This window comes from Schistocerca gregaria, chromosome 8, assembly GCF_023897955.1.
Source record: "Schistocerca gregaria isolate iqSchGreg1 chromosome 8, iqSchGreg1.2, whole genome shotgun sequence".
NCBI classification, from domain to species: domain Eukaryota; kingdom Metazoa; phylum Arthropoda; class Insecta; order Orthoptera; family Acrididae; genus Schistocerca; species Schistocerca gregaria.
The window spans coordinates 219291858-219436036 of NC_064927.1; the positions used below are offsets into that span (position 1 = coordinate 219291858).

The 144179-nt window shown below is 41.4% G+C and overlaps 1 protein-coding gene and 1 long non-coding RNA gene across 3 annotated transcripts; one reads left to right on the forward strand and one right to left on the reverse strand.

Moving 5' to 3' along the window:
- Window positions 1-7892: 7892 nt before the first annotated feature.
- On the reverse strand, window positions 7893-89163 carry LOC126284682 (cellular tumor antigen p53-like). 2 transcript variants are annotated; one of them, XM_049983802.1, is made up of 8 exons: window positions 88884-89163; window positions 78333-78369; window positions 66767-66952; window positions 58811-58997; window positions 44603-44825; window positions 33381-33570; window positions 9103-9240; window positions 7893-8056 (listed from the first exon to the last, which is right to left on the reverse strand). In XM_049983802.1, exons 2-8 carry the CDS (start codon window positions 78354-78356, stop codon window positions 8003-8005), a joined length of 1002 nt encoding a protein of 333 aa, XP_049839759.1. In that variant the 5' UTR covers window positions 78357-78369; window positions 88884-89163; the 3' UTR covers window positions 7893-8002. The 2 variants fall into 2 exon arrangements, with proteins under 2 accessions (XP_049839759.1, XP_049839760.1); XM_049983803.1 differs by lacking the exon at window positions 66767-66952 and having other exon boundaries at window positions 88884-89097.
- A 41385-nt stretch (window positions 89164-130548) lies between these two features.
- Window positions 130549-136381, forward strand: LOC126284683 (uncharacterized). The gene is made up of 3 exons (XR_007551524.1): window positions 130549-130594; window positions 135894-135947; window positions 136038-136381. It is a non-coding gene; the product is annotated as an uncharacterized LOC126284683 (long non-coding RNA).
- The last annotated feature ends 7798 nt before the right edge of the window (window positions 136382-144179 follow it).

The window sequence follows — 144179 nt, forward strand, 5'->3', positions numbered from 1 at the left end:
GTGCCTCAGCGATACAGATGGCCGTACCGTAGGTGCAACCACAACGGAGGGGTATCTGTTGAGAGGCCAGAGAAACGTGTGGTTCCTGAAGAGGGGCAGCAGCCTTTTCAGTAGTTGCAGGGGCAACAGTCTGGATGATTGACTGATCTGGCCTTGCAACATTAACCAAAACGGCCTTGCTGTGCTGGTACTGCGAACGGCTGAAAGCAAGGGGAAACTACAGCCGTAATTTTTCCCGAGGACATGCAGCTTTACTGTATGATTAAATGATGATGGCATCCTCTTGGGTAAAATATTCCGGAGGTAAAATAGTCCCCCATTCGGATCTCCGGGCGGGGACTACTCAGGAGGATGTCGTTATCAGGAGAAAGAAAACTGGCGTTCTACGGATCGGAGCGTGGAATGTCAAATCCCTTAATCGGGCAGGTAGGTTAGAAATTTAAAAAGGGAAATGGATAGGTTAAAGTTAGATATAGTGGGAATTAGTGAAGTTCGGTGGCAGGAGGAACAAGACTTCTGGTCAGGTGACTACAGGGTTATAAACACAAAATCAAATAGGGGTAATGCAGGAGTAGGTTTAATAATGAATAGGAAAATAGGAATGCGGGTAAGCTACTACAAACAGCATAGTGAACGCATTATTGTGGCCAAGATAGATACGAAGCCCACACCTACTACAGTAGTACAAGTTTATATGCCAACTAGCTCTGCAGATGATGAAGAAATTGAAGAAATGTACGATGAAATAAAAGAAATTATTCAGATAGTGAAGGGAGACGAAAATTTAATAGTAATGGGTGACTGGAATTCGAGTGTAGGAAAAGGGAGAGAAGGAAACATAGTAGGTGAATATGGATTGGGGCTAAGAAATGAAAGAGGAAGCCGCCTAGTAGAATTTTGCACAGAGCACAACTTAATCATAGCTAACACTTGGTTTAAGAATCATGAAAGAAGGTTGTATACGTGGAAGAACCCTGGAGATACTAAAAGGTATCAGATAGATTATATAATGGTAAGACAAAGTTTTAGGAACCAGGTTTTAAGTTGTAAGACATTTCCAGGGGCAGATGTGGACTCTGACCACAATCTATTGGTTATGACCTGTAGATTAAAACTGAAGAAACTGCAAAAATGTGGGAAATTAAGGAGATGGGACCTGGATAATCTGAAAGAACCAGAGGTTGTACAGAGTTTCAAAGAGAGCATAAGGGAACAATTGACAGGAATAGGGGAAAGAAATACAGTAGAAGAAGAATGGGTAGCTCTGAGGGATGTAGTAGTGAAGGCAGCAGAGGATAAAGTAGGTACAAAGACGAGGGCTGCTAGAAATCCTTGGGTAACAGAAGAATTATTGAATTTAATTGATGAAAGGAGAAAATATAAAAATGCAGTAAATGAAGCAGGCAAAAAGGAATACAAACGTCTCAAAAATGAGATTGACAGGAAGTGCAAAATGGCTAAACAGGGATGGCTAGAGGACAAATGTAAGGATGTAGAAGCTTATCTCACTAGGGGTAAGATAGATACTGCCTACAGGAAAATTAAAGAGACCTTTGGAGAGAAGAGAACCACGTGTATGAATATCAAGAGCTCAGATGGCAGCCCAGTTCTAAGCAAGAAGGGAAGGCAGAAAGGTGGAAGGAGTATATAGAAAGTTTATACAAGGGCGATGTACTTGAGGACAATATTATGGAAATAGAAGAAGATGTAGATGAAGACGAAATGGGAGATACGATACTGCGTGAAGAGTTTGACAGAGCACTGAAAGACCTGAGTCGAAACAAGGCCCCCGGAGTAGACAACATTCCATTAGAACTACTGATGGCCTTGGGAGAGCCAGTCATGACAAAACTCTACCAGCTGGTGAGCAAGATGTATGAGACAGGCGAAATACCCTCAGACTTCAAGAAGAATATAATAATTCCAATCCCAAAGAAAGCAGGTGCTGACAGATGTGAAAATTACCGAACTATCAGTTTAATAAGCCACGGCTGCAAAATACTAACGCGAATTCTTTACAGACGAATGGAAAAACTGGTAGATGCAGACCTCGGGGAGGATCAGTTTGGATTCCGTCGAAATGTTGGAACACGTGAGGCAATACTGACCTTACGACTTATCTTAGAAGAAAGATTAAGGAAAGGCAAACCTACGTTTCTAGCATTTGTAGACTTAGAGAAAGCTTTTGACAATGTTGACTGGAATACTCTCTTTCAAATTCTAAAGGTGGCAGGGGTAAAATACAGGGAGCGAAAGGCTATTTATAATTTCTACAGAAACCAGATGGCAGTAATAAGAGTCGAGGGGCATGAAAGGGAAGCAGTGGTTGGGAAAGGAGTGAGACAGGGTTGTAGCCTCTCCCCGATGTTATTCAATCTGTATATTGAGCAAGCAGTAAAGGAAACAAAAGAAAAATTTGTAGTAGGTATTAAAATTCATGGAGACGAAGTAAAAACTTTGAGGTTCGCCGATGACATTGTAATTCTGTCAGAGACAGCAAAGGACTTGGAAGAGCAGTTGAACGGAATGGACAGTGTCTTGAAAGGAGGATATAAGATGAACATTAACAAAAGCAAAACGAGGATAATGGAATGTAGTCAAATTAAATCGGGTGATGCTGAGGGAATTAGATTAGGAAATGAGACACTTAAAGTAGTAAAGGAGTTTTGCTATTTAGGAAGTAAAATAACTGATGATGGTCGAAGTAGAGAGGATATAAAATGTAGACTGGCAATGGCAAGGAAAGCGTTTCTGAAGAAGAGAAATTTGTTAACATCGAATATAGATTTATGTATCAGGAAGTCGTTTCTGAAAGTATTTGTTTGGAGTGTAGCCATGCATGGAAGTGAAACATGGACGATAACTAGTTTGGACAAGAAGAGAATAGAAGCTTTCGAAATGTGGTGCTACAGAAGAATACTGAAGGTAAGGTGGATAGATCACGTAACTAATGAGGAGGTATTGAATAGGATTGGGGAGAAGAGAAGTTTGTGGCACAACTTGACTAGAAGAAGGGATCGGTTGGTAGGACATGTTTTGAGGCATCAAGGGATCACAAATTTAGCATTGGAGGGCAGCGTGGAGGGTAAAAATCGTAGAGGGAGACCGAGAGATGAGTACACTAAGCAGATTCAGAAGGATGTAGGTTGCAGTAGGTACTGGGAGATGAAGCAGCTTGCACAGGATAGAGTAGCATGGAGAGCTGCATCAAACCAGTCTCAGGACTGAAGACAACAACAACAACAACATTATATCTGCAAACGACGACGAAGTAAATATGAAATGATGTGCGTGAAAACACTCCAAAATGCTCTTCGGTTGTTGCCAACTTAATTGCACATGAGTGCTATTCCAGAAGTAACTACTAGTAGCGGGGGAATAAAACGATGTCTTATAACCACACAGTAAGTTAACCCTCGGTTAGCCTATTCCTCGGTTAGATACTCTTGGATTTTTCACAAGACTGTACAACTTGCCCTTCGTTTGCTTTCTTGTGCTTTTTAATTCAATCTCTTAATATATTTTCATGGGATATTAAAGCATGTCTTGATATGTTAGTTAAGGGCAATAATTTTCCTTGAATCTACACCGATTTTAATGCTTTGCTGTAGTCAAGGGAAAAAAGCCAATGACTGTGAAAAAATCATTACTTCCAGATCCCAGCTAAATCAGTTGTTTGCCAGGTGACTGGTATTAATAAGAAGCCAAAATTAGCTAAAAAAAGGAGGGCTGATCAGCCAACATCGGTGCTAGTGCTTCATTTGGTTACATTTCTCACTGCAGTAAACAGAAGACAAACGATTTATTTGATGAAAGCCGACATTAGATGAAACTTTCGTTGCACCACATCCAATATAATGGTCAAATCAACTTTGCCCAATAAATTTCACTGTGTAATATTGGTATTACAACTGATTGGCAACATTTTTGTGTGGTCATTCTTCTGTCATTTGGAGAAAAGAGAAGTAGCTCTATGAATATTAAGAGCTCAGATGGATACCAATCATCAGCAAAGAAAGGAAAGCTGAAAGGTGGAAGGAGTACGTAGAGGATCTATAGAATGAAGATGAACTTGAAGGCAATATCATAGAAACGGAAGAGGACATAGATGAAGATGACATTGGAGATATGATACTATGAGAATAATCTGACAGAGCACTGAAAGACCCAAGCCAATATAAGGCTCTGGGAGTACATGACATTCTGGCAGAACTGCTCATAGCCTTGGTAGAGCCAGCCATGACAAAACTCTTCCAACTCGTGTGCAAGATGTATGTGACAGATGAAATATAGACTTCAAGAAGAATGTGATAATTCCAATTGCAAATATAGCAGCTGACAGGTGTGAAAATGATTGAACTGTCAGTTTAATAAGTCATGGCTGCAAAATACTAACATGAATTCCTTACAGAAGAATGGAAAAACTGGTAGAATCTGACCTTGGGAAATATCAGTTTGGATACTAGAGAATTATGGTATCATGCAAGGCAGTACTGACCCTGTGACTTATATTAGGAGACAGGATAAGGAAAGGAAATCCTATATTTATAGCAAATGTTGACTTAGAGTAAGATTTTGACAGTGTTGACTGGAATACTCGCTTTAAAATTCTGCTGCTTGTACAGAAACCAGGTGGCAGTTACAAGAGTTGAGGAGCACAAAAGGAAAGTAGTGGTTGAGAAAGGCGTGAGACAGGGTTGTAGCACATCCCTCATGCTATTTAATATGTGCATTGTGTGAGCAGTAAAAAAAAAAAAAAAAAAAAAAAAAAAAAAAAAAAAAAAAAAAAAAAAAAAAAAAAAAAAAAAAAAAAAAAAAAAAAAAGAAGGAGTAGGACAAAGTTTTTGGAGAAGAAATGAAACCTTTTGAGGTTTGCTGATGACATTGTAATTCTGTCAGAGACAGTAAACGACTTGAAAGAGCAGTTGAATGGATTGGACAGTGTCTTGAAAGGAGGATATAAGATGAACACCAACAAAGGCAAAACAAGTAAAATAGAATGTAGTCAATTAAATCAGGTGATTACATTAGGAATTGAGACACTTTTATGAGTTCTGTCATTTCGACAGCAAAATAACTGATGATGGCTGAAGTAGAGAGGATATAAAATGTAGGCTGGCAATGGCAAGAAAAACATTTCTGTAGAAAAGAAATTTGTTGATTCTGAATATAGTATTAAATGTTAGGAAGTCTTTTCTGAAAGTATTTGTCTGGAATGTAACCATGTATGGAAGTGAAACATGGACGATAAAATATTTAGACGAGAAGAGAATAGAAGCTTTTGAAACGTGGTGCTACTGGAGATTAGATGAGCAGATCACGTAACCAAAGAGGAGGTCCTGACAGAACTGAGGAGGCAAGAAATTTGTGGCACAACTTGACTAAAAGCAGGGACAGGTTGATAAAACACATTCCAGGGCTCCAAGGGATCACCAATTGAGTATTGGAAGGAAGTGTCAGACGAACAAATGGATACAATAAGCAGATTCAGAAGGATGTAGGTTGCAGTAATTATTTCAGGATGGAGAGGCTTGAACAGGAAGCAGTAGCATGAAAAGCTACATCAAATCAGTCTTTGGACTGAAGACCTGGATCAAATCAGTCTTTGGACTGAAGACTACCACAACACAACAAATCAGTAAAAATGATGGTGACTGAGACTTCTGATCCTAGAAATAGAATAGTTCTAATTAACAGTCTGGGTATCAACTAGGGAGGGGGGAGGAGGGGGAGGGGAAGGAGAAGGGGAGGTGGAGGGGTTTGAGGTGCAAGAAAACACAGGCTGTACATTCTGAGGAGGATAAGCAAAGGTTCCTCCAGAGGGTTGCAAGACAAATTCCAACTGGTAATCTCACCCAAGGTGTGAGTCAGGTGATCGATGCCTCTCTTAAGCAAGAGGAGGATATGCTGTATTATCAGGAATGCATTGAATGGTAATTGTATAGGTGAACAAGAATTGGTACCATTGGCACTGAAGAGGGAAGATCCCTGCTGAAGCAGGGATCTTCTATGGGACTAATCCAGCAAGTACCCATGGCCAGTCAAACTCCATGATGATGAATTGGATCTAACAATTTCAAAGCCTAATGAATCACCAAGCCATAAACGTGGCAACCATAGACCAAATGGGACTGGACTGGAGCCTGGTAGATATGAGGGAGAGTAGCGCTATCTGCATGCCAACAGGTTTGCGCAAGGAAGCAAAGAGAGTTCACCTTTTGCATGCAACTAGTCTTAGTTAACGAATATTAGATATGTCAGCTTCTTGTCAAAGAGGAGTCCCAAAAATAAGGACTGCGCAACACTGAACAAGCACTGGGTACCCAAGTAGTGTTCTGGATCAGGATGGATTGTAATATGATGACAAAAATGCATGACTCGCACTTTTGCAGGAGAGGGTTTGAAAACATGGGAAAGTGTTTAAGTAGTGTCCTGTCACATGACGACTTAGATCTGGCATTCAACCCTCGAATCATGTCTTCTGACTGGTTTCATGTGAGCTACAACGAATTCCTCTGCTGTGCCATCCTCTTCAACTCAGAGTAGCACTTGCAGCCAATGTCCTCAATTATTTGCTGGAAGTATTCCAGTCTCTGTCTTCCTCTACAGTTGTTACTCTCTACAGCTCCCTCTAGTACCATGGGAGTTTTCCATGTCTTACTATCCTGTCCCTTTCTCTTGTCTGTACTTTCCATACATTCCCTTCCTTGCCGGCCCCCTGAGGGGAACCTGCTCACTGCATATCTTATCAGTCCACCTAATTTTCAATATTTCTCAGGGGGAACTGGGTTCGGTCGCGGCCAATTTAAATACCCTCCGCCTGCGGTGCGCTCCCTCCGCCGTCCGCGCCCCACGCCACGGCGGTAGCGCGGTGGAACAGATTGCGACGGCGTCTGAGATGACGTTGGTGTGATGGCTCTGTCCACTGTGGTCGTCACAACTATGCGTTTGCTCGATTTACTCTTGATTAACCCAATCGCTGGTTCCCAAGCCTTGCTAAGATTATAGCCACAGTCACAGTTTATGAGGTCGTCATTGGTGCGAATATCGATGGCCTCTCTAACAATGCTGTCCCAGTATCTCGACGTCTGTACCAGAATCCTCGTGCGGTCATACTCCATAGCGTGATTTTCCGACAAACAATGTTCAGCGACCGCCGACTTGCTCGGATACATCAGTCGAGTGTGCCTCTGGTGTTCACGGCATCAATCCTCGACAGTACGCATTGTCTGACCAATATACGACTTGCCACATTGACATGGAATCTGGTACACGCCGGCCTCCCTAAACCGAGGTCATCTTTGGCACTCCCCACCAGTGCACGAGTTTTATTCGGAGGACAAAACACAGTTCCGACCCGGTGTTTCTTCAGAATGCGGGCGATTTTCCCCAAGAGTGCGCCTGTGTATGGAATAAATGCAGTGCCTACCTCCTCCCTCGTGACTTCATCCATCTCAACAGGTTGTGATGCAGTGGTTGGGCAGAGAGCACGTTGGATCTGCCACTCTGAGCACCCATTTTTTCCTTGCAGTGGTTACACAGCGGTGAAGTGACATGCACATGATAGACTAGAGGGTAAAGCTGCAACAAACCAGTCTCTGGACTAAAGGCAACTATGACAATGACTGCATCGCTAGTGTAATTGTTAGAAAGTCATCATTGAATTTAAACACAATTTGAGTGAATGCATATGGGAGGGGATAAAGAGAGTGGGATGGATGTGGAACTAGTATTTCCGCTAAATCGACGTCCAAGAAAGAATGTGTTTTCATAGTTCCTAGTTGTTTTGTTTGGTAGCACAATATTTTACACAACTATCTAATATCATCCCCATTACTTTTGTAATGTTTGTATACATCAGCATGTTAAAAAAAGATTTATTTTCAAAAAAGTAAAAAATCAAATTTATTTCACTCAAAATAATGAAAATAGTTCGGGAAATAAGGAATGCTATCTTACAAATACCCATCAAATGTGAACAAAAATGTACTGAATAAATGAGCTATTCTTGAAATACACTAAATGCAGTTCCTCGCAACAGTTCTTCTCCAGGGGTCTGTGAACAAACAAATAAAAATGAATTACTTCATTAAGAAATATAATCATATACTCCATACTCTTCGAAAACAAGTATTTTTGAAACTAAATACTAAATAAGCCTAATTTCTAGGCTAGTTCACTGAATGCTACAGCCATTCATATTTTAGTGATCTGTACCACAATACAGGGTACACTTGGTTTTTAAACTATGAAAATTTAACAAAAAGGCCACTCTTCTATATCACAATGGAGTTGTAAATGATAAGTACATTATGATATGGAAATACACTTAAGCAAAACCAACAAAACAACAGATGACTCCTTTGGCAGATAAAGAAATCAATTTTAGTATCAGAATACGATATGACACAAGTATCTCTTGGTATAGAAGTGATATCACTGACTAACTGGTCAAAACTTGTTTTTTATGGCAATGTCTGAATGTTAAAACTGTGTGTTACACTGATACTCAAAACTCAGAAACTTGCCTTTCATCTTGTCTTACGTAATTAACACAATAGAGTAAAATAATTCTATACCACACATTTATGCTTTACAGTATTATATGACCATAGCTATCTGCACGGGGGTGGGGGGGTGGAGGGAGTGGAGTGGGGGGGTGGAAAGGGAGGGAGGCAATAAGATGGGGCACTTGCTGCCCTCCTCCAGAAACTGGAGTACGGAGTTTTTATTCATTATTCATATACGGAGTGGATAAGCTTCAATTCTTGGGACATAATAAGTTTTTGATGTCACCAATGAAGGTTAGTTCTTCTCACTTGTCATGTCTTGAAACAGACCAATTCATGGGAAAAAAAGGGCAATTTTTGGTCTTGCCCCCCCCCCCCCCCCCCCCTCTTCTGGAAAAATTTCTGTGGACACTAATGCGTATGACCAATCATTTTAAAAGCTTATTTAAAAATAAAGATTGTTTCCTAACGGAACACAAATTTCCAAAATAAGATAATGTTTATGCTGTTTTGTCCAAAACAGATGGCAATCAGCCACAAGTATGATTACTGTATTCAAGTTATAATCCTTATAAAGTCATATATTACCTACCTCAATAATACGTTCATACAGTGCAAGTAACGATTTATCTTGATCATTAAGCTGTCTTTGCTCCTTACCAACATCCCTGTATATCAAATCCTGAGCAAATTTTGCCAATTCTTTTACATGGCAAGCCTTCACAGGTATCTGTAGAAGAAAATACGGAACATAAGAATAAACAAAACTTAGAGCACACACAGTACTGGAGAATCAAAATGTTCTGAAGGAAGTCCATTTCAGGCTTCGCAAGTCATATCTTGGAATACCACAATTTTGCGTAAATTGAATAATGTGCTCATATCAACTGTTCTTACACATCAAGCACGAAATGTCACACTCATACGACATTTTTTCATAGATCTCATGCTATTGGCAACGAGATCATTACGGTATATACTCTTGTCCAGCCAGGAATGTAAGTAACTGCTGATCTGTTGCAAGGTATAACACAGTTCAAGATTTGAAGATCTTAATTTTTATAAATCCAATGTTTTATCAGAGTTTCATCTTGCAATATAATGAAGAATCTCATGTAGACCAATTCAGACATGAATGCTGTATTAATTAAAGAATTATGTGACCATATCAGACGGGAAAGGCTTCTAATAGTAATGAAAGCAAGAGTATTAAAATAGTTTTGAGACCTCACCTGCAGGTCCACTTTCTTAGGAAAATGCTAGTGACATAACACTGCCTTCTGTGAAACATGCTGTGACAACTTCTGGAACAGGTGAGAGTTGTTCAGAGCTTCCATTCACACAATCACATAACCACAACCAGTGCATTACGTTTCTTCCATTACAGGCAACAGCTACTAACTTATTCTACTGCCTACTTCTTAATCTCATGATTAATACAACAGCAAACCTTTCACTTCAAGTATTATTCCCAATGTTAATTAAAGACAAAGAGCTGATGAGAGATATAGTGAGGGTTTACAGCCTTGCAACACTTTGTGAAATAGCCTCAATGATCCAGTTTTCATTTAAGCAGGAAAGTGATCACTGATTACATTGAGTTTCCTGCTTACGATGTACCATAACTTCTGTTTAACGACTTACTGGAAGACTAAACACTGGTGAACCTCTGGGCACTACTGTGGAAGGTGTAAATGGATATTCTGACAGGCTACCTGGTCATTAACATCAGATGATGTAGGAGATGACAGGCAGATGCCCTATACAAAAATATAATGAAGTTTCTTTGACATGATATTAATGTAGTACCTCAGGGTCTCAGTTTCCATGAAACTAGATTGCAAAATATTAAGTGATCAAGACAATGGGGCAGAAAACCACAAGAACTAGCAACACAACTTATCGAGTTGGTTAGTGGCATAATGACTTAACAGTCTTTGTAATATCCATTAATATAAACAGTGGTGGCTGCTGTCTAAGAGTACAAGTGCACGCGAACACCCTAACTTTCAACACCTTGCTGATTTATTGGTTACTTGTCTTTGAATGCTATTAAATGTAACATAGATGCTGCAATCTAAATGATACCCTCTTACATCTACTGTGCTACTGTTCTTCTAGACTCTGTGAAACTTGGCATCAGGGTCATGAACACACCTTCAGTTGTGCACATTTTGAGGAGCTTTTGTGCATGCGCAAGTCACGTGACATAATTGCGTTATGGGCCGAATACATACAGATTTGATAAACAATGTGCATGGTTCATGATGTGCACAGCTCAACTAGAAGTTTACATCAGTGCCACCAGGTGGTAGCACACAGCGGCAGACTCTTACCTCTGCTCGCTCAGCATAAATCTTGCTGGATGATAGCACACAGCTCACATATGCTAATTCACTCACTATATACTGCAGTAAAATTAAATTGGATATCAGTATATGTTAAAGCTGTACTGGGAGTAAACCTATTTTGTGGGATCCTGGATGAGCTATAGTATATTAAGTTATCAGTTTTGTTATACAGTAACCCATCTGAGGCATTGAGAATCATAACAGCATTAAGCACATCACTGCCAAATGTTAGATTGTAGCATTTACTCACACATCTGAAATCCGTTGATCTTATGACGAGTCAGGTTTATTTGTCCTGTAGGCCCACCCTGTATATATGAGAACTCACGAAAAGCTGTATCACTGGTTTATCTGATATCCACTTAAATGTGGGATCGACAGTAGTGTGCTTTAGGCTCTTACGGATCTCAGCACCTCATTTGCATTCTAGTCGTGTCACCATGTTGTTAGACATTACTACTTGCGTTTAATTATTTCCACGAATGGCAGTTTGTGTTTGGAGTTGGTTGTTTACTGTGTGGGAATCGGCTTTTGTGTGCAGGTAAATATGAGCTATGTTGAATCTGTTTTAGATACTAACACAAAAGTAAAGCTGTGGGGATGGGTACTGCATCATGCTTGGGTAGCTCAATCAATAGAGTACTTTCCCACAAAAGGCAAAGGTCCCGAGTTCGAGTCCAGGTCTGGCACACTGCTTTAATATGTCAGGAAATTTCATATCAGCACAAACCCCATTGCACAGTGAAAAATCTCATTCTAGGAATAGAAAAGTAAATTACCAGGGAAAGTTAGCTGCAAAGGAACTAGGGCCTCTGAGAACAGATCCTTTGATTGAGAGAGTGACAAAATCAAATAAATGTGACTACAAGTGAATATTTAACAAGGAAGTGTACAGTCAACACAAGTTGTTGTGTGGGTGCAGCATAAGAAATCTGATTTTCAGCCCGGAAGTAAATTTGTGAACTAATACATACGTTAGGGAACTTAAACATTTATCCGAAAAAATGGAAAAGAATGAAAACTCCCACTTGCACAAAAATGCAAAATGGGGAGCTGTAAAAGCTTACACTTTCTTTATTATTGCCCTAAACTGTACTTAATTGTGTACACAACAACAAAGTTCCACAAAAACAATTCTTTCTTTTGTCAGAGAAGTTATGCATTTTATTATTATTACTGCTGCTATTAATATTGGCAGCGGCTGTAGTTGTATAAACTTGTTCATAAGCACAACTGTTGTACAGGACATGCGATTGGATTAGATTAGATTCAGTTTTTGTTCCATAGACCCAAAAAAAAATGAGATTATTCTCGTAAGTGTGAAACATGTCAGAAAGTATAACATAAAACTTTTGTATATAATACTTACTACCCCGATCATTTGTCAGGAAATTGTCAAAAATAGGTGAATACAATGTGATAAACTGGAACAGCTAATATTTACAGAATTAACACACGGTCAGAATGGAACATTGTTATGCAGTATTAACAAATTTGTCATACACAAAATACCTTATCTTGACTGTTGTGACCAAATTCTGTCAAAACTGAAATCTAACATATATTTTTACTTATGCTGGCTTAACCGTCTCTGTTAAGATATCCATCTATAGAGTAAAAGGAGATGCATATCAAAATGTCTTTCAAACTCTGTTTAAACAGTGCTTCATCTGAAACCAAGTTTTTAGTGGTTGCTAGCAATTTATTGAAAATGTTTGTTGCTGAATATTGGATCCCTTTTTGGAGCAAGGTAAGTGATTTTAGGTCTTTATGTAGATTGCTCTTATTCCTAGTATTGATACTATGTATTAGGCTATTGGTTGGAAATAGAGATGTATTACTTGCAACGAATTTCATTAAGGAATAAATATACTGAGACGCAATGGTTAGAATACAAAGCTCTTTGAACAGGTTTCTACATGATGTTCTTGAATTTACACCACAAATCATTCTTATCACACACTTTTGCACCCTAAAAACTTTTGCTCGGTTAGATGAGTTGCCCTAGAGTATGATCCCATATGACATAATAGAGTGAAAGTAAGCAAAGTATGCAAGTTTTTTATATTTATATCTCCTACATCTGATATCATTCTCACTGCAAATACAGGCTTGTTTAGGTGCTTAAGTAATTCTGCGGTATGCCCTTCCCAACTGAATTTATTATCGAGTTGTAATCCCAGAAATTTAACACTGTCAACCTCTTCAATCTGCATTTCTTCATATGTTATACACATGCTGGAAGGAAATCTCTTACAGGTTCTGAACTGCATATAGTGGGTCTTTTCAAAGTTTAATGGCAGTGAATTAGCTTTAAACCACTTGTTAATGTCAGTGAAAATTTAGTTAGCAGCTATTTTTAAATCTGTACTTGACTTGCTACTTATTTCAATGTTTGTATCATCTGCAAACAAAACATACTTAGCATCTGGCAATGTAACAGATGAGAGACATTAATGCACTCAAGAAAATGCAATGGACCCAAGATGGAACCTTGAGGAACACCACATGTAATTAATTCCCAGTCAGATGAAGACTAACTGCTTACTGCACAGATATTTCGCAACAACACCCTTTGTTTCCTGTTAGATAAGACCCAAACCATTTCGCAGCATTACCGGTGACACCATAATACTCTAATTTACTTACGAGAATGCTGTGGTTCACACAGTCAAAAGCTTTTCACAAGTCACATAAAATGCCAGTAGCCTATAATTTATTATCTAATGAATTAAGTACATTCTCACTGTAAGTGTAAATAGCTTTCTCTATATCAGAAACTTTAAGAAATCCAAACTGTGACTTGGACAATATATTATTTGCAGTCAGATGCTTAAGGAGATGCTTGAACACAACCTTTTCAAATATTTTTGAGAAAGCTAGCAAAAGTGAAATTGGTCGATAGTTTGGTGGTATCTCTTTAGGTCCTCCCTGTAAAGAGGCTTAAATTCAGAATATTTTAGCCAATCTGGAAATATTCCACTGATAAGAGACTGATTACACAAATAACTTAAGATAGAACTGAACTTGCATGAGCACTCTTTGATTAACTTCGTTGATATGTTATCAAACCCACTGGAATACTTAGATGTTAAGGATTTTATGATGGATGCTACTTCTTTGGGAGACGTAAGTGTCATTTTCATTTCACTGAAGTTACTTTTAAAGTCTAATCTCAGATACTCCATTGCACTGTTCACCGAACCTGATAACCTCAAGCTGTCAGTAACAGAAATGAAGCACTTGTTTAAGAGGTTAGCAACACTGCATACACTGGTTACCAAAGTCCCATTTATTTTTAGAGCGTTATCTGTTACTCTTACTTTTTGCCCCCCCCCCCCCCCCCCCCCCACCCCCCGTTTCTATCTTCACTATATCCTACACAGTTTTTATTTTGTTGCCTGGTGTAAATATCTTTTTCTCATAATAAAGCTGCTACAATTTCTGGATTACTTGCTTCAATATTTTGCTGTATTCTTTGTAATGCATTACAATTTTAACATCAGAGCTGTTTATAGACAGTAGACAGTAGCTGAGAGTGTAAAATTCTTGGGATTACAACTTGATAATAAATTCAGTTGGGAGCAACATACTAACGAACTGCTGAAGCACCTACACAAGTCTGTGTTTGCAATGTGAATGATGTCAGACATAGGAGATATAAATATAAAAAAACTGGCATATTTTGCTTATTTTCACTCCATTATGTCATATGGTATCATATTTTGGGGTAACTCCACAAACAGAGAAAAAAATTTTAGAGTAAAGAAACGTATAATAAGAGTAACGGGTAGTGTAAATCCAAGAAAATCATGTCAAAACCTATTCAAAGAATTGGGCATATTAGCCACAGCTTCTCAGTATATTTATTCCTTAATGAAGTTTGTTGTAAATAATACATCTCTTTTTCCAATCAATTGCTTAGTACACAGTATCAATACTAGGAATAAGAACAATATACATAAAGATTTAAAATCACTTTCTCTTGCCCATAAAGGAGTCCAGTATTCAGCAATGCATATTTTCAATAAGTTACCAGCAACCATTAAGAGAACCATTCTGAGATTCTGGAACCATTAAGAGTTTAGTTTCAGACAAGGCACAATTTAAATAATTTTTGGTGGCCAACTCCTTCTGTTCCATCCACGAGTTTCTCAACAAGTGCAGTAGACCATTTTAATGAAAATTTATTATACTTTAATTTTTGACAATACTTGGTTGTAACAGCCAAGTAACTACCTACTGTGTGAATGATGGATGTATGGAAAACAGATGTAAGTCTTATGTCTGTAAATAGTGGAAGTTTAATTTTCAGCCTTGCACATAATCTGACTGTTCTTAACTGAGGATCACTGAAATGAATAATTTACTTTAATTTTTGACAATACTTGGTTGCAATAGCCAAGAAACTAGCAAATGTCTGAATGATGGATTTAATGAAAGCAGATGTAAGTATTAAACCTGTAAATATTAGAAGTTTAAATTTAATTCATGTACATAATTTTACTGTTTATTGACTGAGGATCATTAAAATTAATGAAACTCAAGTTTTTTTAATTACATTTTTGTAATGTATTTATCTGACATGTTCCACACCCAGGATGATTCCCTCTTTTATGGGTCTATGGAATGAATAATTAATCTAATGTAATCTAATGATACAGTCTCCTTTTTGTCCCACATGACATATTTATTCCTTGTGTAATCCACGGTTTATTTTTTGACTTCTGGGCGATTTGAATATCCTTTAGGGGAAAACAATCTTCAAAAGTGGGGGTAACTTTATTAATGACTGCTTTGTATTTTCCATTACAGTCAGAATTATGTCTTTTAACAATTTCCAGAATTTCTCAATGTTTGACTTTTTATTACTGTCCTGTGCTCAGATTTAATAAAATTTTTATCCTGATAAGTTTCAACATTTAAAACAAGATGCTGCATGTCATGATGACATAGCCCATTTACTATTGCTTTTGTGATATGACTTTTTCCCATTATTTGCCTACAAAGATATTATCTATAGCAGTTTCAGAGCATTTACATATCCTAGTAGTAAAGTTAACAGTACGAACTAAATTGAATGATAATGTTACTGACTGCAATAACTGTTCATTGACAGAGCTTTCCAATAAATCCACATAAAAATCACCAGCAACCATTTCCCTATTTATTATTATTATTATTATTTTTTTTTACCGTGAGATTGGACACACTCAAATTTATCTGAATCTAAAAATCTGTGAACACCCAGAATGTATACTCATGAGCTGGCACTGAATATACACACATGGCTACCTCACCAAGACTGCCAACCAACAGTTTATTTACTGCAACAGGGACACAACTAAAAATTTAATCAATGACGGGCCTCTGTTGTTTCTCTTGGTAAGAGGACTGCATCCATAGCCTTTATGTTATTATTTAATGTAGTTATTCCATTTATGACTGTTGAAAATATTCATTTTAAGGTTGAAATTTCAACAGTTTGTCATTTTCAACCACAGTAGAATTTTAATGCCCCCTCAACACTGTTAAGTCATGACATCCTGGAAAACAGTTTCGAGCATGCTGAATGCAAATAAGTATGGCGGTATAAGTATAACTGCACTTCCACAAACCATGTGAGCACGAGCCATATGGCAATCATGAAAACAGCATTCCATCAACATAAAAAAAACTTCATCTACAATATACACAAAAATAAGAGTCACCCAAGTAGTGTTGTGGTTGGAACAACAGTTTGAACAGTGCAAATGGTTACATGACATTCAGATCAGTTGACTATCACATTTTTTTCCACTCTAGGTCTGTACGGCCCACACTAAAGGAGACAGTGAAAACTGATCCAGTCTTTTTTTTTAAGGGCAAGATATCTTAGTTAATCCTTGTTATTATGTTAACGGACAACACCACTGAAAAGAAAAGGACCGCAATGGAATGTTTTAACTCTACAGAGCCTTCCCAGACACAATTAATGTTTAATCAGATGCTAATCTTCACTCCTTTACATCCCCTCAAACCCACTTCAAACAACCCAGCAGTAAAAACTAAAAATATAAAAAAAAAATCTAAAAAATAGACCAGGCCCAAGCAGCCACATAAGTAGCAGCCAGGTGTAGGTGTGTGTGTGTGTGTGTGTGTGTGTGTGTGTGTGTGTGTGTTTGTTTGTTTGTTCTCATTCTGTGTGAGGACTTCTTTGAAAGTTAAAAGTTTAGTAGTCTTTGCACTGCATCTGTCTGCAAAGCAATTCCTTCTTAATGTGGTGAGTAGCAAACTATCCTTTTCACATTGTTGGTATTCCATACCAGACTTTCCATTTTCAAAAATACATCTAATAGATATGTATCTGCAAATATTCTGTAGACAAAAGTCAAAGTAATTTGTTGTAATAAACATTCCATTCAACCTTGACTATTTAAAAAGGTTATGTTTTAGGATTTGCACTAGTGTCGTTTCAATAGTATCTAGAGCACTGAAAATCTTCAGTAATGTCGTTCACTAACGGAATCTACCACCATAATGAATGCAAACCAGCAAGTGCACATGGCTTACCTCCATAGACATTTCAAGTACTTCAAACACCAGGTTGACACAGTAAATCTCAAATGTTCAGATTATCTCAGATAAAGCTGGAGTACACAAATCATGTGTTTATAAAAGGTGGCAACTACCTACTGAGCAACATTTGGTTGTAAATGATCACCTCTGAGTATCCGATAACATGAAATAATTACAGTTCTCCAAGGACATAATCAATTATTATTCAAAATTCATTATCCACAGTGTGATATTGTTGCATCCACTTGGCCAGTTAAATATGAGGAGTGTTCAGTAAGTAATGCTGCACTTTTTTTTCTCTCCCCTTCTGAAAGCAGGTTGGTTGTATTTATGATTCCAATACACAGTATTATTCACCGCCCTTTTAGCTAGAAATGCCTATTTTTCAACATAAACTCCACTCAATGTGACAGTTTTATGCGACCTAATGGGAAGGTATGTATACTAGCATTGTACCATTATACTAGTCGAAATCAGAGCCAAAGTCTTGGTGCATCATTAACCTCCCCAACATCCATATTCTGCTTCCCAAAGAGTGCACTTTCATTGGGTCAAAAAGATGGAAGCTGGGAGGTGCAATATCCAGGCGTAGAACTGATGAGTGAGAACAGTCCAATGAAATTTTGTGGGCTCCTCTTGGGTACACAGATTTGAGTGAGACCTTGCAGTGTCATGGAGAAGAAGAAATTAATTTTCATATTTTTGGCAGTGAAAACACTGAAGTCCCCAACATTTCTGGTCATTGTTGTATGTGCCACAGCTGGCATCAGACAGGTTAGCATAGCCTTGATGTGACGATGATAGATACCTAACCCAATGACTCACTGTGCTTTCGTTCACTGCCACGTCTCCGAAGGCATTCTGCAAGCACCTATAAGTATCTGTGATGCTCTGGTTTCTACAAAAAACTCAATGACAGCTCTCTGCTTAGAATGCACCTCCATTACAGATGCCATTTTGAAGGGAACATACAGTGCCACCACCTACTGGAACTTCATTAACCCGTGGGGACTGAAGTGGGAACATTACAAAACATCTCACAAGTGCCGGCCGGTGTGGCCGAGCGGTTCTGGGCGCTTCAGTCTGGAACCGTGCGACCGCTGCGGTCGCAGGTTCGAATCCTGCCTCGGGCTTGGATGTGTGTGATGTCCTTAGGTTAGTTAGGTTTAAGTAGTTCTAAGTTATAGGGGGCTGATGACCTCCGATGTTAATTCCCATAGTACTCAGAGCCATTTTTTTGTCTCACAAGTAACTCCACATTTTTTTCAGCTGAAATTGCATGTAAAAGACTGTATTGCATTGCTTATTCAATGCCCTTTATAAAAATAGACTTCATTTCAAATAGTCTATGCATGAGATAAAGTATGGCATACCAAATTTGTCTATTTTCTGTCCTATTCCATTCACATATTAAGCAAGTATCAAATGATGGTCAATATGCTTCTGCACATGCCCTAATCGCTCTCATGTTATTGTCATGATCCATATTTGAGATAAAGAATGGTGGCAGTGTAATGGCTACAGTCTTCTTCACATAAAGGTTCTCTAAGTATATGCTACAGTATTTCCTAAGAACCATATTGTCTTTCATATGAGGATATCCTTTAAAAGATGCACATTATTGACATGCTCCTGGATAAATGCAAAAATAACTACCACTGTTTTTTTCAGTATCATTTATGCAAACCAAGAATTATTAATTCTTAAATAATGAGGGTGGCATTACCCTCTCAAATTTAAATTGTCAATTAAGCAATATCAAAAAGGTTACCATATTCATTTGGTATCAAATAAAATGCAATAAAAAACAAAGCAAGAATTTACCTGCAACATTATTGGCCATTTCTTGAAGTCTGTGTTTTATGGGTAAAGGAAAAGACCAAATGTTTAGAACTCTTTAAATTTCTGATCTATACTACTGCATAAGAACAAGTTATAATTTAAAATAGTTACCAAAACTCTCAAACAGTTATTGGCCAATTTACTTCAAATTTTTATGTCATACTTTGAAAAATATTCTTGTAGGCATAGGTTACCCATTTTTGTAATATCCAAAATTATACAGACGGTGCTTTACAAAAAAGTCTAATGAAATGTCCTACCAAGCTCTTCATTTTTGTATTTCTAAAAGACAGATATCTGTAGGTTTGATAATAGATGCATTTCTGTTTACACTGTCAGCTGATGGCACTCAACCTTGCTTGTGTATTACCGACAACAATGCAGTGGTTAAAGAAAGGTAAAGGACAAACCAGAGCAAATGTAAACACTGGTCACAGCGGCTAGGTATTACCAAAACAAGCAATGCAAGCAGCCATTGAGTTGTCAAGAATGAGTAATTCATTTTACATAAACAATGAATTAAGTACAACCAGGTGTTTTCTCTTTTACAACATCATAACCAAGATTGTGGTAGTAAAGAAAAGCTAACATAAAATAAAACGTGTTTCCCTTAGTACATGGTCAACCAATCACCACATAATTTTTTGTGTGTTAATTACAGTCAACAGTTTACTCTTTTCACAACACCACCATAACAAAAACTAAATTCAGATTATTTTCCTTTTCTACAACAGTACCACAAGAAAACACATTACTTTGTTTCCTGCTATACCAATACTACAATAAGAGTTCAAAATGCCCACCACTCAATTCGACACACGCTTCATTACAGCGAACCCAGTTTCATCGCACTTGTTCACACACTTGTACATTTGTCTTTATGGCATTGGCATCACTGAGACTCTTGTGCGTAGGTTCGTCCATACTCTTCGTTTTCTGAGCATAAATAAGTTCCTTCATATGGCCCCAAAAGTAAAAATCACTGGGTTTAAATCAGGGCTGCATGCTGCCCATTGACATGGACCAAAACATCCTATCCACTGTCCTGGAAATCTTCGCACTCTGTGACCAAAGTGGCGAAATGGGGCATTTTCTAAGAAAGCTGGTAGCAATATTTCCTCGAGAAAGATTTGGTAATTGTTACCAATCAATCATGCAGATAAAACATAAGGTCCAATGCTGTAATCATCAATTATACCCACCCATACATTTACGGAAAGGCGACACTGAAAATGTGTTGCTACTACTTCGTGCAGATCATGTACATTCCACGTATGCATGTTATTTAGTTGCAAGTGAAACAAGCTTCATCTGCGATGAGTATTTTGTTTACAAAATCATGCAGTGCATTTTGTAACACAAACTACTCTGAGTATTCTCGTCATGAAGGGGAAGTCTTTCTCTTCCAGTAAGTGTATGTGTTGAATGTGGTAAGGCTGCGTACGCGCCTCTTTCAAAGTGTGATGAACAACAGTGTGCGGTACACCCACTTGGCGTGCAATGCTTCTAGTACTCTAAACAGTATCTTCTTGGATGCGGTGCAGAATTTGCTCCTCAGCTTCCAATAATGTTCTTTGCATTGTGGGCCTCTGCCTTTTGCACAGGGTAGTAAAGAGCCAGTATCTCTCATTCTGTGCAAATTAAATATGTACTCACAGGCAGTATTCTGTTGTGATTTACTTAATAATAAAACAAAAGCATATCAGAACAGACAATATTTTTGTATACAGAATTAAAGATAAGGATAACTACTGTATGAGTAGTTCTTGGGTGTCCAGCTGGATATGATCATTGAGTGCCAACGATATTTTGGCAAATAACCATTTTGCAATCATCAGTTGGTGCTGATGCAATGGTCTGTCTGCTCTCTGACATTAGCAGTTATCCCTCGTGGGTACAGGTTCGTGGCTTGTCTGGTGTTTGGGGAAGCAGAGGCTGTGATAGATGGTGGGGAGGGCCGCAGTATCTCTTTGGTGGCTGTGGCAGAGTGATTTCATGTACACTTGCTCTGTTGCTCCTTGATAGAGCATAGTATTGGTTCCCAGGGCTTACTGAGTTGGTAACCAGCAGACCTGTTGACAAGGTTGTCTGTTATGCAATTTTCTATGGCTTCTCTGAAGTGAAGTCCCAGTAGTTATTCGAGGAGGCCAGTACTTTTGTCTCTTCATAATTCGCTGTGTATCCAGTGTTCATGTAATGTTCTACTGCGGCAGACTGACTTGGTTGGCCTAGGTGAGTGCAGAGTTGGTGTTCTTTGCATCAATCTTTCACCATGCGAACTGTTATCCATCTTTCTCGACAACTACCCTTTCTTGATGTCCTGGTGCAGCACAGGTCAGATGGCTCGCTAGGTCACTGAGAGTACTACAAGACCACAAACATTGACCTGTATCTATCTACATGCTTCCTGCTGCCACCATCAGGTTCAGCTAACCAGAGTGCTTAACACTTGGACGATCTTTGATGAACAGAACTATCAACAGAACTCAAACACATGGCGACAGTGTTCTGCAAAAATGGATATGGCAACTGCCAAATCCAAAGGGACTTCCAACAACAAGATGAAGATCAAGCAGAAAAGAGAAAAAAAGGACTGACGTTTCTACCTTTTGCAGGCAATGCGTCATCCAAAACTGGGAGACTATTGAGGCAACTCAAAATCAATACAGTCTTCCGACCACTGGATAAGATGCACACCTTACTAGGAATGGTGAAAGATGATGTCAGCCTCAAGAAAGCGAACATATACAAAATTCTGTGCAGCAGTGTGAAATCCTATATCAGCCAAACAGTTTGTACATGGGAGATTGATGCAAAGAACACCAACACTACACCTACCTAGATCAACCAACCCAATCTTCCCTAGCAGAACATTGCATAAACACTGGACACACAGCGAATTATGATGAGAGAAAAGTACTGGTCCTGGTCCACAAATAACTACTGGGACTGATCTTCAAAGAGGCCACAGAAGTCCGCATAACAGACAACGCTATCAACAGGGACACTGGTCACCAACTCGGTACGGCTTGGGAACCAACACTGAGCTCTATCAAGGGGCAACGGTGCAAGCAGACATGAGATCATTTGGCCACAGCCACCAAAGAGATACTGCAACCCTCCCCACCACCGAAGACGGTGTGTGCTGTTGGGACCCACGAGCGATTAATACTAGCAGCAGCACCACCTCATGATGGTGGAACGGTTATTCACTGAAATATCATGGGCATTTGATGACTGTATCCAGCTGAACATCCAAGAATCCTTCAAACAGCACATAGACTGGGAAGCATCAAATCAAATATAATTGTACTTTATTATGAATGAACTACAAAATAACCAAGTAAGGGTAGAGAAGACAGCGTGTTAGGAAAGTTAAGAGATCGCTGCAAAGCAGCCAAATTTGGGTAGCCTAGTAGGACGTGGGCCACCACTAGGCAGGCATCACATTAGCAGTAAGGGGGTTCTCACGTTGGAGAATGTGGCCGTGGGTCAGCCAAGTGCAGCCAATCCATAGTTGACGAAGGACAAAAGATTACCTCCAGGAAGCACGAAGGGGAGACATGGTTGTCTTATTCTTTATTGCCCTGTTTCTTTTGGGAGTCCTGAGCAGACCACACCACGTTCCACGCCTCTAACAACTGATAGCATAGAGTCGACCAAAGGTCCAGTTCTGAGCCCCCCATTTCCAAAATCGGCATCCTAGTAATCAACTTTGTCAAGTGATCGGTATGTTCATTGCCTGAGGTCCCAACATGTCCAGAGGGCCAAACAAAAATGAGTGGCCATACAGCTTGATGACAGTCAAAAAGGAGGTCCTGGATAGTCGTGACTAATGAATGATGAAAGGTAGCACTGGTCTACAGCCTGAAGGCTGCTCAGGGAGTCACTACAGATTAAAAGCATATTGCCAGTGCAAGAAGCACAGTTAAGGGCTCATTTGATGGCCACCAATTCAGTAGTGAAGACACTGCATCCATTTGGTAGGGAGTATAGTTCACTGCACCTTGCATGCATGTATGCAAAACCAGTCATCTGCTGAGTCATCAGTGAATACCACTTCCGAACCTCAAAATGCATTGAGGACAGCCAGGAACAGGTGGTGAAACACCATTGGATCAATTGAATCTTTCGGCCCAAATGATGAATTGAGAGAGAACTGAGGTCAGGGAGCACGCCATCGGGGTGTACATGATTGCTTCCTGACAAGAGGCGACATCGGCAAAGTTGGAGTTCAGAGCAGGGACACTGTAGATGAATTGCAATTATGACCCTCGTTCTGGGTCTGTGTTGTGGGAGGCGGATCTCCCTATTAGGAAAAAAGGAAATGGTAGTTTGGATACTTAGGGGAGCTACGAATGTGTATGGCATAACTGAGTAGCTGTTGTTGGTCCCTGATCTTTAGTGGAGGGATTCCAGCCTTCCCAAGCAGGCTGTTGACAGAGCTAGTTCAAAAGGATCCTGTTGCAAATCAGGCCCCATAGTTGTGTATTGGGTCCAGTGACTGCAATGCTGAACAATATGCCAGACTCTCATAATCAAGACAGGGCAGCTCAGGGATTTGAAAAGCTGCATGGGTAACGCAGCCTGCACGTCAGCTGATGTTACTGATGCAGTGAAGTGTATTATACATAAGTTGGCGAAGATGAGGAAGCCACATCTGCTGAGTATCGAAGACCACTCCTAAGAAGTAGTAAGTCTCTGCCACACTGAGTTACTGGTTGTTGAGTTACAGCTCTGGTTGTGGATGTACAACATGATGGTGACAGAAGTGCATGATGCGAGTCTTGGCGCCTGAAAACTCAATGCCCTGGGTCAGGACCCATGAGTGTGCCTTTCAAATAGTGCCATACAGTCAGTGTTCAGCAACACCCACACTAGAGGAGCAACAGTAAAAGCAAAAACTGGCAGTATACAAGGAGGGAAACTGAAGACACCACAGCTGTTGCTAGACCGTTGATGCCCATTAGAATGAGTAGAAAACTTAATACAGAGCCCTGCAGAACCCCATTCTCTTGGATATATGGAGTACCATGGGAAGCACCATTTCGAACCTGAAAAGTACATTGTGACATGAAGTTCTGGCGAAAATCAGAAGTGGGCTTCGGAGACCCCACTCATGTAAGGTAGAAAGGATGTTGTGTCACCAAGTGATGTCGTAAGTCTTTTGTAGGTCGAAGAAGACAGCAATAAAATCTCGACATTAGTCTAAATTATGGTAGTCATAGTCAGATAATGGTTATTGATGAATACTGCTTATGGTGCTGGAGAACCGGAGTGCAATCTCTAATGGCTTTGGTGATGTCCACCCTTCCAACAGGGGGTCAGAACAACAGTGAAGGTAAAATCATCCTAGTCGGCACTGTGGAGATCCCATCTGGGTGGCGCCCAGGGGAGTGATACTGAGGGAGGGACAGGAAGATTGGGAAGCAGCTGCTACCACACACTATGGCAGAATCAAGGCAAACCAAATTATCAGCAATGGAACAACCTTGGCAAAAATTGCCCTGGGATTGAGCCAAAAGACCCTGAGGCTCAAGGAGCCAACACAGCTGCTGACTCACCATGCATTTGAGCAACTTACAGAAAACATTAATGCGACTAACTGGGTGACAGCTGTCCTTTCTAGGGAGTACTTACCTGGTTTCAGTACTGGGATGATTGTGCTTTCTCACCATTTAAATGGGAACTCACTCTTGCTCCAGATATGGTTCAAAATGGTAAGATGATGATGCTGGCTGTCCAGTGATAGGTATTTGAGCGTTCGGTTGTGGATGTGATAGGACTCTGGGGCTGCATCAGGGCAAAGGTCTAGGGCACTGAAGAATTTCCATTCACTGAATGGAACATTAAAGGGCTCCAGGTGGTGTGTAGTGTAAGATACATGCAATCGTTCCACCTGCTGTTTAAGGAAACAAAAGGCAGATTGACAGTTCTCAGACACAGAGGCTCAAGCATAATGCAGACCAAAATGTTCAGTTACAGCATCTGAGCCAGTTAAAACAACACTGTTCAAGAAAATTCCAACTAAACCTGCACAAGCACCTGATTTTTGACCAAACCTGCGAAGGAGACGTATATGGTCTAATGGTTGAAGCATACCATTCCGAGCACTCTTGCTTCCTTAGTTTTATTAGGTGGCGGACCCAGGCACGGATCCTTTTAAAAGCAATGAGGTGCTCCATTGATGAATGCCGCTTATGGTACTGGAGAACTGGAGTGCAATCTCTAATGGTTTGGTGATGTCCGCCCTTCCAACAGAGGGTTAGAGCGACAGTGAAGGTAAAAGCATCCCAGTCAGCACTGTGGAGATCCCATCTGTCTGGTGCCCAGGGGAGTGATGCTGAGGGAGGGACAGGAAGATTGGGAAGCAGCTGCTACCACACAGATCATCGTGGATGGGGAAAGATGAGACCTGCAAATAGAAAGATGTGTGGCTGAATAAGCACCATGTGCCACACTGAAGTGTGTGGAGGTACCAGTATTCAAGAGCCAGAGGCTGAGATCTGCCAATAAGTTTTCAATGTCTTTACCACAGCCAGGGATCATGGTTCCATCCCACAAAGGATTACTGGTACTGAATGTTGCCCAAGATTGGGAAGGGCGGGGGGAACTGAGAAACCAATGCAGACAATATGGTCTGACCCACTCCAGCACTGTGATGGAGGTAAACATTACAGATCGTAAACTCCTGAAATGCCCTTACCTAAGCAGCCACAGTCTACAAAGTTATATCAAGAGGTTATATATGAGTCCAGAACATATGTGAAAACTCCATCCGACATCCAATCATAATCGACACCATTCTTAAAATAACCCCAGTAGTCACAAAGGCTCCACATTGCTGGGAACCAAAAGGGAAATGCAGAAAGCAGGGGAGAAGCGTAAGAGATATAGTAGCTCAGGCAGGTGGTGGAAAACACTACAATTCCACCAGAGGATTGTGCTGTCAGTATACCGTGAGAGCGTGAAGGCAACAAGGAGCCAGGTTATGTCTGTGGTCACCTGCTGCCACTTGTTAAGAGATGATGTTATCAACAAATGTAAGATCTGAGAAATATTCTACAGTGCAATCAGGAGCCTCAGGGGCCACTGGGATCACTGCTATGGCCACAAAAACAGAACATGTGGAATCCGGTGGCTTGGGGGCCACTGGAGTTTATCTTGGAAGACTACTTCTTGTCTTTCTTCTCCTTAGTGTGCTTGGATGACTTCCCTGAATTAGTTTCATGGATTGAAGAATATCATGAAGGCCTACGATCAGCAGCCTGTGGCTCCTTCAGCCACTGGCTGGTACCCAGTTACAGACTGGCAGAAATATTGGAGGGTTAGAAGGGAGTGTCCTGAGGAATCCCTTCCTGGCATGAGAAACTGAATGAGGGAGATGCGTCTCCAGGGATGGGACGCCATTGCTCCCAAATTGTTTGTGGGGGAAACAGCAAGATGAGAGCCACCAATCATCATGGGGGCTCACTGTGGGATGCATAATGGGGGAGAGTATGGTACGCAGAGAGGGCAATGTCATCATAGCTGGGCGCACAACACTGTCATGTGTGCAGGATGTAGATTCTCACACTTTTTCTTGGCCTCTTGGTATGTCAGTGTGTCCCGAGTCCTGTATTTTTTTCCTCTCTGAAAGACAGTGCATCACTCCAGAGTTATGCAGATGGGACCACAGTTATGCAGATGGGAGAAGGAGCACAAAGAATGTCTCTGTGAAACAGTTGTCCGCAACCCCTACAGACTGGGCCACGATCACGACGTGAAGACAGATGCCTGAATTTCATACATTTGAAGTACTGCTTAGTGGGGGAAGGGAACATACAGTTTTGTGTCACATTGATATAGCACCTGGATGTTTTCAGTCAATGAATTGTCCTCAAAGGCCAAGATGAAGGCACCAGTAGCAAGCCTATTGTCCTCTGGCCTCCTATGGACACAAAGGACAAAGTGTATATCCTGTCGCTCCAAGTTGGCTCATAGCTCATCATCGTCCTACAAGAGATCACAATGGAAAATGATGCCATGAACCATGTTTCAACTATTATGGGGAGTAATAGTCACCTGAATGTTACCCAGCTTGTCAAAATCAAGCAACACCTGTGACTGGTCAGGGGATGCTGTTTTAATCAAAACTAATCCACTCTTCATTTTGGAGATGGCTACAGCATCCTCAAATTTGTCCCATGTAGTCCCTACAAATAATAATGGCTTTGTGGGCAAAAAGGAATCCCCATCTGTCCTTGTAAAAACCAGATATTGGGGCGAGTATTTCTCTGCTTGTCACTTAGCCCTACATTCCTTCCACGGCGCAGCCAGGGAAGCAAACATTTTAGGGTCATATATTTCTGTGTTGAATTAATTCTTTCCTTGTGAACAGACTGCTGGGACTGAATGACCATCAACAGGAGAAAGTTTCATCTATTTCATATGCAACCCATGCGCCGTGGTGCCATCCACTCCAAACAGGGGCTCTCCCCAAGGACATCACCCAGACTAAACAACGGCTACCCGGTCAGTATCCATTGCTTGGAGTCCATGTGTCCCAGTTGTGAAGAACACATACTCCTTGGCATTCATGGGGAGGCTCCATCTCAGGCAACAATAGTGCAATCCCCCGCAGGGTCAGTGCTCTACCACCATGCAAGTCCTTGATGACACCCCCACAATAGGATGGTTACCATGCTGGGTTTTGTGCATACTATATTATTGGAAAGGAAGAGTTCTAAGGTGAAAAGGCACGGAGGTGGAACAGACATCACATTGTGCGACCTACCCTGCATGATCCGCACTTCTGAAAAATTTGGAAAAGTGATCTCAGGTCAAACCCAACAATGGCGACTATTTATTTATAATGCATAGCTGTAGAGTGGGAGAAGTGAAATGGAAAACTAAGGTCCTTAAACATGTCACAGGCCCACGTGGGGTCTGCACCAGAAAGACCATTCAATGGAGAAGCAGAGAGACAGTGGGAGTATAGACTCGCAGCACAGAAATGGAAGTAGTGCTGCAAAGGCTGTGGACCCATGTTACCCAAGCACATACTCACAAAAGAGTTGTGACCCCCCCCCCCCCCCCCTCCCCTGGAGAGGAGAGAGTAGAGCTGCTTGGAGACAGGGTACAGTGACTAGGAACAGTCGGGAGATTGAAGGCATGGGAGGGGAGTGGAAAAGAAGAGAAGTAGAGAAGGGGGAAAAAGACTAGTGGGTGTGTTGGTGGAATAGAAGGCTGTGTAATGCAGAAGTGGGAACAGGAAAGAGTAAGTGGGTGAGGGACAGGGACTACCAAAGTTCAAGGCCAGAGGGGTTATAGGAATGTAGGATATACAGGGTGAACACAAAGTCTTGCCCTGATTATAACAATTTATTACAGAATAACTGTTTGACATCATTTGATGCCGTTACATAGGTTAGTGTTACTAGTTCTTTTTTTTAAGACCACTTACGTCAGTAAACCTCAACTTGTGTTCCCTTGGTAGCTCAGAGAACGTTGAAGCACTATTCCAGTTCCTGCCAGATGTTTCATAACTTTGTTCTGTCACAGTACCCACAGCAGCTTGTATCCTAGCCTTCAGTTCATCGATGCCAGCAACTGGTGTGATGAAGACTCTGTCCTCGATATAGCCCCAGGAAAAAAAGTCAAAGGGCGTAATGTCTGGAGAGCAGGGTCAGGGGTCAGGAAATCACGTACAATCCAGAGGGGGGGGGGGGGGGGGGGGTGCTCCATCTTGCTGGAAAATTGTCCATGGTTGATATTCTTCTAACTGTGGGACAATGAACTGCTGCAAAACGTCTAAGTAAATGTTAGCGGTAATGGATTTTTCCATGGAGAAAAACGGTCCAAAAACCTTGTTATGCACGAGGCCGCACCAAATGTTCACTTTTTCGGTAACTGTACAGTAGCATGTGGAGACTCTGAACCTCATAAATGGCCATTATGCCTATTTACCATTCCACTGACATGAAAGTTGGTTTCATTGGTAAATCATATGCAATTTTAGTAATTGTTAGCGCCATCAATCCTGTTGAGAATCTCATTTGCAAATTCAGAACGTGTCAGCAAATCATTTGGTTGCAAGGTCTGCATGGTTTGCACTTTGTAAGCATGCAACCTAAACCTTTCACGAAGAATCTTCACCACATTTGCTTGCAGTATTTGAAGTTCATGAGATGCTTGAATAGTTGATTTAGACAGACTCGGCTGAAATGATTGCCAAACACGATCAACAGTTGCATCACTCACACAAGGCCTGCCACTTTGAGGATGATCTTCAACACTGCCAGTTTCATTAAACTTTGCATACAGTCACTTTACTGATTTAACGTCAGGAGGGCTGCATCCATGAGAAGCCTGAAATTTACACTGAACACTGATGAGCGATTTCTTTTTGTGAAACCAAAGCACACATCGCGCTTTCTCCTTCTTCGATGCCATTTTGCTAGCAACTACCGTGACCTAACAGACTGCATCGGTGTTGTGGAGCACTAGCGTCACCTATTGGTCACAACAACTAGTAACACTAACCTTTGTAACGGTATCAAATGCAACTTATTATGTTAAACGGTTATTCTGTTATAAATTTTCATAATCAGGGCAAGACTTTGTGCTCACCCTGTATTGCATGGATAGCTGGTGGTGGTAGGAAGGATCCAAACACTGTGAAGCGGTCACTGAAGTAAAGCATGTTGTGCCGAGCAGCATGCTTAGCAACTGGGTGGTCCAGCTGTCTCTTGACCACAGCTTATCGGTGACCTCTCATGTGGGCATATAGCATTTTTATTGTCAATCCCACACAGAGAGCAGCATAGTGGTTGCAATGTAGTTTGTCAATCAGATGATTGCTTTCACAGGTAGCTCTGCCTATGGTGGGATGGTTATTCTTGGGACTGGACAGCGGTAGATAACGGTGGGAGGATATGTGGGACAGGTCTTTGCATCTACATCTGGGAGAGCAGGGAGCAGGAGTGGTGTAGGGATGGGCAAGGATATTGTGTAGGTTCGGTAGTCGACTGATTACCTCTGTGGAAGAGGTGGGAAGGATAATGGTAGGACATTGCTCATTGCACGGCAAAATGAGAGGTAGTTACAACACTGGTACAAAATGTGAGTCAGTTGTTCCAGTCCTGTGTCATACAGAGTCATGAGCGGAGTGCTCCTTTTTGGCTCTGAGCACTATGGGACTTAACATCTGAGGTCATCACTCCCCTGGTCACTTAGAACCACTTGAACCTAACTAACCCAAGGACATCACACACATCCATGCCCGAGGCAGGATTCGAACCTGTGACCGTAGCTGTAGCGCAGTTCCAGACTGGAGCGCCTAGAACCACTCCTTTTTGGTTGGACATGGAAATGTGGGAGGTGGTAGGTGACTAGAGAGGCAAGGCATGGGAAATTTGTTTCTGTAGAGGCTTAGGAGGGTAATTTCAGTCTGTGAAGGGCATGGTAAGACTCTTAGTATACATGGAGAGGGACTGCTTGTCACTACAGATGTGACGGCCATGGGTGGCTAGGCTGTATGGAAGAGACTTCTTGGTATTGAATGAGTGGGACCTGTCAAAGTACAGGTATTGCTGGTCACTCATAGCTTTGACAGGGATGAAGGCTACTGATATAGCCAATTTTGAGGTGGAGGTCAATATCGGGGAAGGTGGCTTGCTTGGTAGAGGAGGGCCAGATGAAGCAAATGGGGTACAGGGGTGGAGGTGTTCAGTTTATGGAGGAACGTGGATTGGGTGTCTTCATCTTTGGTCCAGATCACAAAGACGTTACCAATGAATACGAGCCAGATGGAGATGGCCCATGAATAAACTGGCCTAGGATGATGCCACATGGGTGCCCATTGCTGTACCATGGATTTGTTTGTAGGTGATGCCTTCAAAGATGAAGTAATTGTGGGTGAGGATATAGTTGGTCATGGTGACCACAAAGGAGAACTGCCACATGTCCTGTCTACATTATGACATAACTTAAAAATATTTATTTTCTGATTACAAACGTAAAAATATTCTCATACATAGTATGTTTGGAAAATGAATCTGTGAATCTCTACAATACTTCAACAAAGTAGCTTTTCTGTGTGAAACATTAAGTATGTTGTAACTCTTCATGCTTTCCCGGCGATCTGTTGACATCTTGGATATTCGGGAATCCAGCCGGATGTTCGCGTCGTTCTCGCACGATATTTCAACAGCGTGCCTCGCTGTCTTCTTCAGGTGCTACCTGAGACTGGTCATTTGGTCGATCGAGTCCAGTATTTATGCCTGGGAGGAGCTGGGCGTTCCCTAATCGCTCCGCGCCGAGTCAAGTGTTCCATCTGTGGTCTGCGCCTGCCAGACTTGGTTTCAACGGACCCCTCCAGTCGTGGATGATCCAACTGCCGTCAGTGCCCGTTTTGGCCATCCTCAACAGAAGTGGAAATCATAGTAACAGTCATGAGATAGAGTACCCAATATCTCAGATCGGGTCTGACACACTGCAGATGACAACCACAACCGTTGAGGACGGCCAAAACGGGCACCAATGGCAGTTGGAACATTTGTGACTGGAGGGGTCCGTTGAAACAAGTCTGGCCTGCGGGGACCACAGACGGAAAACTCGACTCAGCGCGGACGAATTAGGGAACGCCCAGCTCCTCCCAGGCATACATACTGGACTCGATTGACCCAAGGACCAGTCTCAGGTAGCACCTGCAGAAGACAGCGAGGCACGCTGTTGAAATATCGTGCGAGAATGACGCGAACATCCGCCTGGATTCCCGAATATCCAAGATGTCATTAAGTATGTTAGTAAATACAGTGTCCATGTCTGTCTGTTGTCTTCCATCAAATGATTGGCTTTAACCATTTGCTCATTGTCTTACTAGTTGCAAACTCTGATTAGCTCACCATATAAACAGATCCACTAACTAGCTGTATTCCAGTAAAATGACTGACCCCTCCATTTGCTACAGTTGGGATCTGCTTACTCATTGCCTCCTACAGCTGTATTTGAGCTAACTGGAGGGAGCGCTTTGCTCAGAACTCCAACTCACTCAATGGTTAACTGGATCAGCTGGCCATCACTATTTCACATTTTACGAGTCAGTAATTTTCTACATGGAAAGTATTCTAAAGTCCTCAAGAACAGAAATTTTATTCTGGCACTTTACATTTTGATCCTTACTAATGATCTTCAACTTGAGTCTTATGCAATACACAGCTATGAATCTTGGATGGACATTGTAAAGTATTACAGGGGTTTGTGATTTATTTTCTTTTTTTTTTGTCCAGATCAGGCCATCATGCCACTTGTCATTAAGAAGAAAAGGAAAATCCCACACTACCGTTATACAGGTTAATGAGTGGCTTCACTTCTAGTAATGGTTACAATGAGACTGTAATGTAACTCTCAGTCTCAAATAGTACTGTAAAACACGATACACAAAACTAGTATACAACACAATATATATTTTATATTTGTAATCTATAGCTCCAACCTTTGCAGTGTCTTTTAGTTTCGCTGACTTACTTCTTAATGTTGATTCATTTTTAAGAGATTTTTCATTCATTTAAAACTTCTATCTAAAAACTGGCTAAACTGAAGTCAACTAATAATACACAGTTTTGCAGTGCATTGTTCATGTCACTTAAATCTTATAATTTTTCTCAAAAGATTACAATTTTATGAAACACTGTATTTACTGTGGCAATAAACATGATTAAAAGATAAGTTTACATGAGAAAATGTTACTCATTTTAGTAAATGAACAAATTATTAAATTAAATGAACAAATAAATATTTGTAATTTTACCTGTAAAAAGAAGTGTCAACAATGTATTGAGAATATAATTACGTTAGTCAAAAAATGTCCAATTTTAGAAATGGCTTGGTCACAAACTGCAACCAATACATTTCCAAAACTGTATCATGCGGCAAATCTGAATGGTCGCTTGCCTGATACATGGAAGAATTTCTCAATCAAGTGTTGCAAATGGGAATACTTTAAAGGTGATTGCATACAGTGGTCATGTTTGGATAGGATCCTTTTCAGCTTTGTCCACATTGATCTCACCAAGGTAACAGATATATTTTCTTTAATATTCATTCTATTATAAAATGATCAAATTAAAGTATTTACCTTGACAACCATGCCTGTTCCTGGCTCAGTCTTCAAAATTTTTTTTTGAGGTTCCTTTGTTTCCGTTTTCAAAGCCCTCTTTGTACTTTGTATTTTTTCTCCATTTGTTTTCCCCTCTTCTTTATCTTTATCACGTTTTGGACAGCTACAGACACGCACATTCATGAACTGTCGCCCCAGGACTTCTCCCCTATAAAGGAAGGTTGAGTTAAAAAGAGCTATAAATTAATAGATATTCCATATAAACTCCCAAAAAAATGTACTTCCCCCCCCCCCTCCCCCCCGCTCTCTCTCTCTCTCTCTCTCTCTCTCACACACACACACACAATTCTTAAGCTTACAGTTAGGATATCTAGCACATGAAACAACTAAAATGCTCTATAAAATATAAATAGGCCAATGAAATAAAGTGCTAAATGTTGAATTTGCAAGGATTTTAGTGTGATCACATTATCTGTTGTTTTTCCAAAAGCACCACATGCTGGTAACAAGTAGTTCCATTTGTATCACCAGAAGGAACTGTCTGCTATATAAATTGTTTTGCCTCATTGCATTTACGTCCTTCTCTTTGAATTTGACCGAAACATAGCTTACAAGAAATTGAAATGAAGATCTCGGGGATTAGCACTTTCTTCCACTGTCTTATGTTTGTGACTGGCAGGTAACTAGATGAACCAGACATTTAGAAATACACTAAAAAAAGTCCTGCCCTAAATGTTCAGGATGAGTTTAGGCAACAGGTAAACTTTCAGAACATGTTCTGCACTCGGCTTGTCATCAGCTAAAGCCAACAAGACCCTGGGGAAATTTACAGCTTCTTTCATCAAAAAATAAACCACACACAATAAAAAGGAACACAATAAGCAATGCATCTTTATAGAATGTCCACACCACAGTAAAAAATATACAAATAAAAGATACTTGCAACAGGGGACAGTGTCTTTTTTGAAGCTGGTTTAAAGCCCTTTTGATACATACCAGTAACCATGAGAAAGCATACCAGGGCTAGCGTAATGCTCTCATTACTCAAAGTTTGTTCTTGTACTCTTCACGGCTGTCTGACTAACAGTGATGTAACAGTAGTTGAAGAGATGATGTACTGTGCCACAGGACGTTCTCTACCAACTTCCTTAATGATTATAACAACTTCTTTGTTCCTGTAGAGTGCAATGTACCCTGAGACCCAGCAGATGTGATAACCTTCTCCTGCTTTTGTAACAACGAACTGGAGAAATAAATGGTGTTGAACTCTGTCGAACATAGCTATTGGAATTCAGTGCTGCTAACATTATTAGTTCTTCTTGATTATACTTAGAAATGTAGCAAGCAGATACTGTCAGCCTCCTTACTTCTTGATTATACTTAGAAATGTAGCAAGCAGATTCTGTCAGCCTCCTTAATTCATCAATTATGTATTCTAAACAAAGTGATACAAGGGACATTCAATAATTAAAGAGACAAATATTGATGTAGGAATGAAACAGTTTGTAGAGTTTTATACTTTCATGACTTTAGACTGGCATCACTGTGATGAACTGAGAACAGCTGATGGATAAAAGTTGCTTCATTTATAACCTCAACATAGCATTTAATGGAGGTATGTCCAATTGATGTTTCCACATTAGTTCACAAGCATTCAGTGATACTGTTTTTGATTTTTGAAAGTGAAAAATCAGCTAAAATCTTTTCTCAGACGATTTTATAGTACAGCAAAAGTTGTTTGAAATGCAGAAATTTTAATAAGTGGGTAGAAAAGTTAAAAAATGGCCAAACCTCAGTGACTGATGAGCACAGGACTGTCCTTTTTGCTATTTACTGGTATACTCTACTTTCTTCTCAAAGTCAGAGAAATGAGTTGCCACAATGGATAACACTGTGAAGAAATGAATTCCCAGAAATGGTGACACAAGACAGAATTTAAAAACGCAACATGTGAACACTGCATTTTATGTATAAGGAAAAACAAGCTGAGTGCCTTAGGATCACTGATGATGATGATCATGATGATGATGGTAGCAATGACTACTGAACAACCAGAAAAGCAGCTGGACTTTGGGAACTTCTCAACAATGACAAAGTGTTTCTTTTTTGGCTTAGTTTTTAAACAAGGTCCTACCAAACTGAGGCCTTAACCACCCATAACATGGAGATGTTCATAGCTTCAAAGTTTTGAAGAATGTATTTGATTCAAAGTCAGTGATACAAGTGACAAGAAGTTCTCTTGGTCTCAATCGTCACTGAGGTCACGAGAATGGAAATGAAGAGATGATTGGCCCAAAACGTTTTTGTTCTGTCGACTCCCTTAAAACTGTTGCAAAGGAAGTCTGTAACCTTGTTGAGGCTAACACTCATGAGCGTTTAGCATTTATTTGTCAGCAGCTATATTTTACTTTAAAAAAGAAAGAAAAAAAAGAAGCTGTTATTCATTAACAAAGAATTTCAGACAACAGTTAAAATATTTGACTTAAAAGAAAATGAACTGCAACAAGGAATGACCATCATATATAGTGGAAATCAGTTTGGAAATCTGTAAACGGAGCTTTAGCACTACTGTGTAATATCTCCAAGAATAATTTAGAAACCATTCTATTAGAACTAGTGACACTTCTATGAGTTAGATATATCGTACAATATCAAAGACAAAAGCTGTAAGCAAAAGCAAGAAGTGATTCTCCAAATAAAAGACTAGATAATTTCATTAGAAACACAGTAAAAGAAGAGAGGCTGAGTGTGTTAGCTATGTGACAAAATAAAAAATAAAATAAAATAAATAATAATAATAATAAAAGAAACCTTTTGGAGGGGCATGGCTGAAGGAGAGGATGGCTCAAAGAACACATATTAATGATCTTATGAGGGGTAGAATACTCTCATGATTATGTCAACAATTCCAGCAGACAGGAAAGGTGTCCAGGCACTACAGTACAGGACGTCCACAGTGAACAACACCACAAGAAGACGGATATCTCACCATCAGTACCTGCAAACGGCCACGAAGTACTGCAGGTAGCCTTCCTCGGGACCTTACCACAGCCACTGGAACAGTTAAGACATGGTTTATTCACCTGGAGACCTGCAAGGTGCATTCCACTGACCCCTGGTCACAGGAGAGCCTGTAAAGCCTGGTGTCAAGAACACAGTACATGGTCATTGGAACAGTGGTCCCAGGTTATGTTCACAGACGAGTCTTAGACTAAGGGTTGTACTGTGTACAGCACATACAGGCTCTGAAGGGCATTGAGAGAATCGGAGCATATGAAAGGTCCGTGTTGATGGATGTACTGGTGGCCTGATGGCAGGCAAAGAGCTATGCTATAAATACTGAGCAGTGTTCTAAAAGCTGATACCAAAATGATCAGTGCCAATGATGAAGGCACACCCGACATTACGGCCGATCTTACAGCCATCGGTGTACATGGACATGCTGTAATAAATTGAATCCAGAGTAGTTTCCTTAGGAAGCAAATGAAGTCCAAGATGAATACAGGCTGTAACACAAAGCCATGGTGGTGAAGGGTTCACATCCATCGGGAACGTGGCAGGTAGTGTGAAGATAAGGTGCCAGTGTAAAAGCTGAAAGCGAATTCCAGGAGATAACAGAAGAGGGATGCACCCCATACTGGCGGTCAAGAAAGTCATCGTAAAAGGTGGTGTATGATGGGTGGCTAGGTATGGCAGACGAACGGCATGCGTATCTGCTGAGGAGAACATCACGCTGGTGTGACAGCAGCAGTTGGGTGGATTCTGCATAGAAACTCTAGTTCAGCAGGTTTTGCATAGGAACTCTCAACCAGGCTTGTGTAAAAGGCACCAGTGGCCAAACATATTCCATGATAGTCAATTGTATTAAGACAGCTTAAGATGAATGAATGAACACCCACAGTCTAGTTTCAAATGGTACAAAGTATGATAGTGGTTCAATCTGCTTCGCAGGAAGTACCACTTAGTACATGTAGGACATCGAGAGACCAGGTACAGTGTGTGGCCAGATAAGACCCTTGATAGGACCAAGCCCCAGGACTTTCATAGTTTCAGTGAACGGAGGAGCAACAGGCCCAATGGTGGAAGAAACCCATTGCGGCACCTGAAAATCATACAAACAGTTTTTCAGTAGAAAAGCTAAAGCCATTGACGATATTCCATGAGTAAAGATGACCGAGACATCGTTGAAGATGAGACAAGTCCATAGAGAACTGCAAAAGATCGCAAAGTCGTCGATGAAAGGAGAGCTGGAGATGCCTGGCAGGAGAAAGGCCATAATAGGGTTAATGACTAAGCAAAGAGCATGACACTTAGGATGGAGCCTTGAGGCACCCCGTTCTCCTGGATGAAGATGACCGACAAGCCGGAATCCACAAGTACATCGAAAAATAGGTCTTTTACAAATTCCTGAAGGACATCAGGCAGGTGGCTTCGGAAGCCCCATATGTATACAATATGGAGGATACGTATCCCCCCAACAATTATTGTTGTCAAAAAACATGGCCATAATCTGGCATTTCTGAAGAAAACCATTCATGAAGTGAGTTGACAAAGTGATGAGATGGCCAACTTGGGATGAAGCAATCTGGGATATTTTTACTTCCCCTCTTGTTTTGCCACCTGCCTCCTCAAATTCGTTTTTTCACTTTTAACTAATTAACAGTAACATGTGAGTATAGTCTGCATTTTCGTAAAAGAGAAAGGCTGGCCCTCAGTTTTAAAGAATATAACACCAGATCTAATTTTGTGCTTTATGTATGGAATTGAGTCTATAATTTATTTTTACTATTATTAGTTAGTATGTTTCATTATAGGATGAAATCAGTAATTGTTTCATAACTTAAATTCTGTTGTTGACATAACAACAAATATAAAATCTGTACTAAGTATAAACATTAGGAGGAACAACTAATAGTATTCTTTTATTTTGCTATATTCGAAAACATGTTAGCAAAGCCAGCTCTTAATTAATTCCAAATCCACTGCAAAAAAACTCCCCCACGATTTCCAGCACCTCTGATGGTGTACTCCTTCCAACTGGTGGCCCCCTTAGAGGAGGGGGGGGGGGGGGGGGGCTCACCTGCCTTAGGTGACTGTTTACACTCAGGTGACACCTCCCAAAGTCCTGACAAGAGGGACCAATTGGCAATTTGGGAAGATCACAGCTCATGCAATCATCCCTCCGTGGGCCTGGCTTGTATCTAGGGGTACAAGCAAAACCTAACTGTCAACCTAGGGCTGGGAATTACGCATTGCCCAGTCACATATCAATCTTCAAACGTGCGGTTCAGCCTTCAGGAGCACACATGGAAGAAGAAGAAGAACCAAAGAGGAACCTCAAACGCTGAAGCAGAGGAAAGATAGGAGATAGAGAATGAAGAAAGAATGAAAAAACAGATGTGGGACTGTTCTGATGTCAGGCTACTAAAACTTCAGAAAAATTCCCAAAAACATCCCAGACATGTTCCCCAAGGGAGGGGAAAAAGAATAGGAGGAGGATAGGTATGCAGCACAGAAAGGGAAATGATTCTGCAATGGCTGGGGCCATATGGTAGCCAAGCACAATTCACCAGTGGTGAGGGCTCAATGATGATATAACCCTCTGCCCATATAGTTTCACCACTGTAACGTAACACATCACGTTGGTGAAGTGAGTACATTTACTCCCACTAGTTATATTTGTTGCTGATAATAGAAAAAGTTTACACAGTCTGAATAAAAGAAATAAAAATAATTTTCATGCAGACTTTGCCTTCTAGTTCACAGTTCAGAGTTATTATGCAACAACATAACTTGGTACTTCACATTAGGAGTGCTCCAAGTGGTGTATGCGGCTCCTGTTTCCCATAAGTATTACTTTTGCAGAGCATACAGTATTAAAAAAAAAAATCACCTGTGTGCTTACAGAAACTGGCAACACAGAGATGTAAAAATTGATTATATTAGTTTATGTTGTCCAAAGTCAAATCTTATTGGTAGAAATTATAAAATACTACTACACAAACTATCTGCTAACTAAAGTTGGCACTCAGCTTAAACACATCAATACTTACAACTTCAACCGATTACCTCTGCTCCCAGCATCCTCCATGGAAAGTGTCACATTATATTGTGAATTATTATTATTATTAATGGTGTTTTGCCCTTAAAGAGCGCAGTTAGACTAAAGTACATGGCCAATTCCTTTTTCTGCCTTCCTTGCTGCCCAAACTTCCCTCATTCACTTGCTGTGTTTCTGCTTCTGGACCTCTGTCCATGCTTCTTGTCAGCTTTGTGTCTTCGGCTTCATCTTGGTTGCCCATATTTCTTTCATCTTCTGGCTGTGATCTTGTTTGTGACCTTGGTCCACTTAACACCTGTTCGTTTGTCACAATGTATCTCATGTAGTTTACTTTTCTTAATGATGTTTCTGAATTTTGTTCTGTCATTTATCGTGTCCGGTGTGATGTTGAGTTGGTTCAGGTTGTTTTTTACCTCTGCCAACCATTTGTTGTTTCTAGTGGTTACCCAGTCAAAGATCCGTTTGGTCAGTCTGTAAGATGGCATTCTGTATAGGTGTAAATAGAATTGTAGTCTGTGTTTTCTAATCTTTTCTGTAATAGTCTCCGTATGTTTGTATAGTTCCTCTGTAGGTTTCTTGATTGATATTCCATTGTTGTTAGTTGCACCAAATATTTTCCTAAGTATTTTCCGTTCTACTTTTTCTAGTTGCCTGATATGTGTATGTCCAAGGATTAGTGTGGTCTCTGCTGCATACAGTGCAATGGAATGGTAAAGATTAGTGTAATGTCTACTGCCATACACTGCAAAGTGGGTTGCAGCAAGTGTGTGTGTGTGTGTGTGTGTGTGTGTGTGTGTGTGTGTGTGTGTGTGTGTGCGCGCGCGCGCGCGCACGTGTATGTCGGTGTGCATGGACAATGATTTACATATAGTTGAGGTATAGTGCTCAACACATTATTTGCAAGTAAGAATACAGAGTTTCAATGTGTTCACATTCAACGGCATTAATGGTAAATTCCACTTCAATATGGATGTACAAAAAGGCAACACAGTACCCTTCCTCGCAGTCCTTATCCAGTGCTAACAAAATGGATGCCTTTGCCACACCATCTAAAGAAAAACTGACCAAAGTGATCTGTACTTGAATGTCATCAATCACCACCACCCAGCACAGAAGTGCACTGTGCTACTAACATTGGTGCATGGTGCATGAATGAAATCAGACGCTGCTAACTTGCCCCATTAGCTGAACCATATAAGCAAGGTCTTCATTCTTGCCATTCTGCAGCTCCACATCGCGCAAGGTAAGCAGCCTACTTAAAAGACACAGGATGAAATCAATCTTCAGGCTTCTGACAAAAATCTTAAAATTATTGAGACCAGTTAAAGATGCAGCATGTCTGAACTCCTGAGGTCTACAATACACCTTGTGAGTGTGGCCAGGCTTACACTGGACAAACACTAAGCACTGTGGAACAATGCAGGAAGAAACATGAGAGGTTTTATTGCCTACGATACCCCGAGAAATCAGTTTTAGCTGACCATGGTTTAGAAAACAGTCACTGGATAAAATCTGATGAAACATCCATTGTGCTTTGCACTAACAGCTTCTGTGACTGTGTAATTAAAGACTGCATTGAAATAAAAATCACCAATGATACCCTAAATAGATATGGTGGCCTGCAGCTCAGCTTGGGATCCAGCAACTGCGTGGCTGAAGCAGGCACAATAAACACAGAGTCAACGTATGCCCACACGTGGCTATGCTGCAAGCACCAGTCATAGCCAGCAGCAAATGTAATAAGGGATGTACCAGCAGCCCACTGGCACTCATATCATTTGACAGCACCCAAGGAGTGCTTGGCTGATAGCTCGTGCATTTTTAATCACTTCATGCAGCCGGAAACTTCAAAAATTTTTATTTGCACTGTTTATATGTCTGTCTAATCAACACTTTATTTTTTATGATACATGCTTGTCTTTCCTTGTATCACTTTCAGTTGAAATATGAGCAAAGACATAAAAGGTATCTCTTCTATACACCGGGTTAATCAACCTGGAGTGAGAACTGGAATGCTGACATAAGATGAGGCAAGAATACGGCTGTGGAGAACAAGTAAAGGAAGGAAGGCACACGATGAAGCAGGGCACACGGTGAATGAAAATTACTCATGGAGTAATGCAATGCTCAACCACAGGGTTAACAATATGAGAATAAAAACTCAAACAATAATGTTTACATGTGGGAAAGCATGATGGACAGATCAACACAATATGTAACAGACAAGTGAAATATATTACATACTGAGTACCAAAATGTGAGAGTTGGAAAAACTTATTGTAGGATGAGAGAAAGAATGATGCCTGGGAACTAAGTTTTGCAGAAGAATGTAGGTATTTGAAAACAATGAGAATGTGTCAATATGTAAATAACAAATTAAAATGAAATTCCATAATGAAATTTTCTTTCTTTTTGAAATACTGTCTTTTACAGGAGGCATGACTGCTAAGTACTTATTGAAATATATGTGCAATGTGGCTGAAAATGACAAATTTCATAGTAAAATCCAGTCTGAAGCTTCCAGAATTTTGAAAAATTCCTCAATATGGAACAGTATAAGGAACGGGAAAAGGTATATGTTTATGAGGGTAGAAATATATGATAATTTTGTGTACTTTATTTTTAAGTATTGGCATGAAGGAGATCAAAGTGTTTCAGATGTGGTGCTATAGGAGGATGTTGAAAATTAGTGGATGGATACAATGGGAAAACAGAAGGTTCTCTGCAAGACTGACAAGGACACAAAAGTGTGGAAAAACAATGACAAGAGGAAACAGGATGATAAAACATGTGTAAAGATATAATGCAATAATGCTAGAACATGTATAAAGATATAAAAGAATGACTTCCATGGTACTTGAAGAACCTACAGAGGTTATAAACTGTAGGGGAACACAAGAGATTGAAATATATTCAATAAATAATTGAATAATACTATTCTGAGATGAAGAGGCTGGAAAAGGACAGAATTTGTGGTCAGCCACAACAAACCTGTCAGAAGACTGATGAAAATGTAATAGAAAAGGGTTTGGGGGTAATATTTAGAATCTATCTCTGGAACTACTGCCCAACCATTCTGTCTCCTTGTAAATTTAAAACTGCCAAACATTTCATAACTGATCATCCTATTTCTATTTTTCAGATATTCTTCACTCACAGAATCAAAAGAAAGAGATTTTAACTTTGTCAGTTGCCACAAAATGAAATTTGTTTCTTTTCTTGATTACCTCCCTTTGTCTTGATCCTTCACCAAAAGTTCCATTAAATACTGGAGTACTGCTCATCCCTTGTTCCTTTTTTCGTGTTGTTCTTTCATCTCGTAAAGGAAACCTTCTAAAAACATCTGGACAAACTAAATTCTGGAAAGTTGTTTTTGTTTGCTTATTTATTAAATGTGGCTCAGAGGCTAACTAGGTAATACAAGAGAAGAATATCAAGCAAGTAAGAAAGAAAGAAGCAAAAAGAGTGGTGGCAGAGGAGAGAAAAAAGTGGATGGAACAGTGGACCTGAATGATGGAAGAGGACAGTGAAGGTTCAAAAAACGTGTTATATGGGGTAATTAAAAGTAAGAGGAAATACGATACGATAGATTATGCCCGAATGGTGAACAAAAGTGGCCAAGATGTAGAGAACAAGGAGGAACCCAAGAATATGTGGAAGGAGTATTTTGAAGAACTCCTGAACCTGAATGGAGACCTGGATGAGGAGGAACAAGCTGAGAAGAAAAAAAGAGGAGGGACAGCAAATAGAAAAAGACCTTACACGGGGAAAGGTGGAATAGGCACTTGAGCAAGATGAAGGGAGGGTAGTCACCAGGTCTGGATGAGCTAAGTGTAGAGATGGTGAGAGCAGTGGGAGAGATGGGGATACAATGGCTATATCAACTAATAAAAAATTGTGTTGAGACAGAAGATGATCCCAGAAGATTGGAAGAGGGGAATAATTGTCCCAATCTTTCAGAAGGGAAACAGAAAAGAATGCAAGAACTATCGGGGGATAACACCGATGAGTCATTGTGCACAGACTTTTGAAAAAATTTTGGAAGCATGAATTCAGGCAAAATTAGAAGGAAGGATGAGAGAAGAGAAACATGGCTTCAGGACAGGAAGGCCCACGGTGGATATAATTTTTGCTGTAAGACAACTGCAGAAACAGCATTATGAATATGGAATAGGTCCACTCATGACCTTCTTGGACATTGAAACAGCAAATGATAGTGTATGCAGAAGCAAAGTGCACAAAGCCCTGGAGAACAGAGGAGTAACAAAACAGATTATTTGGAAATGTACCACGGACGTGTGAGCTGTGAGAAAGTGGAAGGTGGGAGATCAGCTTGGACTGAACAGAAGAATGGCTTGAGAAAGGGAAGCGCACTTTCACCATTACTATTCATTGCAGTGAAGGATGTTATAATAAGTACAGTAGCACAAGTAATTGGTGAAGGAAAGATGAAAGCTATGGTGTTTGTAGGTGATCTGATGATTTGGGGGAATAAGGAGGATGAAGTACAAGAGCAGTTGGATGTATGGGAATGAACAGTACAAGAATATGCAATGAAATTTAGTATAAGTAAGAGTTATTATCACAACAAGACCATAGGAGAGAGGAAGAATTGTTAGGGGACGATTGAGGAGAGTGGAGAGCCTGCTACAGAAAGATGGAAAAAAAAAACCAGAGAAATAAATGAGTGGGGGAGAAAAGCAGAAGCATTTTGGAAGAGTGTCAGAAGCCTGATATGGAGCAAGGATGTACCCCCAATCAGTAAAAAGGTTGTATACTGGACAGACTATGACCCGATCCTGACATGATGACAGCAACCTCCATGCTTACAGTCTGTGTGCTCCTTCCCCTACTGTCTCTCCAGCTTCCTGTTCTTGAATTAACTTAATTTATGCTTTTTTTTCTTCGCAGCACTCTTATTTGGAAAATGCACGCATGTGTACTAACACACTCTCTCTCTCTCTCTCTCTCTCTCTCTCTCTCTCTCTCTCTCTCTCTCACACACACACACACACACACACACACACACACACACACACACACACACAGAATGAACTTCTGTTCTACATATATAGTTCATTAAATTATAATTTACAGAAAGGAAACAAGAAAAAATATATGTAACACAGGTAAAAAAAAAATTCACCAATTACATCTCTAATAATAAACAGCTACTCACATGTCATTCTCCAGAGTAAAGATTATTCCCATTGGTCGCCTGCCAATGCCATTCTGACAACTGTTGAGACAAGTAAATTGATAGGAAACAGTGAAATAATCCATTCCAGATTGAAGACTTTCTACTGGAACAACAACACTTAACCGGCCACTGTTCACATCTGAGCAGTATAGAGCAGAATTTGTTGAAGTACAGCGTAGGACATGTTGTACCAATTCCACATCTGCAAAACACGAATGAATATTATCAACAAAGATTGAACTAAACTCAAAATATCCCACCGGGCTAGATGTGCTGCTTCCCAAGAGGGAAAGCGTGCCGGTCCCTAGCACGAATCCGCCCAGTGGATTAGTGTCGAGGTCCAGTGTGCCGGCCAGCCTGTGGATGGTTTTTAAGGCGTTTTCGATCTGTTCGGCGAATGCAGGCTGGTTCCCCTTATTCCGCCTCAGTTACACTATGCCGGTGATTGCTGCGCAAACACTGTGTCCACGTACACGTACACCATAATTACTCTACCACGCAAACATTTGGGATTACACTCGTCTGGTGTGAGACGTTCCCGGTGGAGGGGGAGGGGGGGGGGGGGCGCAGCAGGGAGAGGCAGATGGGAGTCCACTGGGTGCCAAACTGCACAATAACCCATCAGTGTGGGGCACTGGTGGGGTGGATGGACAGCTGTGTCCTGTTGTGGGGCTGTGAAGCACTGAGGGCTACAGCAGGATGATGCCTCTGTCGTTTCTAGATTCCTGGTTCAACATACAGTGCACACGCAAACTAAAAATAACATTCTTTGCAAATAACAGCTACAAAAGTGATGAATAAGAAAAAAATTACCTGACAACTTCAAGTAATAAATATGACCAATCAAGTTCAAATAAAAGTTAAAGCTTTGGGGGAAGGGGACCTAAAGTTCAAGTATTCACAAAGTTAAAGCCAACAAGCTATGTATAAAAGGCCACAACAATGCATTTAGTCAATTGTGAATAATATACAACAGAAATAAAAATACAGTGTCAAATTTGCTGAACAACAAAATTACTTGATTCTCTGACTGGAATTACAGACATGAAAGAATATGGAAACAGTTACGTCTTACAAGTGACAGAGGGAAGGTGAAAATTTTTAGAACTTAACTAAGGAAGACACACAAAGTGCGATGATCAAAAATTGAAGTTGGATTGTAGTGCAGTTACCAGTAATTCCACAAAGCTAATAAAGATCTCCATGTAACTGCCTGCTTAAACACTGTGATAAAAGTTGAAAAAATGAAACTAAAATATAAATGAAAGAGACTCCCTACCATCCTCAGTACCTTAAGCCAGGCAGCTTCCTCTATATTATTTGTGCCCCATTCTAGTAAACCACCTCTCAATTTTGTCACTTCCACTCTATGTGATAGCCCACTTCTTTGTATTGTTTTTAATTCTCTTTTATTTTTCATCTGCCTCATGTGGTGTCTGCTAACTGTACACAAAGCAAATGAGATTGGCCATATTACTATGGAAGTATTCTTCACAGTATATTGGCAGACAGCTGTTTTTGGCATTTAATTGTGTACACTATAACATGTTTGGTAAAAACCATGAAACTTGGTGGAAATGGGTGAGCAACTACCTAAAGACAGTTTCTTAAATTGTCAAAAAATGTTGGGTGCAAGGTCTGCTACAAACAAAGTGAGACTGATGCTACAAAAATTTGAGTACTTAGTACATACGTTCACTTAGTTTAATCCTTTTCAAAATAGGGTCCATTTGAGTCCGTAAACATTTTTTTGCTGAGGATCTCTACACAAAAATACTGTATATTTAAAGTCACATGATCTAGTTATTTAATATCAAATCTACCAAACTGAGCATTTTAGTTGCTGCCTAGAATGTCTTCATACACCAAAAATTACACAAGTGATAACAGTGTTAATAACCATCATCCATGACAATTTCCTTAACAAATTAATTGTGTGACAATCTGATTTGCTACAAACTGTAGCAAATGAAACATACATGTTTACAATAAAACCCCTCAGTGCCATGCTTCAGTATACTAAATAGTTTTAATACTAAATGCGATAAACAATTTTGCATTTAAACGAATTAAACTAGAATAAGTAAATCTCCAGAATAACACATATTATGAAGTCAGTACTGTAGTGGTGCTGAGTGGAGACATCTCTATGTTGTCAGGATGGTGTTGTGAACCTATTGAGCATCTTTTGGTGCTAATAAAACATGTTTAGCAAATTAACATTTATTCATTCAGAGTTACAGTTCTGTGCCTTCTTGTCAGCCTCAGCTGATGCCTTGTGCAGGTGTCACGGTCGAATTCCACTGACTCCTGTTGCTGGCTCAGCTGGCTGGCCACCAAGACTACTACACCAGCAATTCCCCCAAATTACTGTGGACTGCTATCTGGGAGTTTAAAGGCAAATGCATAACACGAGTAAGTGCTCCATGCTGTGTTAGAGTACCCTCGATCCCATCCCAGAAGATAACTATGACCTAGAAAACCCGTCGGGATACACCGCACTGTCGGAAGTTGGTAGTCCACTGATCCTGACTCCACTGTAAAGGTAAGTTCTTGCACTTGGAAGTGCCTGCACCAATCATCAGAAACAGAGGCACCAGATGTCCCTCTCCCAGAAGTGATGTATATGAAGATGACAGTGTGACAAGCTTGGTGAGATGTGCTGCTGTTGGAAGATCCTCAGTCTCCCCATTGTGATGTGGTAGGTGGTGACGAGTGTGAAGTCCCATGAGAGCCAGGTCATGGTTACTTGGATGCTGACATCTCAGGAACAGCATGCAGCATGTGCACTAGAAGTGTTGGAACATTTAATACATGGTTGTCGCTATACCGCAGTAATCACTGAATCGAGTGTTTCGGTATGAACATCATTGATCCTAATGACCATCTCAATTCAGAGCTCGAGAACTGTGGTGGTTCCAGTTCGGCTGTGTCTGCTTAACAATTTGTTAAGACTCTTAGCTGCATTGTCAAGTCAACAAAAGCTGTCATTACACCTGAAGTAGTGCTTGTTGCCTCTCTCTCTCTCTCTCTCTCTCTCTCTCTCTCTCACTCTCTCTCTCTCTCTCTCTCTCTCTCTCTCTCTCTCTCTCTCTCTCTCTCTCTCTCTGACTGTGCAACTTGTGCCTGGCTGTTGGTGTCAATATATGTGTGCTCATGTATGTACACAATTAACTTACAGTGATGACTGTTTCTTGCTGTTGCATAGCCTGCCTGGTGTCGCCTGTGACTGTGCTAGTGTGAACTTAAGAAAAATTATAATTTCATACCCTTTTTTACTCTGTGGTGTAACACAACAGTGTAGGCACATCCATTACCTGCTTCCTGTCTTAGTGATACAACAATTTTCAGTGCTTACGATGGTAATATTTAAACTGTTTAAACTGTCATTAAAAAGGCTTTTGCCATGTGAATACAATGAGTATACTATAAATTCTGAAGGCAACATGTGAAAGTCCACCAGAAGAGATTCAGAATAAAAGGACTGCGTAATTTATAAACACATTTTCTAAAGTTGTAAATAGCGAACAATATGTATTTTATTAATAACAAAAGAACCAATAGACTTAGAATATTGTTTGAAGGCAGGGAATGGGAGCAAGAAAGAGGGTTGTGTTTTAAAGTTGTACAAAATTTGAAAGATGGTCATGAAAGGGATTTTAGTTGTAATGAACATGATGGTAACATCAGCGACACTATATGAGCAAGATTCACCAATGCCACACGTACTCAGTTTCAGCTCGGTAGTCACAGGGCATTCTTAATAGCAGCTTAGCCTCAGCACTGCAAAAGATAGATTCTGGCAATGTGTTCGCTGAATCAAGTGTGAAAACCTTTGAACCGTGTTCAATGCATTGAACTTGTTGTATTTCATCATTTGCGAGTGATGGCTGTTTGTGGCTGTGAGAACTTTTAACTTTCGATGGACATTAAGATTCTGAACTGAGCTGAAATACGAATTTTTGCAGAGTGTTACAATGTGCTGCAGTGAACTAAAGACCATCAAACTATTTTCTCACAAACTATTAGTGTTAATGAGAAACTAAGTAGATATCAGACAGTTTTATTGCTGCAATTCAATAATCATAATACCAGATACTGAATATTAGTTTCTCATTTTCTTAAAATTAAGGCTCTTGTGGACTTTGAGCTCAGCACCCCTGTATGATAACTTCATATGGGAGTTTGCTGTGTCTAGATGGACATACTGCTATCTTCAGTGCACGCATTTATGAACTTTGCTGATGCACTGTTCACGTCAAAACCAGTGTTGTTTTACCTCTTCTACTGTGTGGTCATCATTTGCATATGATTTCAATTCTACCTAATAAAATTAATTTTGTGCAATTTTCAATCATTAATGGTTGTCAGTTTCATTTATTTAAGTTAACTATTGAATCTAAAAAACAAAATCAGGAAAGACTCTCAAATTAAATTTTACAAAACTGTATCAGCTCCCAAACTGCTCTATGGAAGTGAGACCTTGGTGATTACCAAGAAGCAAGAAAGCCGGATTAAGGCACAAGAAATGAAATTCCTTAGAGGTGTTAAAGGTTACACAAGAGAAGACAGGCTAAGAAATCAAGATATTAGAGACGAACTGCAAATCTTTAGCCTCAATCATAAAATTCTAGATTACAGCAGAAAGTGCAACAAACACCTACAAAGAATGGAGAGTGAGAGACTTCCCTTAAAGGCAAGAAATTATAATTGCCATGGCAGAAGAGACAGAGCAAGACCACGGCAGAGATGGATACTGTAACAGGCAATTCCTGGCTAATACCTGAAAAGAAGATGAACTACGTGATTTAATTAATTTTATTTGTAAATGCTGCAATGTTTCATAGTTTTCAAGTATTGTGAAGATATTCAGTAAAAATTCAATGATTCTACATTCAAGTTGCCCAAAAGGATTGCAGCCACCTTTTAGCCATGTTCTGGAGTCAGGTTTTTTACTAGATAACATATTTAGCCAACTCTCTTGATCACAACTTTTGAAACTATTTTATTAGTTGAAAGAGCGAGGGGACCTTACATATGGGGCTTGTTATTGGTCTGATTATCCCAATGAGTAATCCAAAATCTAAAAACTGAAGTTAACCCATGAATGTACAGGCTGCGTCTCCCAGACCTGGGCAGATGTGAAACCATGTCCAGATGTCATGGGGTTGGATGGTCATCCCCCATTACAGATGTTAGATATCATAGGCTGGGAAGAAGGTAATATGGGAGAGGCAGTGAACTGTGGTGGGACTAACAACAAACTTCAATGCTGGGCAGAGTACAAGTGCGTTGAACAGAAACTGCACCAAATACCCCAAACAATGGGCCTCTGCAGCCAACAACCTATGCATGTGGCAACATTAACACCAATGATATTGACAATTACGACTGAAATTAGCACATGACCTTCTGCACTGAACATTGGCGCAGTGGCACAGCATTGCATGATTTGATGAAGCCCAATACCTCCTTTATTATGCTGACAGGAGGGTGCAAATCTGTTGTCTTCAAGGGAACAGCTCATTGCCACTTATAATGTGGGATGTAGACAAGCTGGCTCCATTATGCTTTGGGGAACAGTCATGGAGCAACCACAAGTCCAGTGGAGCTCATGCAAGGCACCATGATAGCAAGGAGTACTGTACACTGGTTGCAGACCACGTACACCCCTTCATGACTATCATGTTTACCGATAGCATAGGCATTTTTCAACAAGATAATACGCCATGTCACTAGGCCGGGAGTGTGATGTAGTGGTTTGAGGGACACAGTGGCGAGTTCCAGTTGATGTGCTGGCCCCCCAACTCACCAGGTCTGAACCCGATCGGACACATCTAGGATGTGACTGAATGTGGTGTCACAGCTTATTGTCCCCTTCACGAAATTTATGAGGATTAGGTACCTTGTGTGTGAAGATGTAGTGCCAGCTCCTTGCAGCAACCTACCAAGAGCTCACTACTTCCATGCCATGACATGTCACTGCCGTTATCTGTGCCAAAGATGGACATACCAGCTATTAAGGAGATGGTCATCATGCTCTGGTTGATCAGTGTACATTCCTTCAAAACCTGGAAAGTACGGATCAAAATATTTATCTTGGATGATGCAAAAATATACTATGTACAAAATTTGGAAGTACACATGGGACTACAACCTGCAGGTATCTTCCAAGTGACTAACACAGCTGATGATAACGTGCTCAGACTCGAAGAGCCAGTGAAGGGTACAGGAAGGAATATTGCGCTTTACAATTGGTTCACAAGCTGCACTCTTGCTAGAAAACTTTTCAGAGATTGTAAGGTTACACTTGTTTGAACACTGTACAAAAATAAAAGAAAAATTCCTTTGGAATTCTTGCCACACCAGAAAAGAGAAATACATCTATCCATATTTGGATTTAGCAACAATTTTGCATTGGTGTAATATGTGCTAAAGAAAAATAAATGTGTACTTTTGCTATCATCAATGTATACCAACAATAAAAATGATGAAGGAACAGATAATTTGAAGAAGCTACGGATTATTACACTCTATAAATCAACAACAAGTGGACTGGATGAAGTTGATGAGATGTATTCATAATATAATGTTGGAAGACAAACAAGAATGTTTCACGTCATTATGAACATTGCTGATATAAAAGCACTTTTAGTATACAAAGCAAACATATTTCAAGAAGACTGCTTCTCAAGTAATTAGGTTAGGAACTGATAAAACCACATGTGGCACAGGGCAGCATGGTTGTCTGGGATTACTACTGAGAAGTAAACTTTTCCAGAAGGCAAATGAGTTGACTGTTATGAATGTAAAGTCAATCAAACAAAATATTTTTGTAAAAGATGTGGAAGGTGGCTGTGACCGTCCCAGTCATTCTATAATGTTATATGAAGATTGTGAAGGACATACAAATCAAATCAGTAACATGTATATTGCAACGAATGAAAATCCTTATTTATTAGATTGTACTATGTACTAAATGTGCAATATTGCAATATTGTGTGTGACCATCCTGAAGTCATAACATTAAGGATGTGAACTCTCAACAGTGATCTTTTTAAACATTCAAGAATGTTTTTAAATTACTGCTTCTTTTGGTTTTCAGATTTTTGGAGGAATACAATCTTTTTTTTTTTTTTTTTTTTTTGTTAAGAACAGTATGGAAAATTTAAATACTAATACGCATTAAAAGAAGTATTTTTGACACTGCTGCTGAAAATTTATATTTTACTTCTTCTGGAACATAAATGAAACACACTGTCAGTCAGACCCGTCTCCACCCATCTGTTCTAGGGTTTAAAGTGGTTAAGTTTGTATAAGGGCTCTGAGCTAATTAATGATGAAGTAGCAAAACTATTCCACAAGAAGATTGGAGATGAGCAAAGAGAGCAGTGAAGTATGGCATTTGCAAACAACATAATATTCAAACATGACTGTGGTTGTGGTATTTCTGAGGAGCTGATAGCAATTGTGTTTTGCTTTCAAAAAATTATCTTAAGGCAGGAAAGGTATTCACACTCTCTGACTGAAAAGCCCTCAGCCACCTACAGTAATGTAAGATGCTGAACAGGTGCCTAATGCTGTGTGTGGTATTTCTCCAGCAATTTGACTACACAATCCAGTATAGGGGAGTAAGAATAGTGTCAAGAATGCTTTAACTAGACCACTGGTGGAGGAAGTAGACAAATATCAGAAGAAAGCTGCTGACAAGTTACATCTACTTTATATAAAGGGAGTAGATGAAGAAAAGGAAATATGTGTGATATGTACTAATTGCAGAATGGAGAGCCTATGTTGAAACTTGTAAAGATTAAATTCCTAAATTGTATAGCAAGAGGTATGAGAAGTTGCCTTTTTTACAAAATTATTAATGGGATTATTTTAAGAGGCAAATTAAGCAAACAGAGCACTGGAGTCTTTCAGGATGACCAGGTGGAAGTTCTAGGATTATATTCATCTGAGTAAAGCTCACCAAGAAGTGCATACACATACTCAATGAGTATGTACATATTTGTTAAGAAGAATGCACAGACAGCTGGCTGCATATGAGAAATATGACAGGGTGGAACACCGTATGGTATCCCGCCAATGAGAGATGCACAGTATTATTCCTTGTAAAGTAGTGTTACTGGCTGTGGATATTTTCAGGGTCCTTCAAGCCTCTAGATGTGGAATGAAATATATATTTGGTATTGTGACTGCGTGTTTGAAATTTATACAACTATAACTGATACAGAGGGCAACAAGCGAAACTGTACTTTCGAAACTGGACAAATATTTTACAGAGGTGATGAACTAGATAGATGATATTGTCAGATAACAGGTCAAAATCATAGTGTACCAGACCAAGACTTCTTTATTTTACTACTCAATACACTCCCATATTTTGCACACTACAATTTCATGAACTTATGGCCGATACTTTATTAGTCAGTATCTAATATTATAATGAAATGTAAACTTGATTACAATTGAAAAAGATATTATATTTATTCTAAAATTTTCACCCTGCTGAAAACCATCTCAAACTAATTTTCAAAACTGTATTTGATTTTTTATTTTGAAAGTAAATACATTGGGTATTCATACTGGAGTTCAAAATTTGTTACTGACTTATCTTTAGGCAATTAAATTATATATGTTTTACGAAAGTTCTTGTAGAATATAAACACACTCGCTTATGTTGTTATATGGCACAGCTGCTTTACAGGTGGCCCCAGCCTCTGATGGGGTACAATAAGCTGGAATAGAAGGTTCTGAATGGGTGGATTGTACAGTCTTGCATCTTGGTCTGCCTCAGGGTTCAGAGTGGAAGTGGCATAGGGGTGGGAAGTATATAGGGTGGGATGTACCTTATTTCAGGGTAGGATGAGAGATAATCAAAGCCTCGGCAAAAGATATGCTTAAGTTGTTCCTGTTTACGATGATACTGGGAGGATTGAGGGTGTGTGAGGAATGGCACAGGAAATCTGTTTGTGGGATAGATTTTGGGGGGGGGGGGGGGGGTACTGCCTGTCTGTGAAGGGCTTTGAGCAACCTTCAGCATACTGGGCAAGAGAATTTGCATCACTGCAGATACATACTCTACAAGTGGCTACTCTGTATGTGAGGGATTTTTTGGTGTGGAAGAGGTGAGAGCTATTTAAATGCAGTTACTGTTGGCGGTTAGTGGGCCTAATGTGGACAGAGGTATGGATGGAGCCATCAGCGAGGTGGAGTCAACTTCCAGGAAAGTGACATGTTGGATCGGAGGAGGACCATGTGAAGCAGATGGGAGAAAAGGTGCTGCATTTATGAAGAAATGTCCATAGGTTCTTTTAGTTCTACATCCAGATCATTTCTGTAGATATGTCTGTAAGCTTTCCCTTCAAAGGAAAAGTAATTGTGGGTCAGGATATAGTTGGTAAGGTGTATAAGGAATAAGGTAGTGTGTTTGGATTCTGAAGGATGTTTGGAGAGGAAGTGTTCAATAGCAGTAAGGCCATGGGCATGAGGGATACGGGTGTACAGGGAGGTGCCATCAACAATAATGGGTAGGTACTCAGGAGATAAAGGGGAGTCAGTGAAGCTGTTCCAGTCCAGGGCGATACTGGATGACAAGAGGGAGTCGTCCTTTGTAGCTGATTCTTGGAGTGGCACAACCACGGGCACCCACAAGGCACCCTCCTATGCCAACCTGTTTATGTCCCGTCTAAAGGAAACCTCCCTAGCCTCCCAGAACTCCCAACCACTAGTCTGGTTCAGGTTCATTGAGAATATCTTTTTAACTGCTGTGAAAAGATTGTTGATTTATTAATCAGAAGCCAAGTACTAGCCATATAACTTTTTGCTACACTGCCATTAGGATTTGTAACATGCTTCAAAAATTACCTGAAGCGAAGTACAAAATTATTGATTTTAACTGAATTCATAGTACTATTTGTTGCACATTCTTACACAGTTCATTTAAAAACACGTGGAAAGATTGTATGCCACATTACTGCATAAAACACATTCAAGTAAATGTTTGCCATCCAGCTAAGAGATACAAGCAGCTAGGCAGGAATGAAGACAGTTCATTGCACATAAAGTGGGTTGAGTAAGGGCACTTATTCAAAGACATTGCAACAGCATTAGGAGTAAAGCCACTGTTTTCTCCCCTGGTGAGGTGATGATCTGAAATAAGCATGCATTTCTATTGACAGAAATTACTGAGTGTCTGCCCAATACTACCATGTCAACAGCCACAAGAGAGGATGCTGTAAATAAAGCATCACATAGAGAAGGAGGCAGCTGAGTGAAAAAAAAAGGGATAATATCCAACTCTTAACATGAAGTCAGAGATGTGCTGTTTATCTGGGTGAAAGAAAAATCGTGTGATGTGAATTACAGTTATTTATGTAGAAGTAAGACATCCCATGTGCACCTGTATTGTTATGTTTGTAATTATGCTGTCTGAAGGATGTCCTAGGTTAGGTTAGTTTTAGCTGTAGTTGCAAGATTAATTGCTTGCTCATGCATTTCAGAAGAAACTTACTTTATGTATAATTTTTTGGTATGTAGCCTTTTTCTACTGTGTGCGCTCGTGTGTGTGTGTGTGTGTGTGTGTAGCTTGTAGTTTAAGTTTGTTTTGTTTTCTTTTCATTTATTGCGACATGCACAGGTGCACAGTCATGGATATATGAACACCATATTTATTAAAGGTGTAGGCATGCACACTGTGTGTGGAGGTTGTAGTTGACATGAGTATTTTCTATTGGAAGGTGTGGAATTATTTTGTTTGTTGGATTTGGGATAGTTCCTTTTGTCTATTTGTAATTTATTCAGTTTCCGGGTGTATATATATATATATATATATATATATATATATATATATATTTTTTTTTTTTTTGCATAGTGTGCAGACGCAACTGGAAAGCCGACTTCAAGTACGATTATGCAGTAGTTGTTAGTAAACCCACAATGGAAAAACTACAATATGTATTAGGGAGGCAGATTGACAGCTCTCCACACACACACACACACACACACACACACACACACACACACACACACACACACACAGAGAGAGAGAGAGAGAGAGAGAGAGAGAGAGAGAGAGAGAGAGGTCTGGTGAGTAGCAAAGTATCCTAAATCATATTTCTGTTGTGTTAATTTATTGTGATAGATGAATGGGGAAAAATTTTCTTAGGTTGTGTATTTTTGGAGTCATATGGCATTTAGGCAACAGCACAATTTCTCATATGCAGTAAGCACGGAGAAAAAATTGTCCTACAGTTTTTTGTCAACAAGGTGTTTCAGCATGAGTGTTTGTCATGTCTTATGCTGTATTACGCATTTTGAGTATGCTATGTAAATAAAATTAGAAATTTTGATGGCAATATTCTGAAGTTACAGTAACTGTTATAGATCATTTTTGTTCTAACTATAACTCTATTTCTTTTAAAATCACATGTAAAACTTCCTAAATCCAATTTGTTAGACTCACTGTCACTGGTATCCTTTATGACAGAATGTTTTGTTTTTCTAGTTGAGAAATTTGTTCAGAATAATTTTCAATACCTGGCAAATAGTTGGCTTGTGTCTATCATAATTACATCATTTATGAGCACAGTAAGCATATGCTCATCATTCTTTTGGTTGTCATTTGTGTCCCACTCATGTTACATTTTCATTGGCGAGGGCAATTAAGTTTTAGCTACGGGAACATATACTCATTGTTGCTCGAGTTCCGTAAATATTGTCATACTTTCACATACACTGAGGTGACAAAAGTTATGGGATACCTTTTAGTATTGTGTCAGACCTCCTTTGCCTGATATAGTGCAGCAACTTGACATGGCATGGACTTAGCAAGTGTTTGGTAGCCCCTACAAAAATATTTAGCAATGTTGCCTCTATACCCATCCATAATTGTAAAAGTGTTGTCAGTGCAGGATTTTGTGCACGCACTGCCCTCTCGATTAAGTGCCATAAATATTTGACGGGATTCATGTTGGGCAATCTGGTTGGCCAAATCAATCACTCAAACTGTCCAGAATGTTCTTCAAATCAGTGACATGGTACACTGTCACCCACAAAAAAATTGCATCGTTGTTTGGGAACATGAATCCATGAATTACTGCAAGTAGTCTCCAAGTAGCGGACCACAACCATTTCCAGTCAATGATCAGTTCAGTTGGACCAGAGGACCCAGACCATTCCATTCAATTCACAATATTATGGAGTCACCACTAGCTTGCACGGTGCTTTGTTGACAACTTGGATCCATGGCTTCAAGGGGTCTATGCCACACTCAAACCATAGAATCAGCTCTTGCCAACTGAAATTGGGACTCATCTGTCATCTACAGCCCGACTAATACTGCCAAAAGCCCAGGAAGGTATTGCAGGGTGATGTTGTGATGTGCTGTTAGCAAAGTCACTCATGTTTGTCATCTGCTGCCTTAGTCCATTAATGCCAAATTTCGTCACTCTGTCCCATCGAATACGTTCCTGTCCCATCGAATACGTTCGTCATACATCCCACATTGATTTCCACAGAGTTACCACAGACAACTCTACAAAACACCACTGCCCTCAGTTGTTAAGTGAATGCCAAGAAAAAGAGAAAAGAAAAAAACAACCACCACAACAGTTCATAGTTCATTTATCACAACTGCAATCTAAACCAATTTTAGTTGATGCAGGATTTTCTAATTTCTCTGCAGAAGTAAGATGGCTAGATGCTTGACAGCTCTGGAGGGAACACAAATTGTAGTAAGCTATGAAGCCTGTAATTCAGTGTTGCTGTGCAGAAGTGGTAGTGTGTGGTGAAGGGAAGAAATGAAATGCATCATGAAAGCATCAGCAACTGGAACACCAAGTATCCAATATGGTTTCAGTGTAGGGCTCACATGTATGTGCCCAACCATTGGCTCTTCAGTCCGATGCAAATATGAAATTGGTTCACAACTGATATGCAAGGCAACAGGCAAAGCAGGTATCTAAACATTAAAAAGATAAAGATTATAGTTTAACTTCCCACTGATGATGTGTCATACTTTTAGATGACTGGATGGTGATTTAAACCCCTCTCCTTCTGAACACGGGGTAGATGTGTCTTAACCACACCACCACCTAGATCCGAGCTCTCTGTACGATTAAAATCTTTAATGGTCAAAACACTATTATGCACAGGAACGTACACTTGGAGAGTGTGACTGCAGAATGGTATTTGGGAACATGATAATGTGCTGACACAAGATCTGACAACAATAGTTTGAAAACGCTCCGTGGTTCGATAAAGCTGTTCTCCACATTAATGGTTTTATAAATTAACATAATTCCCACCACTGGTTTGAATAGGGTTGTAGAGTAAACAGAAGCAATCAAAATTTCTAATAGTGATTATATGGTGGGTAATGACATCTAGTACTGCTCTCAACTCGTATCTGCTACATGAAGTGAAGGCTACTGACAATTACATCCAAATGTGAAACAAGTTTGGATCATATTTTAATGAGTAAATCTTATAGAAGTTAGCCAACAAGGCCTTCATCAAAAATAGACGACACACACACACACACACACACACACACACACACACACCCTCTGGCAGCTGAAGCCACACTACGAGCAGCAGCATGATGGGAGAGGCAACTGGGAGGGGGAGGGGATAAAGAGGAGGCTGGGGCAGGGAGGGGGAGGGATAGCAGGGTAGGGGTGGTGGGCAGTGAAGTGCTGTTGGGGAGCATGCAGGGCTGAGGTAGAGAGAGGGTGGGGCAGCTAGGTGCAGTCCGGTGGGGAAGGGGGGGGGGGGGATTAAGCGCAAGAGGGGAGAAGTAAAAGACTGGGTGCATTGGTTGGTGGAATAGAGGGCTGTGTAGTGCCGGAATGGGAACAGTGAAGGGGCTAGATGGGTGAGGACCATGACTAACGAACTTAAGCTGTGTACAAAAAGAGAATAAACCAGCTCAATCCTGTAAGAAAGACACCAATTGTTACTAGAAAAAAATGAAAACCAATATTTTCAAGGTTGGTTAGAGTGCATAATTATTTGTAGAATATTTGATATTTTTATTAATTTTTCTTCACATATTTAGGTTCGGTGAATAAATCTTAAATACTAGATACAATTTTCTAAATTTGTCATCCTTTGTGAGCCAGAAATACAATCAACTTATCAGCTACACTAGTTTGTGCACGAGAAGACTACTCGTCATGTTACCTTTTCCTTCCTGAGTGTCAGATGCCACATGCGTTAAGCATCGCACCACTACATGTTGCTGGTCATTGGAGCTTACATACACTGGGAGAGCGCGTACATACAGATCTGTGACATGAGGATTCAGCCGAAACTTCACTGGTACATTTTTGTTGATATTCACAAATATCTTATTCAGATTAGCTGAGTACTGTGAAACAATAGAAGGTTCCAAATTAGTGATAAGTAAAAATGACAGACGTTGTTATCAAATTAATGGATACAGGTAATTGAACAACATGACTTTGGCATTCAACTACTTTCAGCCACTTGTACAACAGCATTTCAATGCAGAATGGATGCATACAATGTAAGTATAATTGCAGACAAATTATGTATCATACTGCAGGTCCTGAAACTGACCCAGCTGCTCCATAACATCCATTTACGGTGATTAAGGTTGCAGTTCATACGTACATACGTAAAAACTACATATCAATACAACTAACACAGCTAAATGAAGTCTGAAATGCAACTGCTAATGTCAAGTAATATTGCAGAACACTATACATGAAGCTAATGTACAACCACCAGATACACAAATATATTTCATATCTATATATGGCCATAAAGGGAGAAGGGGAGGGGCGAGGAGAGAAACAGAGAAGGTGAGGGGATAGGAGAGAAATAGAGAAGGGGATGGGATAGGAGAAGGCAGAAACAGAGAAGGACAAAAACTATAGGTGCATTGACAGAATAAAAGGCTTGTGCAGTGCTGGAGTGGGAACATGGAAGGGGATAGGTAGGTGGAGAATAGGGATTAGCCAAGGTTGAGGCCAGGGTCTTATGGGAATGAAGGATATGTTATAAGGATAGTCCTGAAGTGTGCAATTCAGAACAGCTGGCGTTGGTAAGGAGGATTCAAATGGCACAGGCTGTAAAGCACATTGTGTTGGGTAGCACGATCGGCAACTGGATGGTCCAGTTATCTCTTGACCACAGTTTGGTGCTGGCCTTTGGTGCAGACAGCTAGCTTCTTAATTGTCATGCCCTCATAAAAATCAGCACAATAGTTGAATCTTGTTTTGTAGATCATGTGGCTGCTTTCACAGTAAGCCCTGTATTTGATTGGATGGGATAGGAGACACCTGTGACACAACTGGAGTATGTGGTTGTGGGAGGATGCATTAGAGAGAACCTGCATTTTGGTCCGTCACAAGGACATGAGGCTTGAGGCGAGGGGTGGGGAGCAGCAGAATGGGGCTATTGTGTAGGTTCTGTGGGCAGCAGAGAGCCACTGTGGGAGTAGTGGGGGGGGGGGGGGGGAGGGGGGGATAGCGGGTAAGATATTTCTCATTTACAGGTGTGATGAGTGGTAGTTTAAACTCTGGCAGAGAATGTGATTCGGCTTTACCAGTCCTGCATGGTACGGAGTTGCGAGAAGCGTGCTCTTTTATACCCGAAGTGCTCCTTTGTAGCCGAACAGTGGGTACATGGGAGGTGGTTGGTGACTGGAGAGACAAGGCATGGGAGATCTGTTCCTGAACAAGGTTAAAAAAATTGCTCTGAGCACTATGGGACTTAACATCTCAGATCATCAGTCCCCTAGACCTTAGAACTATGTAAACCTAACTAACCTAAGGACATCACACACATCCATGCCCGAGGCAGGATTCGAACCTGCGACAGTAGCGGTCGCATCGTTCCAGACTGAAGCGCCTGGAACCGCTCGCCCACCAGCTGCCGGCTCCTGAACATGGTTGGGAAAGTAATTTCAGTATGTGAGGGCCTCAGTGATGCCCTTGGCATATTTGGAGAGGCATTTTTCATTACTACAGATGCGACAACCATGCATGGCTAGGCTGTATGGAAGGGACTTCTTGGTATAGAATGGGCGGTAGCTGTGAAAGTGCAGGTATTGTTGGTAGGTTTGATGTGGACAGTGGAATTGATATAGCTGAAGGTAACTTGCTGGACTGATAAGGACCAGATGAAGCAAATGGAGGAAAGCACGTTGAGATTCTGGAGGAAAGTGGATAGGGTTTCCTCATACTTGGTTCAGGTCACAAAGATGTTATCAGTGAATTGGAATCAGATGAGAGGTTTAGGATCCTGGGTGGGTAGGAAGGATTCCTCTAGATGATCCATGAATAGGTTGGCTTAGGTTTTTGGCATGCAGGTGACCATTGCTGGACCATGGAGTACACTTCTCTGGCCCCTTACCATCCAGGTCCAGAGAAACTGAATAACATTCTCTGCCAGGCTTTCAACTACGCATCATCATGCCTTAAAATAAGGAACATCCTCCCCACCCCATCTACAGTAGCCCTACTCTGCCCGCTGAACTTATGCAATATCCTTTGGCCTTCACCAAAATTCTTTAGCCCAGCCAGGGAAGGCGAAACAAGGTTGACAGGAGGAAAAAATTCATGTAGTCGCAAATTTTTGTGCAATGTTAGAGGTGGAGGTGGGGAGGAGTGTAATGAAAAACAAACATACTAAAAATCTTGACCGGTGGAATGTGGGCATCGGGTGGTGGGGGGAGGGGTTTAAGTAACTTTTTTGTTTTCCTTGATTAATTCTAACATTGTGGCTGCTATTGAAGATATTTCCCAGTACATTAAATTTCCTATCAAAAAGGTCCTATTCATTTTTTGTCTTGGACTAATAGTTCTTGCACTACAGGGGATGGAAAAAAAATCACTGAATATAAAAAAAATAGTGTTTTTATTGGTATAAAATGAATATTTATTGTTAAAGACAAGGATTTAAGAACAAATATTAAATGTGCGTACCATATCTAAGTGCATGAGAACCATATTAAGGGATATATTGCTTTCTGGGGCTGTAACAGGGTGGAAATGGTGCTGGGGGTTAGAGCTGTGAGGGAAGGTAGGTCCTCGGACTGTGGTCATGATTCCCTTCTTCATAGGTCTGCAAACTGAAGAGTGGACAAGTGATTCCCAATGTCTCTACAGCACTACAACAAAAAATCAACTACAGGGTGTTTCACAAAGTTATACTGCCACAGTTAGCCTTGTGAATCACTGGCGACACAATGCCCCGACGTTCCCATGGGTTGTTTATTTTTTACAAAGTGTGTTAACACAATACTGTATACATATATAAGTTGCTAATATTAGTAACAAAAGAAAATCATATGGATAGATTCTACATAAATCTCTGTACACTGTTCTGAGCTGCTAGATGGGAAATTGATTCTTAGTCATCCTGTACTGTAGATGTAGTGTTCTCCCAAGAGGGACGACTTTCTCCTCCACACACACTGCTGGTTTTCAGTTTACAGATAGACTACAGCTCCCCAGGATTTGCTCTCCAGTTCTCTTATGAACCAGACAACAAATGTCACTGAGCCTGTGTTTACACAGTGTCGTTATTTTCATTTGACTGGGTGAGTACTATGTGCATTTGTTACATGTGTTTTATGTACAATACTTTCCTATACACAAAAGCTAAGAAGTTCTTAACTTATAAGTGTGATGATGTCAGTGAGCTACATAGTGTTGGTGGGGAAGGGATTGGATTGGTAAATGCAATATCTTGTTGCTGTCTGTTGTTGACAGCCTATTTTAAAGCCGTGCAATCATATTGCTGTCACCTGGTGGTATTTTAAGGTATGATCGCAAAGTAACTGCTTTTCTCTCACCCTTAATTACTGGTAGACTATATATATATATATATATATATATATATATATATATATATATATATATATATATATTAAAAATAAAGATTCCAAGACTTACCAAGCGGGAAAGCGCCGGCAGACAGGCACATGAACAAAACACACAAACACACACACAGAATTACAAGCTTTCGCAACTGGCAGTTGCTTCGTCAGGAAGGAAGGAAGGAGAGGGAAAAATGAAAGGGTGTGGGTTTTAAGGGAGAGGGTAAGGAGTCATTCCAATCCCGGGAGCGGAAAGACTTCCCTTAGGGGAAAAAAAGGACAGGTGTACACTCGCACACACACACACACACACACACACACACACACACACACATATCCATCCGGGATGGAGCCACTTTTGACATCAGCAGCAAACCTTGCAGGGTTGGTGTCAATACACCTGATGGGATAGGAGTAATCATGTTGAAACCTACAACAATAATTTGCTGTAATGCATTGCTTTACTTATGTTGAAATATATGAAGTTCCATAACAGCCAGGTGAGCCACTTCTGTTATTGTATAGAGGGAGCTAACTGGGTCCTCTGGGTCTCTTCATATACTGGGAGAGCTGAGACTGGAGTGATGCATTTCATACCCCCCACTCTGTGAAATGCATTCCAGGCACTGATAGTGGAGACAACTAAATCAGCATTGTGAATGCCTATTGCTAGCATATTACACTTGGAACAGGCTCTTCATTGTGGTACACAGTTGACAGCTCCAGCAGTGGTGCTGTTTCACGTAATACCTTGCTTAACAACTGATAATACAAACTCACTTAACAAACTGAAAATAGCTTCACTAAATGCACAAGAACTTAATGAAGATGATTCACATAATCAGAAGAGAGCACTGGACAGGAAATGTAGTGGAGGTATAGTGTGTCTGTAAACTGAAAGGTGAGGAACACTTGTGGTGGGGGAAGTTGGCTTATCAGAAGGGCGCTATGGCTGTTGTACAGGATGAAGAAGAATCAATTTTCCCGCAGCAGTGTAGAGCAGTGTGCAAAGCCTTACATAGAATCTACCCACATGTGTTTCTTGCATTAGTATAGCAATTCACATCTGTATTCCATGAAGTGTTAACACCCTTTGCGAAAAATGAACACTCTCATGCATGTCTGCAAACTGCATCACCGTGTTTCATAGTCGGTAATACTTTGTGAAACATGATGTAGTTGCTTTGTTTATGTAGTTCAGTAGAGAGAATGGAGAACTGTCTGTTCACTCTACAGTCTGCAGACCTACGAAGGAGGAGAGTACATTACCAGAAACCAGCGACTTTCCTACCCTCAAGCTTCCAACCATCACCTAGCGTTCCTTTCCACACTGTTACCCTGTTCTGCACTTATATATGGTATACACATTTAATATTTGTTTTTTATGTATGTCATTTAACAATAAACATTACTTTTTGCTATTCAAAGCTTATTTTTAAAAAAACTGGGATGTTTCCATAGTCAGCAAAGCAGAAAATATTAGACCTAGAGAAAAAACGAATAGGACCCTTTTTGCAGGAAATTTCATGTACTTCAATTCTGTACAGGAAAAGTTTTGCTAGAAACTATGGATTTATGAGTTAATCAACAAAAATCTAAAAAAATGACCTTTAAATGCTCTCCCTGATCTTCTCCCCCCCCCCCCTCCCCCCCAGCCCATGTTCACACCACACCAGTCAGCATCTTTAGCATGTTTTTTATGATGCTTCCCTTCCACAATATAAAAATATGCAAATACAAGAATTTTTTCTTCTAATTTTCTTTGTTGACTGGACTCTTTGTTTCATATCACTGCAATAGACCTAGATTAAAGATGTCTCCCATACATCTTCCAGTCCTGTCATAGGCATCCCCTATCCCATCAAAGGCAGTGCTAACTGTGAAAGCAGCCATGTAATCTCCAAACTTAGCTGCAACGAACATGCTGCTTCCTATGCGGGCACGATAATAATGAGCTGTCTGTCATCATGAATGGCCAGCATCAAACTGTGGCTCAAGAGACAGCTGGACCACAGAGTTGCTGAATGTGCTACCTAATACAATGTGTTTCACTTTGATAACTGCTCCACAGCCTGTGCTCTTTGGATCCTTCCTACCAACACCAGCTTTTCTGAACTGTGCAGATCAAAATTCTCCATACAACCTATCCTCCATCCTGGCCTCAACCTTGTCCATATCCTTCACCTACCTATCCCCTTCCATGCTCCCACTTCAGCATTATATGTGCCTTTTATTTTGCCAGTGCACATACAGTCTTTTCTCCTCATCTACTCTACGTCTCCCCTCTCCTCTCTCTCTTTTCTTCCTCTCTCCTTCCCTTCTCCTTCCCTCTCTCCCTCCCAGCACAGCCACCCAACTCTACACCTAGCAGCACTATCCTGTCCGCACCATATTCCTCCATGCTCCCACAAACAGCACAAGATTTTTCCCCACCCATACCTCGCTACACTACCGCCCCCCCCCCCCCCCCCCCCCGCCACCATGCGTCCTCCCTACACCCACCACCCATTCTAGATTACTGCTCATGTCAAACACACTGTCACAGTCGAGCCACAGCAGTCAGTGACAATGGCCACATGTGTGTATGAGTTGTGCTTTTGTGTGTGTGCGTGTGTTTTCTGTTTCTGAAGCAGGACCTTTTGCCCCGAAAGCTGAAATGTTTAGTTGCCTTTTTCATTGTGTCTGTCTGCATCTGAACACCACATCTATATGCGGTGGGTAGCAACCTATCCATTTCATAATATTGTTGTTGCAGAAATCAGTTAGTATTCGAGTCACTGCTTCTAATGTTGCACCTTCAAATGATAACATGTAGTCATATTGTTAGCACATTTGCTAGAAGTCATCTGGTTGACAAAGTTTATTTACTAAAGTAATTAATTTTCTGTTATGTGGTGGAGCAGTACACTGTTAGAAGTTTCATTGTTCCAAAAGTCTTCCTCCTCATCAGAGTGTAGCCGAAAAATATAATGTGGTCAGTTGTGCTCGTAAGTCTTTACAGAATAGTGCATTGGACATTATATTGTTGCTTTTATTGCAGCAACTATATAAAAACAAAACTGGAGGCATTTTTCACATGTACTGAGCAAAAGTGAATGAGGAGAGCTGATATTCCATGAGTGTTCAAAACAAGCAAACCTGCATCCTTAACACATCTTGATGTGGTCTGCACTATTGTTATCTTACTGCCTGCATTAGTCTGTTTTCCTCTACAAGTTTGGAGTTACGAAAACGTTAACCCCCCCATTTCCCCTTTGTTTGCAACTTTACAACATGGAAGATGACTTAATATAGCTTCCATGTGAAGCACAGGTCTGAAGACTTGAGCCTCATGATTGCTGAGTTGTCAGCAAAATACTGCCATTCATTCCTTCATTTTACAAGACAGTAATGCTCAACCATAACCATGACTGTACTACTAAAATAAGTTTTGAAATCTAGCAGTATTACGATACTGACACTATTTGTGGAAGCTTAAAAAACAATCTATTTGTGACAATACTGGCTTGCAAATCATAGATAGTGTTCAACAGTAAGTGGGATGTTTGACACAGAGTGTTATTCAGAGTCACAAGCTGCATTTCCCTTGGATTTTTAAAAAAATTCTCTCAGTTTTGTTGTACGTAGGTGGAATCAGGCCAACAAAAGACTGCTAATACCAATATATCTTTTAATGGCCCATTTCAAGAGAAAACATAGGTTTGATTTTCTTTTAACACAACATCTGAAGCATATTTGATGTGCCTACTTAATAATGTTATATCATATTAGTCTGGTTTAATATTAATCTGAAGTAGATGTGTTGATAGTGGCATGACTAGACATGTCTTACAGCACTAACTACAGTAATCACCAGAAGATATTGAACAACTGCTTCAAAGGAATACTGTGGAACTTAGATAATGCAACCTGAAAGCCAAGCTGTGAAGTGTATTTACAAATTTGCTGTGACAAGTAATCAGGAAAATTTACTTTAAGTTTTATAAATGAAGAGAGAAACATTTCTACTTAACAAGCAGGCAAACACAGAAAGAAACATTCTCTATCTCTGCATCAGAGATTCATTTTCTGGTAACCCCTATGTTACAGAAAAACAGCATGACTGGACATGAGAGAAATCAACAAAACTGATCTTAATAGCAAAATATTAAATCATGATCTAGCAGTCACCTGCAAATGTTTTATCAGTTAACTGTGCTTTTCAGTAACAAATGGGATGGCTGAATGAAAATCTGGCAGTTAAATTAATTTTTTCTTACAACAAAACCAATTTTAGGAAGCATACATACTAGGCAGTCTGGCCCATCAGGGTGTATCTGTGCTGCAAAATTATAATCACCCGCAAGTGGAGATACACTTGGTAAGGCACAAGTTGCAGACGGAACATTTCTAAACCCAGCACTCTGTGCATCCTGCACCACTAGAGACTGTGGATTTAAAAGAATATCTCTTGTTTCAGGAAGATCCCAGTTAACCTGTATAAAAGAAGTCACTTTTTTTAAAAAAAATCTCATCCCATATTGTGAAATATATCAACTTACCATATATGCTATTAATTTCTTCAGATTAACAATAGCTGCTAAGCTGTGATATCAATCAACTGGTACAGTCTACTAAACTATATTTTGGAAAAACAGTATTTTATGTAAATATATTTATACAATAATTAGATGCACATTTCTTTTATAAAACTATTTAAAGTTTACAACACAATTCTATGAACTCCATACAATATCACTATTTATAATAATGGAAACTCGAAGGCAAAAGAAACAAACAAATTCAAAACCAGCAACAATTCACATGCAAATGAATGGATGACAGATACATTTACAGTTAAAGCTTACAAAATAGAACTAACTTTCAAACTTCTGCTCTCTTTTTATAACTATACTCTCTCTCTCTCTCTCTCTCTCTCTCTCTCTCTCTCTCTCTCTCACACACACACACACACACACACACACACACACACACACACACACACACACTATTTTCTATGGCAGTGGAAGAACTGATCTGCATGCAACAGTAACAAAGAGAAACTTCCAAGGAATGTGTAATGAAGCACTGGGAGGTAGAAAAGAGAGAGACATTAATCCACTGCATGTGTGTGTGTGCGCGCGCACGCATGTGTGAGTGTAGTACGGGGCATAGGGTGTACTGCAAAACTACAATTCATTTAATACGTGATTCATTGATTCATGTTGTGAAGAAATTACAAGATATGGAATGTGTCAGCTTCACAAGTTGGTTGTGGATACTTTCTATAGTATTACATAAATAGGGCTAACCATTTCATATTAAAAAATTTACAATTTATGTTCTATTACAAGAAATTAAATTATTTAAATATGTTGACAATAAAACAATAAACATGCACACAAATAAGGATCTGGGAAAGTATCTGAGTGCTAAAGGTTCATGGACACAACGCACTGTGGTTCAGGAAATTTTCTATAGTGTAAACTGAGTGTTGCAATAGGAACTGTCCTACATTTATTTTTAAACAAGAACTTATCCACCCTCTACTACAACACTTAATTTGTGAAAGGAGTGTATTAAAATGTTATAGCAACTGAAATTAAACACCTTAATACCATAGTCAGGTTTGTTATGTTCATAGTGGATACCTTCATTTGGTCTAGCATCACGACTGTGATACACACTATTGAGTGGCATACAAATCGTGCCGAAACATATTTCTGGCAACTTGATGTGGCCACCATTTGGAAACATGGAGACATCTATCTATAGCAGTTTAGGTACAGATCAAAGGAATGTTTGTTTGTATCTCACATTGTGTTGTCTGTTGTTTAGAGTTGTATGCTATTGTGCTATGATGTGTTTTTGCTTGATTTTTCTAGAAGAAGGGAGTGTGGAGTGGATAAGGCACCAGACTGTTGAATTTTAGCACTTTATAAGGCTGTGGACTGCTTATGGAACATACAAAGGAAGCAGTACAAGAACACTAACAAAAAACACGATGTTCTGCAGAAGAGGATAGTATCAAGCAAATCATCATGCAGTGGTGCAAACACTGTATATAAACCTACATGGTTTGGTTATCCACTGCTGAAGTTTCTTGACAATATTCATGAGCCAAAAGAAATTACAGACACTGTGGACAAAGAGATACAAAAATTATTCTTGCATGTCTTTATTTGTATTTTATATTGTACTACGACATTCACCCATAGTTATTTTGTCATGGAACACTTCCTTGTGGGCTTAAAAAATTATCTGCAAACTCACCTCGAAGTGTTTGTGTTAGAAGATTTTCATGCTATAGGCTGGAGAGTAGTAAAAATCGATGCAGTGTCATCTTGTCTTCATGTACCTGGGATTATCTCACCCGTTTCTGTTTCTGTATGAGGAATTGAAGCTTTCCTGTGGGCTATATTGGTTCCTTGCTCCAGGATTTCACCTTAAAAAACTGTGGAGACACATGTATCTAAGGGCGACAGTTCACGCTTCCTCTGGTTGTGGCAACATAGGGTTTTGGAATGGACAAAAACAACCAAAGGCATAATGCCAAATGTGTTCTCCACAACCATTCTAGCCTAAGACAATCAGTAATCAAAAATTCTTCCTTTTGAACCTAGAACATGCCTTTCTGGATATGGTTTCATAATGTTTTCTGTAATCGAAAAATGTCATCTGCTCTGAAGCAAGCACTGCGCTTGTAGCAAATTCCATTTATTTTTGTGAATCAGTTCACTTATGATTGCATTCTTGAATACACTGCCATTTGAAATTCTTCCTTTGCAACCAATATCCGTGTACAAAAAGTTGCAGCTGGTGTCAGTGACAGCAAGCAGCACAATGCTAAATGCCCTATTGTAATTGTAAAATTCACTCCCACTAGCAACAGGGCACTATAGGACTACATGCTTCCCATCAATTGCTCCCTCACAATGGGAGGAGTGTGAGAACACACTTGCTATTTCATGCCAGTCATTTTCTGGCATTGCCATCTGCAAGAAATTTGCTTTTAGGTTTAAAAGACTTGCCACAGGGAGGAAACAATGACAAAGAGGACGTCGGTGGCATTTCTATATTGACTCCTCTCAGAGAAAATTAAGATGTGTGGGTGGAATGCAAGAGAGTGGGACCTATAATGTTGTTTCTCATTTATTAAATAAAATGAGGGGGAGTTTGGTGACTAAGACAGCAAATATGGCCAATATGTGAAATCTATCTCTGGAACCTGCCCCAGGTGTGATGAGCAAAAGCTGTGGCAAAGCTCAATGATGTGATAAAAGAACAAATAGACTATTTTGAGAGTTTGAAGTTATCACTGGGTGTGGATGTGTCAGGGTCGCGAACGAATAGTGTTGATTCCTGTCGGCCAAAAAATAAAGAGTAACAGCAAGTCTTTGGTTAACTGTAATTGCCTTCCTGAAATTTGTTTATTTTTTTTTGAAACAAATGATGCCATCATATTTCCCAGAAATTCAAAATCAGTAGATGATCTCTGAGTGAAGTCACAGAAAACTACAGGCCATTTCCATATTCACCCTCAGTAGCAAGTTATTCCTGCCCGTTCTTCTGTAGTATGTTTTTGCCCATTGATGACGACTTCCAGAATTAACAGTGCAGCACCACATATAATTACAATTCCCTTGTAACTCAAAATGATACAGCAGCAATATGACACAAAGGCAATATGACAAACAGTGTTGCAGATAATGTGAATACACAATGAGAAATGTTTGCTGCCAGTGTGAACAGAAACAGAGACCAGAAACAAAGTCCGAAAAAGTTGTGAAACACTGTAGGAAACAATGTTTCCAACAGAAACACGTTTCCAGAGGCAGTATGTATGCGGCTTTAGATTTAAAGATGGACCAATTTTCTTTATGAAACACATCATGGATAATATACATCATGGAATGGATTTCTGCATGTGGGTTTAGGGTGGAATCCAGCTGTGCTTCTTATGACTTTGTGTGTAGCACTTTTTGAGCCAGTGGTTGTGAAACACTTCATTATTAAAACGGATGCAAAGTAGCATCTGCTGACCTTTCTTGGAGAAGTTATTACTTAAATATTGAAATTAATCAGCCAATTAAAAATGTTAGTTGTGAATAGCAAGATCAGTTAGTCCTCCAGTTCTACTACCACTTCATATAGACACACATTAATAGCATATTCATTTGAGTAAACAGTAATGTTGTGAATAAGGGCAGGAAGCTGCCTCGGAAGTCTCAGGCTGGAAAAAAGGGGTGCCAATTTTGGCTGTTAAGTGGACAAATCAACTCCATGGCTGACAGCATGGCACCAGGGACCCCGAGTACTGTAGTTGTTTCTGCCTTTGGCACTACTTGGCCACATTTTGCAATCTGAAGAGGATGCCCACCATTGACATATGCTAGGGAAGAGTCGTGTGCAGTTCCTGCAGGCCACCCTCCCTTGTGTTGGCACTGGAGCCAGGTGGTGGGAATCTCGCTCAACAGAAAATTCAAACCACAAGTTTATGAAACCACCGCCCTCATGTGAGGTGCTTCCATGAAGTCAGGCTCCCCGTCACTATTCTCCCTTGTAGAATACACAATTGTTCCCACTTGGTTTAGGCTCTTCATAAAGTAATCACTATGGTGACTAGCTGCACCTGTGTGTGTGTGTGTGTGTGTATGTGTGTGTGTGTGTGTGTGTGTGTGTGTGTGTGTGTGTGTGTTCACACACGTGCACATGCTCCTTGTAATGTTTTAATCAAGGTCAGAGCATACTTTACCCACAGGTAGGTGCTGATATAAAAAACAAATATAGTTCTGGCAGCCCAAGACTTTACTGTTGTCTAAATTCTGTAATACACATCAAGTAACTGTTGCTCCATGAAAATTTTCTTATTATTGTGTTCAGTATTTGTGGTATGGAGGACCTAACTAATCTTTGCACAACATGGGCATTGTTGTTGTTGTTGTTGTGGTCTTCAGTCCTGAGACTGGTTTGATGCAGCTCCATGCTAATCTATCCTGTGCAAGCTCCTTCATCTCCCAGTACCTACTGCAACCTACATCCTTCTGAATCTGCTTAGTGTATTCATCTCTTGGTCTCCCTCTAAGATTTTTACCCTCCATACTGAACTCCAATACTAAATAGGTGATCCCTTGATGCCTCAGAACATGTCCTACCAACCGATCCCTTCTTCTGGTCAAGTTGTGCCACAAACTTCTCTTCCCCCAATCCTATTCAATACCTCCTCATTAGTTACGTGGTCTACCCACCTAATCTTCAATATTCTTCAGTAGCACCACATTTCGAAAGCTACTATTCTCTTCTTGCCCAAACTATTTATTGTCCACGTTTCACTTCCATACATGGCTACACTCCATACAAATACTTTCAAAAGCAACATCCTGACACTTAAATCTATGCTCGATGTTAATAAATTTCTCTTCTTCAGAAACGCTTTCCTAGCCATTGCCAGTCTACCTTTTATATCCTCTCTACTTCGACCATCATCAGTTATTTTGCTCCCCAAATAGCAAAACTCCTTTACTACTTTAAGTGTCTCATTTCCTAATCTAATTCCATTAGCATCACCCGACTTAATTCGAGTACATTCCATTATCCTCGTTTTGCTTTTGTTGATGTTAATCTTATATCCTCCATGGTCAGCAGTAATGAAATACTTACAGGACACCAGCCCCTTTGCAAGTAGTCTTACAAGTCTGCTACACCAGTGCAAAAGATCAAATATTTTATCATATTAGTAGCTTGTGAATTGACTTCAACTGCACAACACATTTTCCAGTTGGCAGCTACCACATCATATTAATTTCTTCCTCCTCCTACCTCTGTCCTACTGCAGCTGATTTCCCAAAAATACGATTATATGGTATGAAAATAACCATAAGAAGCTGAGCTTATAATTTCCAAATTTCTAAAAAAGAAAACAATGCATAAAGCTTAAGCTGCAGAACACAGTTTTTTGCACATGTGCAGGGTGTAATTTTATCATTTTACTTTGATATGAATATGTACCACCTGTGGGTTATCTAGCTTTCTTTCCCTATTTCTTCATCTTTAGAGAGATTATGTTAAACTGAATGCAGTAAAATCCCATTTTTATGTTCCCGTATTTTACATTACCCTATTTCTTTATGTTCATTTTTGTTGGTCCCAAAAGAAGTTCTATTCTCTCAATAAAAATATTTCCTGTCATTAATGATTCTGTGTTACAACATTTCCTGCATTTTAAGTTTTCTCTGATTTTTTCACAACATTTAACACTGATTTTCATACAGATTTCTGAAAAAAGTGCATCTTATTCCTGCCCAAAGTCAGCCTTGGAACAAAGAAGAAAATGCAGACTATTTGCAAAGTACTAATGTAGCATTAGTACAGTAACCAGATTTTCATTGTCGGCATGTTGGGTCATGGCCACCTGTATTATAGATTCACAGTGTTTGGAATGGGGGGGAAAGTATTCCGAGTCACTGCCTTAATGATAATCACTATCTGACGAGGGTGACTCTATTAGCCACCTTCCTTCTGATCTGTGTGTTGCATTACAACAGCTTTAAATTAATTGCAGTCATTTATACAGATAAACACCACATTTGAATATGGCTGTCTCTACAATCGGCTTTCACAAATCACTGTTTCTTTCACATGAAACACGCTAATTTGTACTAGATGTGCGGTCTTAGGTTGTTACAGCCTGACTCCAAATGTAAATATTTGTCCTCAAGATGCTCCGTAACATGACGACAATTTTGTCCTCTTCCTCACCCAAGACTTCCCTGAATCGAGTGCCGTCCTTATCAACAACAAGCTGTAGATTTTGTGCATATTGCTCTCTACTCACTACTGCCAGCTTTAGTGTTTTAACCAATACTATGTTACAAGTTTTATTTACTGTAATTTTATAAAGATTATCAATAATAAGTCTCACAGTAGAACATAAACATCTTTTTCTCAAAAGATTATATTTTACATGAAAGAATTTTGTTTCTGTGTTTTATTTACACCACTGGACACGATAGGAATGAAGAAGAAAATGCATGTTTGTATGTGTTAGCACTCAGCCACTGCCTTTGCAATAACAAAGGCAGTGGTTGAATGCTGTGACACACACACACACACACACACACACACACATTATAAAATTAAAGTAAAACTTGAAAAACAATACTGATTGAACACTACAGCAAACAGAAAATAACAGGCATGAAATCTACAGCTTGTTGTGCTTCGTATGCTTCCCTGTATTTTACACTTCTTTTGGGTCAGGCCACTGAAAAGTGTAAGAAGGGTGTTTTACTTCCAAAATGGCTCTGAGCACTATGGGACTTAACTTCTGAGGTCATCAGTCACCTAGAACTTAGAACTACTTAAACCTAACTAACCTAAGGACATCACACACACCCATGCCCAAGGCAGGGTTCGAACCTGCGACCGCAGCGGTCGCGCAGTTCCAGACTGTAGCACCTAGAACCGCTCGGCCACTCCAGCCAGTGGTGTTGTACTGTTACGCTTGTTTCACAATAATTAAACGAAAGATCACTTATGTTATACTAGCTCACAACATCTCTAATACTTTATTAACTGACATTTCAAGTTTGCCTAATGAATTATCAGTCAGTACCACACAGTCATCAATGAAGATGACCAATCTACAAAATTTTGAACAAACAAGAAGAGTATTAATAAACGTAATTAAAAGTAGGAGTCCAGAACTGAGACCTGAAGCACTCCACATGTGATGGTACCCATTTTGATGATGCTAAGATACCTTCTTGACTATCAATAAAACTTCCTAGTTTCTGTTAGAACAGTACAGCTACTTGTCTGCTGCACCATCTATATACCTCGGTATGTAGATCTGTGTAGAACTATTTGGTGACAGACATAGTCAAATAATTTTGTTAGGTCATGAAATATTCCAACCATCTTCATTTATTTACTGAGACCCTAAAAGCTTTACAAGCCTCAACAATATCTAAATCTACATCTATATTCTGCAAACCACTATGAAGTGTGTGGCAGGTTACATCCCATTGTACTGGTAATTAGGGTTTCTCCCCATTACAGTTACGTATGGAACACAGTAAGAATGGTTGTTTGAATGCCTCTGTGTCTGCTGTAATTATTATAACCCTATCCTCATGATCCCTATGTGAGTGATACATAGAGGATTGTAGTGTATTCCTATAGTCATCATTTAAAGCTGATTCTTGAAACTTTGTTACTAGACATTCTTGGGATATTGTAATTTACAGCTGTAGAAGTGTAATTCTGGCAGTAGCATAATACTTACTAGATTACAATAATATTTTTTACAGAAAATAGTTACAGTAAATTACCGCCTATCATGCAACTCTACAATGAACAATGGTACTTGCAATGAGGTTAACCAGGGTTGCCCCAAGTGAAATCCCCAGATATTTCCCTGATTACCTGGTAAGTTTCAGCATTTTTCCCTGACAAATTTTGAGATCTCTAGGGTAAATTAAGACGTAAGTTGACAACCTGTCTTTGCAGCTGTAGCACAAAAAATAATAGCGCAAATGAGGAAATATTTCTAAAAAAAACTTGCAACCAGATAGTGTTTCCTGATGTAGGCAAAAATCTTAAATACCTACATAACATCTTTTGTAATGAACTGGAGGAAGCATGCCAAATGGTATAAGTGTTTCATTAAGACCACTGATGTTATTTTATTTAAATAAAATGACACACATTTTATGACAAAAATATGTATTTCCTTGGAGTCACAAGACAGATTTAAAATATCTTCACCAATTTCAGATATAACCTCAGAGATAAGTAGGTCTCTTGAGAGAGGTGTATAAGGCAGGGAAGAATTGTGTAAACCAATGCTGTAGATGACCACTGATAAAATGTCAGTTCTACTATGTTTGTTACTGTCAGTTATTATCCAATGTGTTGACATTTATAATTTTACAGGTATTGTGTGATTTCTTTTTCAAGAAATATATGGGTACATAGCATACAAACTGCCAGCGACTGACACAATTTTCTTCTTCTTATGGTCCATACTTTCTAACATATAAACTACTTTTGAAGTGCCAAAATGTACTAGAACAAATAAAATGTGTATAAAACACCACACTGTATAATGTGCTTGTGGTGAAACAGTTGCAATTCCTGAACTCCATCTCTCATAGTCTCTGGCCTGCTGAGGAACACCACAGTCCTGGGTCCATGGATAAACCATGAAAATCCGCTGCATTACGCCACACACAAACAGACCTGGCCTGCGAGCAGATCGGTGAGACTAGATCTGACAAGCAGGGCCTACACATTAGTAGGAACTAAATGGCTTCAGATCAGCAGGCTCAATCCATTACATATACCCGCAGAAATGGCCTTTGGTTTTGGCCTGTCATGGAAATACATTTCAGCTATTCTTGGGCCACAGACAGTGTGTTGATGAAATGAGACCATGCAACAGATAACTTGTTCAAATACTCTGAGAATCAATAATAATGAGGATAGGTAGCAACGCATCGTAAAGACAGGCATGCAGAAAAGACAATCTTACTCACAACTAAATTTTCAGCCATAGCTTTTGTCAGAAAATGAGAGCACACACACATACACTTAGGTGCAACTCACGAACACATGACCGCCATCTGTGGCTGCTGTGTCTACAGTCTCTGAGAATCAGAGCCAAACAAACTACTACTCATGCCCCCCTGTCTCTCACCATCAACTGCTATGCTAGCAGCAAGAAGTGGCGGCAGCACTGACTGCAAGCTGAGGGGAATAGTAGGAAGGGGGAAAGCAGTAGGAATGAGGAAGTAGGGAAGTGGTGCACGAATTCAGTCTGCACCCAGCTAACAATGATGCATGACACCTCAGTAAATAACCCATTTCATCTACTGTGACAAAAATGAGATTCTTCCAGTTTTTTTTTCCTTCAAATTTCCCTGATTTCTCTAAGGTGTTTGAAATTCCCTGATTTCCAGAATCTTTGTTAACCCTGCCAACATAACTTTTCAACTACTGAATCTAAGTACTCAATAATTCATACAAAGAGTAGCTAATGAGACATGTTTTTAATTAATTTTCTTTTGGATTGGTAGGGAATCCCAATGTCTTGCTTTATCTTAGACGGGAGTTTGCTGAAATTTTTCCCACTGGAGTAGTTAAATCCATTCTGGACCCTGAACAAAGAGGCAAAGTCTACAAGAAAATTATTTTTTTGTGTTGTAACTGAATGGCTCACAGTTGAAAAAAGTAATTTTTATTATCAGGAACAAAACCCATTGAGAGGTATTTATATTTGGAAGTGAATGTAAGAATTCCTAGATACTTGAAAATGGTTCAGCAAAATGTACAATTACCTTTTTACACAATATTCTTTCTGCTCACTTTGGCTAAATAAACACTTTATATACTTCAGGTGCGCTGACCCAGAAGACAACAGGGAATGAAAATATGCAAAATAAGCAAATGCAATGAGATAATTCTAAGAGCACAAAACATTGAACAGATCTTCTTGATTAGAACAGTGCTTCTTGACTAGGTTGGAGATTCTTGATTAGCGATCTGCTGACTTCATTTTAACTTGTTATTCAGCTGGACACTAAGATTTTAATACAGCATGTTTCATTTAGTGTCTGACTATTAATGTCTAATTTTTGTGCTAAACTAGGCATTATTGTTGGCCTGAAATTGTATAATATGAGTCTTTGTGGGATAAGGGTTTAAACTGATAAAAGTACACCACTCGGAGGGCTGTTAGCTATTATCTGAGCTGTGCCTGCTGAGGTTGACTTTGGGCCTATGATTAGTATGCTTGTGTCTTTAGCAAACACATACTGCTACGAACAGTGGATTACTTTAATGACATTCAAACTGCAGCACTTACAATAAAATAATTCAATTTGTTCATGTTTTACACCTATGCATTAACACAATAACCTCTTAGGATTAAGATAGCTTAATAACCTACTTAGTCCGTATGCACATTATTAGACATATTAAGACATATTACATGTTTTATCGTCTTTGTAAGTATGCAGTATGCTGCTTTTCTTAACAACACGTCCTGTTGAATTGCCAATATATGCTTATAGCTGGTGTAGCCCGTATTCTGTTTAATTATGGCTTTAAACTTTTAACTAACATGATGTACTGAGGATCTAGTATTGCTTTATAAAAAAATCTTTATCTGGATACTTGAAAACAGCCGAAGACACACTTCACAATGGTACAAAAATTTAAAAAAAATTAACTGCTTCAGGCATCATGGAATCATTAAAAAGTTCCTATTCACTATGGACCTAAGGAACAAAGAAAACTCCTTATTAAGTCTAGATAAATCATGGTTCAAAATAAGTGCCTTCTGTCACTACAGCTTTAAAACAGACCAAATTCAATGGATCAGATTTTATTATGTTAAACTGAAATACAGCACAAATGTGATTTTTTGTAAATATGTCTCACATATTTTTGTTCTATGACATTCTAGTTCCTTGTAGACCTCTTCACTATGAATCTACGGAATGAGATGCAAATGGTTTCAATCAGTATTTTTCAAAAAAATTTCAGGTCAACAGCAAAAATGAAACCATGTTTTAGCAGTAAGTGCCAAAACAGTCTTTTAGGCTCCTTACCTCTGACACATGGTTTCATTTTTATGTTTTCTTTTTGTCTGATGTTTGCAAGTCAGCTACAGCATCTTTTCTGGTTAAATAGCATGTACAACATGTGAAGTTGTCAGAATATTTTACCACTGTGAAGGCAGTCAATGATCGAAACAAGCTGTGAATAAATATATATTGTAAGACAGCACAGTGTTTGCCACGCATTTCTCCAAGCAAATTCGTAATTTGTTTGTAAAGCTGGGGAACTGTAAAATACAAGAAGTAGACTTACTGTGAAATCATCGAGTGGATCCATACCAGAAACAGTCCTGTAAATAAATTAAAATCATTACTCCGAGCAAAAAACACAAATCAGACTTTGAATACGCTTCTTAACTACATCACCATTAACACACAAAATTAACTATCTGTCCTAAAAAAGACAATGTGGCACTAAATTAAGAAAAAATAAAGTAACAAGGGTATCTGCTTACTACTGAAACAACAACTGGGTAAGGCTGCCACATAAATGTCAAAATACTGTTGAAACTCTAGCATTTAGAACTTCATAAACTTATTCCATAAAGGTAAATGTGGGGAGGTGTTGCGATTGCAGCAATGAAAGTCTGAATGGAAGGAAATAGAAAATTAACAACAAAGAGCAAATGCAAACAACATATGGTAAGTGAATGATACACTACAATAAAAAGAAATGTAATTAGAAACCAAATAAGAGCTGGGGATATAGTTCCCACATGTGGACTCCAGCACCGGACAAACTATAGTAGGAGTCATGAACGGTGGTGGTTGAGTTTAGGCTCGTTTTGTGCATCTACATCATGCATTCTCTGACTGCCAATGAGCGTGAAGTAGTGTTCTGTGCACCCTACTGTGAACGTTGTAGACAATGTGAGCATTAGAAGTGATTGTGGAGAGACTGAGTGAATTTGTCTTCCATTAGTTGCGATCTGTCATTGCTGATGGTGGTGGTAAGCAAAACATTCTACACAAGCAAGAGATGGAATTTGCAGGATACACACTTTCTCCAAGCGCAAAGCACTTGTATGAGCATACTGCAACTGTTGTTTGGAACCGGCTACAATGCAAACCCTTCCCGAGCCTCGAACTGCTTTAACCAACAATTCATATCATCCATGCATCAGATTATAGGACTCATCTGGAGTAACAAGTAAGCAACTCCTTCTGTTACATTACATGGCATTGTCAACAACAAGGAACGGCCGTGATTTGACTGACAGTTTGGTAGTGGTCATGGCTAAAATACCAGACAAAAGTTGCAGACCATCTGAGATATCAAATAAATGCTCCTACAGGTCACTCAACTTTTCTTCACAAGCTCTGACAATTGCAAGGCTGTGATGAGCACAGATCAGATGTCACAATGAGAATAGTGAAATGGTATGATTTGGGAAGTCACAGGGCATAACCAATTTAATATGGAGATTAGTTGCAATAAGTTCGTTTGAACAGTTACCAGACAACGCCAGGCAACAGGCTGTACTGCGCATGCGCAGCTACGACGATGTAGGCAGCCCGTCCTTAGTGCTTGCTCTGCTCATACGCTTTTCGTCGAATTTCTGGTGGAATTATTTCGTGGTGGGGCATCATATACAACCACTCGCTCACCGACAGATCTGTACCTACAGATTGGAAAATTGCACATGTCGCACCAGTGTTTAAGAAGGGTAGGAGGAGTAATCCATTGAACTACAGACCTATATCGTTGGCGTTGATTTGCAGTAGGGTTTTGGAGCATATACTGTATTCAAACATTATGAATCACCTCAAAGGGAACGATCTATTGATACCTAATCAGCATGGTTTCAGAAAACATTGTTCTTGTGCAACGCAGCTAGCTCTTTACTCGCACAAAGTAATGGACGCTATCGACAGGGGATCTCAAGTTGATTCCGTATATCTAGATTTCTGGAAAGCTTTTGACACCGTTCCTCACAAGCGACTTTTAATCAAGCTGCGGACCTATGGGGCATCGTCTCAGTTGTGCGACTGGATTCGATTTCCTGTCAGGAAGGTCGCAGTTCGCAGTAATAGACGGCAGATCATCGAGTAAAACAAGTGATATTAGGTGTTCCCCAGGGAAGCGTCCTGGGACCTCTGCTGTTCCTGATCTATATAAATGACCTGGGTGACAATCTGAGCAGTTCTCTTAGGTTGTTCGCAGATGATGCTGTAATTTACCGTCTAGTAAGGACATCCGAAGACCAGTATCAGTTGCAAAGTGATTTAGAAAAGATTGCTGTATGGTGTGGCAGGTGGCAGTTGATGCTAAATAACTAAAAGTGTGAGGTGATCCACATGATTTCCAAAAGAAATCTGTTGGAATTCGATTACTCAATAAATAGTACAATCCTCAAGGCTGTCAATTCAACTAAGTACCTGGCTGTTAAAATTACGAACAACTTCAGTTGGAAAGACCACGTAGATAATATTGTGGGGAAGGTGAGCCTAAGGTTGCATTTCATTGGCAGGACACTTAGAAGATGCAACAAGACCACTAAAGAGACAGCTCACACTACACTCGTTCGTCCTCTGTTAGAATATTGCTGCGCTGTGTGGGATCCTTAGCAGGTGGGACTCACGGAGGACATCGAAAGGGTGCAAAAAAGGGCAGCTCGTTTTGTATTATCACGTAATAGGGGAGAAAGGGTGGCAGATATGATACACGAGTTGGGATGGAAGTCATTAAAGCAAAGACGTTTTTTGTCGCGGCGAGATCTATTTACGAAATTTCAGTCACCAACTTTCTCTTCTGAACGCGAAAATATTTTGTTGAGCCCAACCTACATAGGTAGGAATGATCATCAACATAAAATAAGAGAAATCAGAGCTTGAACAGAAAGGTTTAGGTGTTCGTTTTTCCCGCACACTGTTCGGGAGTGGAATGGTAGAGAGGTAGTATGATTGTGGTTTGATGAACCCTCTGCCAAGCACTTAAATGTGAATTGCAGAGTAATCATGTAGATGTAGATGTAGATGTAGATGACCATGTGCAGCCCTGCGGCATGTCATTGAGGGGACATTCAGAGTTGTACTTGGAGCAATTGTTTTATCATATCCCACCCAAATAAAGGATGCAAATAAGGAAGCAGTTCTTGGCAAAACACCATTTCAAAATTAGACTCCACAGCTCAAAGTACTGTGCTATGGGGTGAATTTGACAGATTGTTTTTTAAATTCGTACTCTGCAAAATTGTTATGTAGCATTTCCAACAGGTTTACATCCACACAGCACTGCAAAAAGCTACTAGGATGGAATACAAATTTCTTAAGGGAAAAAAAGAGAAGAAACATTTTCTTGTGTAGCTTACAATGGAATCAAGGACAATAAATTTCATGACTATTTCAAAATGTGCAAAAAATTAACAAGGTTGTCTGCGAGGCAAAGAAACTGTACAACTGACAGTTTATATTCTACTCTAGATTTAAATATCAAGACAGGTGCGGAGTTAAAATGATAAAACATGGTATGCTGCCAGTCTACAATTTAAGAAATAACTTCAGGCCTAGAGGAAGTACTAGACAAGTGCCTTGTGATCGATAAACACTTTCACAGAAGGCAGATTTGCAAAATTCTGCCACAGCTGTCATTATATTTGAAACAAAATACTTAGTTCAAAACTACTGACCAAATTTGTCTACTTAGTCAGCTTCAAGTAAATGTTTATATATGTTCAAAATATATTAAAAACAAAGATTCCAAGACTTACCAAGTGGGAAAGCACTGGTAGATAGGCACAATGAATAAAACACACAAACGCACACACAGAATTTCGAGCTTTCGCAACCGGCGACTGCTTCGTCAGGAAAGAGGGAAGGAAAAGGAAAGATGAAAGGATGTGGGTTTTAAGGGAGAGGGTAAGGAGTCATTCCAATCCCGGGAGCGGAAAGACTTACCTTACGGGGAAAAAAAGGACAGGTGTACACTCGCGCACACACACACACTCGCACACATATCCATCCATACATACACAGACACAAGCAGACATGTCTGCTTGTGTGTGTGTGTGTGTGTGTGTGTGTGTGTGTGTGTGTGTGTGTGTGTGTGTGTGTGTGTGTGTGTGTGTGTGTGTGTGTGTGTGGGCGCGCACGCGCGGCTACATACCTATCCTTTTTTCCCCCTAAGGTAAGTCTTTCTGCTCCTGGGATTGGAATGACTCCTTACCCTCTCCCTTAAAACCCACATCCTTTCATCTTTCCTTTTCCTTCCCTCTTGCCTGACGAAGCAGCCGCCGGTTGCGAAAGCTCGAAATTCTGTGTGTGTGTTTGTGTGTTTTATTCATTGCGCCTATCTACCGGCACTTTCCCACTTGGTAAGTCTTGGAATCTTTGTTTTTAATATATTTTTCCCATGTGGAAGTTTCTTTCTATTTTATTTACATAATCATTTATGTATGTTCATACGTATATAGCATTAAGAGATCTTACAGTGTCATAAAAGGAACAGGACATCAGAGACTACTCCAGCCAGCATGGGAATTTCATAAACCACAGTAAAATGCTTCATTCTGCTCTAATTGCACATTTCTATGTCCAGATCAACTCTGAAGTACCTGATATTCAGCTTTTCATGTGGTTTTCGTGGTACCAATTTTCTAGGAAGTCCAGTACTTTATTCTCATGTTTGGTTCTGTATTACGGTATAATGTCATTCATCCCAGAAAATGAAAATTTGCACTTGAAATTGAACGAAGTTGAAAGTAGCCAATAGTGTGAAATGAAACACTTCGTTCCAAATAAACTAAGTGCCTCAGCAGAAAAAATTAATAGAAGCAAATTTCTCTACAAAACAGACAGAAATAGCTTCATTAAGACATTAATGGTTGATTACTAATCACGTGGAAATAACATAAAATCAGAAAATTGAAACTACTAACTTATTTTGGTCTTTCATGGTTATGATAATGTATATTAATTCACTTGATGGCTCCCGGCGACAGGAATCTATTTTGATTTCATTTGACGTGGGAGCTGCAAACGAAGACAGCAGCAATATTTCAAAGACACAAAAGATATGCACAGGTCATGTGGGGAAGGATCCCCCCCACCCCCCCCACTATAACTCAGCTTGCTCTGCGCATGCGCAAATCTGCCAGCTTGGGCGTGCCAGAAAAAATTTTCCGGTTAGCATCTGGCTACTTGCTGCTACTGCTCATACAGCAAACAGCCACGCTTCAAATAGCCAGAAGCGGGAGGAAGACACTGCTCATATGCAAATTCAGTTCTGTGCATGCGCATGAGCCCGCTGGCAACTGCTCACACGAACCTAATGTAACAGTGTCACATCTTGACATGGCCAGTATTGCTTAGGCACGTAAATACATAACCCCAAAAATTACCTGCACAGTCCACAATATGATACAATCTGTGGCAATGTTTATACAAGAAAGACAGCCCAATGTGGCTACTTACCAGCAGTGACTACCTGATTACACAATAGCTGCCTCAAGTAAATATTGAGAGTTTTATACAATGCGATCCAGCAGCAGGTCTATGAACCAGTTTTCAGTACTCCTCTCATTTCACCGTACAACTTAAATAAGTCACACTTTTACCTCTACCTCCCACAGAAGTAAACCTGCCAACCAACTACATCAGTGTCACCGTTCTGTCATGTGCAGGAGTGACAATGGCGAGGCAACAGAAGATGCCATGCTCCATGGTCACTGGCCATACTATTCAAGTACTTTATAAATGACAGCAGCAGCCTCATTCAGCAGTTTCATTTCTAGTAAACCTATAAGAAAATCCGAGTGTACCAGAAGTGGCAACAAAAACTACATAAAGGTGCCATTTTCATCTGGGAGTCTTTTTATGCCATGCTGCCAAGTTCCACTGAGTGGTACTGTGAGGAACTGAGTCCATCTGCAATGTGACAGCTTCATCACCACTCTAAACACCTCAGACTCTCATGTGTAGCTACCAAGGCTGGTATAAATGATTTTTATATTTTGTGCATGTCGCAAGTGTCTGCAAATTGAATAGTTTTTCTACTAGCTGAAGTGTTATGACTGAATTATCTGCAAATACAGCAACATTATGCTAGGACAGTGGCATATGATGAAAAAGAAAGATACATGTTGGAGTAAACAAAATTTGTATGATGTTTCCTTGTACAAACAAGATCTTTTATAACATCATTAAAGCTCTAGTCACTTAAAAATACAGACTGAGTACTACGTAGGCAAATTTCTGGTGGTGATTCCAAACAAGAAAAGGAACAAAAAGGCTCAAATTTCCAGAAATTGATGGTGAGTCTGCACTAAAGCAATTAGTACTGGTATATTACATTAAGCGCTAAACTTGACAAAGAGCTATTCATGCACATTGTTTGTTCATGGTATGAAGACACACGTAGGACATCTCCATGTGAAGTTGGAGACAGTCATTGGGACCACAGCATGTTGTAATCAACAAACAGCCACTCAGTAGATATGTCTTCATGTCCTTACATATGAATGAATTTTATTTTGTGGGGGCCTTTGGTTCAAATTCTGATTTTGCTGCAGACAGACATTTGTGTTACTGCTTTATCTTGAAGTGTATTAATGATTTTGCCCAAAACGTATGAACCTTGGTAGTACTGACAAAATTATAGCAATTACTCACACTGGCAGCTTTTTTTTCCTGCTTCTGTCACATACCTGTTGAACTATTATTAATGATTAACTTCAAAGATGAAATCTACATTATTGTGGCAGACTTATCTGTAACATAACCTGGGATGTAGGTTACACTGGGAGATGAGTATCAGTCTGTGAGTTGGCAGAGCCTAAAAATGCGAATATTAAATCTAGTATGCGGTGACTGACCTGTAGTATAACCCAAAGACTAAGTTAGGTTGGGTGGTAAGTGTTTTGTTGGTAGTTGAGGAAGCCAATGAATGTAAAAGCAAAATCTTTGTGTGATGGAAGGATCTCTAGTGTAGAAGGCAGTCAATGTTAGCTTGGAAGCTATCATTCTATTTCTCATAATGTTTCTGTTTCCTTGCATCCAGAGTACTAGAGTGTATACATCAGTAGCAAAAATGCCACAGTATGGAAAAAGTGGAAAATGAATACTCATTGTGAAATTATTTGTTGCGTGCATGTATGTTTGTCCCTGAAAAAAACTGATAGAGTGCACTTTAGCACCTATGTTACAGTGTTTGTTACATTAAATACTTAATAGCTCTTACATGATACAAAAAATTACTAAGACACTAATCAGCTATTCCACCATCAGAAAATCACATAACCCCTCATGACAGATATTAACAACATATAATTCGAGGTTATAGCACGGACAGCCCTCATAAAGTTTTATCCATTACACATCACATGATATTAATGTATTACTTAATTAATGCATATCCATCAATCTAAATGGCACTGATGAACAACAACATTATTCTGTGTTGAAAGTTGCGTCATTTCAGCTAAGTTGAAACACAATGGTTTATTATTCACTTCAGGAGTATGTCAATATTGTTTTTGTCTATGGTTAGGAATGTGGAAATGGGCAAAGACCACATGGATTTTGTTGGCCACTTACCCAGACAGAAAGCACCACCCAACTCATGAAACCTTTACATTATTTTTTGGCTGTGTAAGCATGGGCCCATACAAAGAATGAATAACCTGTGAGGCTGCTCTATGTTTGTACACAACCTCTAGAACAGCAGGTTCTACATAATATTGAGACCAACCGTGTGATGTTTTTCTTTTGAGGTTATCTGAAAAGTGTAGTTATGTTCTGAAGCAGTTGTTTGTGAGCAGACACTTGAACAGCATGCCCAAGAAGCCTGTGACACTATTCACCTACAGCCTGGAATATTCAAAAGAGTGAGGCAATCCTTGATGTGATGTGTGAATGCTTCAATTGCATCCCATGCAGGGACTTTGAACAGCTTTTGTAACGCGGAACAAATAAATGCTACATAGTGTGTAATGCGATGTACCAGTACAAGTTGCCCCCTGCAGGCTCACTAACCCATTTTTGGATGTACGTTGTTCTGAATTTAATTTATTTTCTTTCTATTGTCAAGAATCATCTCTTCAATTAATCTTTCCCCCTTGCATTCTAAAGTGATCTTTATCTTACTATTACCATGTAACTGGCTCTTAATGGAAAATAAATAGACAGGGCAGGAATGTGCCTCATACGTGGACATGCAACTGCAGTGGTTAATCTGGTATTGGGCTGCACGAAAGTTGATTGCCCGCTGGATCAAATGGACCTCGACAGATAACACGGGGCAGTGTCAGTGCAGCCCTGCCACAGTGTTGCTACCCAAACATTCCGGCCAATAGCGTCCCCTGCAGCTAGCATAAATATTGCTACACTTCAACCGCTCAGTCAGTTATCTAATTAGTCTGATAACATCTGTTACTATCTCCACCGTACTACTGACTACTCGTCAACGACTTTGCTTAGGTATTAAATTTTCTATTTCTTCTTGATTTGGATTGTGGCTCGTACTTGACGTGTTGACAGCATTGTGTTGAAACTTCACTGCACTTTGGTCAGCCCTGTTGCTAGATTCTGGCGTGGGTGGGAGTCCCATCCACAGGTGGTCTTCCTGTCTTGCATTGTCATCATTTCTCTCCTGTTTTTCTGGCATGGCACTAGTATCCAGCTACTCATGAATATAGCACTCTGTCATACTGATTCTGCAGAATAATGAAAGCACGGGTCTTATATCCATAAAAACTTTTCGGTTTTGGGAGAAGTTCACATCAGCAATACTGACACCATTTGACTCAACACCACAAGAGTATTCCCTCTACACATCACATACAGTAGTATTTTCTTTGCCTATCACATCAGGAAAGTAGGCAAGAGAAAATGGTGATGGTGATGGTGGTGGTGGTGGTGGTGGTGGTGGTGGTGATGGTGATGGTGGTGGTGGTGGTGGTGGAGGCAGTTGTGATGAAGATGGGGAGGAGGGGGACGGAGAGGAGGAGAAGTTATATAAAGAGATGGCAAAAGCAGTATACAAGAGGTAGTGGCTCTGATCTCATAATCTGACATATGGCCGGGAGAGCGGTGTGCTGACTTCAAGTCCCTCCACACATGCATCCAGTGACACCAGTGGGGTGAGGATGACACAGTGACCAGTCGGTACCATTGTTAATTCATGGCCTATTCAGATATAGTCTAATTTAACACTAGTATGTGCAGGATAACACAGAATAGATAGAGTGAAAACAATATTAACAATAACTGAAAGAGTAGCTTTTGGATGCTCACAGATGCAGGAGGGCAGGAAATTAAGTTAACAACATAAATCTCCAACTGCTACTGTTTTCTAAATTAACACTTTTATAATCACAAAGTCTAATGCCATGATCAGAAACTGCAAATACAAAAACAGAGCTGAGATAAATGAAAATTCTTTTGTCAATAGGGTCTACACACAATGTTGTGATTTTGAGCAGTAGTTCTATCAGATAACTGTTACAAACATATAGTTTATATTAACACATATTTTAAATTATATCGAAATGTTAATTACAGAGATATTGGCCAACCATTCTCTCTCACAATTTTTTAATATTTCAAGTATTTGTTAGAACAGTGCAAATACCATAAGAAGTAGCTCAGACTAGTAATAACTAAATTACGACCGTGTGTACAGACAATGTTACACTCATACATTACCAGCCTTACAACAGGATGTCAAACATAGCCTTGTTGTACTCACTGGAAAATTTCGGCATAAAATTTAGTCATTTAAGGGCACAATAAATCTTACATACTGCGGAAAGGGATGTGTTATACGACTGCTGAGTGTCTGGTGGTGTTCTGGACGATAAGGTTATTAGATAACTTGGTCAACACATGCAATTGAGGCTGATTGCGCTAATAGCTCAAGAATGAGATGAAAGTTTATATGATTGTATGACTGGAAAAAAAACACCAACTGCTCCATCCTTAATTCTACTGCTCACTTACTTTCATGTAAATATTACAACTTTTCAATGCAAAGTCACAAAAATATTTAAAATGTGTTTCTTACAAACAAGACTTTTGCTTTAATAAAGCATGTAATACCTTTCATACCAGGTGATATAAATTTCATGGCTTGCTCTCCCAATATCAATAGTTCTGAGAGAACGTAATATACTCTGCAGGCCTTATTTCATCTTTGGTATTTCAGTGGTCTGTCCAACTGTTATGTGCCCAGAAATTATCTATTTTAATTCGTTAAGACCTTTATTGTGCATTTTCTCTTGTTGAAGGACTAAATAATGCAGTACGTGTTACAAAAGAAGGTAATTTTGTTTGAACAGCATTCTGCGTTATGGTTTCACAGCAACAGTAAATTACAATAAAACTAATAATAATAACCCTAATTAAATGCCAACCGACACGGACGTAGGTAACGTTACAATCGGTAATTACTACTGTGGCACAATACCTTCTACTAAATAGGCTTCTGAACAGTATATGTTTACTGTTAAAATCGAAGAAAGGAATATTTAAATTGAATAAAAGTTTTGTCGCTTACAGGCGGAGCCAGAGCGTGGACTGAACATGGGTGAGATAGGGAATCCACAGTTGACTTCAAAATTAAAGCCATCTAAGTATTGACAGTACCTAACACTGGGAAAGGCAGAAACACTAAATTCGTAAAACCGAAGAAGAATTCAATCCTGTCCCTGACGACTGCTTGTGAGGTGCCTTTATCACGGCATGAAACCACTCTCTTCGTGTAGGGCATTTTCTTCAAGGCAGCCAGCTGTAGTTTGGATGTTATCTACTAATTTCCAGTCTGTTTAAGCATGCATAATAAAAGACGATTATAAACGTCACAACTTACCTTCCCACACAAACCAAGCGGCGTCTCCCGAAGTGTCAGTCAATTGCCAACTGCACCACACCGAAATCGGGTTAAAATTAGCTGTTGGCAACTTGCGTGAATAGTACGAGACTAAAAATTAATTAATTTGTAAGAGCCTATTTTCAGATATTTTAATTATATACATTCCTGTAAACCGTGCGAAACTCACTGTCGAAGAAAGTGTATTATTGTGGGCAGTCAGTAATGTCGGTGAGCACTGTGATTATTATTTTAATGCTACGCGAAGGCTTTGAAGTATAATGTATCGGTGAGTACCACAAAAAAAGAAAATATTGAAATACGTCACACTACTTTGCCATAGTCAATAATTGTACGTTGGTAGAACCGTACAGAGCTGCCAAAGTTTTCTCCTCACTGGTCTTTCCAGTAAATTCACCTTACTGCACTTTTTTTCTATGCAGATGTGACAAATTTTGTAAGTTCGTATATAGGTTTAAAAAATCTAGTATTATTCAAAACATTATCTTAAAGGAATTATGCCCATGAAAAATGAAAGAAAGAAGGCTGGCATTAAGAGTTGATAAAATGTCCCCTTTCGGGGGTTGTGTTTTTATTGTAATTTGATTTTGTATTTCATTTGCTTTGAATGAAACGTATTGATTATGTCATCGACAAGTTTCGCAGCTGTGTCGTACACAATCGATTTGATACCGGTAGCTAACTCTGGCGATCTGCTTTCAAAGTGAATTCCACAGTGATCTCAACTCGCATGCCGGACATCAACTGTTTTTTTCGCGGGAATTGCGGTCTTCACATGTTGATTTGAACTGTTTTTACGCGCGAATTGCACGTACAATCGAACACAACGCGGTAGCACGTATACGTGTGTAGGAACGTAACTCCGTAGAGTGGTCCGAATGATATCGCTGCTTGATGAATACTACATCCTCGCAAACTCAAAAGCCGCCGTGGACGTACTCTTGCGTGTTGGTATTTTACGGATATTTGACAGAGCCTGAGCTTCTCCTATCAAGCACGTCCTCAAAAATGATAATACGTGGCGATTGTGTGGCGATTATCGGTACTTCAACGTTACCTTGTACTGCACTTACAAGACTTCATACATGAACTTGCTGCTGTCACTACATTCAGTGTTGTTGACTGTGAAAGGGCCAATTTACGGATACTTATGGCTGACGAGAATCTACAAAAAACTGCAATAATCACGCCAATCGGTTTTTTATTTGTGCTGATGGGTTAAAAAACGCTGTCCGGACTGGCAGAGGTTTATTTACGGCCTCCTATTTAACATGTCCTTCTGCTGTACGTAACGAGATGACTTGATGATTTTCTTTATACTTTTCTCCCCATGAACACGAGATTCCTTTATGTAACATATTGGACAAGTTTGCAACTCACGGCGTCGTAATTAATAACGACAAATGCCAACTACGGGAAACGTGTTCACCTTCGTTGGACAAGCCCCACACCGGAGAAAGGGAACAATTCCACCTCCTCTCCTCCCGCCACCAACCTCACACACTCTCAAGAAATTCGACATTTCTTCAGAATTATCAATTTTTGCAGGAGTCTTCCCCCACATGCTGCTGAAACGCTCTTACATCTGACGGCCGCTGCACGTCAAGAACATCACTGGCAAACGACACCTGACGTGGATGCTTCAAATGCAAACGGCCTTCGACAAAATTAAATTCGACCTCGCACAGGCTGTCACCTTCGCGCTTCTGTCACTGGGCGCACACCTCATGAACACCGCAGACGCCAGCGAGGGTGCTATTGGCGCTGTACTTCAACAAGAGATCGCCATGCGTAACACAGTCGCTGCATTTTTTCTCTCAAAAGTCGACCGACACTCAGAGAAGTGACTGACTCCTGACAGAGAGCTGTTGGCCATGTATGAGGCGGTCCGCTATTTCCAGGATGACACTGAAGGATGTCCTCTAACCATTTACACCTACCACAAGCCTGTTGCGCACACGATCAAAAACCGTTGCGCTAACACAATGTCAAGGTGCGTTTGCACCTTGACCTGGTCTCGCAATTTACTACCGATCCTCAGACACATCCTAGGGGCGGAAAATATAGTCACGGTCTACCTGTCTAGCTTTTAGTAATTCAAGTGCCTTATTTGAAGTGGGGTTAGATAGTGAAACCACGTTAATATCGACCCCTGATGCTTGAAAAACTGTTTCACACGCAATCTAGAAAGCTACTTAATAATAAATTAGCCTGCCACAAAAACATACTGAAAAAAGCAACTCTAATACGTTACTTGACGTATACTTTGAAAAATTTGCACTTTTGCAGTGTCTGAAGGTTTCAGTCCATTCTTTATCAACCATACTGCGGGGCCGGCCCGAAAATTTGTGGCTAAGATAAACAAATCTATTCCATCGTTCATTAAGGAATTTGTTTTCAACTTCTAACAATAGGGATTTGAAGAGGGATGCATATGAAAGGAACGCTGGAAATTAAAGAGAGTTGTACCAAGATCAACTAATATCAGTGTTTTAACGCATTCGTATTTAATTGTGCCGACTGTTGATTTGGATGGTAAATTGGTTCGAAAGTTACTTATTCGCTGCGAGAAGTTGGAGGTGCTCTGCTCTCTACGCTTCTTTCTTTTATGCGTCATCTTGCAAGGGCAGTAGGGAATATTTACGTAACAGCAAGCAAGAGTGAGAAATTGGGCATAAGAGAACTACAACTACAGTATGAACACTGCTTTTGGCCAATGGCTGGTCAAAATAACATGCTTCTGCTTGATTCCTAGTCTGCATAAAAAAAATCATACTCCTCTAGGGCAAATTATCCCTCCTAAAAAGTGAGTGCCATTGAAGTTATACCACCTGGAACACTGGACAAATTCAGCCTCCGGATATTTGTTTTTCCCATGCCTATAAAAGATATTATCGCGCTTAAAGGATAGCCAGTTTCACGATAAGCTCCACGATAGACTGTTTCACATTTGGTAGCATGCCACGACATTCCATCAGTTCTCATTGCCCCGTTACACCAATATGATTCTATATCCATTCGTTAAGAGTGGATGTCTAGCTGAACGTCACGTAGAGTTTGTAACTCTTAAGGAGTTCACCTTCGATCTTGATGGCGCGAACCTTTGCATCACTGTGGCGCGCCATTTTTCATTCCGTTTTAATGGTCCAAGTTAATCGTTAGTTTTCTACATTTCTTGAATGTCGACGATGTCCATATTGTGAAGTATAACACATATTCCATACAAGGTTGATCTCTACACCTCCTGGACACTCATTTTCTGTCGCCCTCCCGATGCATACTGCAAGTCATTAGCAGCTAACATCTTTCCTCTCGTAATTGTTAAAACAACACCCAGCAAGGTGGCGCAGTGATTAGCACACTGGTTCGCATTCGGGAAGACAACGGTTTAAACCCGCGTCTGGTAATACAGATTTAAGTTCAGAGATTTCCTTAAATCTTTCCAGGCAAATGCCGGGATGGTTCTATTGATGAAAGGGCACGGCCGATTTCTTTCCTCGTCCTTGACACAATGCGAGCTTGTGCTCCCTCCATACTAACCTCGATGTCGACGGAACGTTAAACCCAATTTTCCTTTTTCCTTCAACACAACACTTTTATATGAGCCTTATTATAGACTGAAGTTGCGACCCCGCACTCAAGCCGTTCCTTGTAAGTTCCACCTGATTACCTACCACCCGACCTTTATATCGCTATTCGGTTCCATTCGAAAGTTCCTGATAAAACGGCTCCCGCAATTCCAACGGTGGGCGTTGTTCCTATGCGACGACACCCATGAGGTCCATTATCGGCCCACCTCACACCTCTCCAATGCCGAAGCACTTTAGCGCTTGCGGCCCAGAGGCGCAATTTGATAGCCATGAAGCGCTGTGTTTTGCATTAGACGCAGATCAGCGACACATCATTCACAAATTTCGGATTACAGCGCAAGAAGTAGCAGCAGAAACGGCTTGTTGTCTCCTCCTCTGCAGGGTGTTGTCTGCTGTATGGCGGGGTTGGCCGGAGCACTTGCCTAAGCGGAGTGCAGAGCTATCTTGTGTTTCTGTTTTTTGTTTGCTGTCAGCACAAGATGAAGCTGGAAATAAAAAACTGACTGAAATGAAAAGACACTGAGAGTCATCGCTGGTAATTTATCTCACTTCAAATCCAGTAACGTTTCTTCTGAATACTCCTCAAACTGAATTATATACTACTCTGCGAAACTGGACTGTTGTAGAAATACTATTCTAGTTTTATCAGTCTGTAACCGTTATTTATGTATGTACCACACTGATTAAAGCATTATACTAGGTGACCTGGCAAAAAATAAACTTTACATGGCGGTATTTGTAACGTCTTCCACACAGTTTCACCAAATTACCTTATTATAAAAAGTAGCTTCCTAGAAGGATAAATAGTGAGCAAAAAATTTGTCTCCTACTTTGGTAGAGTAAATGATAGTAGTACTCAAAAAAGATGAAACTCTCTGCACTCGTTTTGTAGAATTCATGAAATCTATGATTCGTGTTGGGAGAGCTCACGAGAAATGCAGCTAAACAGTGTTTGATATTTACAGCATTGTGCGTGTGCACCAGGAACTTCCTTATCTTCTTCAATTTCTTGAGCTTTAAATAATGGTAAGCTACAACATCGTCCACCTAGGAAAGCTCACGATTGCCACTGAAACTGAAACATGGGTGTGATTTGTGCTGGCTTGTTGGTTGTCATAGGGCATCGTGGATCGCATCGCACATCGTATCAGCCCGTTGGGAACATAAGTGTCGTACTGATAAGCGTCACATCGCCCCATATTTATTGCAACTTATAGAATCGCATGTCTTATTGTCGCAGAGTTGTGCAACATAATTAAAAAACACTCCTTCTACATTCATGGATGGACTTCCTTGGATTGTGCTACCACTTCCTAAAAGTTGTCACACTGAGAAGCAAAGAGGAGGATACAGAAAGGCACAACACAGATACTGTTCTATGGGAGGTTTTCTTTTCTTTATTGTGATTTTATTCCCCTGCCCCATGTGGGCAGGGGAGGGCTGTCAGCGGCACAGTCCACTGCTCTTCAGCCGAGTGACATGACCACCAATTCAAGAATAAAATGTTACATACAAGGCGATAAAAAAGGGGGTACATAAAACAGAGAAATGGGAGATAATGGAGGTAAAAATACACTGACGTGGAGACGCTCATGGGGGGAAAATTAAAAAAGCCAACATAAAGTTAAAAATCTCAGTTGGCGATTCTTAAAAAACAAAGATGACACCCGCACAGGTTAGAAGTCGGCCACAGTATTAAAAACACTCCAGAACGACACACTTTAAGCCCACTTGGAGCACACACGATGAAGACTAAAACTGCTGAGGGAGAGGCTGGAGAGAATGGAAAAGGAGGGGAGAGCAAGGTGCAGTAGGGGAGGGGGCAGGATGAAGAGAGGAGGGGCGTCAGCGGGTACACCAAGAGGCAGGAGACATGTGGAGCAAGAGATGAAGAGGCAAGACAAGGCAGGAGGGAGTGCAGAGACACTGAAGGGGAACACAAGAGAGAGAGGGGGAGGAGGAGGGGAAAGCCATTCAGGAGAAGGGAGGGGGAGGCGAGGGAGCCCTGAGGAGGAGGCGGGAGGAAGATGGCGTTAGAGTTAGTAGAGATGAAGAGGGAAGACAAGGCAGGAGGGAGTGCAGAGACACTGAAGGGGAACACAAGAGAGGGAGGGGGAGGAGGAGGGGAAAGTCACTCAGGAGAAGGGAGGGGGAGGCGAGGGAGCCCTGAGGAGGAGGCGGGAGGAAGATGGCGTTAGAGTTAGTAGAGATGAAGAGGGAAGACAAGGCAGGAGGGAGTGCAGAGACACTGAAGGGGAACACAAGAGAGGGAGGGGGAGGAGGAGGGGAAAGTCACTCAGGAGAAGGGAGGGGGAGGCGAGGGAGCCCTGAGGAGGAGGCGGGAGGAAGATGGGGTTAGAGTTAGTAGGAAGGGTAGATGTCAGGTCAAAGCTCATCATCCGGGAGGGGTACACGGTGGAAGTGTGTTGGGAAAGGAGGTGGAGGGTGTGGAGATGGAGAGAGGGTGGGACACAAAAGTAAAGGCATGGCAATTGGCTGGGGGTGGAGAGGAAGGGAGACATCAGGGGCTGAGGGGATCAATGCGGCGGACAATATATAGTGTGTGGATGTGTTCAAGGAAAAGGAGAAGGTGGGGGAAGGGGATGAGGTCGTAGAGGATGTGCATGGGGGACAGAAGGTGGATGCGGAAGGCGAGGCGGAGCGTATGGCGTTCGAGGATTTGGAGGGATTTATAGAACCTGGGAGGGGCGGAAATCCAAGCCACGCTGGCATAACAGAGGATAGGGCAGGTCAAGGATTTGTAGGTGTGAAGGATGGTGTAAGGATGCAGACCCCATGTCCAGCCGGACAGGAGTTTCAGGAGGCGGAGTGTGTTGTGAGCTTTGTGTTGGATGGTAAGGAGATGGGGAGTCCAGGTGAGGTAGCGGTCGAGGGTGAGGCCAAGGTATTTGAGGGTAGGAGTGAGGTGGATAGGACGGCCATAAATGGTGAGGTAGAAATCATGGAGACGGAAGGAACGGGTGGTGCGGTCTATGATAATCGCCTGTACGAGAGGGGAAGCGATAGGAAAACATAAAGATGATCACGTCTGTTTCGTTGACAAGTTCGTTTTATGCTTTCAGGGTACCATGTCTCAGAATACTGAAACCCCTCTTTGTTCCACACTTGTTCTTTTTTTTCTGGCATAACCACAAGCGCCGGAACGAAGACGAAGAACGGAAAACCAGTTAAGGCAGTGAGGAAACGCCAGCCAATAGGCTGCTGACAAGGACCGAGCCGCGTCAGGAGCGCCTCCTGCAATAAGTGAATATAAGCGCCTCTCCTGCCAACCTCGGCCGCTCAGATCGGCTGTGTATACGGACAAGAGTGGACACGACTCGCCGAGCAGTGTTAGTTACGTGTGTCAACTGCCAGGAACATTACACATAGCCGAGGACTCTAAATCACATTGCATGGCGCCACTCGTTTGTGACTACTACTTGTAAATCTCAACTTTAAGTATTGCCAATCTGCTTATTTGAAATAAAACCACAAATGTTGTTTGAATTGTTGTATAGCATTCTGAGGACGTAGCATCCTTTAGGCACCCTATAAGCGACGAGTGGGCAAGGTCCCAAGTCTTTACTCTCGAAGGGTGTGTGGGTAGTAGGTGCAACGATACGATTGAAGCAGTACGATTCTAGGGAAAATAACTGCTTATTCAGTGGCACAAAACAACATTGAAATAATACACGTAAATTTTTTTACTGTCGTGTTAGAAATAAGATGATAAACAAAAACAAAATACTAACTACTCCAATATCCAGCGATTTTTTAACAGAGTTTATACTTGACTGCATGAGGTACAGCGTTGAGGTATTTTTTTGGGAAGTGCAATGTAGGACCAGAGCGAGCAGCTCGTTGGATTGGCTGATGAAACTCTGGAGATTTGATTATTAGAGCTGGTTGTTTACTTGAAGCTGACGTGTGTGATCTAGGATCCATATTCTTTAGCAGGAAGACAGGCTTGAGACTGTCGGTGGAGATGGTGTTCTGGTCATCAGGTGTTTCAACAACAAAGTGCTTTTCATAATGTGAATATATCAGATATGTTCCACTGCAAGTAGGTAGGAGAGGTTTCCTCTGTGCATCATGTGTTATGAAGATACGAGAGTTGGAACTGCATTAGTGGAAACTATTTATTCACAACCGATATCAAAGAGTTACAGGTTTGCACTTGTTACTGTCCTTCAAAGTACTCACCAGCGTTGTGTAGAACGCGCTGCCAGCGACGTGGAAGGCGTAGTATACCGTTAGCAGAGCCTGTTCTGTTGATGGTGCGAATGGAGCGGTCTACTGCCTTTCGAATCTCTGGAACAATTCTGAAGCGAATTCCACGAAGTGGTTCCTTCATCTTCGGAATCAAATCAAAGTCACAAGGACTTAAGTCCGGGGACTATGGTGGATGGTACAGTACTTCCCAGTCCCATCGACCGAACAGGGCAATCACAGATGGCGCTGTATGAGCCCGCGTATTGTCGAGCAAAATGATGGGTGGGTTGCGCAGAAAGTGTCGCCGCTTCTTTCGCGAAGCTAGTCGCAGGTGATGCTCCAAAAACGAACAGTAATACTGTGCATTGACGGTCCGCCTTGGAGGAACGTCGTGCGTTAGGATAACACCACAACAATCGTACACGAGAATCACCATAACTTTAGACAGCTCCATTCGCACCATCAACAGAGCAGGCTCTGCTAACGGTATACTACGCCTTCCACATCGCTGGAAACGGCTTCTACACAACGCTGGTGACTACTTTGAAGGACACCAACATGTGCAAACATGCAACTCTTTTGTATCGGTTGTGAATAAATGGTTGCCACTCTCGTATACGAAGGGGTCTGATGTTCAAGAAGAATTTAGGCAAATATTGTAGCATGATCTGAAATATTTCTTAGTTTAAGTGAAGCCATGTGCTCCTTTAAATTGAAAATGGATGTGGGGATGTCACAGTCTATTGGTGTTGGATCAAAGAAGTAAGCTGGAATTCTAGTAGTCATTCAGCAAGTCATTCCTGCAGCGGTGGTGTTATATTCTGGAATCACAAAAGCGCAGAGGCCCGTTAAAGTTATTGGTAAGTTGTCGACCCAGTTATCTGAAAGCCAGGCTCTTAATGTTGCCTTGATGTTGCAGTATCACCATTCAACTCTGTCATTCGATGCCGGATGTGGTCCTTGTGAGGTGAGCGAACGACTGACAATCAAACTGCCGTACTCTCACGGTGGTGAGGATTTTTTGGACTCCAGAACGAGAATCCATGACAGCACGAGAGTGCTGGCAACACTTTCAGCAGAGACATCCTTCAGTGGAAGTGCCTCTCGCTAACGTGCAAACCTGTCAGTCATTGTTAGATAGGAGAAGCCTTGAGAGCAAGGTAATTGCCCCACTAGATGAAGACGGGTAAGCGAGAAGCGATTGTCAACATCACTAATTGTTCCATAAGAACTGGTTTTATGTTTTGAAATTTTTGATCGTTGGAAGCGAATATATGCTTTCGCCCACAACTTTATATCTCGTTTCAAAAAAGGCCACATGAAGTGCTGTCGATTCAAGTCCATTGTGCCTTTGATCTTACGATGTGCCAACTCATGTAGTGCATGAAAGGGTTGAGATCGGTAGAATGTCTTGATTTTATCAGTAGATTTACCTCAAATTAACTGTGAGCCGTCAGGCAACAATATTGTTACAAATGCTAAGAAACAGGAGTCTGAATTCTTCGCTGTGGTCAGTTCTGGGTCATTGATTTGTGCCTTAGCAACACCTTCTATGAGATGCTGGCTGGGAGCATGACGTCTGAAACTCTGAAACATGTATCAACATGAATATTCCCTCCTCGAGAAAGGAATCGAATATCTGTCCTGAACTGACTGTAAAATTTCAGATGGCGAAGTTGTCTGAGGGCTTCTCTTTGTGGGTGCTATTTAGACGTAAATGTTAATGGCTTTTGGTCTCTGAATACTGAGAATTCTGTATCTCCCAGAAGACAATGAAAGTGTTTGATTGCCGAACAACAATTCACGATCTTAGGTGCTATAGTTACGCTGTGTTTTCCTCTTTGCAATTGGTGTAAAGAATCTCTTATAGCACAATTAGAAGCATCAATCACCAAAATTAAGGGAGGATCTGTTCAGGGATGAGCAAACTGACAATAAATGAGTTTTGTGAAATTAAGCGGGTATGTACAGGGGCCACAATAAAGCAACACGTGGCCTGCTTTTTGATTTTGGTCAATTTCACTTTGAAGGATTAAAATACACCCCAAAAGGTCATTTGACACGTTTGCTTTAGAGGGAGTATCTTCGAGACCATGAAATATAAAAAAATGTTTCATATAAAACTTGAAATACTGGAACACGTCAACCAATACTGACCTTCGACTTATCTTAGAAGAAAGATTAAGGAACGGCAAACCTACGTTTCTAGCATTTGTAGACTTAGAGAAAGCTTTTGACAATGTTGACTGGAATACTCTCTTTCAAATTATAAAGGTGGCAGGGGTAAAATACAGGGAGCGAAAGTCTATTTATAATTTGTACAGAAACCAGATGGCAGTTATAAAAGTCGAGGAACATGAAAGGGAAGCAGTGGTTGGGAAGGGAGTGAGACAGGGTTGTAGCCTCTCACCGATGTTATTCAATCTGTATATTGAGCAAGCAGTAAAGGAAACAAAAGAAAAGTTCGGAGTAGGTATTAAAATCCATGGAGAAGAAATAAAAACTTTGAGGTTCGCCGATGACATTGTAATTCTGTCAGAGACAGCAAAGGACTTGGAAGAGCAGTTGAATGGAATGGACAGTGTCTTGAAAGGAGGATATAAGATGAACATCAACAAAAGCAAAACGAGGATAATGGAATGTAGTCGAATTAAGTCGGGTGATGCTGAGGGAATTAGATTAGGAAATGAGACACTTAAAGTAGTAAATGAGTTTTGCTATTTGGGGAGCAAAATAACTGATGATGGTCGAAGTAGAGAGTATATAAAATGTAGACTGACAATGGCAAGGAAAGCTTTTCTGAAGAAGAGAAATTTGTTAACATCGAGTATAGATTTAAGTGTCAGGAAGTCATTTCTGAAAGTATTTGTATGGAGTGTAGCCATGTATGGAAGTGAAATATATACGATAAATAGTTAGGACAAGAAGAGAATAGAAGCTTTCGAAATGTGGTGCTACAGAAGAATGCTGAAGATTAGATGGGTAGATCACATAACTAATGAGGAAGTATTGAGTAGGATTGGGGAGAAGAGAAGTTTGTGGCACAACTTGACCAGAAGAAGGGATCGGTTGGTAGGACATGTTCTGAGGCATCAAGGGATCATCAATTTAGTATTGGAGGGCAGTATGGAGGGTAAAAATCGTAGAGGGAGACCAAGAGATGACTACACTAAGCAGATTCAGAAGGATGTAGGTTGCAGTAGGTGCTGGGAGATGAAGAAGCTTGCACAGGATAGAGTAGGATGGAGAGCTGCATCAAACCAGTCTCAGGACTGAAGACCACAGCAACAACAACATAAAAAAAGGTTCAAATGGCTATGAGCACTATGGGACTTAACGTCTTAGGTCATCCGTCCCCTAGAACTTAGAACTACTTAAACCTAAGTAACCTAAGGACAGAACACAACACCCAGCCATCACGAGGCAGAGAAAATCACTGACCCCGCCGGGAATCGAACCCGGGAACCATGGCGTGGGAAGCGAGAACGCTACCGCACTACCACAAGATGCGGGCTAACAACATAAAACTTGAAATGTAGTTAATGATCTTGAAAACTATGTAATCAAAGTACATCACCACCGCTATTAATTCAGTATACAAAATGAAAGTTTTTGTTTTAATACAAATTAAAAAAAGCGTGCACACCATATCCATCCAAGTGTAATAAAGCTGCTTTCTGACATGCCATTTTTGGAAAACAAATTGTACGCAGTGTGCTGTCGGAGTATTCTCAACATGCCTAATTAAAATATCTAAACGTTCATTGTTATTATAATTATTAGTTTTACTTATTTTTGTTATGTTTTAAATCGTTATTATACGTTCAGCAACCATGTGTTTTTTTTTTAGTTTACGTTTTGACATACATATTTTTGGTAACTGGAAATAATAACTAACTCGTTTTCATAACACAAAATCATTACGACAGTGATAACATGCAAAGAAATGCTTAAAAAATAACGTCTTGTTTTCACACCACGGACATAAAATGGAGGCACTTTCTTCACATAATAGACACGATGGACAACACAATATAAAACATACCCACCAAGTTTCACGAAGATCGGTTGTTTACACCTGGGTATGTTCCGTTATGAGTTGCATTAGCCAGTTCTTTTTATAATGAATGGTATATCTGCTTTGTCGGGCCATATTCCAGTGCAATCATCCTTCCTCTTGGCAGTCTTACAAAAATTAAACAGAAGTTGTTAAATTTCTACAGTATGTATAACATGTGCTAGTAGAAATTCACCAGTTCTAAAAGCGCGCTAACTATGTCTCTTTTTTTAGGACAAGGAAAGTTTTTGATTCTTTTCTCTTTTTCGTCTGATGGTGAAATTAGTTGATATGATATTCGATAACACAAGAAAGATACCTTCTTCTATCCAACAACGCATTTTCCCATATTAATGTGTGTTATTTGCCCCGCAATTCAAGAAGTTGTTGCAGGTGCAGTACATCTTTTCCATCTGATGCTGAAACTATGTGAATATCATCTAAGTAGGCATATATGAAAGGCAAACCATTTAAAATGCTATGAATAAATCCATGGAATGTTCGTGCCAGATTTCAGAGACCAAATTCGAAAAGTCCAAATAGTGTAATCTCAGCTATTTTAGGCGCATCTTCTGGTGCAACAGGAACGTGACGATCAGCTTAAATAAGGTCAGTTTTAGAGAATATCCTTCTATTGGAGAGTTGGCAGTTGATATCTTGTATATTTGGCATTGCATAGCAGCTTGGCAGTGTGACAACACTTAAAGCACTATAATCTTCATTGGGACAGCAAGTTCCATCTTGGAAGAGAAGATGGAGAGGTCAAGCTTTTAGATGGATGGCGTGTTCCAAGGCTGTTAATCTCTCAACATTGGAGGTTTGCTTGAGTTAGTTTTCTCGTGCAATGGAGATCCTGTAGTTGTGATAGTGCGTTTCTCATTAACTCCAGGAAAACCGTAATTAGATTCCTCTGTGAGAATGTTAGGATATCTCTTTAGCAAATCTCCATATTTGTGCTGCAGATCAATCAGAGTGGGTGTACTTCTGTTGAACCTGTACTAGCGATTAAAGTTTATCGGTCACGTAACTTTTACGACTCAACATCAAGCAATAGACCAAAATAGCTCAAAAAATCGGCATTAATAATTTGCCCACGAATATCTGCACGCAGAAATGATCATGGAAATCTTCATCGAAGGCCTGTTTCGAGATTGAGTAAGCGTTCACCGGTAGTGGGTATTACAGAACCATTTCCAGCGTAGAGCTGCCGTTTCTGAACATTTTTTGGTACTTCTGAATCAACCAAAAATCGAAGCTCTGGGTTGGGATCAATGCACAGACGACGAATCGTTTAGCCTCCTCACACAGTGGCGCGAAATTGGTAGCAGTCTAATTTTCTGTCTGACAATGAACGTTAGCTCACTGTTGAGAAACACGGTGGCGTGCATTTATTCGTGTTCAGCTTTTATTTGTAATGATACAAACACACGGGATATTTCTGTGCACGCTGCGATGATTTCCATCCGCTTCGCGATCGTTTCCAAGTTCGTAGCTTCTGAATCTGCCCCTTTAGTTCTTTTCCAGATGGGGAAGTCTGTCATCTTCAGAACGAGGCGTAATAGATGCAGCACTATAGACGAACTGAACTGGCCGTCGTAATTTCTACGATTTTCTGAGCCATAGAAGGTGATACATCGAGACCAACATTTTCACTAGCTGCTAGGACAGCGTGCGCCTTGGTTGGTAGCCACTGAAGAAATATTGCTCTAAAAAGAAATCGTCGGTTAATTTAGCTCCGGCAAGAGCATACATTTCTCTCAGCAGGGTTTATGTCTGTCTCCTAGTTCTACATCAGCCAGCAATTTTTAAAATGTACGTGATACTGATTCTTCAAATTCTGAGGTAAGGAGTGTTTTTGAGACTGATGGCTGATAGTGGCTGTATGAAATCCGAAATTCTCAGCAACTTTTCTATCTTTTGAACCAAAAATATAATATTTTGTCACTTCATTGATCATATTTGGGGTAACAAATTGAGACTACACTTTCAAAAACCATTTTCTCAAATTGTTCACCTGGTGTTTCCATGATGTTGTGTTTGTCATGAAATCGTGTACTTTACTGGAGTAGTGAAATTGGAATAATGTTTGTGATTTTTGTGTACTCTCCAATCACGTTAGCAATTCACCAGCCGTAGTTCTAGTAAAAATGACTATTTATTTAGTCCACGATACAAAACTACGGTAAATGCACGTATATTTTTTAGTCGTGTTGCAACGGATAGGTAAACAAAAACAGAAGATTATCTGCTCCAATATGTAGCGATATGTTTAACAGAGTTTTTGCTTGACTGTATCAATAACATAAAAGGAGGGTTTTCTGCTACGGTTAATTGTTTCCTGCCTTGTACCACAATAGCTGTTACTGTGGAAACGTGACCCTCAGAAACTAGCCGGGCAATATCTGAGACCGGGCCATTTTAGCAGCGTAAGAGGAGGGTTCCTTGCTAAAAGTCATTAGTTCCACAGCCATTGGTATGGAATTCAGGTTGCCCGGCACTTGGCAGGCATGGGTGACGCCAGTCGCCTGCTTCGCTGTGGGAGTTATTGGAGCAACTTTGTAAGTAAACTTACTATTTAAGTAAGCTCTTGCCTCTACTGGCTGTACCACGAATTCGGAGAGTATTTCATTACTTGTAACTTCCGTAAGCGCCAATTTTTAAATTTCTTGCAGAAAGGAAAAGTTTCGAATTAACAGAACGAAACTCAACAGACTATAAAAGCTTGTAGTTTCAATAAGCAGAAGTTATATGCAAGAGTGGTTTTGGAGTTGTGGCAAATATTTCAGATAGCAGTTTTGCGGGCAGTTTTGAGGTAAAGAGTTCGTGTGTAGACATGAACAATTTTCAGTGGGTGCAGAGGCACAGTTGTTCCAAGATCATGCGTGCAATTCATCAAGTGTGCTTGAAGTCCGAATTGTCGTGTTGTATAACTAACATTTTCAGTTCTGATTTCTAAGTGGAAAGATCCTGCAATTTAAAGCTGACTTTCTGTGACCATATATATTTACACTACTGGCCATTAAAATTGCTACACCACGAAGATGACGTGCTACAGACGCGAAATTTAACTGACAGGAAGAAGATGCTGTGATAAGCAAATGATTAGCTTTTCAGAGCATTCACACAAGGTTGACGCCGGTGGCGACACCTACAACGTGCTGACATGAGGAAAGTTTCCAACCGATTTCTCATACACAAACAGCAGTTGACTGGCGTTGCCTGGTGAAACGTTGTTGTGATGCCTCGTGTAAGAAGGAGAAATTATTTTTACGACTTTGATAAAGGTCGGGCTGTAGTCTATCGCGATTGCGGTTTACCGTATCGCGACATAGCTGCTCGCGTTGGTCGAGATTCAATGACTGTTAGCAGAATATGGATACCAACGGCCTCGTATCACTAGCAGCCGATATGACAGCCATCTTATCCGCATGGTTGTAACGGATCATGCAGCCACGTCTCGATCCATGAGTCAACAGATGGGGACATTTGCAAGACATCAACCATCTGCACGAACAGTTCAAATGGTTCAAATGGCTCTGAGCACTATGGGACTTAACTTCTGAGGTCATCAGTCCCCTAGAACTTAGAACTAATTAAACCTAACTAACCTAAGGACATCACAAACATCCATGTCCGAGGCAGGATTCGAACCTGCGACCGTAGTGGTCGCGCAGTTCCAAACTGTAGCGCCTAGAACCAATCGGCCACTCCGGCCGGCACGAACAGTTCGACGACGTTTGCAGCAGCATGGACTATCAGCTCGGAGACCATGGCTGCGGTTACCCTTGACACTGCATCACAGACAGGAGCGCCTGCGATGGTGTACTCAACGACGAACCTGGATGCACAAATGGCAAAACGTCATTTTTTCGGCTGAATCCAGGTTCTGTTTACAGCATCATGATGGTCTCATCCGTGTTTGGCAACATCGCGTTGAACGCACATTGGAAGCGTGTATTCTTCATCGCCATACTGGCGTACCACCCAGCGTGATTGTATGGGGTGCCATTGGTTACACGTCTCGGTCACCTCTTGTTCTCATTGACGGCACTTTGAACAGTGGACGTTACATTTCAGATGTGTTACGACACGTGGCTCTACCCTTCATTCGATCCCGGCGAAACCCTACATTTCAGCAGGATAATACACGACCGCATGTTGCAGGTCCTGTGTGGGCCTTTCTGGATACAGAAAATGTTCGACTGCTGCCTTGACCAGCACATTCTCCAGATCTCTAACCAATTGAAAACGTCTGGTCATTGGTGGCCGAGCAACTGGCTCGTCACAATACGCCAGTCACTACTCTTGATGAACTGTGGTATCGTGTTGAAGCTGCATGGACAGCTGTACCTTTACACGCCATCCAAGCTCTGTTTGAGTCAATGCCCAGGCGTATCAAGCCCGTTATTACGGCTAGAGGTGGTTGTTCTGGGTACTGATTTCTCAGGATCTATCCACCCACATTGCGTGAAAATGTAATCACATGTCAGTTCTAGTGTAATAGATTTGTCCAATGAATACGCGTTTATCATCTGCATTTCTTCTTGGTGTAGCAATTTTAATGGCCAGTAGTGTATCTAAAATAACTTTTCACACCAATGTACAACCTTAGTATGTCGATACAATACTAGGTTATGTGTTACTTGTGAATACCTTAAACGACTTTCTGGGATATTAAATCTGGGTACTGGGCCAAAACTCGAACGCGGAAACATTCGTGATTTGGGTAGAATCGTATTAATGTCTGAGCTATCCTCTTTTGCCCTCCTTAAATCCTCTTATACCCCATGTCATTTGCTCTCTGTAAGTGCTTTCTTTAGCTAACTTCATATGCTATACTGATAAGCGGGAATATCTTTCTCTTTCCTCATTTCGTAATTGAAATATGGGACTAAAAATCTCTGTGTCAAGAATAGATTAAAGCTTTATCTTTCATGATTGGTGTAGCTTCCCTCGCTACGCGTTTCTCGTCTCTCTACATTTCCGTTTCCTTGTTTCCGTCTCATTTGCTAATCTTGCCCTCGTATGTCTTGCACCTCCTCTGAAGCGTAAATTCTTCTCCGCATTGATTCCTTCCATACCGTTGTCACACGTTTCTGTTAGATGTAAGGACTCACATTTTTCAGGGACATAATGAGGAAACTGGTCAGTGTTAATAAAACTGCCGTTTCTTAAATTCTTCATATTCATTACTATACGTATTATCTCCCTTCTTGTTTTACATACGAGCCACTAATCCTTTCTTCTCTCTTTTCTTCCACATTTCTCTTATCCTCTCCGGATGTTTCTCTCTTCTTTCTTCTGTCAAAGTGGCTCCAGTCTTTATTTTGTTTTCCATGGAAAACTTGGGAATTTTTGCAGTATCTGTCTGAATGCCTATCTTTCCTCCATATCTTGTGCCATAATGCGAAGGTTGCCTACGTCCCTTTCAATATACACTCCTGGAAATGGAAAAAAGAACACATTGACACCGGTGTGTCAGACCCACCATACTTGCTCCGGACACTGCGAGATGGCTGTACAAGCAATGATCACACGCACGGCACAGCGGACACACCAGGAACCGCGGTGTTGGCCGTCGAATGGCGCTAGCTGCGCAGCGTTTGTGCACCGCCGTCGTCAGTGTCAGCCAGTTTGCCGTGGCATACGGAGCTCCACCGCAGTCTTTAACACTGGCAGCATGCCGCGACAGCGTGGACGTGAACCGTATGTGCAGTTGACGGATTTGAGCGAGGGCGTATAGTGGGTATGCGGGAGGCCGGGTGGACGTACCGCCGAATTGCTCAACACGTGGGGCGTGAGGTTTCCACAGTACATCGATGTTGTCGCCAGTGGTCGGCGGAAGGTGCACGTGCCCGTCGACCTGGGACCGGACCGCAGCGACGCACGGATGCACGCCAAGACCGTAGGATCCTACGCAGTGCCGTAGGGGACCGCACCGCCACTTCCCAGCAAATTAGGGACACTGCTGCTCCTGGGGTATCGGCGAGGACCATTCGCAACCGTCTCCATGAAGCTGGGCTACGGTCCCGCACACCGTTAGGCCGTCTTCCTCTCACGCCCCAACATCGTGCAGCCCGCCTCCAGTGGTGTCGCGACAGGCGTGAATGGAGGGACAAATGGAGACGTGTCGTCTTCAGCGATGAGAGTCGCTTCTGCCTTGGTGCCAATGATGGTCGTATGCGTGTTTGGCGCCGTGCAGGTGAGCGCCACAATCAGGACTGCATACGACCGAGGCACACAGGGCCAACACCCGGCATCATGGTGTGGGGAGCGATCTCCTACACTGGCCGTACACCTCTGGTGATCGTCGAGGGGACAGTGAATAGTGCACGGTACATGCAAACCGTCATCGAACCCATCGTTCTACCATTCCTAGACCGGCAAGGGAACTTGCTGTTCCAACAGGATAATGCACGTCCGCATGTATCCCGTGCCACCCAACGTGCTCTAGAAGGTGTAAGTCAACTACCCTGGCCAGCAAGATCTCCGGATCTGTCCCCCATTGAGCATGTTTGGGACTGGATGAAGCGTCGTCTCACGCGGTCTACACGTCCAGCACGAACGCTGGTCCAACTGAGGCGCCAGGTGGAAATGGCATGGCAAGCCGTTCCACAGGACTACATCCAGCATCTCTACGATCGTCTCCATGGGAGAATAGCAGCCTGCATTGCTGCGAAAGGTGGATATACACTGTACTAGTGCCGACATTGTGCATGCTCTGTTGCCTGTGTCTATGTGCCTGTGGTTCTGTCAGTGTGATCATGTGATGTATCTGACCCCAGGAAAGTGTCAATAAAATTTCCCCTTCCTGGGACAATGAATTCACGGTGTTCTTATTTCAATTTCCAGGAGTGTATTTGTAGCATGTGTTATCTAATTTTAATTTACCGGAACAAGTGAACATTCTTTTTGTCAGTCTGTTGGGATTCAACGTTTGGTTATGGTCACTGAAAGTTATTCTTCTTTTCATGTCTGTTATATTTTCAATATGTGTATAAAGTTCACTGCTATGACGTCTTCTGTATTGTGAATTTTAATATTTTACTTTCTGTGGTTCGAGTACTTCCACCATCGCCTTTTTTTGGAGCTAAACATTCCGCTGCATAAAGTGCTTCTGGGCAAATGACTGTCAAGTAGCGTCTATAGTTTAACACTGAGGGATATTGATTTATTATTAAACACGACATTAGTGAAGCAGTGCAATGTTTCCATCTTAGTAACTCTTGCTGTAATGCATTCTTCCTCCGAAATGTTTTGTTCGCTTACCCCTCGTATATACGTGAATTTGTTAGTTCTCTCAGTTTTTCCATGTTTTGTTTCTATTATCCTGAGGACTGCCTTAATGTTTTTTATGATTTTGATTTTGTCAAAGGAGATCTGTAAGCCTGCTCTTTTAGTTTGTTCTTTCAGCAATTCTACCCGTCTAGTTGAGCGTCCCACAAACCAAACATCATCATCATCATCAACTACACACTAATCGGCCAGAACATTATGACAACCTACCTAATAGCCGGTATGCCCACCTTTAGCACGGGTAACAAGGGTGACGCACCGTGGCATCGAAGCAGTGACCCTTGGCAGCTCGCTGAAAAGAGTTTGCACCACATCTGCACACACAAGTCAACCAACTCCCGTAAATTCCAGGGAGGGGGGCGAAGAGTTCTCACGCCAAGTTAAATAACATCCAAGATGTGCTCGTTCGGGTTCATATTTGGCGGGTTGGGGGCCAGCACAACAACTTGAACTCGCCACTGAGTTTCTCGAACCACTCCAGCGCACTCCTCGCCTTGTGAAATCGCGCATTATCTTTTGAGAAATGCCACTGTCGTCGCGAAACATGACCGCCATGAAGATGTGTATATGGTCTGCAACCAATGTACGGTACTCCTTGACCGTCACGGTGCCTTGTACGAGATTCACTGGGCTCATGGATGTCCATGTGAATGTTTCCTAGAGCATAATGAAGCCACCCACAACTTGTCTCCGTACCGCAGTACAGGTGCCAAGGAGCTGTTCCCCTGGAATACGACGGATTCGCTCCGTCCCTTCGCCATGCTGAAGAAGGTATTGGCATTCGTCAGACCATGCAACGCTCTGCCACTACGCCAACGTCCAGTGCTGATGGCCACTTACCCACTTCAGTCGTAGTTGCTGATTTCGCGGTGTTAACATTGGAACACGCATGGGTCGACGGCTCGGAGGCACATCCTGTTAGGTGCACTGTGTCTTCAGACACACTTGTACTCTGCCCACGACATATAGACACGGTTTAACATGGGTTTCGCCACGTATGGAGGACACTCACTGCAACATTCCTCGAACATCTGACAAGTCGTACAATTTCCGAAATATTCGTGCCAAAACTCCGGGCCATCACAATCTGCCCTCGGTCAAACTCAGGTAGATCGCGCACCTACCACGTTCTACACACGGAGAGCACGCTCACTTATACTAAACATATTAAAAAAAGTTTTGCATCACCTCAGTTCCGAGAGTTCCGAAACCTGTACAGAAAATTGGAATAGAGATCAACATAAACATCATTTCCGCCCTTTTTATTCCTCATGAAAGCCTTACATTGCATGTTGTACAGCGATATCTTCAGTGGTGCTGGTCCAGATTGATGTACACACCGGTACCTCTAATACCCAGTAGCACGTTCTCTTGCACTAATGCATGCCTTTATTCGTCGTGGCATACTATTCACAAGTTCGTCTAGGCACTGTTGGTCCAGATTGTCCCAGTCCTCAACGGCGATTCGGAGTAGATTCCTCAGAGTGGTTGGAGGGTCACGTCATCCATAAACAGTCCTTTCCAATCCATCCCAGTCATGTGCGATAGGGTTCATGTCTGGAGAACATGCTAGCCACTCTAGTCGAACGATGTCGTTATGCTGAAGGAAGCCATTCACAAGATGTGCACGGTGGGAGCGCCAATTATCGTCCATGCAGACAAATGCGTCGCCAATACGTTGCCACATGGTTTAACTATCGGCCAGAGGATGGTATTCACGTATCGTACAGCCGTTACGGCGCCTTCCACGATCACCAGCAGCGTACGTCGGCCCCACATAATACCACCCCAAAACAGCAGGGAACCTCCACCTTGATACACTTACTGGACAGCGTGTCAAAGGCGTTCAGCCTGACTGGGTTGCCTCCAAACACGTCTCCGACGATTGTCTGATTGAAGGTATATGCATCATCGGTGAAGAGAACGTGATGGCAATCTTGAGGGGTCCATTTGGCATGTTGTAGGGCTCATCTGTACCGTGCTGCATGGTGTCGTGGTTGCAAAAATGCACCTCGCCATGGACGTCGGGAGTGAAGTTGCGCATCATTCAGCCAAATTGCACACAGTTTGAGTCGCAACACGACGTCCTGCGGCTGAACGAACAGCATTATTCAACATGGTGGCATTGCTGTCAGGGTTGCTCCGAGCCATAATCCGTAGGTAGCTGTCAACCACTGCAGTAGTTGCCCTATCTCTCTGTATCTCCTCCATGTCCGAACAACGTCGCTCTGGTTCACTCCAAGACGCCTGGACACTTCCCTTGTTGAGAGCCCTTCCTGGCACAAAGTAATAATGCGGACGTGATCGAAACGCGGTATTGACCATCTAGGCATGGTTGAACTACAAACAACACGAGCCGTGTACCTCCTTCCTGGTGGAATGATTGGAACTGATAGGCTATCGGACCTCCTCCGTCTAATAGGCGCTGCTCATGCATGGTTGTTTACATCTTTGTGCGGGTCTAGTGACATCTCTGTACAGTCAGAAGAACTGTGTCTGTAATACAATATCCACAGTGATCGTCTATCTTCAGGAGTTCTGGGAACCAGGGTGATGCAAAACCTTTTTTTATGTGTGTATATGCACCGTGCGTGCGTCTGAGTAGGAGTCATTCCTCGCCAGGCGATGCTATTATTCCCTGGAAGGGTTTATATCGATAGTACACTGGTGCTAAAATTAAAGCAACAAACTGCTATTTCCTCGTCCTGCGTCTAATTCATGGTATAATCCTAGAAACTACGAACAGGTCTAGTTACGAGCGCGTTTGCACGGAAGATGGCATTCCGATCAACGGACAACCACGCCAGCATTGGTGTCAGGGCAACTATTGTTGTGACTGACAATTCGCAATTTTTCACAAAAACAACTTTTATCGATGTAAGTTCAAAATGGCTCTGAGCACTATGCGACTTAACATCTATGGTCATCAGTCGCCTAGAACTTAGAACTAATTAAACCTAACTAACCTAAGGACATCACACACATCCATGCCCGAGGCAGGATTCGAACCTGTGACCGTAGCAGTCGCGCGGTTCCGGACTGAGCGCCTAGAACCGCGAGACCACCGCGGCCGGCGATGTAAGTTCACAAGGCTGATGACTGAACATACAAACGAAAGGTAACAAAAGTTCACTTCTAATTTTCTACAAAGGTTCGTGGTAACACAATCACACACTAGTAACAGTCCAATTCCGAGACGAAGATGTAATCTTTAATGGTCGCAGTACACGAGGTCGGCATCCGGCGTGAACTGTACTTCTAGCCCCTAAATAGCTGTCTCCAGCCAGTCAGGTTTTGGCGTAGTGATACTTCCTGTAGCCCTTGGCTCGAGCTCCTGCTGCAGAAAGTAGTGCTCAGAAGGTCTGTTTCCATTATCTTGTATGTAAATAGCCGGTGTTTACCATGGTGCTTTTGGGTACGCCTTGGGTATAGACAGCCTAGTCCTCTGTGGTGTTATATGGGTTGCCGGCCCTCAGGGGCTACCTTGGCTCCGGTATAACACCTATCAAGTGGGATGTAATGTTTGCAGGGTAGTACCACATCCACAGTCGCTGTGTACACAGTCAGAGACGGTGCAGTATGGCACAGAGAAGACGCCTACAGCCTCTCTGCTGTAGAGGGCAATAGGAAGAATGGAAGCAGGAGAGTCGTAAACTGATGTGGTCCGGTGGCTTAATGTGAAGCGTTCTGTTGTTTCTCCGATGAGGCGACAGTCTGTAAGACCGAAACTAGGGCTGAACACGTGTGACATCAGAAGAGTGAACCATTATTTGGCTGTAAGGGCACGACGGTACCGCCCTAGCAATGCACTGCAACTGACATCTGACCTCGCAGCAACCCCTTATCGAGGCAAACGGTGTACAGAAGGCTTCGGCAGAGTGTCCTTTATTGTCGGAGACCTGCTGTGCGTGTGTACCTCTGATGCATCTTTACAGAAAGGAACCTAAGTATGAAGTCGTCAACATGCCACCTGGATGGCGAACAGTGGGCCAGTGCTCTTTTGGTATAAGAGTCCCGATTTTCTGGACAGTGATTCACGACTGATTCGTATCTGGAGGGAACATGGAACATTATTTCGTGACCCAACCATTGCGGATAGAGATTGATATTGAGAATGATCCATAATGGTGTGGGCAGGGATTATGTTGACCACTCGAACACCTCTTCATGAAATTTTACGGTTAAATCGGCAAGGTTTAACTGCCGTCTAGTATCGTAATGAGATCTTGGAACCTCGTGAGCGATTATTGCGAGGGGCTGTGGGGCCAGACTTCATACTGACCGGCCGGAGTGGCCGAGCGGTTCTAGGCGATTCAGTCTGGAACCGCCTAACCGCTACAGTCGCAGGTTCGAATCCTGCCTCGGGCATTGATGTGTGTGATGTCCTTACGTTAGTCAGGTTTAAGTAGTTCTAGGTTCTAGGGGACTGATGACCTCTGCTGCTAAGTCCCATAGTGCTCGGAGCCATTTGAATTTGAACTTCATACTGCTGCACGATAATGCTCGATCTCTTAGAGCACAGCTGGCTGATGTTTTCCTGGAAACAGAAGATACTGCACGCATGGCGTAGCCTGCTCTCCCTCGCGATTTGCCTTGCATAGAGCACGTCTGGGATGCACTAGGAAGACGGGTTGCGTCACGTCAGAATCCACCAACCACTCTCCAAGACTTGCAAGCAGCGCTACAGGAAGAATGGGCGTTATTGCCTCAGCATGTGATTGATGATGTCATTCACAGAATGCCCCGTCGTTTGTCAGACCGTTTGTTGAGTCTGAATTTCTGCTAGAGGTGGTCACACCCCATACTGAGCGCACTAACCAGTTGTCGGAATGCGTGTGTAGATCGGACAAGTTGGAAAGAAACGAAGAACATTTTTCCTACCGTTATGCATGTTGCAGTTGATTACGTTCTGTATTCTTTACATTGTTTCTACTGTACTATTACCTGTTTACACTGTTTTGTAGCAAAAGAAACGCATCCTTGCAAAATTTCCGTTTGTTGCTTTAATTTTGGACTCCATTTTGGATCGGTGGTCATAATGTTTTGACGTCTTAACTACTTGCATAGCAGTTTCTGAAATGCTCGTGCCGAGCCTCTGGGCCATTACAGCCTACCCCCTGTCGAACTCCGATAGTGTCTGACTAGCAGTCATTCCTCGCCAGGTGACGCTGCTATTCCCGGGACGGATTTATATCGATAGTAGGTCGGTGGTCATAATGTTCTGACTGATCAGTGTATGCTTAAATATTTGCCTAACATCTCCACTATCACCCTTAGGAGAAGCTATTTTCTTCTATCTACACGAGTCAGTATGTCTGTCACATATGACTTTGTAGACTTTCCTTATGTTGGAGCATATCGTTTACAGATGACACGAGCCGTGTGCCTCCTTCCTGTTTGAATGACTGGAACTGATCGGCTTTCGGACCCCCTCCATCTAATAGCCGCTGCTCATGCATGGTTTTTTCCATCTTTGGGTGGGTTTAGTGACACCTCTGAACAGCCCAAGGCACTGTGTCTGTGATACAATATCCACAGTGAACGTCTGTCTTCAGGAGTTCTGGGAACCGGGGTGATGCAAAACTTTTTTTTAATGTGTGTATATTTCACACTTCAGGTTTTTAGTCTATGACAGTGTGTTTTTATTTCACCATTTAACATGTCTTTACTAATCCTGCTTTCAATGTTCTGCAATTTGCATAATGGTATTTTGCGTTAGTCATTGGATTTTCCATATAAGATTAATACTTCTACTATTATTCACTCAATTCAAGCTGTTCGAACAACGCTACTCCATAAGGTAATTGTATACAAAAGAGCTAATTAATTGAATTTAACTTCTTCACCTATTGGGAAACTGAGTCAGTTGTGTCATTTGCAGAAAAAAATCCTGCACGCCTGGTTTTAACAGCGTTCAGCAGTGTTTCAAAAGAGAAAGATAGTCATAAAAAAAGCTCAAATCGATCGTCAGTGCTGTCGGCAAACCGTAGTTGTGGCTCGGCTGTTCAATATTTACGTGGCAATTCAGGTGTTTCTCAAACTGTCTTAGCTTCAGTGTCTTTCACGTTAACCACCAAATTATCTTCTTTTGAAAAGTTTCACAGCAAAACGTTAACAAGCAAAGCATTGACTACACTCTTCTATGGACACTGGTTCAGAAAAGATTAAATTACAGTTACAAATAAAGATGGTGGCTTCTATATAATTTCGAAAAGAACATGCGAATTTTGTTACCAAGAAAAATATTCGATCTTTCCGTTGAGCCACTAGTAGGAAGCCTTGTTTCAACTCCTCTAATCGTTCATGATAAATTATTTGTCTACATTACGCTAATACTACATTATACACCGTTTTGTCATTAATCTACTGACTTCTTTTCACAGAGATTGGTGAAACTATAAACTGTACCAAGTCTGTAAAGGATTTGATCTGCAATATGAATTGCACATTGTTTTATTGATCGTGGAATATCATCAGTTTGTACACATCAAGTTACTATTAGCCTGAACATGGCAAGTGATCAGCTTTTTAAATGTCTACATCTACATCTACGTGATTACTCTGCTATTCACAATAAAGTGTCTGGCAGAAGGTTCAATGAACCACCTTTAAGCTGTCTCTCTACCGTTCCACTCTCGAACGGCACGCGGGAAAAACGAGCACTTAATTTTTTTGTGCGAGCCCTGATTTCTCTTATTTTATCGCGATGGTCATTTCTCCCTATGTAGGTGGGTGCCAACCGAATGTTTTAGCGATCGGAGGAGTAAACTGTTGATTGAAATTTCATGAGAAGATCCCGTCGCAACGAAAAACGCCTTTGTTTTAATGATTGCCACTCCAATTCACGTATCATGTCTGTGACTCCCCTATTTCGCGATAATACAAAACGAGCTGCCCTTCTTTGTACTTTTTCGATGTCATCCGTCAGTCCCACCTGATGCGGATCCCACACCGCACAGCAATACTCCAGAATAGGGCGAACAAGCGTGGTGTAAGCAGTTTCTTTAGTAAACCTGTTACGCCTTCTAAGTGTTCTGCCAATGAATCGCAGTCTTTGGTTTGCTCTACGCACAATATTATCTATGAGATCGTTCCAATTGAGGTTGTTTGTAATTGTAATCCATAAGTATTTAGTTGAATTTACAGCCTTCAGAGTTGTGTGACTTATCGCGCAATCGAAATTAAACTGATTTCTTTTGGTACTCATGTGAGTAACTTCACACTTTTCCTTATTCAGGGTCAATTGCCACTTCTTGCACCATACAGATATCTTACCTAAATAATTTTGCAAGTCATTTTGACCATCTGATGACTTTACAAGACGGTAAATGCCAGAATCATGGGCAAACAATCTAAGACGGCTACTCAGATTGTCTCCTATGTCGTTAATATAGATCAGGAGCAATAGAGGGCATATGACACTTCCTTGGGGAACGCCGAGCTTATATTTTTTTTTCCTTTGTGATTTGTTTTGGGGGTTATTGATGTAGATACACGCTGAGGCGACGAAAGTCATGGGACACCTCCTAATATTGTGTCGGATCTTCTTTTGCCCAGGGTAGTGCAGCAACTCCACATGGCTTGGAAGTCCCCTGCAGAAATATTGAACTATGATGCCACTTTAGAAGTCCATAACTGCGAAAGTGTTGCTGGTGCAGGATTTTGTACACGAACTGACCTCTCGATTATGTCCCATAAATGTTCGATGTGATTCATGTAGGGCGATCTGGGTGGCTAAAACGTACGCTCGGACTGTCCACAGTGTTCTTCAAACCAATCGCGAGCAATTCAGACCTGATAACAGGGCGCGTTGCAAACCATAAAAATTCCATAGTTGTTTGAAAACATGAACTCCATGTTTAGCTGCAAATGGTCTCTAAGTAGCCGAATGTTACAGTCAATGATTGGTTCCGTTGAATCAGGGGACGCAGTCCATTGCATGTAAACAATGCCCATACCTTTGTAGAGCCACCACTAACTTGCACAGTGCCTTGTTGACAACTTGGGTCCATGGTTTCGTTGGCTCTGCGCCACACTCGAACTCTTCCATCATCTCTTACCAACTGAAATCGAGACTCATCTGACCAGGCCACCGCTCTCAGTCGTCTAGGGACCAACTGATATGATGGCGAGAACAGGAGAGGCTCTGTAGGCGATGCTGTGCTGTTAGCAAAGGCACTTGCGTCGGTGGTCTGCTGCTATAGCCAATTAACGTCAAATTTCGCCGCATTGTCCTAATCGATGCGTTCGTCGTACGTCCCACATTGATTTCTGCGGTTATTTCACGCATTGTTGCTTGTCTGTTAGCACTGACAGCTCTACGTAAACGCCGCTGCTCTCGGTCGTCAAGTTATAGCTGTGGGCAATGCTTTGTCCGTGATGAGAGGTAATGCCAGAAATTTGGTATTCTCACCACACTCTTGACACTGTATCCCGGAATATTGAATTCTCTAACAATTCCCGAAATGGAATGTCCGATGTGTCTAGCTCCATCTATCATTCTGGTTTCAAAGTCAGCCAGTTCCTTTCGTGCGCTATAATCACGTCGGAAATGTCTTCACATGAAACTCCTGAGTACAAATGACAGCTCTGCCAAGCACTTCCTGAGCCGTGTATCGACTCGTGCTACACCTTGTGTTTAGATTGAAATGGTATTCCTTTTGTTCCCCTGACATGTTTGTTTGATATGGTTCAAATGGCTCTGAGCACTATGGGACTTAACTGCTGTGGTCATTAGTCCCCTAGAACGTAGAACTACTTAAACCTTACTAACCTAAGGACATCACACACATCCATGTCCGAGGCAGGATTCGAACCTGCGACCGTAGCAGTCGCACGGCTCCGGACTGCGCGCCTAGAACCGCGAGACCACCGCGGCCGGCTTTGTTTAATATGTTGTCTGTCATTAAGTGGCTGTTTCGTTGTCTTTTCCCTCTGCTATCGATATCTGCGTTTTTGCTACCGGGAAACTGCTATGGAGGAAGTGAGATCTTTGACCGGCGGTAGCTTCGTGTGGTGGCGCGGAAGTAGGGGCATGCGCTAGAAGAGTGTGGTGGACACGGGAGGGCAGTGTGGCTCGCCAGCGCGGACCAGAGGTGGTCGGTTGTACTGAGTCGCCACGTGATGTATGTCGGTGGTGTGTAACGAGCGGGTGGAGTCGACGGAAGAGCTCCCCGCGGGTTGGTTGTATACAGAATCGCCCCACGGGTAGTTGCCGTCCATTTCACCTTGGTGGGACGTTAACAAGCTTCTTTAAGTCCTCCATTTCAACACTGGAGTTTAAAAAGGAGATACCACATGAAGGAGCGGTCACTAACCGTCAACGTTGCAGAGAAGAAATGAACTTCGGTGACAGAGCGTGTTGTCGCGTGTTAGGTACACTGGCAATGCGTGCGCGGTCGGATGTGTGGATCCTTGCCATCGGAGGTCGTGTACTGCCTGTTCGAGCATAACTGCAAGATAAGTTAGTGGAATGTTTAATCATTAAGTGATAAGTTTGCGTAACCAGTGTCTCTTCTGCCTTGTGGCCTCCGGCGATCGAGTTTCCTGTCCCCGCCACCGGTGTAATTGAAGAAAATGTTCTTTTCTCCTCCTCTCGTTACTGCCCGATGAGAAGTCTAGTTTTGGCAGTTCAATTGTTTCGCTGTGCTGTCGCGTGTTATGAATAAATTCATGCTTCTTATTGGTTGATCATGTGGTCGCTCCTTCAGGACTGTGTGGTGTAATGTTTCCTTGCACGAGGTTAGCTCTAATTCTGTCAACAAGTTAAGCCATCTTATTACAAGTTTTCGCTGGCTAAAAGTCGGTGCAGTGACCAGCCTGAGAGTGGAAATTGTGTTTATGGGCGTATTTAAATTGGTCAGTATTCTGCCTAGCCTGAGCATCCCTGAGTGGGTGATTTGTGGCCGCCTTACACGGGTCCATCATATCTGTCATGTTCTAATGATATTCCAGGACACTTTTGTTTAAAAACATTTTTAAATTCCTCGTTTCCTTGATTGCCGTTTTTAAAAGAAATTTTTAAACTGTTGCATTGCTGTAAATTACTGGACTGCCGTTAGCGGCGTGTTTTGAAAGATTGTTGATTGCCGTACTACTAGCTTCTGTGGTTAAAAAAAAATTAACTGTTGTGTTGCTAGAAATGACTTGATTGCCGTTAGCGGCGTTTTTTAAAATGTTTATTGCCGTACTGTTACTATTTCTTTCTTAAAAGAATTTTTTTTAATTGTTGTATTGCTATAAATTACTTGATTGCCGTTAGTGGCGTGTTTAAAAGGCTGTTTATTGCCGTACTGCTAAGTTCTGTAAGATATTAATAAAACATTTGTGTGTGAAAATCTCAACTCGACAGTAAACTACTAGAAATTTGGCCCTGTTTCCCAACTTGTGGGCCGGCTAGAGTGGCCGAGCGGTTCTAGGCGCTTCAGTCTGGAACCTTGCGACCGCTACGGTCGCAGGTTCGAATCCTGCCTCGGGCATAGATGTGTGTGATGTCCTTAGGTTAGTTAGGTTTAAGTAGTTCTAAGTTCTAGGGGACTGATGATCTCAGAAGTTAAGTCCCATAGTGCTCAGAGCCATTTGAACCCTTTTGAACCAACTTGTGGTGTGGCTTGTAGTAACCGAAACCACTGTGTGTCACTTCCCTTTTGTACCTTGTGTTTGCGATACTACCGCCATCTGTATATTGCTGTCCCATGACTTTTGTCACCTTATTGTGTTTGAATAAGGCCTAAATAACATTACTGTTAGCAGACCATAGAGTACATCCAACGACTCTTCCACTCATAAAAATTTGCACTCAGTCTTCGATTCTGCTTTGGAACTTTTATAATGAAAATGAGGTAAATCTTTCAGATCATCTTAATATCAGCTGAAATACTTTTAGTTCTTAGCAGTTGTCAGCACTGCCGCTGGACTCTTATTGCAACATCTCTCGGCTACGCTAGACTCCCCGAATCCGCCGTATCGTCCTGTTGTACTGCCGCGAGACTTCTACTCTATCGGCAGTGCTCCTGTGCATATCTGTACTACCGTTGGGGCTACTCTGAACTTGCATACGTCGTATTCAAGTGTCACTGTTTGCCTTACGTAGCCGGCGATAAAATTTTGGTATTTTAGGTATCAGTTCTTTCTATTTCTTTTATTTTCTTGTGGACTTTAATTTTTCCCAGATCGAGGAATCCGGCAATTTAAGTTGTATTAATGTTTGATGGCCAACAAATACTGCAACAGTAAAAGTGTTTGTTTATTTGCCGTTGGTTACAGCAGTAGAGAAACAGTCGCGCATTAATGCCCACGACGCGACGTAACTGACTTTGAATGCAGAATAGTAGTTGGAGCTATATGTGTGGGACATTCTATTTCGGAAATCATTTAGAAATACAGTATTCCGAGATCCACAGTGTCAAGAGTGTGCCGAGAATACCAAATTTCATGTGCAACTTTTACCATGGATAACCCGTTTGCCGACGGCCTTCACGTAGCTACCGAGAGCAGCGGCGTTGTTTAGAATTGTCTGTGCTAACAGATAAGCAGCACTGCCTGAAATAACCGCGGAAGTCAATGTAGGGCGTACGACGCGCCTATCCGTGCTGCGAAATGTGGGATTAATGGGCTACGGCAGCAGACGACCAACGCGAGGGCCTTTGCGAACAGTACGACATCGCCTGCAGCGCCTCCCCTGGCCTCGTGATCATATCGGTTCAACCTTAACAACTGGAAAACCGTGACCTGGTCAGATGAGTCCCGATTTGAGTTCGCAGGATTGGAGTGTGGTGCAGACCTCAGGATGCCATGGACCCAAGTTGTCAACAAGGCACTGTGCAACTGGTGGTGGCTCCATAATGGTCTGGGATGTCTTTATGTGGGTCCTCTATTCAAACTGAAGTGATTATTGACTGGAAATGATATTCGGCTACATGGAGATCATTTGCAATCATTCATGGACTTTTTGTTTCGAAAAGGCGATGGAATTTTTCTGGATGACAATGCACCTGGTCACTGTACCCTAATTGTTCGCGATAGGTTTGAAGAAGATTCTGGACAATTCAAGTGAATGATTCGGACATCCAACGAACATTTGTAGGATATAATCTAGAGGTCAGTTCGTGCACAAAATCCTGTACTGGCAGTACTTTCGCAATTATGGACGGCCATAAGGCAGTATTGCTCAGTATTTCTGCAGGGAACTCCCAACGAAATATTGACTCCATGTCATGTCGAGTTGTTGCACAACACGGGGTAAAAAGAGGTCAGACACGATATCAGGAGGTATTCCATGACCTTTTTCACCTCAGTGTAGTTTCTAGTCGATTTCAGCGGCTACTCTACCAAGAATTATGTTTTCGAAGGAATGTTAAAAGGTGACAGAGAAATTCTTGCGTTCACTGTGCTTTTGTTCTTGTTTAAGTAACGCCACAATGTAAATTTCCCTCTCATTTTAGATTAATTAAGTAAATAAATTGACAGAAACAGCTGATCGAGCGAGGTGGCGCAGTGGTTAGGACACTGGACTCGCATTTTGGAGGGCGAAGGTTCAAACTCGAGTCCGGCCATCGTGATTTAGGTTTTCCGTGAGTTCCCTAAATCGCTTCAGGCAAATGCCGGGATGGTTCCTTTGAAAGGGTAAGGCCGATTTCCTGCCCTATCCCTCCCTAATTCGATGGTACCGATGAGCTCGCTGTTTGGTCCGTTCCACTAAACCAACCAACCAAGAAAAAACTGCAACTCGAAGAACAGTCAAAATGTATATAAATAAGGACGAAAGTACTAAGCGTGCAACAGTCATTCCACAATTAAACTGAGGAAAGAGCGAATAGATGGTAATAATAGTATACTGAGAGCCTCTGCGAGGGAGATTGGTTATGTGCTGACATGGCAGGAGAAAAAAATTGGTGTCCATCTCGACGACAGAGGGGATCAAGTATCAGTGTCAGAATTTGCGCTTTAGAAGGTGTAAGTAGGCTGTTTAGGTTTTTATATTGGTAACGCCACGTAGCGCTCTGTATGAAAATCAGTGGCTGTGCTGTGTGCAGTCTGTGGCTGGTTTGCATTGTTGTTTGCTATTGTAGTGTTGGGCAGCTGGATGTTAACAGCGCGTAGCGTTGCGCAGTTGGAGGTGAGCCGCCAGCAGTGGTGGATGTGGGGAGAGAGATGGCGGAGTTTTGAGAGCGGATGATGTGGACAGAGACAGTAAATTTGTAAGACTGGATGTCATGAATGTCATGAATGTCATGAACTGATATATATATATATATATATATATATATATATATATATATATATATATATATATATATATAATGGCTTTTGAACACTATTAAGGTAAATACATTGTTTGTTCTCTATCAAAATCTTTCATTTGCTAACTATGCCTATCAGTAATTAGTGCCTTCAGTAGTTAGAATCTTTTATTTAGCTGGCAGTACTGGCGCTCGCTGTATTGCAGTAGTTCGAGTAACGAAGATTTTTGTGAGATAAGAATTCATGAAAGGTATAGGTTATTGTTAGCCAGGGCCATTATTTGTAGGGATTACTGAAAGTCAGATTGCGTTGCGCGAAAAATATCGAGTGTCACTTTAGTGAATGTCTGAGTATATTCAGTTTTGCTCAGCTGTTTGAAAATCAAATAACGTAGGGGTTTATCAGCACAGTAATTCATTAATTTTTTCTAAGGGGACGTTTCAAAGGAATATTAGGTCCTAACGTCCCGTCGACATCGAGATCATTAGAGACGGACCTCAAGCTCGAAACTTTGAAAGGATGGGGAAGGGAGTCGGCCGTGCCCTTTCAAAGGAAACGTCCGGGAATCTGCCTGAAGTGATTTAGGGAGATCACGGAAAACCTGAATCTGTATGGTCGGACGCGGATTTGAACCGTTGTCCTCCAGAATGCGAGTCCTGCGTGCTACCCACTGCGTCATCTTGCTCAGTCTGAGCTTGGGAAGATATGCGGTCAGTCAAGACAGAAGGGAGAGATAACATTTCGCAGAAATTTCTGAAACCATTTGAAGAAAAGGCAAGTTTCTGTGTAGAATTTGAGATGGACTTTCTAAAGAAAATGCTTTGCAAAATCCCGAAAATAATCAAAGGCTTCAAAAGAAGAACACTGTCACACCAACAGCTCGACAGGTCATGCACTTAGGTTGCCAAAAAGAATAATATTCAAAAAAGCGGGGAAGGGGGGAGAAACTTTCGGTTTAGAAACTGTAAAGGTTCCAGAGAGGTATTTCATACGTTACGCTTTATTATGGAGGCAAGACGTACGAAACTCAAAGACACCTTCATAGGACTGGTCGGTCTAGAAAATACATTTAATATCATAAAATGGTGCGAGAGGTTTAAAGTTTTCGGGCAATACGTTTAAGCTAAAGAGGATGATAGGTAGCATACAATACGCCATATGTTCTCTGCGGAATCCGCGAGAAAATGGGTTATTTGGAAAACAATGACCTGAAGAAATAAATAAATAAATAAATAGTAGTATGGCGTGATTGGCTGAGAGTCCGTCAAGAACGATGTTCAGCCAGTTGCCGCTAGTCTATCAACTGGACAACACTTCGGCGACTTGCGTGTGCCTAACCTACCACAGAAATCCGACTGGGGTAGAGGACCTACAGTTTAACGTGCAATCTGAACCTTGTATACTTCCTGGCATAACTTCACGTGGTTGAGAGGTGAAGGCTACGGTAAAAACGACTGAAAAATTTTAGAATCTGACGGTTGTTGGATTCCGCGATCTCTGGGTTTGTAGGCAAGCACTTTACCACTAGACCTCCGGCCCGACTGGCAATACTAAGGAACGGGATAATGGGACATGTGTTAAGATATCAGGGAATAACTTCCACGGTTCTAGAGCGAGGCGTTGAGGGCTAAGACTGCAACGGAAGACAAGACTAGAATACATCCAGCAACTAATTTATTTATTTATTTATTTAACCTGGCAAGATTAGGGCCATCAGGCCCTCTTACATCTAACCAGGCATTCTACTTATTTTACAGTCATATGTTTTAGTAGGCATGTTAAACTACATCTAATACAAAAAGTGAGATAAACAATTAGAAAGGTACACCTCGAAAAATACATTATTGAAGAGAAAGATTTTAGATAGGAGTGCTGGCAGAAGGGAGTATGAGGGAGACTCATGGTGAAGGGAGGAGAAGAATAGACACATGATGAAACATAATTAAGGAAAATATAAAGGAAAAGAAGACTGCGTGGCTAATAGAGATAGATGAAGAGGAAGGCATCTCAGGAGCAAGATAGGAGACGCTAGCTTTGCTATTTGACAGATGAGAGGATTGGCCTTGCACATTAATTTTGTGGAGAATTTTATGCAGATGATAGTAGGAAATGCTTAAACTTCTTCTTAAAAGCAACAGGAAATTGAATTTTCCTCAAGGTAAGGGGCAGTTTGTTCCAGAGGCGGACAGCGACAACTGAGGAGTTTGCAAAAGTTTTTGTTTTGTGAGTGGGCACAGTTAGGATACCAGATAAGAGTGACCTCGTGTTTCGACTATGATGGCATGACAGGTTTTTAATCTCTGAAGCTAGGTACTGGTGTGCTTGCGCGACGAGGAGTCGGTGAAGTAGACATAGTGTGGTAGTCACGCAGTTTGTCCGGCCGCAGCCACCCTAGCTCGGAGTATGAAGCACTAACATGATCATATCGGCGAATGTTACAGGTGTAACGCACACAGGCATTCATGGTTAGCTCTAGCAGTCTTTTGTTTTCACTACTCATGCCTTGTTGAATCACATCACAATAGTGGAGGTTCGGTAGAACGAGTGCTTGCACGAGCTGGCGTTTCAAGTCCAGTGGGAATATGTTCCGAAACTTTTTGAGAGCATAGAGACAAGCAGACGTCTTTCGGCACACTGCGACTGTATTCTCCGCCCAGTTGATATGCTCGTCCAAAGTTACACCCAAGTTGTTCACTGTTTTCTGATATGGTATTGGAGTACCTTCGAGCAGAAAAGGAGGTAGCCGTTCGCGGAAATCTGAACTTATTAATTTCTGATGGGCTATTAAGATTACTTGCGTCTTTTTTGCATTTAATTTAAGCCCCAGGTTTTTCGGCCATGTCACTACTGAAGACAGATCATCATTCATCAGAGCGATTGCAGTGTTTACGTCTTCAGGTCTGACGCTTAGGTAGAGCTGGAGGTCGTCGGCATAGAAATGATGTTTACAGGAGGACAAAGCCGACGAAATATCGTTGACATATAAAGAAAACAAAAGCGGTCCTAAGACTGATCCTTGTGGCACTTCCGAAGAAACATGTTTCCAGGAAGATTTTTCATTTGCGCAGACAACACATTGCTGTCTGTCTTTTAAGTAGCTTTCAAACCATCTCACTGCAGTATCAGAGAAATTAAGCTGTTGCATTTTTCTGAGCAATATGTCAAAGTTAAGTGTCAAAAGCTTTGTTGAAGTCCAGTAGCGTCAATATTGTTGCCTTTCGATTGTCGATGGCATATTTCAGGTCATCAGTTACTTTAATTAGAGCAGTGTTTGTGCTGTGATGTTTACGGAAACCGGATTGAAATTTGTCATATAGACTGAATTCATGCAAGTGTTCAGTGATTTGGTCATGAACAATATATTCAAGTGCTTTGGAAACAGCAGGCAGTATGCTAATTGGTCGGTAATCACTAGGCAGTTGCGTGTTTTCGATCTTAGGGATGGCTCGAATTATGCTTCTTTTCCATGCAGTGGGGTATATTCCGTTCACGAGGGAAAAATTAAATATGTCAGTTAAGACAGGTACTAAGATATCGGCAACATTCTTAATCATGGTTATACCGATACTGTCGTTGCCTATTGCATCAGAAGAGATTCTCATTATTGCTTTTCTTGTCGTAGATGGAAGGTATCGTTGTTAGTTAACCTGTTTGGGGATTCTTGTGGACGGTAATTATCAGCCGTGCTGGTATTCAGAGGTGCAGAGAAGAATTCATTTAATTCGTTAGCTGACACATGAAAAGTAGTTTCCTATTTTGCCTTTCCGACCCCCAAGCTACGGAGATTCTTCAATAGTCGTGGGTGTCAGATCGCTGCATACAAGGGAGCGAGCGTGCCTGATTTTGGCATTGCGAATGCATTGTTTCACTCTGTTCCGTAGCTTTCTCTATTATTCGAAACGATCGGGTTTCGGATCTGCCTTGAAACGCCTGTGGGTAGCATCCCTATTAGTCATCATTTGACGTAATTCAGCTGTCAGCCACGGAGCAGGAGATTTTCTTACACGGACTGTGCGCACAGGTGCATGTTTGTCATAGAGGGCAGTGAGTTTATCACCAAGTTCATTAATTTTGCCGTCGATTGTAGGTTCTCTGATTATTTGATGCCATGAGATTTCTGAGCAATCGGCTGTTAGAGCGTCAAGGTCAATACGTTTCATGTTCCTACAAGTTATGTAACGCAATTTGATCCTTGGGGGCTGCACAGAGTAGGCCAGGAATATTACATCATGTGCTGAGAGGCCAGGGGCCGATGATTGACCAACATCTCTTACTTTGTCAGTCTGTTTCGTTGCGATCACGTCTATAAGAGTATGACTGTGCGCCGTATGGTGTGTAGGTTGTAATGGAAGAATGTTCATGCTATTGCAACTAAACAATCTTCTTAGGTTTATTGCGGAGGGAGTGTCTCTTAGCAGGTCTATGTTCAAGTCACCCATTACGATGACATGTTCGTATTGACACTGAAGTGAATGTAATTCCGACTGGAAGGAACTCATTGAGGTTATTTTTGGCGGCTTGTACACGACGCCAGTCAAGAATTTCCGACTTTGTATATTTATTTAAATGAACATGAATTCAGCCTCTTTTTCTTCAGCAGGATTTGACGTACATAAGACTTTCGCTTTGAGATCTGTTCGTATATATGCGCCGACAACGCCACCTCGCTTTTTTGATCTGTCTGCCCTAAGAAATGTGTACCCTGGGAGATGAATAGATGCAGAGGATATGTGTGGTTTCAACCACGTTTCGGATAATAGGATTACGTGGTAGTTTAGTTGGTTGAAGAGGAGGCTAAGTTCTTCGTAATGCGCAGGTAAAGACTGAATGTTGCAGTGAGCTGCTAAAAGCTCGGACGCGTTCCGCTGAGCAGCCTGGAGGACGTCTGGTGCAATTTCTATAAACTCGCATAGGGGAGCAAGCTGTGGTAATCCACAGCAAACAAAACGGAAGACTGATGATATAAAACAAATGAATAAAAAAATAAATTCACCCGTCTTGTTTACTGCCCTGGTGTGCAAAACTTACCAGGTGTACAAGTATGAAACCGGAATTTGGTTGCAATAATTACACGTCTGTTGTTTGAAACTGATAAACAAAATTTTATTCTAAATAATATCCATTGCTATTTACACATTTCTCCCACTTCTCCGGCAGGCTGTGAGTGCCACATGGGGAAAAACAAAACAGTTCTCCTTTTGAAGCGAACCAGACAGCGAGTCATTTTCATGCATTATCATACGAACTGAAGCGTTGTTCAGCGAGAACGTGTCCCACTGATGCAAACAGATAATAATCGGACGGAGCCAAGTCTGGAGAATAAGCGGTATTTCCCAACTGTACGCCTCGATCGTTTCCCTGCCCCGTTTTGCTGTGTGTGATGGGGCGTTATCATGGAGCAATATGACTTTGTGTCGCCTTTTTCCATATTCCGGTCATTTTTCACATAATGGTCGATTTTAATCGATTATTTGCTGTTGCTAGGGATCAGTGTCAATGGTTTCAGGTTTTATCAGCTCATAATAGATGACACACCAAACACATAGTGTCGCCTTCTTTCCGAAGCTATTTTGTTTTGCAGTTGATGTCGTTCATTTGCTTGGATTCCCTCGTGATTTACGACGATTAGGATTCTCAAAATATATCCATTTTAATCATCTGTCACTTTTCTATGGAGAAACAACTTTCTTTTGTATCTGGCGAGCAGTATTTCGATTTGCTTGCTGTCTTTCATTCAGTTCAGCGGAACCCGTTTTCCCACTTTCTCCGCCTTTCCCATATCTTTCAACAACATTCAATTGTTCCGCGAATGGTGTTAAGTCAGAGTATCATTTTCATCCAATAAAACCTGCAAATCGTTGTCTTCGAACTTTTTCTGTGGTTTCCCGCGCTCGTCGTTTCTCACTTAAAAACCATCACTTTTGATTTTTTTTAACCACTCGGAACACTGTGTTTTCCCAAGAGCATGTTCGCCGAAAGCTTCGACAAGCATTCGATGCTATTCTGCAGCAGTTTTCTTCAAATGATAACAGAAAACCAATGCTGTCCACAAATCGTAGTTCGTAGTCACAAAACTCGACATGTTTACGGGTCTGAAAGAGATACCGATGTATGGAACTTGGGTTACTGTGTGTTGACATTTGCCCTCAGCCGTTACAGGAATCAGATGACGCTGCCAACGCCGGCTGACTTACAGGCCATACACTGACGGCTAACATCTATACGGAAAGTGCGGTTTCATACTTCTACACCTTGTAAGTAACTTTCCCATGGTGCGACGCTGCTAAGGCCGGTATTACACTATCAAATTTCTTTGTCAAAGATTTCACAAAGATGTGATCAAATATTCGTCAAATATATTTGACAAAGATCTTTGATGTAGCGCTAAAAGGGGTATTACACTGTTATCATATTTTTCGACAAAGTTCAGGATGGCTGACAACAACAACTTATTATCAATAGCAGTTGCATGTACCACAATTGTACTGTGTGCACATGCGGAACAGAAGTGAGGGGAAAAAAGGATACATATGTGGGTGAAGCCGTGGGTTTTACGACGACACGATGAAAGCATTCAGCAAAACTTGTTACGTGAGCTTACAGTGGAGGACGTAAAGTCGTACATTAATTACTTAAGAATGGATGAGCATACATTTCTGTATGTGCTCAGTGAAGTGTATTCTCACATCACAAGGCACAATACTCATTGAAGAACTGCCATATCTGCAGAAGACAGGCTCACTGTAACACTCCGTTTCCTTGCTACAGGAGAGAATTAGGCTAGGTTAGGTCAGATTAGGTCTCCAATCTTCTTAATCTATTTTTGTATTCAGGGTGCCTCACGTTGTAGAGCACCTCATTAGCTTCATACATCCCTCTAAATTTTGTAGTTGTCGGTATACACCAATTGTCTTTACTGGCAATGTTTATAAAAACACTACAGATGACAGCGATGCTAGCGCTCCACGTGGTAACATGTGACATTGCAGTGAACAGAAGACCAGCGACTTCTTTGAACAAATCTACAGCGATGCCCTAGATTTGATCAAATATTTCACGACATTTGACAAAGTTCCCTATTACACCATCAAATTTCTTTGACAACGATATTGGACAAAGAAATTTGATAATGTAATACCAGCCTAAGTAACATACCGTAGCTCAACGAAACTTGGTCCACACATAGAAAGAACTGCTACAGTGTAGTACAGAAGGTAACTGGAGGAAATGCGCTATGAGACGAACAGAAGTGACACTTTTATTCAAAGACAATAATTAGACTGAAGTCAGCGATTAATGATGGTCACCTAGCCATTACATGAGGCGTGGAATGGTTATTAATGGGGTAAAAGGAAATGAGCGTTCGCCAGGAGGCCCCTTATGGGGCAGGTCCGGCTGCCTTGGTGCAGGTCTTATTACATTCGACGCCACAATGGGCGACCTGCGCGCCGAATGGGGATGAAATGATGATGAAGACAATACAACACCTAGTTCCTGAGCGGAGAAAATCCCCAACCCAGCCAGGAATAGAACCCAGGCCCTTTAGGACGGCAGTCTATAACGCTGATCGTTTAGCTATCGAGGTGGACTCGTAATGGGGTGTGTGATCACCACGGACGGGATTGCATGCTCTGCAACGTGCTCCCATGCTGATCAGTTAGTAAGGAGTTCTTGTAGTAGGGCGTTCTATAATTCTACCAGTGCAGCTGACAGCTGTTGGATGGTCGTTGGTGCATGTGGACGTTCTGCGATACGTCTCCCCAATGCAGCCCACAGGTGCTCGATGTGATTTAAGTCGGGGAATTCTTGAGACGAGAGGATGTTCGGCAAATGGACTGGCTTGCACGTTTCCCCGACTCAAATCCCATCCACTGAGGAGACCTATTGGGACACATCAACATGCACCAACGCTCTACCACAACAGCTTCTTACCAAACTTGTCGCCAGCATGGGAGGACGTTGCAGAGCACGCATTCTCGTCCGTGGTCCTATTAAATGGCTCTGAGCACTATGGGACTTAACATCTTACGTCATCAGTCCCCTAGAACTTAGAACTACTTAAACATAACTAACCTAATGACATCACACACATCCATGCCCGAGGCAGGATTCGAACTTGCGACCGTAGCAGCCCCGCAGTTCCGGACTGAAGCGCCTGGAACCGCACGGCCACCACGGGGTCCTGTTAAGAACCATGCTCCGTCTTTTGTAATGTTTAGGGGACCATCATGAAATCACGGTGACTTCATCATAATTATTGTCTTTGAATAGAAGCGTCACTTCTGTTTGCCTCATTGCGTATTTCTTTCAGTTTCTTTATTATACTGTTGCAGTTTTTTTTATGCACGGTCCAAGTTTCATCGAGCTATGTTAATCCCGCAGCAATGCGTTTCTATCAGCCATTCGATAGTTACTCGGACGAAGTTATTTCGTACGAATATCAAGTCAGACAGCTTCGTTCTCCTTCATCTCTTCTTAGTCTCTCGTCGGGGAACAGTGTAATCATGACATTAGTACCTCGCCTTGGCGCTCTTACAGTACCGAAGTAGTATGGCGTTCAAAAAGAATTGACAACCGACGTAATTAGGCATCAGATGATCATAACTATCGAAGAGCTAGCAGGATAATTACTTACCTCCTTCGTAAATACCCAAGCTCTACTACCATGTCGCCTCATATGAGTTATAGATTAGCTCAAACCAGGTTTTCTTTCTTATACGAGATAGCGCTTACGTTATATCGACACCAGACTGAATAGTACCTACTACAAACGAGTCATTTGTCTCTTTCATACTTTGCATTCAAAAATATTTACTATTGCTTCGCTTATCACTGTGCTATTTTGAATTTGGTAGCAACAGAGTGTATTGTGCCGCGATGCGCTGTTAAACTCTAAGTATCTAAGTTACTGGGTCCTACTTCCAGTTACTTGATTTCGTGAACCGGCTTTCAAGTAAAATCAGTCACCTCGTCTTCATGAAGTCGAAACGAATTCTAGAATGGAGAGAATTGGGCTGTAAGTTTGTCGTTGCATGGACATCTTTTACCTCTTTGGTTATAAAGTTTTTCCGTATTGTAGCATCTTTTTCGTGTGCTGAATTTTAAGCATTCCCTTTGCTTGGTGTCGTTCTCAGTGTATGAAAGAGAGCTCTTTACGTAATAACTCACCACAATAGACAGCATTTGCAGTAACTGTTATTAAACCACAAACTATATATTCAAATGCACTCAGAGATTGTGTTTTGCAGGTATCATAATGGCACATTCGGAAGGATTCGAGATCGGATAAGAGGGTGAGTATCACCGAGGAAAAGAAACTGGTTGTGTGTATTCTATGAGAGACCAACCCCTGATGATGTTGCCTACATACTTGGGATGATAAGGGTAAACAAATCAGGTAACCCGTCGAGAGTACTACTACTGAATTATAGTAAAATGTATTCGCCTATCCTTTAACGCTCATAGCTCTGCCACTCACTATGCAATAGGAGGAACGTTTTATACGGTGATGGCCATTCAGCATTTTAGTAATCTTATGTTCAGCGACCAAAGAACACAAGTCGGAAGACGTTCAACTCTGCAATTGCTTGCAGACGTTTGTAAAGAATTGATGGTAATTTTGCCACATGTTCCTAAAATATTTTTGTAACACGACTGTAATATAACCTCAATTATACATTTTCTGTTGATTACAAAGGGTAACCCAGAAGCTGATCGCTTGAACATTTTTTGGGGTCAGTGGTAGATACTAAGGGAAGGTGGAGGTTTGTATGATGCAGAAACATTACCTTTCTCTCAGAGATTTAGAAGGGTCATGCAAATATTAATGGTCTCAGTTTTTTCAAAGCGCTCTCACTAATAGTTCTTTTGGTAAAGCCTGTGGTATCAAATCTTTAACTTGAATTAACACAATGACGATCAGAGACTAACTTGTATAGATTTTAACTGCAGGGGCTGAAAAATCAAGTAAGCCTTAGACGATGCACCTTCAAGGGTGTTAATGTACAAATCGCTGAGACCACCGAATAACGCTACTGACATCAATATTCCAAAAACTAATGAGGCAAATTAAAAAACAAATAATTTATTAAGAATGATCTCGGTGCCATACCAGGAAATACCTGGTTCTAAATGGCATTAAGAAAGATTTTGTTTCAAATCTTTAATAATACTGAGACATGACGGTTTGTTCATGATAAAACATGTACAGAAATAGATAAGTAACTTTTTGAGTAGTAGACAAATAGTCAACAAAAACCATTTCTTATGTCTTTTAAATTTGTTACAAGAGTAGAACAAAATTAAATTCAAGAAAAAATCACTTACTATTGACTTATGCTTCTTACACAATTTCATTCTTGGGAGCATATGTTGCAAAATTTACAGTAGAACTTCCTGTGCTGTTGAAGAAATTGGTTCATTAACATGGTTTTGTTTTGAGAGTGGTAAACTTCGCTGGTCTTTCAGATGAAGTACAGTGTAGCAAGCATCAGCCATGGTCTTCAATCACTGAATTAAACAGAGATTTTTGCAGTCTTTTGTTTCAGAGTAAGAATATCTAATATTTATTTTGAGATGTATTAATGGTATACATAATGAGTTTTTCGATGAGAAAATCAGTTTTTGGGAAAATGGATTTTCGAAATAGTCTCTTGTTAAAAATTGTGTAAAAAATGTTGAGACTACGTTCTTAGAAGTAATTTAAATCGTTTTTAAAAACTGCGGCACACGATGTTCCACGCCGTGTTTATGAGGCACGAAGCATGCCTGATATAACCTGCGTTGTCGGACATACAACTGAGCACAAGCGTGTTATCTTCTGTGTTGATTACACTGCAAGATAGTTGACAATAGATTTGGCCCATTTTTATTGTTTCATTTGTAAGTAAACTCGTGTGTTTGTTGTGAAGTCAAAGATTTCTTCCCTTCAAAGTGCCAAAACATAGGTCGACTGTATCTAAATATCGTCTACAATGGCGCAAGAAAATAAAGGGTTCTCAGAATTCGTGATTCATAGTCTACGTCAGTATTTGACTTAACAGTAGCGTCTAACTTCTACACTGGTAGTGATGCTGCTGCCTCTAAACCTGCAAGTCCTTCAAAAAGAAAGCTAGCCGGAATGAAGAACAATAGAAGCTAAATGCTGGAACTACAGATGAGGTAACAAGTGTGCCTCTTTTATCAGATGTTTTGGAGAACAGTGTGTGCTGCAAAGAGTGTGGGAAATGTGGTGTTTCACTGAGAAACATACATATAGGACTTGTTTGTGAATTAGAGTTGATGCGCAATCATTGCAAACATAGTGTTATTTTTTCAATTTCTCACTTGTTACACCTGATACAGGTAAGCTATATGATATAAACTTTAGACTGGTTTAGGGACTACAGGGCAGGGTTGCAGGTGCATGTTATGTTGTATTATGTGGTGTGATGAATTTCCCTGCTCCATCCTCAAAATTTGACAGTCGCATCATTGCAGTAGGCTCTACTGTTGAAAATGAAGCAGAGGAAAATATGTATATTACTGAGGATGCTGTGGTTGAAAATGATAACAAGGACTTGTTCATAGCCTTTGATGGAAGCTAGCAGAGGAGACGTCATATATCTCTGAATGGTGTTGTTACAGCTTCATGTGTGGACACTGGCAAGGTTGTTGATGTGACAATACTTTCCAAGAATTTCAAATGTAAGGATGAAATGAAAAATAAACACGAAGAAGACTGCATAGAAACTTTCATTATTCAAGTGGTGGAATGGAAGTTGCTGTAGTAAGATGTATGCATAATCGCTCAGTAAACTGGTACAATGTTAGCTACATAAATTATCCTTGAGATTCAAAGAGACTGAGGAAAATTTGCAAGTCAGAAAGTGTTGGCTTCGTTCATAAAAGGATGAGATCAAGACTTCGATGCCTCAAGGCTAGCACTAAATGTAAGAATCTGTGAGATGGAAAAATTTGTAGCTAGGAAAAACAGACTGACAGGTGGCGCTATGGAAGAACCGCTATGATCTAAGAGTTAGACAGAGTATAGCAGTTGCAGAATTAATAAGAAGAGAGCCGTTCAGGATATGTTTCTTTACACAGCTTCAAGCAATGAGAATCCCCAACAGGGGCTATGTCCAAAAGGAGAAGATAGTTGGTGTATGTTCAATATAGGCGAGGTTACTAAACAATATTACAAACACCCTCATCATTTGCAGCCTGCCACAATGGACGAAATGAAACCAATATTCCGAGACTTTCTAGATTAGATTAGGTTAGATTAGATTAATTATTCATTCCATAGACCCACAAAAGAGGGGATCCTCCTGGCTGTGGAACATGTCAGATAAACACATTACAAAAATGAAATTAGAAAAACTTGAGGTTTTTTTAAAATTTTAATGATCCTCAGTCAATAAACAGTAAAATTATGAACATGAATTAAAATTATGAACATGAATTAAAATTAAACTTCTAATATTTACAAGTTTAATACTTCTTACATCTGCTTTCATTAAATCCTTCATTCACACAGTAGCTAGTTAATTGGTTATTACAAGGTATTGTCAAAAAAGTAAATTATTCATTTCAATGATCCTCAGTTAAGAACAGTCAAATTATGTACAAGACTTTAAATTTAAACTTCCACTATTTACAGGCTTATCTGCTAGTAGATAATGCTAGTAGATAATGCTAGTAGATAATGCTAGTAGATAATGCTAGTTGATAATGCTAGTAGATAATGCTAGTGGATAATGCTAGTGGATAATGCTAGTGGATAATGCTAGTGGATAATGCTAGTGGATAATGCTAGTGGATAATGCTAGTGGATAATGCTAGTGGATAATGCTGGATAGTGCTATGTAGATAGTGGTCTAATAAAGAAATGCCATCATAGTCGGACTCAAAATCTATGTGAGTGAGTGAACCATGTGATATGGAGCAGACAACTGCGTTTTTGGTCATAAATACTCGTCATTTTGGCATTTATGATGCTGTTCCATTATTCAATCAGAGTAATATACCAAAGAGCAAAGTTTAGCAGAAGATGGGGCTCTGTGTAGGATTACGAACAAAAGCAGCTATGCTTTGTTAGACAAGGAACGGCTCAGATCTACAGATAATGCAGTAGCTATTGAGCAGGCATTCAATGAAGTAAAATCTTTGAAGCTAATTTCCCGTAACTTTAATTCTTTTGCATATAAGGTACTTTTTTCAGAGTCTGTTTATAGTAACAAGATGAGATATTCAGGAGTTACTCCTCAAGGCTTTATAATATATCTGAACTAAAGAATTTGTGAGGTTTTTATATTTAAGGATTCGCATTTTAAAATAATTGTTAAAATGAATAACTTCTTTAAAATTTTATAAAAAATATAGAATGTAAAAAACCAAAACTGATTTTACCAAAATGATTAACTTAGTAGAAAAGCATTACATATTCCCGATCTGTGAAAAATCAAGAATGTAGTCCCAATATATCATGAGAAAATGTTCCTAAATGTTGGCTAAGTTTAACATTGTGAGCATAGGACATTACATATAACCTTAGGGAGACCTTACATGCCAGCAATCACAACACAACAATGTTCCAACTGCATGTTTAAAGTCAAAAATGTCTTGTGTACACTATAATTACATGGAATAGGTTGATAACTTTAGCTGACTCAACATTTTTGTGTAAATTTGTTGTTTTTACTACTTATTTAATCTGACTGGATTAGGGCCTTTTCTTACGCCTGACCACGAACAACATATACACAAAATATTACATAACAATCACAATAAAAATTATTTGCAGAAGAAATAATAATCGACAGTAATAACAGTAACACTAATAATAATGATAAAACAATGGAGGCATTAAGAATGATACTGGTTAGTTATTATCTAACAATCTCAACGATAATAATTTGCGTTATTACTAAATTAATAACTTACCTGATCTTGCTTACATTTCTTCGTTTTGCTATAATTGCAAAATCTCTGTCGCAGCTCATAAGGGTGTGCTACGTCTACGTTCCCTTCAAACCACCCTAGGTTTGCCAGAAACATCAATAAACATACATTATCTAATGAGGTGAACCTTGACGCATGGCACTTGGAACCCCACAGGCAAGCACTGCTAGGCATAAAGACCAAACGTCATCTAACGACGAAGCAATTTCTCCATGTTTGGCACTTGAGACAATTCTAGGGACATGCAACAAAGTTCCGAGAACAAAATAGCACTGTAAATCCGTTTAGTGAAAAAATGGCACATAGAACATTTGAAATTTCCACTCCTCAAACTACTTGGTAGGAAAGACTACAAGCAATGATCTAAACGCCACTACATTTACTTTTCTCGTTTGTGACGTGTTGAAAATCCGTAGTCAAACGAGCCAAGACATAGAAAACTTTCAAATTTTCTGAATGTAGCCTCTCTCCCGCACCCAAACAGTTCAGTGTTATTTCTGATCTAGAAAAAACAAAGATCGAGGCTTGTGGTATGCATTAAAAATATTTCACTTGCACTACATTATAACGAAGTACTGGTTATTTTGTTATACGTTACTGTGTTTTCAATTGGAAAAACTGTAATAAAGATGTAATGCTTTGTCTTTTCAGGTGGTTTTCATGAGTGTTCCTCAAAAGTTCTTCAGACCTCGGAAGCAAAAAATTGTAGGTCATTATCTTTCGTCTCACTATTGCGACTACTGAGCGAGCATTACGTCGTCTCCTCTTAATCTTATTCTTAATTATCTTTTCCAGCTACGCCGAAATTTGCTGAACTAATGAGAAAATAAATTGGAAAAGTGTGGTGCAGACTTGGGTCTCTGATGCATCTCACGCAAAAAATGATTTTTGATGCATTATATTCGGTTGTTTTCTGGAAAGAACTTTGAGCAAGAGTTAGAGAAATTATTTTAGCAAGATTTTATTGGAGGCTAGTATCTTAAATTTTGCTTCCCAGTAGTGGCCCTATTATATTGTAACTTTTTTAACGAATAAATTTTGTTTGTTATTACTGTAGTGTTCAACCTGTATGTAACAAAAGAAACAATGCGAAATTTAGAAAGAGAATTCAAATTTAAAGAGAACGGAAAGGAGCTTTAATCTTTGCCAACGATATTGTGTTTCTGTCACAGACAGCAAAAGATTCGGAAGGTCACCTGATCGAAATGCATAGCGCTTTAAAAAGAGATTTGCTAAACTACACTGGACTTGGGATATGTTTTGGAAGGCGACTATGGGTTACCACCCTGTAAACTACACTGGACTTGGGATATGTTTTGGAAGGCGAGTATGAGTTACCACCCTGACAGTAATCGCTGTAACTTGTGAACCTTTCATATGACTACTTGCCCCCATGCGTATGCTAAATTCATTTTGCCTCTGTGTTTATTGTTGACATCCTGCATTAAAGGTTATCACATTTATCAGAATCCAAATGAACTTGAGTGCTGAAATACTATTAAAAATGATGGCCATGTCATTAATTTAATCAATTGTTGATGGGTGATTGACGTATGCAAAGGAACTTAATAAATTTTTCTTATTGATAAATGCATAGATAATTATTCGACTCACACCAAAGATCCACTTGAAAAGTATTTATCACTCACTGACAGAAGAAGTTTTACGCTGTTCGTTTATTAGTTTTAGTATTAGTTACCTTTCGTTGTTCTTCTGTCCTGGTGATAAGACGTGTTGTGTAATTTTAAAGTGAAATGGTGGTATACGATGAAAGCAATTCATGGTCAATATGATTTTATGATTTACGATACCACGGATCACAGCTCTCTGGGAGATTATTATTATTATTTTAGTTTTATAAGGAGAATTCAGATGGACGCGTCGATATTCACGACGGAACTGTTCAACAATAGAGGTACGTGAATGTGTTCATTTCTAACCCTTCGTGGCCGCCAATGTCAATATCGATATATTTGGCGCGACATTCAAAAACGTGCAGTCTTTCTTTTCAATTAATTTGGAAGTCCGACGATTTTCCTTCTTAGATGAATAAATGCAATTTAATCACAATTCTTTTTATCTAGGCCACGGGGAATGATAGAACGTACGTGCCTCTATCCCGATCGTACGTTAGCATACAACTGAGTGGGTACCGACGGAAACAGATTTATGACCCATTTCCTTTACGGTATTCTTATTTTGAACCACTTACTCGCGAATGTAATTGCCCTCTTATTTTGTGGAGTCACTCGGGCGTATTCTATAATGTTACTTTTAATACCCAGTGGCTTAGTTTCCACAATTGACCTTTGCCTGTGTCTCAACGGTGCTTCACGCGAAATACTCATTACGCGACCACCACAACAACTATCATTTCAGAATTACAACACCGGCTGACTAAGCTTCCAAGAATTTAACAGGGCGGTTACACGTATCAACACAGAATTGAACTTTAATAACAGTTGGGCACAATTTCTTTGATTATAAAGTAGGACAAAAAGATGTGTTAAGCGAGAGGACAAAACTAAAATATGATCTGATGGCAGCACAACGCACAGATAGCACTGAATGGCGGCTGGGTGGCACAGACTATGGCTTGTCTGGTTGAACTATTTACTGTGGCTCAAAACATGGATAACGCAATCTGAAATTATCTAACACTGAGAAGACTTTGATGGATTTATATTCTATACTACGCTGGCGCAGCTGAGAACAGAGACAAAGCAGAAGTTGATATGTAAGCAGATTTACCAAAGTCTTTATTAGCAAGTTCAGCCGTATGGTAGATGCGAAATGCTATAATGTGTCTGTCAACAAAACTTTAGAGTCCGCCAACATTTGGTACTTCAGAACCTCCACGAACAACATCGAGTTTGCTACAACTGCTGGAGACAAGAAGAATGGTATACCAGTCAAATCTGTCGCTGCTCAAGCCTTCTTGGACGGACCTTCTGTTTTCTGTGGTTGTCGACTTAATTTTAGTTTAGATATTAAAGATTCGTTTGGTCATGGTAACGGATGCTTTACTGTAGCCATTGTTCGTGGAGGTTCTGGAGTACCAAATGTTGACGGACTCGAAAGTTTTGTTGACAGAGATATTATTTCCCCCCTGCGGGTCTGGGGGTTAGAATAGGCCCGAGGTATTCCTGCCTGTCGTATGAGGCGACTAAAAGGAGTCCCTCCCCCTCAAGGGGTTAGTTACCACCTGCGTCCGGAGACGGACGGTTTCACGACCTATATTTGCGTTCATTTTGGTTTTTCACTTCTTCTGGTTTCTTCCTTCCTTTGGTTGGTTCCTTTCTTTGTTCTTCTCCATCTCGCTGTCTTACTTACTAGTTCTCCTTGCCCCCTTCTCCTTGCCCCCTTCTCCTTGCCCCCTTCTCCTTGCCCCCTTCTCCTTGCCCCCTTCTCCTTGCCCCCTTCTCCTTGCCCCCTTCTCCTTCTCTGGTCTCCGCTTTGGCGTTTGAGACAGTATGTCCTTTCTTTCCCTCTCTCCTTTCTTTTTCCTTTTCTTCCTTCCTCCCTGTGCGTGCCTGAAGGCCGACCCACGCGTTCGCACGCGTAGCCGGTGACGGGGTAACGCGTAATTCCCCGCCCTGGGTAGACAAGTAAGGCACACACGTACCCCCTGGTAAAGGCCAGGCCCAGGGAGGGGTGATTGACTGAGCTGACACCTTCCGACTGTGCCGATTGGTCCCTCCATCCATTTCTCGGGAGGTGTGACCTGAGGTGTGAACAATCACCTAAGGCGGGAGTGCCCTCAGAGAGGGTCTCTACAAGGAAGGAGCGCGCCATCGGAGACGCTGGCAATCATGGGGGATTCCTCCGCAATGGATTTCTCTTCTTCTCTCTCGACTTCTGCCCACAAACGGAAACTTGACCAGCCACCAGTGACAAAAGTACTACCGCCTGCCCCACAGTTCCTCGTAGTTTCTCGATCTGAGGACGGAAAGGATTTTTCCTCTGTCAACCCTTTCGTTATCCAGAAGGGCGTAGATGCCATAGCCGGATCTGTCAAGTCTTGTACCAGGTTGCGTAATGGTACCTTGTTACTAGAAACTGAGAGCGCCTTTCAGGCACAAAAACTGCTTCGGGCCACACTCCTGTACACGTTCCCTGTCCGGGTGGAGGCTCACCGCACTCTGAATTCGTCTCGTGGAGTGGTCTATATTAGATCACTCGACGGATTGACTGACGAGGAGATTGTCTTTCCTCGCTGAGCAGGGCATGACGACTGTCCATAGGGTCATGAAAAAGGTCATGACCTTTTACCGACCCGGACACTTTTCTTGACCTTTGACAGTGTTCAGCTGCCGTCACGCATCAAGGCGGGCTACGAGGTTATCTCTGTTCGCCCCTATGTCCCGACACCTACGCGCTGCTACCAGTGTCAGCGTTTCAATCACACTCGCCATTCTTGTTCCAATGCGGCTACATGTGTGACCTGTGGCAGGGATGCCCATGAGGGTGACTGTCCACCTCCGTCTCCTCGTTGTGTGAACTGTCGCGGTGACCATGCAGCGTCCTCCCGCGACTGTCCCGTCTACAAGGAAGAACGCTGTATCCAAGAAATTCGGGTCAAAGAGAAAGTCTCCACCTCGGCTGCTCGCAAGCTATTCGCTAGCAGGAAGCCCACGTTGCTCCCAGCGGGGAAGTACAGTACTGTCCTCGCCTCTCATCGGACTACCAGGGAGGTGGCGACGCAGACATGCGATCTGACCTTCAGCACTACGGTCGTCCGTTCGGCCAGTGCTAAGATCGCCCGGTCGACGTCTCCTCTTCCTCCCGTCGCCCCTCCGACACAAGCACTTTTATCAGCTTCTGCCAGGACGAAGACCCAGAAGTCAGAAGCACGGGCCTTCAAGAAAGAACAGTCTCGTGCAGACCTTCTACGTACCTCGAACCCTCAGCCATCGACCAATCCTTCCACAAAACGGCCTTCCAAGAAGGCTCATAGGAAGCACAGTTCTCCTTCCCCGCCACGGCACATTTCTCCTCCTGCGCCCCCCAGCGGTTGCCGCCCCAGGCCGTCATCCGTTTCGCCTGGCCGCACCGCTGGTAGCCGAACATCTGGCCGTTCACCAGCGGAGGAAGCTCCCCCTTCTGGCCATCTTCACAAGATGGCCGATGAACCTCTAGAACAAATGGACGATGACTGTCCGCCTCCTGCTAGCGGCGGTAGTGCTCGTTCGAAGCCGGGCCCTCAGCGGCCTTCTGGATGACCCATTCTTGCACCTTCTTCTCACGATGGCACTTATTCACTGGAATATTCGCAGCATTCGTTCCAACCGAGAGGACTTGAAATTGCTGCTCCGCTCGCACCGTCCTCTCGTCGTAGCCCTCCAGGAAACGAAGCTACGCCCATGCGATCAAATTGCCTTTGCACACTACACCTCTGAGCGTTTTAACTTACCCCCTGTGGCAGGTATTCCGGCTCATGGAGGGGTTATGTTGCTGGTCCGGGATGATATCTACTATGATCCCATCATATTGCACACCGGCCTGCAGGCAGTTGCCGTCCGCATTACTCTCCCCAATTTTACATTTTCCATCTGTACTGTTTACACTCCATCGTCGTCTGCCGTTACCAGGGCAGACATGCTGCAAATTATTGCTCAGCTCCCTACACCATTTTTGTTAACTGGAGACTTCAATGCTCACCATCCTCTTTGGGGCTCTCCAGCATCCTGTCCGAGGGGCTCCCTGTTAGCAGACGTTTTCAACCAGCTCAATCTAGTCTGCCTTAATACTGGCGCCCCTACTTTCCTTTCAGACACCTCTCACACCTATTCCCATTTGGACCTCTCTGTCTGCACTACCCAACTTACACGCCGGTTTGAGTGGTATGCGCTTTCTGATACATATTCGAGCGACCACTTCCCGTGTGTTATCCATCTCCTGATGCATACCCCCTCTCCGTGCTCAACTAGTTGGAACATCTCCAAAGCAGACTGGGGGCTCTTCACTGCCAGGGCGACCTTTCAGGATCAAACCTTCACAAGCTGTGATAGTCAGGCCGCACACCTCACGGAAGTCATTCTCATTGCTGCTGAATATTCCATCCCTCACACTACTTCTTCTCCACGCTGCGTACCGGTCCCCTGGTGGACCGCAGCATGTAGAGACGCCTTAAGTGCTCGTCGAAGTGCTTTTCGCACCTTTAAACGCCACCCTACAGTGGCGAATTGTATCACTTACAAACGATTACGTGCGCAGTGTCGTCGTATTATTAAAGAAAGCAAGAAAGCAAGAAAGCCAGCTGGGCTGCTTTCACAAGCATCTTCAACAGTTTTACTCCTTCTGTTGTGTGGGGTAGCCTGCGCCGGCTATCTGGAACTAAGGTCCACTCACCAGTTTCTGGCTTGACGGTCGCGAATGACGTCCTTGTGGCCCCTGAGGATGTCTCCAATGCCTTCGGCCGCTTTTTCGCAGAGGTTTCGAGCTCCACTCATTACCCCCCTGCCTTCCTCCCCCGAAAGCAGGCAGAGGAGGCTCGGCCACCTAATTCCCACTCCTCGAATTGTGAAAACTACAATGCCCCATTCACTATGCGGGAACTCGAAAATGCACTTGCCCGGTCACGGTCCTCCGCTCCGGGACCTGATTCTATTCATATTCAGATGCTGAAGAACCTTTCTCCTGCGGGTAAAGGTTTCCTTCTTCGTACATACAATCGCATCTGCATTGAGGGACATGTTCCCGCATGCTGGCGCGATTCTATTGTACCGATTCCTAAGCCGGCGAAGGACAAGCACTTGCCTTCGAGTTATCGACCCATCTCGCTTACCAGCTGTGTCTGTAAGGTGATGGAGCGAATGGTTAACTCTCGGTTGGTTTGGCTGCTCGAATCTCGACGCCTACTTACCAATGTACAATGTGGATTTCGTAGGCGCCGCTCTGCTGTTGACTATCTGGTTACCCTGTCGACCTTCATTATGAATAACTTCTTGCGGAAGCGCCCGACCGCGGCTGTGTTCTTTGAGTTGGAGAAGGCTTACGACACCTGTTGGAGGGCGGGCATTCTCCGCACCATGCATACATGGGGCTTTCGCGGTCGCCTCCCTCTTTTTATTCGTTCCTTTTTAATGGATCGACAGTTCAGGGTACGTGTGGGTTCTGTCCTGTCACACCTTTTGCCTGGAAAATGGGGTGCCACAGGGCTCCGTTTTGAGCTTCGCTCTCTTCGCCATAGCGATCAATCCAATAATGGATTGCCTCCCAGATGATGTATCAGGCTCCCTTTTCGTGGACGATTTTACCATCTATTTCAGCGCGCAGCGTATATGTTTCCTTGAGCGCTTTCTTCAGCGTTCTCTTGATCGTCTTTACTCCTGGAGTGTCGCCAATGGCTTCCGTTTTTGTGCCGAGAAAACGGTCTGTATTAACTTGTGGCGCTACAAAGAGTTTCTCCCACCGTCCTTACGACTCGGCCTCGTTGCTCTCCCATTCGTGGAGACAACAAAATTTTTAGGTCTTACATTTGACAGGAAACTTAGTTGGTCTCCACATGTGTCATATTTGGCTGCCCGTTGTACCCGTTCTCTAAATGTCCTCCGTGTTCTCAGTGGCACGTCGTGGGGGGGGGGGGGGGGGGGGGGGCCGGATCGAACCGTCCTACTTCGCCTATATCGGTCGATCGTCCGCTCCAAGCTGGATTATGGGTGCTTTGTATACTCCTCTGTACGGCCGTCCATCTTACGCTGCCTCAACTCCATACAACATCGGGGTTTACGGCTTGAGATCGGAGCGTTTTATACTAGTCCCGTCGAGAGTCTTCATGCTGAAGCCGGTGAATTGCCACTCACCTACCGGCGTGATATGCTGCTTTGTCGTTACGCCTGTCGGCTACTGTCAATGCCCGACCACCCATCGTATCGTTCCTTTTTTGACGACTCTCTTGACCGTCAATATGGGTTGTATGTCTGTGCCCTGCTACCCCCTGGAGTTAACTTTCGTCGTCTCCTTCAACACCTTGATTTTTCGCTCCCTGCAACCTTTAGTGGGCGAGAGCCACACGCCACCTTGGCTCCAGGCTCAGGTTCGCGTTCACCTTGACCTCCGCTCGCTCCCAAAGGAGGTTACCCCCGGTTCAGTATACCACTCCCGTTTTGTCGAACTTCGTTCGAAGTTCATTAATATGACTTTCATTTACACAGATGGCTCTAAGACCAACGACGGGGTCGGGTGTTCTTTTATTGTCGGGGCACAAAGTTTCAAATACCGGCTACATGGCCATTGTTCGGTCTTCACAGCTGAGCTCTTTGCCCTCTATCAGGCTGTTCTTTACGTCTGCCGCCACCGACATTCTGCTTATGTCATCTGCTCCGATTCTCTGAGCGCCATCCAGAGCCTCAGTGATCCGTATCCGGTTCACCCTTTCGTGCACCGGATCCAACGCTCTCTTCAGCAGCTGGTGGACGACGGGTCTCCAGTTAGCTTTATGTGGGTTCCAGGCCATGTCGGTATCCCTGGGAACGAAGCTGCTGGTGCCGCGGCCAAGGCTGCGGTCCACCAGCCTCGGACGGCTTCTTGTTGTGTCCCTTCATCAGGTTGTAGCACGATCATTTGTCGGCGCATTTTATCGCTGTGGCATGCCGATTGGGCTGCACTTAGGGACAACAAGCTTCGGGCCTTGAAACCTCTTCCCGTAGCTTGGACGTCCTCCTCACGTCCTTCTCGGCGGGAGGAGGTCGTTTTGGCCCGGCTACGAATTGGACACTGCCAGTTCAGCCATCGCCATCTGCTGACGGCAGCGCCGGTGCCGTTCTGTCCATGTGGGCAATTGCTGACGGTCCACCACATTTTAACGTCCTGTCCGGATTTTACTACGCTGCGTCTTGATCTTGGCCTGCCATGTACTCTGGATGCCATTGTAGCGGATGACCCAGGAGCTGCTGCTCGCGTTCTTCGTTTTATCAACTTGACACACCTGTCTAA

What these genes read in the sequence shown, in the direction of transcription:
- LOC126284682 (XM_049983802.1), bottom strand. Translation starts at nt 78,356, where the DNA reads ATGGATCCACTCGATGATTTCACA. An exon ending in CTGATGGGCCAGACTGCCTA is followed by an intron (nt 58,998 to 66,766) that starts GTATGTATGCTT and finishes ATTGTTTCACAG; the next exon opens with TACTCAGCTAATCTGAATAA. An exon ending in TGTATGAACGTATTATTGAG is followed by an intron (nt 8,057 to 9,102) that starts GTAGGTAATATA and finishes GTTTGTTCACAG; the next exon opens with ACCCCTGGAGAAGAACTGTT.